General features: G+C 49.3%; 5 protein-coding genes and 1 non-coding gene across 15 annotated transcripts; 1 reads left to right on the top strand and 5 right to left on the bottom strand.

The window, feature by feature from the left end:
* Positions 1-34,998: 34,998 nt before the first annotated feature.
* On the bottom strand, positions 34,999-60,713 carry TNKS1BP1 (tankyrase 1 binding protein 1). 3 transcript variants are annotated; one of them, XM_030917682.1, is made up of 13 exons: positions 60,443-60,711; positions 57,396-57,554; positions 55,671-56,304; positions 53,715-53,784; positions 49,090-49,470; positions 48,109-48,510; positions 43,987-46,148; positions 37,816-38,182; positions 37,428-37,578; positions 37,161-37,297; positions 36,241-36,398; positions 35,886-35,958; positions 34,999-35,441 (listed from the first exon to the last, which is right to left on the bottom strand). In XM_030917682.1, exons 2-12 carry the CDS (start codon positions 57,487-57,489, stop codon positions 35,898-35,900), a joined length of 4,617 nt encoding a protein of 1,538 aa, XP_030773542.1. In that variant the 5' UTR covers positions 57,490-57,554; positions 60,443-60,711; the 3' UTR covers positions 34,999-35,441; positions 35,886-35,897. The 3 variants fall into 3 exon arrangements, with proteins under 3 accessions (XP_030773542.1, XP_010351716.1, XP_010351717.1); XM_010353414.2 differs by having other exon boundaries at positions 48,109-49,470; positions 60,443-60,713; XM_010353415.2 differs by lacking the exon at positions 60,443-60,711 and adding an exon at positions 57,847-57,964 and having other exon boundaries at positions 48,109-49,470.
* Positions 60,714-61,586: 873 nt separating this feature from the next.
* SSRP1 (structure specific recognition protein 1) lies at positions 61,587-71,475 on the bottom strand. 2 transcript variants are annotated; one of them, XM_010353413.1, is made up of 17 exons: positions 71,321-71,475; positions 70,663-70,835; positions 70,063-70,248; positions 69,031-69,136; positions 68,546-68,736; positions 68,211-68,441; positions 67,973-68,076; positions 67,742-67,870; positions 67,258-67,479; positions 66,454-66,526; positions 65,893-66,031; positions 65,694-65,739; positions 63,919-64,048; positions 63,320-63,490; positions 63,031-63,119; positions 62,301-62,487; positions 61,587-62,077 (listed from the first exon to the last, which is right to left on the bottom strand). In XM_010353413.1, the coding sequence occupies exons 2-17, from the start codon at positions 70,714-70,716 to the stop codon at positions 62,006-62,008; spliced, it is 2,130 nt and encodes a 709-aa protein (XP_010351715.1). In that variant the 5' UTR covers positions 70,717-70,835; positions 71,321-71,475; the 3' UTR covers positions 61,587-62,005. The 2 variants fall into 2 exon arrangements, with proteins under 2 accessions (XP_010351715.1, XP_030773540.1); XM_030917680.1 differs by having other exon boundaries at positions 68,546-69,136.
* LOC115893785 lies at positions 64,483-64,585 on the bottom strand. Its single transcript, XR_004053839.1, has one exon. It is a non-coding gene; the product is annotated as a small nucleolar RNA U13 (small nucleolar RNA).
* A 2,098-nt stretch (positions 71,476-73,573) lies between the features above and the next one.
* On the top strand, positions 73,574-107,777 carry P2RX3 (purinergic receptor P2X 3). The gene is made up of 12 exons (XM_010353410.2): positions 73,574-73,893; positions 81,793-81,928; positions 82,364-82,435; positions 82,674-82,737; positions 83,431-83,524; positions 83,889-83,966; positions 85,095-85,236; positions 86,114-86,250; positions 103,402-103,495; positions 103,765-103,830; positions 104,754-104,831; positions 105,276-107,777. Exons 1-12 carry the CDS (start codon positions 73,775-73,777, stop codon positions 105,387-105,389), a joined length of 1,194 nt encoding a protein of 397 aa, XP_010351712.1. The 5' UTR covers positions 73,574-73,774; the 3' UTR covers positions 105,390-107,777.
* A 4,295-nt stretch (positions 107,778-112,072) lies between these two features.
* On the bottom strand, positions 112,073-116,377 carry PRG3 (proteoglycan 3, pro eosinophil major basic protein 2). Its single transcript, XM_010353409.1, has 6 exons — positions 116,341-116,377; positions 115,875-116,008; positions 114,766-115,079; positions 113,984-114,115; positions 113,042-113,153; positions 112,073-112,212 (listed from the first exon to the last, which is right to left on the bottom strand). Exons 2-6 carry the CDS (start codon positions 115,933-115,935, stop codon positions 112,154-112,156), a joined length of 678 nt encoding a protein of 225 aa, XP_010351711.1. The 5' UTR covers positions 115,936-116,008; positions 116,341-116,377; the 3' UTR covers positions 112,073-112,153.
* Positions 116,378-122,650: 6,273 nt separating this feature from the next.
* PRG2 (proteoglycan 2, pro eosinophil major basic protein) lies at positions 122,651-126,412 on the bottom strand. Of its 7 annotated transcripts, none has more exons than XM_030917848.1 (7): positions 125,944-126,411; positions 125,452-125,556; positions 125,241-125,310; positions 124,342-124,649; positions 123,869-124,000; positions 123,040-123,151; positions 122,651-122,819 (listed from the first exon to the last, which is right to left on the bottom strand). In XM_030917848.1, exons 3-7 carry the CDS (start codon positions 125,296-125,298, stop codon positions 122,761-122,763), a joined length of 669 nt encoding a protein of 222 aa, XP_030773708.1. In that variant the 5' UTR covers positions 125,299-125,310; positions 125,452-125,556; positions 125,944-126,411; the 3' UTR covers positions 122,651-122,760. The 7 variants fall into 7 exon arrangements, with proteins under 7 accessions (XP_030773708.1, XP_030773709.1, XP_030773710.1 ...); XM_030917849.1 differs by having other exon boundaries at positions 125,948-126,411; XM_030917850.1 differs by lacking the exon at positions 125,452-125,556 and having other exon boundaries at positions 125,831-126,412.
* Between the last annotated feature and the right edge of the window lie 14,254 nt (positions 126,413-140,666).

Below are 140,666 nucleotides of genomic sequence, written 5' to 3'. Positions count from 1 at the left end.
TCACCTGAGGTCAGGAGTTCAAGGCCAGCCTGACCAAAATGGAGAAACCCCATCTCTACTAAAAATACAAAATTAGCCAGCTGTGGTGGCACATGCCTGTAATCCCAACTACATGGGAGGCTGAGGCAGGAGAATCACTTGAACTCAGGAGGTGGAGGTTGCAGTGAGCCAAATTGTGCCATTGTACTCCAGCCTAGGCAAACAAGAGCGAAATTTCATCTAAAAAAAAAAAAAAAAAAAAAAAGAATTGTCAGCATACATTTTTGTCTGGATTTTATATTTGTCTCTGCTAGATATTTTGAGGTGTCAGGATTTGGCATAGAAGGTTATAAAGCTATAACCCAGCCAAAACAAAATGTTCTTGGTTTGCATGCCTTTTTCTGACAAATGAGAGTAATTTAATGTTGGTAGCTAAATCTTCTGAGTTATTGGCAAAAATACCTATGTCTTTAACTTTGAGGCTCTTATTTAGGTTTAGGGGAGCACCTGATGTTCCCTGGCTATTCAAAACAGTGATACTGTCTAATAGCTCAGCTTACAGAAGTAATCTAGATGAACTGTTACAAATGAAAGAATTGAGTACAGTAAATAAGATAAATATTTTAGGTGAATTTTTATGTAAATTAAAATCTTAAAATTATTTTTGACGCTCATGGAATATCTGGGTTATTTCTAATTAAGAAGGGGTTGTGATATGGGGCAATATGTTTCTAAACTTGGGGGAAAAGTTTAGATAATAAAATATTCCTTAAAATCTCATAGAGAGTTGGAGATATTTGACTAATTAACATTTTCATAGTTTAAGCTCTTAGTCTTGATTAAAGAAAAATAAGAAATATTGTAAAGAAATAAATCGGCTGTTTGGCAATTCTTTTTTTGATATAATTAAGCATGGAGCTGGATTTAGCATGGAGTCAAATTTCACATACCTGCTTGCTTCACACTATGTTTACTGTTTTTCATGGATAGTGCTGGCACTGGAGTACTTAATAGTCATGTGCCTAGAGTGAATTTCTTGATTGCACAGGATATATGTTGATATTAGTGGACTTAAGGATATTAAATTGTGTATCAGGAATAAAATATGCATTATGTGGGTTTTTAGGGAATCTGGGTAACAATATAACTTCCAGGGTAGATTGAGTAGGAAAAATTTATGGTTGGTTTTCTGTTTACTTGTTTTTGCTGCTAATTTTCTTTTGTTTGCTATTTATCCTCCTCTGGGCTTTGCTTATGTATGGAGATATATAAAGCCATGATGCCTTTTTTTTTTTTTTTTTTTTTTTTTTTTAAGACAGAGTTTTGCTCTTATTGCCCAGGCTGGAGTGCAATAGCACAATCTTGGCTCACTACAACCTCTGCCTCCCAGGTTCAAGTGATTCTCCTGCCTCAGCCTCCCTAGTAGCTGGAATTACAGGCATCTGCCACCACGCCCAGCTAATTTTTTGTACTTTTAGTAAAGACGGGGTTTCACTATGTTGCCCAGGCTGATCTCGAACTCCTGACCTCAGGTGACCCACCCACCTCAGCCTCCCAAAGTGCTAGGATTACTGGCATGAGCTACTGTGCCCAGCTAGCCATGATGCTTTTTTAGTTTCTAGCGAAAGGATTTTATTTGGTTATGTGAATAGGTACTTTGTTTCCCATGCATTTCTAGCAAGTAATCATTTGTTTCATTTATCTGGAATTCCTAAGCTATCTTTGGCCTGCAAGAACTGATGGAGCATAGTAGCTTTTTCTTAAACCTTAAACTAACTTTTTGGATATTAGGCTTCCTGATACTTTAAGTGTGTTGAGCATACATTTGTAAATAGCATTTGAGTCATATTTCTCTCTCTGCCTGATTTCTCCAAAATTTGTAAATTATTTGTGAATATTCTAAATTCATGGCAATGCATTTGTTTGCATACAGTTGAGCAGGGTTGCTAGGGCCACTCAGGGAAAGAGAACCCAGAACCTGACAAGCCACCAATAAGGTAAGAATTTCTTACCAGTCAGACTTCTGCCCCATCTCTCTGCAAACTCGTTGAATGAATGGTAAAAGATTATAAGAAGAAATAGGAATGTAAATTTTGTAAACCTTTAATATATTTAATAGACTTCCTAAAATCAAACTTCAGCTTTAAAATTGTCATTTCTGAAATCTAACTTTGGGATGCTACAGAGGGCCCCTGAAGCATCCGAAAGGGAGGTAAACAGGATTATTTGACATGTTTAGTTACATGGGAAGCATCATCAAAAAAAAAAAAAAAAAGTTTAATCTTTTTCAAGTTATATTTTAGTGAATATTAATATATGTTACAAAATTGTATGGGATTTCTAAAATTCTAAATATGTCTGAGTATATACTATCAGTTATAATGCTTATTATGTTAAGTTACTGTAGACCACAGAAATAATCAAGTTTCCTTGGATAAAACTACTAACCCAAAATTACTGAGAAAATACATTGCCAGATTTGCATGCAAAATCAGCTGATACTGAAATTGTTTAGATATACAATTTGAATGAACTCCATGGGCTAAGTCAAACTACCTATAATAACCCATTAGTTATCAGTGCTATGCACCTAACCTGGAGAAACAATTGGTATTCAAGAGGACGTAAATTCAGTGTTAAGCATGGACTCACGGAGAACCAGAATGGCTGCCTTGTCCTTCCTGAGTCCTAAAAGCTTTTGTGATTAAAGGTTCTGCATTCCATGGCCTGAGAAGGACTCTGTACTTCTATATTTGAGAACTTGTGAACAAACTGTAACCTAACTTAGGAATATGCACATGAAACAACAGCTGAGTCTTGCCCAATCCCAGCAACCCAAAATCAGGCCAGGAGATAAGGTACTTGTTAAAACATGGAAGGAGAGATCACCTGCTCTGGATAATAGTGGCCATTTTTATATTGCCCCCTTCCAAACAGATGGAATTACTTCCTTTGTCGTAATTAAGCAGAATGTTTCATTTTTATAACAAATATTCTTGACCGCATCAGTATCCACCCCCGATACTCCCATTCAATCTTTTAACCAAATTCACATCCTCTTGCCTAGAGACCACCAAGCTTCAGATAATCATGTGACAAGGTGCCAGCAAGTTCCAAGTGAAGACATTACCCCCTGCCATCAAGAATCTACCCTGTTTCCACTAGACAGAGTAGGGCGAGAGTTCTGTGATTTCCAATAGGTAGGGACTACACCCCAAGCCAACACGAAGCAGTTACAGAAGAAAAACTATCAATCCCTCCACCTCCCATAAAGATTTATGGGGATCACATCTTTCAGAGGGGAAATGAGGTAACAGAATAGGGCCTGGAGGCAGGGAACCTAAGGACTTCCTAGAACTAAATCAAATGGAAACACTTGAGCTATGACAAGAAATATTGTCTTCATTTATATAGGACATACACCCAGTAAATAACTTTGTAATTTAACTTCATCCTCTTCATTTACATAGGGCATGCACCAAGTAACCAATGGGAAACCTCTAGAGGGTATTGAAACCCCAGAAAATTCTGTAACTGGGGCCCTTGAGCCACTTGCTTGGGCCTGCTCCCAAATTCCACCAACAACAATTTGACCCAGCAATCCAATTACTGGGTATATACTCAAAGAAATATAAATGGTTCTATTATAAAGAGATATGCATGTGTATGTTCATTGCAGCACTATTCACAATAGCAAAGACATGGAATCAACCTACCTGCCCATCGATGATAGACTGGATAAAGAAAATGTAGTACATATACATCATGGAATACTACGCAGCCATAAAAAAGAATGAGATCATGTTCTTTGCAGGAACATGGATGGAGCTGGCAGCCATTATCCTTAGCAAACTAATGTAGGAACAGAAAACCAAATATCGCATGTTCTCACTTGTAAGTGGGAACTAGATGATGAAAACACGTGGACACATAGAGGGGAACAATGCACACTGTGACCTTTCAGAGGATGGAGGGTAAGAGGAGGGAGAGGACTAGGAAAAATAACTAATGGACACTAGGCTTAATACCTGGGTGATGAAATACTCTGTACAACAACCCCCATGACACAAGTTTGCATATGTCACAAACCTATACATCCTACACACGTTCCCCTGAACGTAAAATAAATGTTAAAAAATAAATAAATAAAATGGTGGAAAAAAAGGTGATTTCCTATGGTTCAACCTAGTAATTTTACTACAAAAAGTAATCTGTTAGCTTTGGAGGTCTCTCCCTTGCTAGGGGTTTCTAGGGAAGAACACACACAACTTGTCCTCACAGGGGTCCCACCCACTGCCTCACTGCCTCTACCCCACAGGCCCCAACACTTGCTAAAATCTGTGTCCCTTAGAGAAAGCGTTGGCAGGCATTGGGGAAAGAACTGTTTCTGGGGTATCAGCCCCTTTCAACCTGCTGACAAAGTCCTTCCCTCTCATTCTGCAGTAGGAAAGTTTACAAAGAAACAGCAGAAAGAGCAGAGAAAACCAAAAGAGAAGAAGGTACTAATTGTTGAGCATTTACTATATGCCAGGCCCTTAGACTAAGTGTTATATATATATATATATATTCTCCAGGACAACCTTGAAAAGTGAGTGCTTCCCATTTTCCAGAGAAGGAAACAGGCTCACAGACATGACTTGTCGTGCTCACGGTCACTGAGCAGCGAAAGCCAGTGTCCCCTTATCTGTGACATTCACACCGCTGGTTGTTATTTGGGAGTATTTGATGGCTTTGTGAAGCCTCTAGCTGACTCCTCTTGTACCCTTCTGCTTGATGGGTACAATCTCCACCACACAGATGCAGAGCTGAGCCCCGAAGACACTGAGCCTCACCTCTCCCATCACACAACAAATGAATGGCAGGAGGATTGCTTCAACAGGGCATGCCAGAATCATCCCACTCAGCCTGGCAGCTTCATTGGCACGGCTGAGCTGGCAACAGGACACTCATGCAGGGCAGCTGAATAATCAGAAGCAGTGAGGCCTGAGCTCTAACCACTATCATTTTAAAGATTATTATGTGCAGTTATTTCAGTTAATTAAACCTTGAATGCCTGCCAGCTCAGCTTCCAGCTCAGAGAGGAAATGCAGGCATGCGTGGCCTCAGCTTCCCTTCCATCCTCTGTCTGCCTTGCAGAGCTCAGGGCCTGGGGATAGAGGGATCGAGGAGAGCAGCAGAACAAGGGAGGGGCCCTCAACCACTGTGGCCACTTCCCCTCGGGAACCCAGAAGTTCTGATCCTTGCCATGGGAAAAATCCCCTGACTTTTGTGGCTTCTCAGGTATGGGGAGTTATAGCCTCTTCTTTACTGGTTCATCAAGGAAGAGTCAGGTCTGGCTTGAAGCCTGGAATCGATGCCAAGAGCAAAGTTGGGGTCCCAGCTTTGTGGCTGGTAGCTGTGAGGACCTGGACAATCTTCTGTTTTCTCACCTGCATGCTCTCTGAAATTTAGCTTTTGTACATAAATATGGAGGCAGGGTACCTAATGCTGTGCTTATCCAATACAGCAGCTACAAGCCACATGGAGTAGTTTAAATTTCAATTTCAATCAATTAAAATTAAATTAGATTTAAAATTCCATTTCTGTCACACTAGGCAATTTCAAGTGCTCAGCAAGGCTACTGTATTGGACAGGGCAGCTACAGAGCATCTCCATCATCAGAGTACGTTCCACGGGACAGCACTGGCCGTGTGATTGAGGGTGTGAACCCTGATTCGACTCAAGGATGCAATCCCAGCTCCCCTGCTTACTGGTAACCCTGGGCAAGTTACTGAACCTCCTCATCCTCAGTTTTCTCATCTATAAAATGGGAAATAATAGGATCCAGCCCAAAGCTGTTGTAAACACTAAATGAGAAATGTGTGTAAGACACTTAGAAGAATGCCAAATAATGGTAAGCACACTATAAATATTAGCTCTTAGTAATGTATTTTGGGGAGTATGTATAAATTCATTCTATTATAGGGCTTTACAGTTCTATGGAGCAATTTCAAAATGACTCTCTCATTTGCATTTCACAAGGGCTCCATGAGGCTGGCAGGGGCACAAGGAGTTGGCTGAGCCCTTAATAAATACAAGAAGGCAAACTAAAATCCAGAGGTTACCTGACTGCTCGAAAGGGTGGCAAAACTAGGACTTGAACTAAGTGAATGATTTAAGAACTAACATTTATAGACTCCTTTACACCTCATGTCCTATTCCAGCTTTAGCATAATCTCAGGAGGCCAGGAATGTGCCTCCCATGTTAAGAGTGAGGTTCTGGGATGGGAGTAATCCCAACACTCACTAGCCCTTACATAGCACGGCCCTTGATGCTCTTCCAGTTGGCCTCCCTCCCTCTCCATGTTCCTTGTCCATTGCTACCTTGGGCTTCCTTACAGCGTGGTGGACCCAGCATAAGTAGACTTTTACATGATGGCTGGCTTCCAAGAAAGAGGTGGTGAAGCTGCTAGTCCTCTTTGGTCTTACCTGTATGCCAGGCACTGTCCTGTAATCTCCACAACTCAGTAGGGTAGGTACACGTACGATTCCCATTGTAGTGATGCCAAAGGTAAAACACACAGAGGGTAAGTAACTTTCCCAGACTCACACAGCCAGGAGGTGGTAGAATCAGAACATCAGAGCCCAGGAAGTCTGACTCCAGCCTGGCTTGAGAAATGTCACCATTCACCTGCCCACATCCCAGGACAGGTGCAGGAAGCAGGAGGACTGAGCTCTTTGTTCCCAGGGCCTATTTCTCTCCCTCTCTCACCTGTGTCCAAGGACAGGAGAGTACAGGCCCCTCTCCCAGCCTCAGGGAACTGCTGGGGGACACAGGTGCCTTTCTGTGCCTCTTGCTATCACCCTGTATTCCTTTGCTAGTGCTGCCATAACAAAGCAACACAGAACAGAGGGCTTAAACAACATAAATTTATTTTCTCACAGTTCTGGAGGCCAGAAGTCCCAGATCAAGGTGTCAGCAAAATTGGTTCTTTCTGAGGGCCATAAGGGAAAGATCTGTCCCAGACCCCTTTTTTTGGCTTGTAGATGGCCTCAGTCTTTCCATGTCTTCACATCCTCTTCCCTCTGTACAGATCTATACCAAAATCTCGTCTTAGGAGGACCCCAATAGTACTGGATCAGGGCCCACCCTACTAATATCATTTTAATTCAATGACCTCTTTAAAGACTCTATCTCTAAATATAATCTCAGTGTGAGGTACTGGGAGTTAGAACCTCAATATGTGAATTGGGGAGCATAGGGAACAGTTCATCCCATAATACCCTCTGTCTGCCTCCATCCCTCTTGCTCAAGTCATTTCTTGGCCACCTGGAGATGTCAGCGGGAGTGAGGTTCTGGGGGCAGAACTGTGAGGAGCTGATGAGTTGAAAGGAGTGTTGATGGAAATAGAAATTCTGGATACCAAATGACAACCTAAACCACTGTCCACTGAGATGATGGGGATGGGCCTGTGGGGAAGGAAAGCATTATTAATCATTGCAATTAGCCTGGGCAACATAGCAAGATCCTGTCTCTATAAAAATAAAAATAAAAATTGCCGGGTGTGGTGGCATGTGCCTGCAGTCCTAGCTAGTCAGAAGGCTGAGGCAGGAGGATACCTTGAGCCCCAGAATTTGAGTTTACAGTGATCTATGATTGTGCCACTACACTCCAGCCTGGGCAACAGAGCTAGACCCTGTCTCTAAAGATTTTTTTTAATTCACTGAAATGTACTGACTACCTTCTCATTTCATCCCCACGACAGGCCTGTGATACCAAGTTGGTGTTATTATCCCATTTATAGTTAAGAAAAATGATACTCAGAGTGATTTTTAAAACATATGGGTTGAGGAAGCCGTGGAGCTAAGGATCATGAGTCCTAACTTCTCAGGTTAAGAGCCAGATCAGGCCGGGCACAGTGGCTTATGCCTGTAATTCCAGCACTTTGGGAGGCCAAGGCAGATAGATCACTTGAGGTGAGGAGTTTGAGACCAGCCTGGCCAACATGATGAAACCCTGTCTCTACTAAAAATACAAAAAGTTAGCTGGGTGTGGTGGTACACAACTGTAGTCCCAGCTTCTAGGGAGGCTGAGGCAGGATAATTGCTTGAACCCAAGAGGCAGAGGTTGCAGTGAGCCCAGATAGTGCCACTGCACTCCAGCCTGGGTGACAGAGCAAGGCCACATCTCAAAAAAAAAAAAAAAAAAAAAAGCCAGATAATTCATTCTACTTGTTTGGTGATTATGTAAAATTAATAACAAAGCTTTACTCTGAGTATGAAAATAAACAAAAACTATTGCTATACCCAAAAAAGTCTCTGACACATACACACACACACACACAAAAGGGTATTTCATTCATGCTGAACCTATGCAAAGTTAAATTAAGTAACTCATCAAAAGTCACCACCTAGCATATGGCAAAGCTGGCGCTGATTCATCCATGTTTTCTCAACATTAGCATGCAGGAGGGGTAACTGGAAAAAGATCCCACTAACCTACAGATCTTAGAACAGAGTTCTGGAATGAGTAGGCTCAGTAGTCACCCTGCTTGGTGGGTGTAGAGATGGAGTTTGAAAGGTTCTGGGTGTGGTCAGTAGTATATAAAAATGGTGCCATAGATTCCTTCCCTCCCTGCTCTTGCTCACAACTCCTCACATCAAGAAGTTAGGTCTTTTTTTTCTCCCCTTCAACTTGCATTGGCCTTGTGATTTTTCCTAGTGACTGAAATATGACAGAAATGACACTGTGCCCATTCTGAACCCAGACCAAAGAGGACTAGCAGCTCTGCTACCTCTTTCTTGAAAGCTAGCCACCAAGTAAAAGTCTAGTTACCTTGGGTCCACCATGCTGCATGGAAGCCCAAGGTAGCTATGGACAAGGTACACATGGAGAGAGAGGACAGCCAAGTGGAAGAGTACCAAGGTGACAGATACATGCATGAAGCTTTCTTAGGCTTTCCATCCCAGCCCCAGCTTGCAACTGAGTGAGTGACTAGAGCAGAAGAACCACCCAGCTGAACCCTGCCCAAATTCCTGACCCATAGAATAATGAGAAAGCATATATCATTGTTGTTTTAAGCCATTAAGTTTAGGGATAGCTTATTTTGCATCAAGAGTTAGTTGAAATACTACTCAGAGGGGGAAGAGTTTTGGAGGTGTGTTAGAAAAAAGATATGTCATCAACAGGCAGGGAGTGGGGAGGGCAGGTCAAGACAAGAACCAGCAAGAGAATTCATGAGCCTTAGCTGGGCAGACAAGGTCTTCTACAGTCTGGCCCCAGGATGCTCCCTGGCACTTCAGGCACACATAACTATGGAATGATCTCTAAGCCTCATACAGCTTTGCCTTTGCACATGCCATTTCTTCCTCCTGGTGTGCCATTTGCCCACTTATCCTTCCAGATCCAGTTCAAAGACAGACCAAAAACCCATAGGAAGGCAATGGGTTTTAAGGCCCTTAGAGTTTGACTCCTGTCTGTTTCTCCATCTTCATCTCTTACCCTCTCCTCTCTCTGTGCTCCAAATACATGGGTCTTATTATAATAGTTCTTTGCACCTTTTGCTCCTTCCCTTGCACTTTTTGCTCCTTCCCCTACAGAATCTTTGGAGGTGTTGTTTCCTCTGCTAAGGATGCTTCCCCACCTCCACACTCATTCCACTTGGCCTAGTTAATTCCTGCTCCTCCTTCAACTATCAGCTGAAGCATTTCATCTTCAGAGAAGCCTCCCATAGATCCCAAAGTCAAGTCTGGTTCCCTTGTTATTTATTCTCATAGCACCATGTTCCTGCCTTGCCCCCAGGGTTATTCTGAGAAATACGACGCTCCTTTAGGTCCCATAGACTATCAGCTCCTTTAGGTCAGGCACCATATCTGTCTGTGGCCTCCCCTATATCTCCAGTGCCTAGAACAGTTTACAGCACATAGTAGATACTCAGTAAATGCTTACTGAATGAAAAAATAAATATTATCTCCTCTAAATAGCTTTAATTGACACTCCTCTCCCTCTGAGATTCAGGCTTTCTTTCTCTTCTTAGTTCCCAGAACACTTAGTTTTTATCTCTGTACATCTTATGCTTAACTGTTCTAGTTATGTTTGTCACCCCTTCTAAACTGTGACTGTGATAAGGCCCAGGTCCTATTTGTTTATCTATTCCAGGAGCACAGCTCTGAAACTGGTGCAGACTAATTTGTCCATTGTAAAATGTAGAAGCTAGGAAAGATGGAAGGTGGATATGCATGCTAGTGGCGAGATTCCCCATCTCATCGTGTTCAGAAAACCAAAGTTGTTCTTTAGAAAACCATGCCAGTGTACCAGTCAGGACTCTCAAATAACTGAAAAAGTCAGCAGCCTTCAGGTATGGTGGGACCCAGGGTCTCACATGTAATGGCTTTAGGATGTGGCCTCTGTCTTTCTCTCAACACTATGTTTTGCTGTGTTAGCCTCACTCTCAAGCAGGCTTTATCTATACTTACTAACTTCCAAAAGCTCTAGGTTATATCCTTCTAACTATAAGTCTATTATTAAAAAGAGAGATTCTGTTCCCCAATAGTTCAAACAAAAGTTCACTAATAGATGCCAAAATTATTACAGAAAAAAAAAAAAGCTTACCAATACAATCTCATGGGACCACTTTGGTCACATGCCCACCCCTGGGCCAATCACTGTGGCCTAGAAGAATCAACACTGTAATTTATCAAACATACATCACTTGCCCATTCCTGGAGCTGGAGATAGAATCAGTCCCACCGAACCTATGGGTTTAAAGTGGGCTCAGCAATCAGGAGACAGGGCAATGGACACTGAGCACATAAAGTCCACCACATTCGCTCTGCCCAGACTTTAGAGCTCTGTTCACTGGAGCTCCAAACACACCGAAGGGTCTGCAAGGGGTGTTGCTGCAGAGGCCATGAGAGGCTGCACATAGTGACATTTCCCACTCACTGTGGCTCTAAGATTTCACTTGAGCGGAGCAGAACCTGACTTTCCATCATCCTGCTCTCCTCCCACCAGCCCAGAAGCCTGGTAGTGTGAAAGCCAGAGACTCCATGACTAAGGTACCCTGGGATGGAGAATCCCCTCACCCCTCCTGACCAAGCTCCTCCTACAGAGAGAACCCACACCAAGAAAAAGCACTTAGCCTTGATGCTGGTTTCCTGTCGCTGCCCTTCCTATTGAGACGTCATTGGCCTTGGCTCCCTTCCTGACTTTTCTATTTTTTTCCAGCTCCTGTTAAAGAGGCAACAAGACCATAAAAGATTTCTCTCATAACCTAGTGTTTCAGGCTCTGTCTCCCTGTTGGTTAGACTCCCTAACGGATTAATAAATTAACAATTTATTAATTGTTTTGTTTCATGGATGGATGGATGGATGGATGGATGGATGGATGGATGGACAGATGGGCGGATGGATGGATGGATGGATGGACAGATAGAGGAATGCAATGAAAGGTGGATGAATTGGTTCTGGGTGCCCTCAGAACACTCTATCTCCTCATCTTCTCATATTTACCACCCTAGGCTCCAGATTACTGTAAATATAGAAAGCCCTTTTTCTTGTCCTGAAATCAGTTTACTAGCCCTCTCTTATGATAACAATGACTGATATTTAACATGGTTAATTCTTATCCAGCACTTACCCTGAGCTAAGTACTCATTCAATCTTCACAATTCCATGGTCTGGGTGCTGTTATCATCTACAGTTTACAGTGAAGGAAACAAAGGCTCAGAGACAGGAACTTGTCCAAGGCGCACAGCCAGTCAATGGCAGAGCCACAACTCAAAGTGTTTGACCTTAGCCACTATCTTCTAGGTCCCTATGAACACAAACCTCAGTCCTGTCTACACCAATTTTATCCTTCTCCCTTGAACATGTCATATCTTTATTCATGGTGCAGTGCCTTGAATAAGGTCTTCCTCCTCACCTCTTTGTAGACTCATATCAAGGAATACATTCATCAAAGTAACACTAAGCTACACTCTGAACAAATAAACCCTCAAATTTCAGTGGCTTATCACAACAAAGATTTATGTCCTGCTCATGTCATGGACTAATTTGGGGCAAGTGGCCCTCCTGCATCTGATAGGAGGCCTCCAACAGAGGAAGGGAGGGGTGGAAGAGGAGCACTGGCTCTTTGCTGCCTCAGCCTAAAGGGAACACGTGTCACTCTTGCTCACATTTCACTGACCCAACCAATTAGTGTGTGGACATTTGGTGAACACATCCCATCTCTGCCACAAAGAGCCATACATTCCCGCCAAGGGTCACGCAGAAGATAAAGGCTCAGCCAGCCCAGTCAGTACAAATTGGGAGGGTGGGAGAGGACAAAAGAGCCAAGGTTCAAGCTGGTGGCTGGGGAGTGGGGAGAGATGGCTAGGATTCTGGAATTAACCAGTTACAAAGCACCCAACACTTGGGTGGTACCCCATGTCTATTGTCTTGAATATTGCTCACCAGTGAGCCAACCCTAAGCTTCTTGGCTAAGACTCAGAACTCTTGTTATCTAAGTTTATGGCTGTTAATTACAGGATTTGACCTGAATTAAGTGAACAATGCAATAAGAATAACAATCCCTGACTTTTCAAACTTTAGAGTTTCCAAATTATACAGCAATCATCTCATCTGACCCTCACAATAACCCTATGACGTGGGTATGCTATCTCTACCTCTATTGTGCGATAAGGAAATTTAGAGAAGGATGATGTAATTGACCGAAGTCACTCAAAACCTGTGCGTGCTGGAATACATCTCAGTGCCAGTTTTCTAATACGTGCTAGGGGGCTCTTTCTTCCACAGTTCAGCTGTATCTCATGCAAATTTCTATGGAAATCGGCAATGTGAAAATGAACATCCATAGGATTTGAATTCAAAAGCTTGGGTTCTCTGTGCACCAAGAAGGAGTTGTTTGGTGTGCAGGTGTTGAAGTCAGATGGCCTGGGTTTTAATCCCAGTTCTGCCACCTGCTAGCTGGGTGATAGCTGGCAAGTTAATCTACTTGGGTTCACTTTCCTCATTTGGAAAATAAGGCTCCACTGTACCTAACCCATAAGATTATGGTGAGGATTAATGAGACAAGGAATATAAAATGCTTAGCACAATGCCTAGCTCAACATTAGAACTTAATAAACACTGAATGATGCTGCCAAGATCTTTCTTGGAGACAAAAAGATGCCGCTATTCCTTCCTTCCTCCCACAGAGCATGATCGTGTCTCACTACGTGATACTCTTGGCTTCAGCTGGAGAACAAACTGACCACCTAACCCGGCTTCACGTGCAACTGCCCGCGAGAAGAGAATGTTCTTTTCTTTGTCTGAGATTCGGCACTGGTCACTGCCGCCAATCCCAGGCCTTTGTCTCAGATTTGCTGCCACCCAGAGGACATTTCATGCCATGCCAGGAGGACTCTCCAAAGTATTCCTTGGGATAGTGGTTTTCAAAAGAAAGTAGGACGTGGGGGTGGGGGAGGAAAAGGAAAACATATCCAGCTCTTGCAGGCAGGCGAGACTGTGGGGGTTGAAAGAATCCTGCGGGGGACCCTGGCGTGCCCTCCACTCTGTGCACTTGAGGTTGTCTGATTTCGGTGAAGCTGAAAAGAGAGAAAAGGGGAAAGGGAGCCAAAAGGATCCTGTCTGTCTTCACCAGCACCAGGAATGTATGCCAGCTGGTGCTCCCAAGGGGTGTCAGCTCCACCTCGTGGAATGAGAGCCAGTGATTTGTTTCTGATGCAATTCTTCAGCCAGTAAACACAGGAACAAGGAAGTTATGGCATGACCTTTCTAAAGATCCTTAAAAATACACCAGCCTAAGGGACTTGTATGGAGAATATGTAAAGAACCCTTGCAACCTGGCAGAGCATGGTGGCTCATGCCTGTAACCTCAGTACTTTGGGAGGCCAAGGTGGGAGGATCACTTGAGCCCAGGAATTCAAGACCCACCTGGGCAACATAGTGAGACCTCATCTCCACAAAAAAAAAAAAAAAAAAAAAAAATCAGCAAAGGATTTTGTATTAGTCTGTTCTCACATTGCTATAAAGAAATACCTGAGACTGGGTAATTTCTAAAGAAAAGAGGTTTAATTGGCTCATGGTTCTCCAGGCCACACAGGAAGCATAGCAGCTTCTGGGGAAGCTTCAGGGAGCTTTCAATGATGGCAAAAGGCAAAGGAGGAGCAAACAACTCATATGGCCAGAGCAGGAGGAAGAGAGACAGCAAGGAGATGCTACACACATTTAAACAAGATCTCACGATAACTCACTCACTATCAGGAGAACAGCACTGAGGGAATGGTGCTAACCCATTCATGAGAATTTAGACCCATGATTCAAGTACCTCCCACCAGGCCCCACCTCCAACACTGGGGATTACAATTCGATATGCGATTTGGTGGGAGCACAGATCCAAACCGTATCAGGTCCAAATAGATATTTTTTTTAAAAGTCAATAAGCACATGGAAAGGTGTTCAGCAGGATCAGCCATCAGGGACATGCGAAGCAAAATGACAGAGATGTGACCTCACACCCACAAGGTGAGCTAAAATCAAAAAGACAGGTGTTGGTGAGAATGTGAAGAAACCAGAACCCTCACACACTTCCAGGGGGTGGTTGGGAGAATGGAAAATGGATGCAACTTCTTGAAAAATAGCCTGGAGGCTTCCCAAAAGGTTATAGAGTTACAGTATGACTCAACAATTCCACTCCTAGTTATATATAACCAAGAGATGAAAACATATATCCACACAAAAACATGCACACAAGTTCCCACAAAAGCATTATTCGTAACAGCCAAGAGGTGAAAACAACCCAAATACGCACCAAATAAGATGTGTATAGTCGGCAGGGTGCAGTGGCTGACGCCTGTAATCCCAGCACTTTGGGAAGCGGAGGCGGGCAAGTCACTTGAGGTCAGGATTTCAAGACCAGCCTGGCCAACACGGTGAAACTCGTCTCTACTAAAAATACAAAAAATTAACCAGGCGTGGTGGCGCAAGCCTGTAATCCCAGCTACTCAGGAGGCTGAGGCAGGAGAATCAATTGAACCCATGAGGCGGAGGCTGCAGTGAGCTGACATTGCGCCATTGCACCCCAGCCTGGTCTGTCTCAACAAAAAAAAAAAAAAGAAGAATGTCTCTAGTCATACAATGGAATGTTATTTGGCAATAAAAAGGAATGAAGAACCAACACATGTTATAACATGGAGGAACCTTGAAAACATTACGTTAAGTGAAAGAAACAGTCACAAAGAAGCGCATACTGCATAATTTTCTTTTTTTTTTTTTTTTTGAGACGGAGTCTCGCTCTGTCGCCCGTGCTGGAGTGCAGTGGCCGGATCTCAGCTCACTGCAAGCTCCGCCTCCCGGGTTTACGCCATTCTCCTGCCTCAGCCTCCGAGTAGCTGGGACTACAGGCGCCCGCCACCTCACCCGGCTAGTTTTCTGTATTTTTTTGTAGAGACGGGGTTTCACGGTGTTAGCCAGGATGGTCTCGATCTCCTGACCCCGTGATCCACCCGTCTCGGCCTCCCAAAGTGCTGGGATTACAGGCTTGAGCATAATTTTCTTATATGAAATGAAATGTTCAGAATAGGCAAGTCTATAGAGACAGAAAGCAGATTTGTGGTTGCCTAGGGCTGGTGCAGGTATGAGGCTGAGGGTGGGGGTAGATGATTATGGCTAAGGGGTACAAGGTGTCTCTATTGGGTGATGAAAATGTTCTTAAATTACTTGTGATGATGGTTGCACAACTCTGAATATACTAAATGCCATTGAATTGTACACTTTAAATGGGTGACTTATATGGCAGGTAAATTATTTATCAATAAATCTGTTAAAAAACAAAATAAATCAAGCTCTTCTTTGTACACCTGCTTGAGGCAAGGGCAGTTTCCAAGCCCCTGTGTTCCCAACAGTATGACTCACAGAAGGAAAATCAGGACCTCCGGAGGCTGGAGGCAGGAGAGTTGAGTTGTACTGTGACCCTCAGTGCCCAGAGGTCTCTTCAGTCCTGGCAGCAGCTCATTGCCAGTGGCCAGCATGGCCAGGCCCATTGAAGCTGGAGGATACACTGTAACAGGCTGACACCATGTACCAAGGAATGTAACACAGCTCTACTAGCAGCAGGTATGGCTGTAAGGCCGGGTGTGGCATAAACTCTGCCAGGTCACACATGGGCTCCAGACCCACAGACACCTGCTCTAAAGACAGAGACAGAACAGAAACAACACGAGCTGTGGCAACAGACAGACTCAAATTGGCACCACGTCCCTTCTGTCTATCAGTTCTATGACCTCAGGCCTATACTCATCTTTTAGAAAATTCAATAATAATGCCTATCAAGTAAACTGCCCTCACTCTCCCCTTCCCCAGTTTGTTTTCTTTTGTTGGGCTAACACTTATTGAAGGCTTACTAGGTTATACGCAAATGCTGTACAGGCATTAGTATCTCTGTTAGTCTTCACTGCAGCCCTGGACAAATCCAGAATGATTTCTTATTATGCCATTTTTAGATATGAAGGAACTGAGGTTCAGAGAAGTCAGACAACTTCTTCATTGCCACAAAGCTAGCAAGTGGCAAAGCCACTACGCCCAAGTCATCATTTTAAGTGTCATACTATACTCTATCCATATAGCAAGAGTGACATTTCATAAGAAGATAAAGAGCTTGACACAGAGTTGGGCCCTCAGAAAAGAGTCCTGAGAGCCAGGTGTATCAGTCTGTCCCCACACTGCTATAAAGAAATACCTGAGACTGGGTAATTTATAAAGGAAAGAAGTTTAATTGACTCACAATTCTGCATGACTAGGGAGACCTCAGGAAACTTACAATCAGAAGGGAAAGCAGAAGGTGAAGGGAAAGCAAGGAACTTCCTCACATGCAGGCAGGAGACAGTGTGAGCAAAGGGGGAACTCCCTTATAAAACTATCAGATCTCGTGAGAACTCACTATCACAAGAATAGTATGGGTGAAACCACCTCCGTGATCCAATCACCTCCCACCAGCTCTCTCCCTAGACACATGGGGATTACAATTCAAGATGAGATTTTGGTGGAGGCACAGCCAAACCATATCACCAGGGTACCAAAAGCATTCCCCCTGAGTGGTGTCCCTCTCCAGAGGCCACAGACAGGACACCTGGCATGAGAAGGTGACCTAGTTTGGATGTTTATTCCCTCCGAATCTCATGTTGAAATGTGACCTCCATTCTGCAATTATACAAGTAATAAGAATAAAACAAAACAAAACAAACAAAAAAAGAAATGTGACCTCCAATGTTGGAGGTAGAGCCTAATGGGAGGCACTGGAACATGGGGATGAATCCCTCATGAATGGCTTAGTGCCATCCCTTGGTGATGAGTGAATTCTCTGTTAGTTCGTGTGAGATATGATTGTTTAAGAGTCTGAGACCTCCCTCTTCTCTCTCCCACTCTCACCATGTGACACATCTGTGCCCCCTTTGCCTTCCTCCATGATTGTAAGCTTCCTGAGGCCCTCACCAGGAGCAGTTGCCAGTGCCACGCTTCCTGTACAGTCTGCAGAAATGTGAGCCAACTAAATGTCTTGTCTTTATAAATTACCCAGCCTAAGGAATACTTATTCTTTGATAGCAATGCAAAAACAGACTAATACAAAAAAATTGGTACCAAGGAGTAGGGCATTGCTATAAAGTTACCTAAAGATGCGGAAGTGGATTTTGAACTGGGTAACAGTTAGAGGTTAGAAGAGTTTGGAGAGTTCAGAAGACAGGAAGATGAGGGAAAAGTTTGAAATTTCTTAGAAACTGGTTAAAGGGTTGTGACCAAAATGCTAATAGAAATATGGACAATGAAGTCCAGGCTGATGAGGTCTCAGATAAAAATGAAGAACTTATTGGAGACTGGAGGTCAACAAAGGTCACCCATGTTATACCATAGCAAAGAGGTTGGCTGCTTTGTGTTCAGGCCCTAGGGATCTGTGGGAGTTGGAACTTCAGAGTGATGACTTAGGGTATCTGGCAGAAGAAACTTCTAAGCAGCAAAGCATTCAAGATGTGGTATGGCTGCTTCTAACAACCTACAATCAAATATGGAGACAAAGAAATGACTTAAGATTGGAACTTGTAATTAAAAGGGAAGCAGAACATAAAAAATTGGAAAATTTGCAGACTAGCCATGTGGTAAAGAAAGAAAAAACATTTTCAGGAGAGGAATACAAGCAGGCTGCAAAGCAACCACTTCACTTGCTAAAGAGATTAGTGTGACTAACAAAGGAGCCAAGTGCTAATAACCAAGACAATGGGAAAAAGGGCCTTGAAGGCATTTTAGAAATCTTCTAGGTAGCCCCTCCCATCACAGCCCCAGAAGCCTAGGAGGAAAGAACAGCTTCAGGAGCCACTCCTAGGGCACCCGCTGCCCTGCACAGCCTCAGGACACTGTTTCCTGATTCAGGCCTACTCTGGCTACAGCCTTGGCTCAAAGGGGCGCAGGTACAGCTCAGCCTGCCACTCTAGAGGGTTCAAGCTGTAAGCCTTAGTGACTTCCACATAATGTTAAGCCTGTAGGTGTGCAGAATGCAAAAATGAAGGAGGCTTGGTAGCTTCCACCTATATTTCAGAGAACGCATGGAAAGGCTTAGGAACCCAGGCAGAAGCCTCCTGCAGGGGTGGACCCCACTGACAGAGATGGTTTACTAGGACAGTGCAAAAGGAAAGTGTGGGGTTGGAGCCTCCACACAAAGTCCCCACTAGAGTACAACCTAGTGGAGCTGTGAGAAGGGGGCCACCACTCTTCAGACCCCCACAATGGTACAGCCAACAGCAGCTTGTATCCTGAGCCTGGAAAAGCCTCAGGCACTCAACTCCAATCCGTGAGAGTGGCCATGGGGGCTGCATCCTGCAAAGTCACAAGGGCAGAACTTCCAAAGGCCTTAGAGTCCCACTCTTCCGTAAGTGTGCTCTGGATGTGGGACATGGTATCAAAGGAGACGATTTTGGAGCTTTAAGATTTCATAACTAACCTGCTGGGTTTCAGACTTGTGTGGGGCCTACTGCCCCTTTCTTCTGGCTGATTTCTCCCTTTTGGAATGAGAATATTTACCCAATGCTGGTACCACCATTGTATCTTGAAAGTAAACAACTTGTTTTGATTTTACAGGCTGATAGGTAGAAGGAGTGAGTCTCAGATAAAACTGAAAACTTTGGACTTGATGCTGTAACGAGTTAACACTTTGGAAGACTGTTGCGAAGGAATGATTGTATCCTGCAATGTGAGAAGAACATGAGATTTAGAGGGCCGGGGCGGAATGATATGGTTTGGATGTTTGTCCCTTCCAAATCTCATGTTGAAATGTGACCTCCAATGTTGGAGATGGTGCCTGGTGGGAGGCAGTTGGATTATGGGCACGAATTCCTCATGAATGATTTAGCATTATCCCCTTGGCAATAAGTGAGTCCTCTCTCCATTAGTTCTTGTGAGATGTGATTTTTTTTTTTTTTTTTTTTTTTTTTTTGAGACAGAGTCTTGCTCTGTTGCCCAGACTGGAGTGCAATGGCACAATCTCAGCTCACTGCAACCTCCGCCTCCTGGGTTCAAGCAATTCTCTGCCTCAGCCTCCCGAGTAGCTGGGATTACAGGTGGCCACCACCACACTCAGCTAATTTTTGTATTTTTAGTAGAGACAGGATTTCACCATCTTGGCGAGCCTGGTCTTGAGCTCCTGACCTCATGATCCACCCATCTCAGCCTCCCAAAGTGCTAGGATTACAGGCGTGAGCCACCATGCCCTGCCAGATCTGATTGTTTATTGTTTAAAAGAGTCTGAGACCTCCCTCTTCTCTCACTCTTGCTCTTGCTTTTGCTCAGTGACGCACCTGCTCCCCCTTTGCTTTCCTCCATGACTGTAAGCTTCCTGAGGCCCTCAACAGGAGCAGATGCCAGTGCCATGCTTCCTCTGCAGCCTACAGAACCATGAGCCAATTAAACCTCTTTTCTTCATAAATTACCTAGCCTCAGGTATTTATTTTTAGTGATGAAAGAACAGACTATATGGAAGGGAAGGATAATGCCTTTGGTAGGCACATCTCTTGAGCACTATTTGCTTGGGACTGTGTTAAGCAATTTACTTGCACATGCCAGAAACTATCTGTCCTGCCCAAATATTCCATGTACCCACCTCTTCAGGAGACTCTGATAGGAAGGCAAAAGTCTACAGGAAAAATCATACCCTTACCAGAAGATGCCTTTTGCTTTAGAGGGAAATGGGGCAGACAATTTACAACTGGCCTAAAGTGAGTAAGAGAAGCTCCGAAGACAGGACCAGAGGATGAGGCCAAGGCAGGGCTGTATATCGCCAGTGGACTTACTGTGGAAAAGCCACCCAGTGAGAAGGCTAAATTTACCCTCCCCAAGTCCAGCCACTTCTTACCCTGTGTTCCAGTTACTACTGCTACATAACAAATCACCCCACAATTTAGCATCTTAAAATAACCATTTTTATTAAGCACCTTTATTCTGTGGGTCAGGAACTTAGGCAGGGCATGGGGTGAACAGCATGACCAGAGGGATGACTTGTCTCTGTTCCATAATCTGGGGCCTCAACCAGAAAGACCCGAAGGCAAGGAACGATTTGATGGCTAGGGCTGTAGTTATCTGGGATCATTCTTCTCATATGATGGGAGACTCAAAGGCTGGGAGTAACAACAGAGCGCCTACATGTGGTCTCTCCCCGCAGCTTGGTTTCCTCAATGCATGGTGGCCTTGGAGTTCTGAGACTTCCTACATAGTGGCCCAGGGCTCCAAGCACCAGTATTCCAGCTACTAAGGCAGAGGAACGTCAAGGAATTTGGAGGCCATGTTTTAAAGCCTTCACACCCTGTCTTCCAGGAAGGAGCCAAGCTCAAGGGCATATGCAAAACAGACTGCAGAGGATCTTCCCCTATCCGGGGAATTTCCTGCAGAATCCAATGGCAGAATCTCCCAGGCATAATGATAAGTAAAAGAAGACAGGTACAAAAGAGTGCTAACTGTGTATTTCCATTTATGCAGCATTCAAGGAAAGAAAAAACGAAGTTCAGAATAGCAGTTACCTGCAGGTGGGGTGCAAAGGGGCACAAGGGAGGGAGCCTTCTAGGCTTCTGGCATGTTCTTTATATTAATACATTTGCTACACAAATGTATTCATATGTAAAAAATTAATCAACTTACACACTTAAAAGTCATGCACTGACCACACTATGCATTTTCTACTTCAATAAAAATTTTGTAAAGGAATTATCCTCAGAAGGAGAGGAGAGAGAGAACAAAAGAATTATCCTGTCCAGTCAGAGCACCTCACTCTCCATCCCTTCACCTAGCCAGATTTACATGCCCTAGAAAAGCAGATTCCCAGGCCTCCCAGCTCTGGCTAATCAATGGAGTGTGGATGCAGCTCTTTGTGGGAAGTGTTTTCAGTTCCTCCTCTGCCCTTCTGCTCCAACTTCCTTCTCTGTTTTAGAATCCAAAAGTGCTGGAAGGTGCCAGGACTATCGTGGTTTCATTTCATACCCTCATTTTATGGAGGAGGAAAGCAGGAAGGGGAGTGGTGGAGGGAACCGAATGTGCAGCCAGCGAGGCAGGTGAGGCCCAGACTCCTCTGACGGCCCAGGCAGAACTACAGTCTTAGGGTCCTTCTCTTCCTCTCAGTGAGGCAGAGCCTTCCACCGCCCGTAAGACTGCTTAGCGTGGGCTCTGTGCATCCATGTCTATCCAAATGGGAGTTTCTGGAAGGCAGGAAGGTTTCTCACTTGATAAGCTTCCTGGACCCACCCAGCTGGGTGGGGATTTTCCACAGGGCCCAGGCAGAGGGATAATGCTAGCCACTCCTTGGGGCGTGGCTGTGGGCCTGAAAGATTTCACCCCTCCCAGAATTACCAGAAACTGGGGATGGGAGGCTGAGATGCTTTCGCTTTCCAATGAACCTCCCAAGGCTGGAACCAGAAGCCAGCATTTTAAGTCCTAAAATGTGAAACCCTAACAATCAAGGCCTATCCTGATCTGGCTTTGTCCATCCCCCTACCATCCCATCTTTCGCAGTCAGCTTCTATTATGGACTGGTGTTCCCCCAAAATTCATATGTTAAAGTCCTGACCCCCAGTGCCTCAGAATGTGACTATATTTGGAGATAGGGTCATTAAAGAAGTTAAGTTAAAGTGAGGCCTTTATAGGCCAGGCGCAGTGGCTCATGCCTGTAATCCCAACACTTTGGGAGGCCGAGGCGGGCAGATCACGAGGTCAGGAGATTGAGACCATCCTGGCTATAGGATGATAGAGACGGTAAAACCCCATCTCTACTAAAATTACAAAAAATTAGCCAGGCGTGGTGGCTGGCACCTGTAGTCCCAGCTACTCGGGGGGCTGAGGCAGGAGAATGGAGTGAACCCAGGAGGCAGAGCTTGCAGTGAACCAAGATCGCACCACTGCACTCCAGCCTGGGTGACAAAGCAAGACTCAGTCTCAAAAAAAAAAAAAAAAAAAAAAAAAAAATTAAGCCCTTACGACGATCCCTAATCTAGTATGACTGGTGTCCTTATAAGAAGAGGAAATTTGGATACACAGACACGCCAGGAATGTGCAGAGGAGGGCAGGTCAAGAAGTCAGCCATCTGTAAGCCAAGGAAAGAGACCTCAGAGGAAACCAGACCTGCTGATACCTTGCTCTTGGACGTCCAGCTTCCAGAACCATAAGAAAATTAATTTCTGTTGTTTATGTCTGTGGCATTTTGTTACAACAGCCCTAGCAAACTATGCAACTCCCATTTCCTAAATGTCACACATTTTTACACCTGCCTGGGGTGCCTTTCTCTCCCTCCTCCCCTGACCCTCTGAAAAACACCAGCTTCCAGCCCTTCCCTGCCAATTGCTCCATGACATGTCTCTTCAAGTCCTGAGTCAGTGAATTGTGCTACATGGTCTTGCATTGTACACATGTAACCATTATCATCTCTATGACACCATACTTTATCTTCTTGCCAGATCTTGACCCTGGAGACAGGGTCATCCTTACTCATCTCCGCATCCCCAACCTGAATAACAAATGGTTTGATAAAATGTCTGCTGGATTGAACTGACTGGAGAATTTGCTGTGTTTCAGCATCCCCTGGCAGGGTCTCTGGCCCTCAGATCCCACACTTCCCCTTCACTGCATCCACCCTGTACCCTGCACAAATGCCAAGAAAGGCTTTAAGGTCAAAAGAATTAGCACTGTCTTAGAAATTGTATAGAGGTGGTCCAGATGGTCCCGAACTTACAATGGTTCAGCGTACAATCTTCTGACTTTAAGATGGTGTAAAAGCAATACACATTCATTAGAAGCCATTCTTCAAATTTTGAATTTTGATTTTTGTCCAGGCTAGCAATAAGTGGAAATGTGCTCTCCTGTGATGCTGGGCAGCAGGAATGAGCTGCAGCTCCCACTGAGCCATGCTATCACAAGAGCAAACAACTGGTACTGTACAGTATAGTGTGTTGCCAGACAATTTTGCCCAACTGTAGGCTAATGCCAGTGTCTGAGCACGTTTAAAGTAGGCTAGGCTAAGTTATGATGTGAAGTAGGTTAGGTGTATTAAATGCATTTTCAACTTATAATATTTTCAACTTACAATGGGTTGGTTTATTGGGCACTAACCCCACATCGTAAGTCAAGGAGCAACTGTATTATAAAACAAAGACTGGGGGGGGAGGGCAATGTTTAACTTGGAGACGTGGATTGCTCAAGATAATGATGTTGGATGCCAGGGGCTGAACACAGCAAACTTGAGGGGAGGGGAGGTCCCTTCTCACCTATCCAGCACCCCAAAGTTTGAATTAATAGCTCCTTCCCACGCTAGGTGAAATCAGCTCTGAGCTGTCCGTGAATCAGAGGAAGTGTGTGTGTGTGTGTGTGTGTGTGTGTGTGTGTGTTGGAGAGGACCCGGGGGAGGGATGTATATGTGCATCCTGAGGTGGAAAAATCCCTAAACTCACTTGTGTGGTGAAGCAGGGCTGGAGGTTTCTAGAACCCTAGAGAGGGCGCAGCCTTTGACTTTCAGACAGTCCTGGTTAGAAGCCACACTCCTTTGCTGTCAGCTGATAAAGGAGCCAGATGAAAGGGCCCAGCATAGCTCCTGGCCTTTGGAGCACGTCCTTTATCCATAGGATGCTACTCTTCTCCTGATGTCCATCTTCCCCTAGTGCTGAGCCCAAAGCACAGAAGGCATCCTGTTCGGGCCGGGCTGGCTGGGGTTAACAAGAGAAAGGCAGCTGGTTCCCGAAAACAAAGGGCTGGGTCAATAAATCTGCCGCGGCAGCCATTGATCAGTGAGGGCAAAGGCTTCCGCGGGGAGTGGCCAGCCAGTTTCTCTGAAACTCTAGAATAGAGCCATCCGGGAAAGCAAGGTTGAGGCTTGAAAGGCCCTTAGGTAGGCCTGTCCTGGGGTCAATATCCTCAGAGCACAGGGTCCCTCTCCTCACCCCCAGCACCCTCCAGGATCAGACTCAGAGTCTCACAGAATCACAGAGCTAGAAAGGACCCCAAGCATTCTCCAATGCAGTTTTTTTATCTGGGGTCCATGTTAAGAATTCATCCATCTATGAACTAGGATAGGTTGGGGGGAAAAGGCTCACTAATCTATAACCAAAACTTAGCATGTCTTTCTATCATGAACCTAAGCAACAAACTACAGTAGAATTCAGAGAACCTAAGACTTTGTCACCAAGAGACATGACAGGCATTTTTATAGCTCAGTACAGGCATTCCAGAATTCTCAAAACATTGTTCATTAATACTACCTCAAAATTGTAGTAATGATTGGGGCCACCACTAGATCTTGCTTAATGCATTAATAAATAAGCATTTTATTGCTATAGCACAAATTTGTTTTTTTTTTTATCTTGACAACTGTATTTTGGAATCATTAGTTAACTTTGTCATTCTATGTATTTTATATTACCAGCCTTCAAAAGTGTCCATGACACAGAAAGGATTAAGAATTCCTACTGGGCTTTAACCCTCACTGTAGATGGAGAAACCAAGGTCCAAGACAGGTAGTGCTTCTTCTGGATGCATGGATGGATGGATGGATGGATGGATGGATGGATGGATGGATGGATGGATGGTGAGTGCACAGATGGTGAATACATTAATGGATACAAATGCAAATGAAAAAAACAGGACAGTGATAGCAATAATAACCCTCATGGAGTGCTTACCCCGAGCCAGGCATTATTTTAAACTATTTAATTCTCACAACAGCCCTGTGAGAAAGATAGTATTATTGTCTCCATTGAACAGATAAGAAAACTGAGATATAAAGTTGTAAAGTGACTTAGACAAGGCTACAGAGTAAGAGGAAGAGCTATGAATGACTCAAACCCCAGAGCTTGCACTCTGAACCTCTCTTCTCTACAACTGCTCTGAAGCAGTCTAGCGCTCGTTTAGTGCTGAGCTCTGGGATCATAAAGCAAGGACTGAATTCCAGTTCTGGCCACTTGCAAGATGGTGACTCTGGGCAACTGATTTCACTACTGCAAATCACAGTTTTCATCCATAACATGAAGACAGTAGTATCACCTCCACCACAGGGTCCTATGTAGATTAATAAATCAGGTAAAGCACATAGCACAGTGCCCAGTACACAGTATTGCTAGATAATTTTGTTTTTAATGGATGACAAGACCAAGGCATAGACCCATTTAGAATGGTGATATGTGTCTCTGTGCTAAAATTTCCAAAAATAAGAAAATTGAAGTCACAAGGCTGGAATCCAGATCCCAGCTTCTGGCAAAATTGAAGGGTGTCAAGAATTAACAAGTTGAGGCTGGGCGTTGTGGCTCATGCCTATAATCCCAGCACTTTGCAAGGCCAAGGCAGGCAGATCACTTGAGGTCAGGAGTTCGAGACAGGCCTGGCCAACATGGTGAAACTCTGTCTCTACTAAAAATACAAAAATTGACCGGCGTGGTGGCTGGCACCTGTAATCCCAGCTACAAGGGAGGCTGAGGCATGAGAATCACACCCGGAAGATGGAGGTTGCAGTGAGCCAAGATCGCACCACTGTACTCCTTCCACCCTGGGTGATAGAGTAAGTCTATGTCTCAAAAAAAAAAAAGAATTCACAAGTTGACTTTCAAACTGCAAGAGATGAAAGAAAGGAAAGGAAAGGAAAGGAAAGGAAAGGAAAGGAAAGGAAAGGAAAGGAAAAAGGAAAGGAAAGGAGGGAGGGAAAAGAAAGGAAGGAAGGAAGGAAGGAAGGAAGGAAGGAAGGAAGGAAGGAAGGAAGGAAGGAAGGAAGGAAGGAAGGAAGGAAGGAAGGAAGGAAAAGAAAGAGAAAGAAAGAGTGCCTAGTGAAATTTTGCTTTCAAGATGGTATAGACAAAGGGATGGATTTAGACTGAAGTAAATATATGAAAATTCGAGTAATTAGTGGTTCCTTCCGAAGAGTATGGTATGGAAAGGGAGGGAAAGAATAACTTTGCAGTGGAGAAATTCAACAAGCGCTACCCCAGCCATCTGGCCAAGGTTAAAGTTACCAGTGATAAATCACGCTGATAGCATGTACCTTTGATATGATAGACATATCATAGATAGATGGCACTTTACCTCTAACTTCCAAAAACTCATATACCCAGTCTAATCATGAGAAAAGTATCAGACGGGACTCAAATGGAAGGACATGCTACAAAATACCTGACCAAAACGTCTCAAAAACTATCAAGGTCTTCAAAAAATAAGCCTGAGAAACTGTCCCAATCTAAAGGGACCTAAGGAGATATGATGAGTAAATGTATTGCAGTATCCTGAATAGGATCCTGGAGCAGAAATAGGACATTAGGTAGAAAGTAAGGAAATGTGGATAAAGTATGGACTGTGGTCAACAATACTGTTATCTACATTGCTTCAGTCGTTGTGACAAATGTACCATACTAATGTAAGCTGTTAACATCAGGGGAAACTGGGGGTGAAGTACAGGAGAACTCTCTGTACCATCATTTCAGCTTTTCTGTACATCTAAATCTATTCTAAAAAAGCGTATTCACTTTCAAAATGCTAGCGGTCGATCTGGTGGTGAGATTACAGGCAATTTCTTTTCTTAGTTTTATTTGTCTGTATATTTTTAATTTTTCTTCTTTTAGAGACAGGGTCTGTCTGTGTTGCCAAGGCTGGAGTGCAGTGGCTATGCACAGGCTCCATTATAGCATACTACAGCCTCCAACTCCTGGGCTCAAGCAAGTAAACTGAGCCTGTAGCTGGGTCTGTATTTTTCAAATGGTCTATGAGGAATATGCACAGCTTTTGACATCAGAAAAAAAAAAATCAATCAACATTACTTTTTTTAAAAAGTGAATGGATGTTGGGCTCTTTGGAGACAGTACTATATACATAAAAGTATAACTAGAGTCATCCTTCGACAGCGACTAAAACACATTTTATCGGCTGGGCGTAGTGGCTCACACCTGTATTCCCAGCACTTTGGGAGGCTGAGGCAGGTGGATCACTTGAGGTCAGAAGTTCAAGACCAGCCTGGCCAACATGGTGAAACCCCATCTCTACTAAAAATACAAAAATTAGCTGGGCATGGTGGCAGGTGCCTGTAATCCCAGCTACTCAGGAGGCTGAGGCAGGAGAATCTCTTGAACCCCGGGAGGCGGAGGTTACAGTGAGCCGAGATCGTGCCATTGCACTCCAGCCTGGGCAAATGGAGTGAAACCATGCTTCAAAAAAAAAAAAAAAAAAAAAAATGGCCAGGCACTGTGGTTCATGCCTGTAATCCCAGCACTTTGGGAGGGCGAGGTGGGAGGATCACGAGGTCAGGAGATCGAGACCATATTGGCTAATGCAGTGAAACCCCATCTCTAATAGAAATACAAAAAAATTAGCTGGGTGTGATGGCAGGTGCCTGTAGTCCCGGCTACTCGGGAGGCTGAGGCAGGAGAATGGTGCAAACCCGAGAGGTGGAGCTTGCAGCGAGCAGAGATCGCACCACTGCACTCCACCACTGCACTGGGTGACAGAGCGAGACTCCGTCTCAAGAAAAAAAAAAAAAAAAAAGCAAAAAAAAAACCACTTTATCACTCTGTGCCCAGCCGTTTCTGGCCACCAGGGCCTGGCACTCTCCCCGAGGGAGGGTGGTGTGCTTCTGAACCTGCCAGCATTTTTTCTGTCTATGATGCACTTGCTGGCAGAGGTCAAAGGGCTATCCTGGGTGAGCCTACACTGCTGGCTCAAGAGGCCCAAGGCAAATCAGCCCCAGGAAAATCTCGTCCATCAGCTTCTAGGCCAAGCCTCAGCCTGCTCTGGGTCATCAGTCTGGGAGGCAGGAGGACTGCAAAGGGTCCTCAGTTCTCACCATACGAACAGAAGACAGGACGAGACTCGCCAGGAATGTGTGGTTTGTCCCAGGCACTTTGTCCTGCATCCAGACCTCAAGCAGTCCCATAAAGCTGATTATTTTTGCACTTCTTTTAAAGCTCAGTCTCAGAGAGTCCCCATCTCACAAGAGTCAGAAGGAGGATATAAACTCTGATCTAGTCACTCCAGAGCTGCCCACGAGAAGGACACCTGTCTCTGCCCATCTCGGGAATGTGCCATGACCACAGCAGATGGCTAGACTACGTTTAGGAGACAGGATGCTGGAGAGAGGAAGTGTCAAGCAGTGGGCAGCACCCTTCAAACCTCCCCTGACACCAACCACTACCACCCCAATACTGAGGGCTCCATGGACAAAGGCCAGCTCGTTCTTGGGCCCAAACACCAGTTGCAGCTCCTGGATCCTGGGAAAAGTGGGAGAGGACCAGCGACTGCTCCCTGGGCTCCACTCCTGTTCCATTCCCAAGGGCATCCTCCATTGTCCTAGTATCCAATTCCTAGGTGGACAGGCCCTCCCCTTGCTGAGGACCTCTGAAGCAGGGGCCAGGAGAAAGATGGTGCTGAGACATTTCTCACTGTAATTGCATTGGGACGAGACTCTTTCTCTCTCTGAGAGTAAGCAATAAGAACCCCGGAAGGAACAACAACTCAGCTTTCTAACAGATAGCCTTCTTTTTTTTTTTTTTTTTTTTTTTTTTGAGATGGAGTCTCGCTCTGTCACCCAACCTGGAGCTCAATAGTGTGATCTTGGCTCACTGCAACCTCTGCCTCAAGCGATTCTCTCACCTCAGCCTCTGGAGTAGCTTGGATTACAGGCGCACATTACCACGCCCAGCTAATATTTGTATTTTTGGTAGACACGGGGTTTCATCACATCGGGCAGACTGGTCTCGAACTCCTGACCTCAAGTGATCCACCCACCTTGGCCTCCCGAAGTGCTGGGATTACAGGCGTGAGTCACTGTGCACGGCCACAGGTAGCCTCTCTTAAAGGCTTTTTTTTTAATACAAACACTGAGATGTTGGCTTCCAAGTGGTCCCCTGAAAGGCAGAACTTATTCTAGTGACTTCTCCAGAGCTCATTCAACTCTTCAGAAACTGCCTTCAGGGTGACCTTTGACCAAAATTGGTCAGCCTGCTTGACTGTCCAAAGTATTCCCCAATACGGGTAGCCAAAGAACTTTCAGCTATTTCCAAAATCCAAATCCAGGTTCAAAAGATCAAGACCTGCCCCTCTGAGGCCGCTCCCGAGAACCCTGGGCATAGTCTGAGAAACGGCTTCATGGCAGACATATCATTACTTTCTCAGTTGTGTTATTTGTCGCACACCTGCCTTTAGGGCCAAAGCTTGCGTGTGTTGGCTTCCTCTCTCCCTGACTCCCAACAAAGGCTCTGAACCATTCCCCAGATGGTGGCGGAGTGTGGGACATCCTCCTCTGACTTCCCCAGAAGCGTGGCCCCCTGCCTCTTCTCCCTCCCAGCACAGATCAGCCCAGGCTCCATTTGTTCCTCTAATGAGTCTTAAGTGTTTGGCTTCGGCTCCTGCCAGTCCTACTCCTACAGAGAGGAGGGAGTGGGAAGAATGGGACAAAGCTCATGCCAGCTCAGTTCTGCTGGGCCCTGGGCGGACTGGCACAGGGGCTGCCCGGCCCAAACCCACCCGGGGTGCAGCCAGGCACCCACTGGAGGCCCACAGCCTTTCTTTACCTTCCACTTCAGGGGCTTCCCACAGTGCAGACTCCTGGGCATACTTCCTGGGTTGGAATCCTGGGGCGGGGCTCAGGAATGTGCATTTTTAATAAGCACCTCAGAGATTGTGATGCATAATGAAGATTAAAAAACCATTGTTCCAGAAAGTCAATGACAGGGATTCGGCCTGGTTTGTAAAATTGTGTATATGCGCATTTTTCTACAGTCCACAGTTGTCAAATTCTCAAATCAGGTCAATAGTCCCCATAACCCTTTAAAAGTTTTTTAAAAGCAAGCCCAATGTGGTAGCTCACAGCCTATAATCCCAGCACTTTGAGAGATAGAAGCAGGAGGATAGCTTGAGGTCAGAAGTTCAAGACCAGCTTGGGCAACATAGCAAGACCCCCATCTCTACAGATAATTTTTTAAAATAACATTAACTTAGCTAGGCATGGTAACACACACCTGTAGTCCCAGCTACCCAAGAGGCTGAGGCTCGAGGATCACTTGAACCTAGGAGCTTGAGGCTGCAGTGAGCCATGATCATGCCAGTACTCCAGCCTGGATGACAGAGCAAGATGCCATCTCTAAAAAAAAATTAAAACAACAGGCTAAGAGGCACTAGTAAATGAGATGATTCCTAAGTTCAGTTGTAGCTATGACCTGCTACAACTTGGTGACCCTGTTCAGGCCCCCCATCAGGGCAAGCCCCCAGGACACTCTCCTTTTACCAAACCTCAGGGAAAGACGAGGCTGGCCTTGAAAAAGGCTGGCAAGTCTGGGGAGACCAGGATGACATAGAACTAGGCTGAGGGACAACAGGATGGCAATGGCCATGGGCTTGGGTAAGAAATGACACAGCTTAGGGGAAATTCTAGAATACCTGGGATGAAAGGACCCTTAGATATCAATGAAGGCAAACCCCTGGCAAGAGGGGTAAACTTTTACCAATATCAGGTCCTCACTCTCTGGCCACAGAGCTAAACTACATTTCTCACTCCCCTGCAGTTGGCGGAGGTAATGAGTTGAATTCTGCCCAATGGAATGTGGATCTCTGCTATGGTCTGGATGTTTGTATCTCCCCAAAATTCATATATTTAAGTCCTAGCCCCTAAGGTGATAGGTGTAGGAAATGGAGCCTTTTGGGAGGTCATTAGCTCATGAAGGTAGCACCCTCATGCATGGGATTAGTGTCCTTCCAAGAGACCCCAGAGAGCTCCTTTGCCCTTTCCACCATATGAGGACAGTGAGAAGGCACTATGAACCAGATGGGTCATATGGTTTGGCTCTGTGTCCCCACCCAAATCTCATCTTGAATTGTACTCCCATAATTCCCACGTGTTGTGAACGGGACTCAGTGGGAAGTAATTGCATCACGGGGGCAGTTTCTCCCATACTGTTCTCGGGGTAGTGAATAAGTCTCACGAGATCTGATGGTTTGATAAGGAGAAACCCGTTTTGCTTGATTCTCATTCTCTTCTCTTGTCTGCTACCATGTGAGACGTGCCTTCACCTTCTGCCATGATTGTGAAGTCTCCCCAGCCACACGGAACTATAAGTCCAATAAACCTTTCTTTTGTAAATTGCCCAGTCTCAGGTATGTCTTTATCAGCAGTGTGAAAACGGACTAACACAATGGGTTCACATGAAAAGGCCCTCACCAGACATCAAATCTGCCAGTGCCTTGATTTTGGACCTCCAAGCCTCCAGAACTATGGGAAATAAATGTTGTTTGTAAGCCACCCAGCTAAAGGTATTTTGTTACAGCAGCCCAAATGGACTAACAACAGAAAATGTGTACCAAGAAGTAGGGTGCTGCTATAACAAAATACCTAAAATGTGGAAGAGGCTTTGGAATTGGGTAATGAGTAGAAGCTGGAAGAATTTTGAGATGAATGCTAGAAAAACAAAATCTACATTGCCATAAACAGACTATTAAAGATGATTCTGGTAAGGGCTCAGAAAAGGGGTGCTACAGAGAGAGCCTCAATCTTCTCAGAGATCACCCAAGTGGTCATGATCAGAATGTTGCTAGAAATACAGATGGTAAAGGCTGTTCTGAAGAGGTCTTAGATGAAAATGAGGAACATCTTATTGAAAACTGGAGGAGAGATGACCCTTGTTAAAAAGCGGCAAAGACATTTGGCTTTTGTTCATGTCCTACTGTTTTGTGGAAGGCAGAACTTGTGAGCAATGAAATAGGATATTTGGCTGAAAAAAATTTCTAAGCAAAGTGTTGAAGGTACAACTTGGCTCTTCTTAAATGCTTGTAGTAAAACGCAAGAAAACAAACTCTAAAGATGGAATTTTTCGTCAAAAGAGAAGCAGAACTTAAAGATTAGGAAATGTCTCAGCCTATTCATATTGTAAAAAATGAGAAAGTGTGTTCAGGCATTTGCTACAGATACTAGGATGAATCAGACATGTGCTATTCATCAAGACAATAGAAAAATGGACCCAAAGGCATTTCAGAGATTAGAGGGGCTGCCCCTTTCATCACAGGCCTAGAATGCCAGGGCCTAAGGGAGAGAATGATTTCAAAGGAGGAGCCACAGGCCTCCACAGGCCCTCAGTGCTCACTGTCCAGCATCACCTCAAGGCTCTGCTCCCTGCATTCCAGTGTAGCCCTCCTCACCATCCCAAGGTCAGCTCCAGTGGCCACCCTCCTCCCACCCGTAAAGGACACAGGTGGTAAATTTTGGTGGCATCCGCATGGCGCCATCTCAGCCAGTATACAGAGTATATGTGCTGTGGGGACATGGTTACCTTCACCTAGATTTCAAAGGATGCCCCAGAGAGCCTAAGGGGCCAGGCAAAGAACCACCACAGGGGCAGGGCCACTGTAGAAAGCCTCGATGAGGGCAATGCCCAGCGGAGCCACAGAGGTAGGGCCACCTTACAACCCAGACCAGTGGGGCCACCAGTGTGTGATCCCAGCCCAAGATAGCTACAGCTGCACAACCCAGGCACAGAGCCTCCACAGAAAATGGGACAAGACAGAACTGCCATGGAGGCAGGACCACCACCCCAGTGGGACCAGAAGACAGGACCTCTCCACCCCTGTGGATTTTGAGGGCAGAACCTCAAGTCAAAGATGACTATTCTCCAGCCTTAAAGTTTTGCACTTGCTAGGGATCAGTTACCCCTTCCTTCTTGCCTATTTCTCCCTTTTGGAATGAGAATGTCTATCCTCTGCCTACCTACCCCACCAGTGTATTTTGGAAGCACATATTTCACATGTTCACAGCTGGAGAACATTTTGCCTCAGGATGAATTACACTTTGAGTCTCATCCATATCTGCCCTTTTTTTTTTTTTTTTTTTTTTGAGACAGAGTCTGTCACTCAGGCTATAGTGCAGTGGCACAATCTCAGCTCACTATAACCTCCACCTCCAAGGTTCAAGTGATTCTTGTGCCTCAGCCTTCTGAGTAGCTGGGATTACAGGCACACACCACCATATATATATATTTTTTTTTTTTTTTTGTATTTTTAATAGACATGGGGTCTCACCATGTTGGCCAGGCTGGCCTTGAACTACTGATCTCAAGTGATCCGCCCGCCTTCCCAAAAGTGCTAGGATTACAGGTGTGAGCCACCACACCCAGCATTAAATAATATAAACATGAGACTTCAGATGGGTAGAAAGCCAAGGTCTGAATGTGCCTAACATTTGTTAAATGTTGTTAAATTCCTAACCTCTAAGGTGCTATTAGGAAGAGAGGCCTTTTCCGAGCACAGTGGCTCAGGCCTATAATCCCAGCACTTTGGGAGGCCAAGGTGGGCAGATCACTTGAGGTCAGGAGTTCAAGATGAACCTGGCCAAGATGGCGAAACCCCGTCTCTACTAAAAATACAAAAACTAGGTGTGGCCGGGCACAGTGGCTCACGCCCGTAATCCCAGCACTTTGGGAGGCTGAGGCAGGCAGATAACGAGGTCAGGAGATCGAGACCGTCCTGGCTAACACAGTGAAACCTCGTCTCTACTAAAACTACAAAAAAAATTAGCTAGGTATGGTGGCAGGTGCCTGTAGTCCCAGCTGCTCAGGAGGCTGAGGCAGGAGAATGGCATGAACCCAGGAGGTGGAGGTTGCAGTGAGCAGAGATCGCGCTACTGCACTCCAGCTGGGGCAACACAGCGAGACTCCATTTCAAAAAAAAAAAAAATTAGCCAGGTGTGGTGGTGGGTGCCTGTCATCCCAGCTACTGGGGAGGCTGAGGCAGGAAAATCACTTGAACCTGGGAAGTGGAGGTTGCACTGAGCGAAGATCACACCACCGCACTCTGGCCTCGGTGACAGAGCAACTCTGTCTCAAAACAACAACAACAACAACAACAAAGGGAGATTTTTAGTTCATGAGGTTGGAGGTCTCACAAATAGGATTAGTGCTCTTATAAGAGAGGCCCCAGAGATCTCCCTTGTCCCTTCTACCATGTGAGGATGCAGTAAGAAGGCACTCTTTCTGCACCAGAAAACAGGTACTCACCAGACACTGAATCTGTCAGTGCTTTGTTCTTCAGCTTCCTGGCCTCCAAAACTGTGAGAAACAAGTGTCTGTTGTTTATAAGCCATCCAAGTGTACAGTATTTTGTTACAGCAGCCTGAATGGACTCAAGAGTGTCTCCCACAAAAGATTCACCCTTTCTCCATTAGATGTGGCAGAAGACTCCAAGCCCTGAAGATGGCCGAGCCACAACAGGGAAAGAGCCTGGGCTCTGAATGACTTCAAGGTGCAGAGTGCCCCTATCACCAGCCCACCCTGCACTGTGTCATGGATGAAATATAAACCTTTTTGTGTTAAACTAAGATTTAGGAGGTGTCTGAATTCTTGATCAGCCTATTGTAAACAATATACCCTTCTCAGTGATGTAAGTAAAAGGGAAGTGACACATTCAATGTCAGAGTAAGACCCTGGTGGGGCAGATTGGGAATCAGCATTTTCCAACTACAGCCTTGGAAGAGGAGATGGGCAGCCATGACCACGCACCACCACCTGGACAGCACCAATTCCCAAAAAACTTTATTTATTGTTTCAAGTGGCAAAATGTCATTGGTCTCTGTGGGGTACCTGGCGGGGCAGAGGGAGACCTGGGGTGAGGCAGGGGTACAGTCCCACCCATTATAAAAATCAAAGGCTTTTATAAAAAATGCTATAAATTGGTATCAAAAGAAAACCCAAGGGAGGCTGGAGGAGGAAGCAGAGAGGGAGAGGGAAGGAGAGGAAGGGATAAAACCTTCAACCACTAGTGACGAAATCCAGGGAAGGGAAGGTGTGGGGGGAGTTGGGAAGGTGATACAAAGTGCATAAATGTGCCTCCCCAGATGCTCCTCAGAGGTGGAGGGGGACAGAGGCTGCAGCCTGGGGCATGGTGGGGCTCCAGCCATCTCCTCACCCAGGGACCCCACAGGAATGGGCACTGCCTGAGACTGCCAGGTGGGAAGAACCTGCAATGGGAAGGGAGGAAAAGACGTCAGGGAAGGACACTGTGGAGGCTTCAGTTTCCTCTCCCCCACACCCATCTTGGTTCCCCCTGCTAAGCCTGGTCATGGAGCCTGGTAAGTGCCTGCAGGGCCCCAGACCAGAAGGGCTGCTGACTACTCTCCGTCCAGCCAGGGAGCATGGGGGGACTGTCCCTGAGCAAAGAGAAGCAGGTAGGATGGTAGCCCTCCTCCTCTTCCATACCAGGCCAGACAACACCCTGACCGCCCTGTGGACAAAATCTAGAGGAGCCAAGGGCCTACTGAGTCTCTGGAGCTTGGTTGCACCTGCTGTTTCTAACCTCCCACAGAAAGGGGTGGGAACTAAGGGACAGAAGGGGCACAAGGCCTCCCAAGCCTCCAGGGCAGGCCCTCCTCAGACTGGATCCAAGCCCAGGAACCCGTCCTCACCTCAGTGACTTCTCAGACCTTCTTCTTCTTCAGTTTCAGGGCTTGAAGCCAGTTGGGCGACGATCCTTCTGACCTAAGAGGCAGAGGGCAAAGGTTCAGAATGCAAACTTTGAGGAAACTGAACAAAACAAGGAGACGTGACAGGGACAGAAACCACCCTCCAACCAGAAGAGGCAGTCTGGGGCCTGGCTGCAGGGACCCAAATTCTGACACCATCTCCATACCGTTCATCTGGGGCACGTCCAACTGAGGTGCCTCTTTGAGTCTCGTTGGCCTCGTCTGTGAAGTGGGAGTTTCCCTTTTCATCAGGGTAATGCAGTGAGGTCAGTGGATGCCCAGAGCTTAGGTCACCTACCCTGAGGACTTCTCTGGCTTGGGAGGTAACGTGAGGGGCTTCCCCAGCCCTGGGACCTTGCAGGATTTCGAACGCTGGACCGCAGACTCCTTCTGGCTCGACTTGCTCTCGGCCGGCTCCCCCTCCTCAGCTGAGCGATTCCGGGGGCGCAGCTTGGCCTGAGAAACAAGTCCAGATGCAGACACATAGTAGAGGGACAGGCAGTAGGATTCTCAGGTGGGGAGACCTTATCTCAAGAGTGTGCAGTCCCCAGAATCAAGCAGAGACCCCTCTGCAGTCCTTTCACCCCAAAGGATGGGAAGTCACGGAGAGATGCACTTCCGGCAGAACTGAGCTATGCCTTGCACACCTTTCTGTCCTCGGAAAGATATAGCAGGACTGAATTCAGACAAACTGGGTGGGACAAAGCCAGTGGTGACTTCCCACCCCTGTTCCCTCTGCCTGCAATGCCATCCCACCACCCTGGCTCCAGGAGCCAACTCCTGTGCCTGCCTCTGGCTAAGATCAAATACTTACAGGAGGCCTTCCCCAATCCACCCTCCCTTCCCCTTCTCCTCCACCCTGTTGTTAGGAAATAACTCCTCTCTCTCTGAACAGGCCCAGCCCTTATCTGTGCCTCTCCTCAGGGACACCTGAACTTCCCTCATCCAGGCTAATCATGGGCGTCATGTCTCCCACTGCCCCTGAGCTTCCAGGACAAGAACACGTCTTGTTCTTCTTACCATCCCATTTGGCACACAGCACAGGGCCCAGAGGGGCACAAAGGGATCTTCTGGAGCCCTCAATGGAGACGAGAACGAGAGGAGGAATGGGAGAGGGGGACAGGGGAATTAACTGATGGATGGAAAGAAGAAAGACAGCATGCAAGGTGGCCACCTGGCCAGATGGCTGGACATGTTTGCTTAATGATCAGATGGTACCTTCAGGGCTGAAGGGCTCAGGCCAGGAAAAAGGTTGACTTTCAGCCCCTTGGTGCCCAAGGACATCCGCGTACGGCGGCTCTGAGGTTCCTCCACTACCTCTTCATCTGAAGACGGCACCCGAGATGCCCGTGGCTCTGCAAAGGCCCAGGGAACGGGCTCAGAAAAGGTAGCACATCCAGATTCCCCCAACCCGCAGTCCCTACACAAGCTTGGCCTAATGCCGCAGAGATCAAGAGACATCACCAAATAATACATCAGCCCTACCCGTAGAGTCCTGGAACAGGCGTGCATCCGAGTCTGCTGCCTCCGACAGGCCCAAGGTACCCCCAGGCCGAATGGCTGGGGCCCGGTGCCCACGCTTGCGCCCCAAGTTGGCACGGCTCCGATACATGGCGCTGTCGAGGATCTCGGTGTCCTGCTCGGGACAATGGCGACACCACTGCCATTGCTGCCTCATCCCACGGAAGCCCCTCAACAGCAACTGACCAGGAGGAACTGGACCCCTCCTGCAGCCGGAGCTTCACGTTCACGTGACGCACCTACAACCTGCTTTCTGCCTTCTGGACTGGGACTGCTCAGGGAAGCTCCAGGAATGGGGCTCTGGCTGCATCACCCTCACCTACCCACTGTCTTGGGCTCACCCTCCACTGACCTCAATGAAGGAGAAGTCCTGACTGGGGGATCTGATGGGAGGGCCTTGGGAGGGCCGCCGAGAAGTCTGTGCTGGCCCCTGATCGCTCCGCCTGGCTGCTGAAGAGCCCCACGTGCCATCCATGTCTTCTGTCTGGCTGGCCTCACCATCAGGCTGGGGTCTCCAGGAGGGTGGAGAGTCCCTGCCAGGCTCCAGCACCTCCTCCTGGGCAGCACCTGCCCCGGCTCCTTCCTCCTCCAACAGGCCCCCAAGGCCCAAGGCCGCTGACTCCCTCCGAGCCACCGCCTTGGAGCTGCTGGCTACCAGCATCTCCTCCAGCAGGCCCTGGGAGCCAGAGGGCCGGGGGCGGGCTGAGCATCTGCCAGGGCTGAAAGGGGACACAGAGAGAACGAGATCACCGTGAGGCCCCATCTCCCTGCCCCGAAGCCCCCTTCACAAGCTCCTTCCCCCAGCCCCCAAACTCTCCCTTGCCCTCCTTCCCATGCTTTTTCCAGACTCCTTCAAGAAGGACATGGTCAAGGCCTTGAGCAACATAGCCCACGAGGAAGAGCTGAGCCAGTATGGCGGGTTCAAATCCCTGAGACCTTGGGTGAGCCCCCTCCCCTGGAAACAGCTCAGGCTCCTCTAACTGCACAGAGTCGCTGCAGGGATGGAAGAAGAATCTAAAGCACTTGGCGCAGTCCTGGTCAGTACGTACCCCAGAAGGAGCAGCCATTATTCCTGCTTGTTGTTGTTGGATGCTGGCAATGTGTTCCCTCCCAGGGCCATCTGCTCGGGCAGTCACACTCCTTGGGGTGAGCCGGGTTCTGGCCCACCTGCCTCTCTGGACTCCTGTTGTCTTTAGTCCCCATGTCATGCCTCTTCATTCCCCAAGCTCACAGAGCAACCGGCGCCCACCAGAACACACTCGGCCCTCACATGCTGGTGGCTTCGAATGAGCTGCTCCCTCTTCTGGAAAGCTCCCCACACCACACTGTCCCTTGCGGTACCGTCCCCTTGGTTCAATTCCACTTCTGAAGCTGCCCTGCGCCCTCCCAGCCACCATGGCTGCCTCAGCCCTACCAGCCCTGGGCTCCAACCCGTGTAGTTCCTGCTTCTGTCCTATGGTTCTTTGTCCCCCTAGACTGTGAGCTCCTCAAGGGCAAAAACAGAGCCCTTTTTGCTTATGCACCCGGCACCTGACCCAGAGCCTGGCTATGCACTGCACTAAGCAAATGTTTGCCAAGCAAATGAGGAGCTGGGTCACCTTGGACCTCCATGCATCTTCTGTCTGCTGCTTCCTCAAAACACAATACAGCCGGGCACGGGATGCACAGCTCACACCTGTAATCCCAGCTACTTGGGAGGCCAGGGCAGGAGGATCTTGGGAGCCCAAGAGTTCAAGACCAGCCTGGGCAACATAGCAAGACCCCATCTAAAAACAAAAAACAAATATGGCACAAGCACACCACACACTCTCTAACTCATATTACCCACCCTGTCCAGCGGCCACTCCCCAAAATGACAGACATATTCACATTCATCACACACACTCAGGCAGAGAGCTTGTACGCTGTTGGTCACTCCTCAAGATGCACCTCGCACCCACCATATCTACAGGCACGGCACAGAGCCACACCTGACACAAACATGCGCATCCCCGCGTCCCCGCCCCCACACACACTCATACCATGCACAGAGGTATGGGAAAGGCTGGCATGGCAGTGCCTGGAAGCCAGGCCCCAGGTTCCCACTGGGATTAAAGCAGGAGAGTGGGGCAGGTGAGTCAATACCAAGCAGGAAGAGGGGGCAGGGAGAGACAGCATGAGTGGCAGTCTGTCCTTCCACAAGCTGCTGACAGATGGAAATTAAAGCGGTCTGGGGAGAGACTGGGGGAGGAGGCAGTGGTGGCAGCAGAATTGGGAGCAGTCCTGGCTGGGGGCCAAAGCCAGCTCACCCTGACAGCCAGCTTAAAATCAGGGAGGATTTGGAGGGAGGGGGCAGCAACAGCACCCCACCCAGCCTACAGAGGCCAGGCCCAAAGCCTCTCCCTGGGGTGGGGCAAAAGAAGGCTGAGGGCAGGCCCCAGGAGCTAAAGAGAGGTAAAACGCTCAGGTAGCTAAAAAGATCTATTCCAGCCAGGCACAGTGGCTCATGCCTGTAATCCCAGCACTTTGAGAGGCCAAGACAGGCAGATCACTTAAGGTCAGGAGTTCCAGACCAGCCTGGCCAACATGGTAAAACCCCATTTCTACTAAAAATACAAAAATTAGCCGGGCGTGGTGGCAGGCACCTGTAATCCCAGCTACTTAGGAGGCTGAGGCAGGAGAATCGCTTGAACCCAGGAGGTGGAGGTTGCAGTGAGCCAAGACCGCGCCATTGCACTCCAGCCTGGGCAATGAGAGCAAAACTCCGTCTCAAAAACAACAAAAAAAATCCACTTCTAAACCGAGAGCCGGCCCAAGCCATTCAGGCAGAGGTCAGTGGGCTCTGGAGGTAGCCTTGAGGAGTAGAGAGTGGCGAGTGGGGAGAACCCAAGGAAGTACAGCTACGTCCACCCAGCCGGACTAAACCCCACTCGCCCTTCACCTCATCTTAGAAGCAGCTTTTCTACCCCTAAGCGCCCAGATCACATACAAGCTGAGCCCCTCCCGGCATGGGAGCAGGAAAGAGGGGAGTTAGGAACACAGAGGCTGAGTCCTGCCACTCCAGGACACAGCTAGGCTCTGTCTCCTCCTATGCCTGTGGCTTTGACCACAAGTTACTTGTCCCACTCTGAACCTCAGTTTCTTTGTCTGTAAAATGGGGATAATAAAAGTACATAAACTGTTCTAGTTTGTTGGCAGAAATACGTGCCTAACACATAGTTAGCACTTGACAAATACAACAATTGGGATAGTCATTATCATCAACACAGGTCCCTGGCCAGAGAGGATGTGCCTCATCTTGTCGCACCTACACCCTTCACCTGATCGAAACTTTAGAGTACCCTGAGGACCAAGACTGTATCCCACCCCACCCTCCACCACCGCTCCAGAGGCAAACGTGGTGCTGGAACTACAAAACGTGAGTATCCCAATGTTTTGAAACCTGAAATGAGGGAGGAGTGAAGCTGGAAAGATGTGTCTAGAGAAACAGCAGCTGACTTTGACCCCAGAGAGACAGGGAGGGTGGCCACAGAAGACTGCAAGGCTTGGGCCCAGGGGGACAAGAAAAACCCACAGCCACCAGCCGCGGGAACTGGTGCAAGTCACACTGTCTCTCTGCGTCTCAGTTTCCCTAGTTTTTGTGAGGACTAATTAACAAAACCCCGTGAGTACTGGGTGTAAGTTACTCCTAACTTACATATGAGGAATCAGAGGCCTGCAGAAGAGAACAAACTTGCCCAAGGTCACAGAGGTGGTTACAGAATCAGAACGCAAGCCTGGTAGATGGACTTCGCGTTACAAAGGGAACCTCCAAAATTTTCTTTAAAGACAAAGTGCCCATTGTGGGCCAGGCATGGTGGCTCATTTCTGTAATCCCAGCACTTTGGGAGGCCGAGATGGGCGGATCACCTGAGATCTAGAGTTCAAGACCAGCCTGGCCAACATGGTGAAACCCTGTCTCTGCTAAAAATACAAAAATTAGCCGGGCGTGGTGATGTATGCCTGTAATCCCAGCTACTCAGGAGGCTGAGGCAGGAGAATCAAACCCAGATGGCAGAGGTTGCAGTGAGCCAAGATCGCACCGTTGCACTTCAGGCTGGGAGCCTGGGCAACGACAGACCGTGACTCTGTCTCAAAAAACAAACAAAAAAAAAAAAAAAAAGAGAAAGTGCCCATAGTGTAGAATTTCCCTGCTCAGAACACTAGGCTCTTGGATATTAGCCAAATTAGTTTGGAAAATAGTGCATTACTTGTCTTTAAGGTACTAATATTTGCTAATATACAGACTAAGTCTTCTGTATGGCCATAGAGTACCCGGCATTTTCCGAACATATTCACAGACTGGTATTCTTTTTTTTTTTTTGAGACGGAGTCTCGCTCTGTCGCCCAGGCTGGAGTGCAGTGGCCGGATCTCAGCTCACTGCAAGCTCCGCCTCCCGGGTTCACGCCATTCTCCTGCCTCAGCCTCCCAGGTAGCTGGGACTACAGGCGCCACCACCTCGCCCGGCTAGTTTTTTGTATTTTTTAGTAGAGACGGGGTTTCACCGTGTTAGCCAGGATGGTCTCGATCTCCTGACCTCATGATCCGCCCGTCTCGGTCTCCCAAAGTGCTGGGATTACAGGCTTGAGCCACCGCGCCCGGCCTCACAGACTGGTATTCTTTAGGACACATTTTAGAAAAGGCTGCCCGAAAGCATAAAATTCAAATAAGCCCCTGGAACTCCTCTCTGAAGCAACTGTTTCCATTCGGCTTTTGAGGAGCCACGCTTTCTGTTGCATACAATGAGGCTCACCTGTATGGCACCACGGCTAACCCCTGAACTCGGGTTAAAGTCAACACTGACCAGATTATGGTAACAACCACAAAAGCCTGGGTGCTTTAAAGGCACAATGAGACCAAAGCTCGGAGAGCTGAGTGCTTCCCTGCGTCTCTGACGCTACCCTCCTCTTCCCCTAACCTAGTCCCACCACAATCCCCGCCCCACCTCCCTCCATCCTAAACTAAGGCAACAAGATGATCACTTTCCACTTCTCAAGAGCCACCCCACACAGAAGGGAAAGGCAGAGAGCTGTGGGGGGGGGGGGGGGGGGTCCCACAGCAGCCACACCTGAAAGCAGTTAACCATAAGCAAGTGAGAAAGAGGTACTCCCGACTCTGCCCCTAAGGTGTCACACCACCTTTCCACCTGCCAGCGGAGAGGATAAAAATCCCCTTCCTGCTTCACAGAGCAGCTGGGAAGATCAATGAGGTAAGATGTGTGGTTAAGCATGGGGCGTGCAAAGTTCTATGACTCCCAGGAAGAGAAATCAGGAACAACCACGCCAAGCCTGGACTCTCCCCTGCACCAGGAACATTAAAGTTGGAACTCTGCACTTTCTGAGTCAAACCCTGAGAAACTGAGGCTCAGACCCCAGCAACCTGCCCAGGACCACAAGGACCTCCCGACTCCTAGTCCTGCGCCCTCCCCTCTTCCTTGCAGTCCTCAATGCAGCCTCAGTGGTTCCCTGTGCTCCATCACCACCCCCTCAACAGCCTGAGTCGTCAGGAAGCTCCCCTTCCTCAAACCCCCCCGGGCATCTCCCTGGGCCCACCTTCCTGTCTCCCTCCTTCTCCTCCATCCCAAATGCCTCCCCTGACTCCCCAAGACCACCATGATGCTCTCTAGCCCCTTCCTGCTCCTCTCCTCCCATCACCAACCCCTTCCACTTATAAAAGCCCCCACCCCCACACTTCCCTTGCCTTCCCCACATACCCAGTGAGAAGCTCCCACTGTGGGCTGGAAAAGGAAACATTTGCTACTCACTAAAGGGAATAAAAGTGAATCTCAATGGATGCAAATGTTAACAAAACGGATGCAATGCCTTTTTAGCACCTTTCTCAGCTGCAAAATCATCTCAGCTGGTTTTAAAACATCCATGAAACAGATTGTGGTTGGCTTGCAAAGCCTTTGGAAAGTTCTTTCAGCAACTTTGCACATAGAGGCCAAGGTCATGGGGCCAGGTCCCCATACCCTTCAGGTTCTTGAACTTGCTATTCCAGGCTTCATGACAGGCAAGAAGCACCAAGTCCCTAACCTCTTTGAGAACCTGTGGGTGCCACTGTCCACTCCACTCCTGGCTGTGGTGGCCCCAACCAAGAAGACACAGAATTCTCTGCCCTACGCCTATGAAACCACCTGTGGCTTCAGGGCTGAGAGGCCTGCGGAGCGGCTACTGCGTACAAGAGTAGAACCCACCAGAAACCATCCAAGCTATGACACGCACCATTTCCCCCGTCACAGTCACAATTCTAAATCACCAAGAAAGCTCAAACATAGCAAAAGTGACACATTAGTCATCCTTCCAAAAAAGAACTCACCTGTATGTGCATCGTATTTCAATTTTTTTCAGTAGAATTAAAAATTCTTAGTCTAAAATGTCCCAATTTTCCAAATACTAAAAGTCCTCAGGAAAAACTGTTTCTTCCCTCCTCAGAAAGGTTCCAATTTCTCGGATAACCCTCACATGTTCCCTCCCACACCGGGGAGGGGGCTCCGTTCGTTACCTGGCTCCGAAGCTGAGGGCTTCTCCTGTGTCCATTCCAGGGTCTGCAGGGTGTGGCTCCAAGGAAGACGAGGAGTCATCTTCACCCTGGGTCTCTGGCCCACTTGTCTCACCAACCCCCAGCTCCCTGGCCTCCAAGGGGTCTCTGGCCTCCAGGCCAGGGGACAAGCTGCCATTGTGCCTCAGGCTGGACTCTGGGCACTGGCTGACCCCACCCACCCCATGCTCCCTGGCTTCACTGGGAGTCCCAAAGAGCTCCACATTCCGGGGTGCCAAGTCCCGGGTCCAGTCCATCTGCCCCACCCCACATTCCCGTAGCCCCTGAGAACCTCCAGACTCTGGGTCACAGGACACCTCCAAATCCCTCAGGCCCAGATTGTTACCCCAGTCCATCTGGCCCACCCCAAGCTCTTTGTGCTCTCCAGGACTGCAGACTGCCCCTGGGGCCATGTTTCTCAGCCCGAGGTCAGGTGTCCAGTCTGCCTGTCCAACTCCACGTTCCCTTGATTTAAGGAACTCTCCAGCCTCCACACCTGACCAGTCGGTCTGCCCCACGCCACTCTCTCTGGCCTGGCTGTGGCCTCCTCCTTTCCCGACCTCAGTCAAATCTTTGCTCTTCACATTAACATCAGAAGTCCAATCCTTCTCCCCAACTCCAATTCCCCCGGGTTCTTCAGACCCTCCACTTTCCAAACAGCCAGCCAGGTTCATGTCTCTTAAGCTCAGGCCGCCTGACCAGCCCATCTGTCCCACGGCACCCTCCCTGGCCTCGCTTGAGCCCCCGGAACCCACACAGCTGGACACTTCCAAGTTCCTGAGACCCAGCTGGTCAGTCCAGTCCACCGAGCCAGTTGTGGTCTTCCCAGGAGGCACAAAGTGACCACCTCCCATCTTGCTACAAGGGCTAAAGCCAGCACCACTCACTCTGTCGTTGCCAATGATGCCAAACTGATAGCTCCTCTCACTGGCCTCGATGCAGAAGTCCGGACTCCAGTCCTGCTGCCCTGGGGTAAAAGCTGCCTCTCTCCGGGGGCCAACACTGAGGCTAAACTCACCGACCCAGCCTCGCTTCCCCATCTCCCCATCTTCCAGGTCAGCACTGCCAGGGCCCTGAGCCCCTGCCTGCTGTCTCTCCTGAGGCCCTCCCACCTCCCGGCTAGCATCACTGTTTTGCCAGCTGCTCTGGTCTCTCTGCCCGAGTGCCCCATCCGGCACGTGGGCAGTGCTAGGACTGAACAAGCCCCCCGACTCTCTCTGTCCTGGCCGGCCAGTATCCCTGCTGCCCTCCCCAAGGCTGTCTTCCACACTTGGAATCTTCTTCTCAAATTCCTCATCCTGTTGCTGGGCTTCCTCAGGGCTGAACCCAGAGCTCAAGGGTCTCGTTCCAAAGCCTCTTTCCTGGGCATCAAGGGTCCTGGAGCTGCCACCACTGCTGTAGTCCCTTATCCAAGCGCTCTTCCCAAACTCCTGCTCCTGCGGCTCCGCATCCCGGCTGCCATAGGTGCCAAGTGACACATCTCTCTTCTGAAACTCCCAGTCCTGCTCGTCGGCATCCTGGCTGCTGTACCTGCCATGGTGGTCCCTCTTCCCCAAATTTTGGCCCTGCTCGTTGGCATCTTGGCTGGCATAAGCACCCAGAGAATCTCTCTTCCCAAATTCCCAGTCCCCAAGGCTTACATCTCGACTACTGTAAGTACCCAGTGAATCTCTCTTCCCAAATTCCTGGTCCTGGAGCTCCGCATCCCGGCTGGAGTAAGTGCCCTGGGAATCCCTCTTTCTGAACTCCCAGTCCTGAACATCTGCCTCCTGGCTCCGCTGAGTGCCAAGCTGGGCTGGCTTTCCAACTACCCGGTCCTGGGCTGTGAGCACCCCTGCGGCAGACACTTCACTCTGGTCTTGGCTGCTGCTGGCCTCCATCTCCTCCTGGCCGATGCCACACCTGCTGGCCCACTCCCTGGTGCTCCCTTCCCCAGCTCCTTGCCCATACTTGCTGGTCCAGTCCCTCTCTCCGAGACCTGGGTCTCCTCTAGGGCTTGCACCCCCAAGGCCATAGTCCTGAGAAGCACCTTGACACCAGCTGGAAGGACTGAAACTGCTGGGCTGTGGGTCTCCTGTGATCCCAAATTCACTCTGCAGATCTTTCTGGGACCAGCCAAGGAGTCCCTGGGAATAAGAAAATAAAACAGACAAAGAAACAACGATTAGATTCAGTCGGGGTGGGAGTCAATCCAGCAGAGTCAGCACTGCCTAGTGCCTGAAAGCCCCACTTTGGCAACAGAAAGCTGTGTGACCTTGAGCAAATAACTTAACCACTCGGGGCCTCAGCGTCCTCATCCTTAAATGAAGATAAGTCCTACTGCATGGGGCCGGTGTGAGAGGGTTAAACGAAATCATTTAGACCAAGCACTCAGCATAATGCCTGGCATGCAGTGGGTACTCAATCGATGGTCCCATGGTCATGTTTACAACTCTTGGGCAATACTTGGCTAACAGCCAGGAGAGGAGTGGTCTTCACACAGGAATGGCGGGCAATGTACTTTCCTTTTGATTAGGAGAGGTCAAGATTCAAAGCCTCTCTGCAACCTCCCTTGCAAGGCAAGGTTCCAACACCAATGAGAGCTTTTCCAGCTCGTCCTCCCCCACGCCCCACCTGACCCCCATCCTCCTATAAGTACCCAGCCCCTTCTTCCCCAACCAAAGTGCCGTCTGCTCAATCCTCCCCAGGAAGACCTCTCAGCCCTCACCTCGGCCCAGGAAAGACAGGAGGGGCAGCTTCTAGCACAGGGGAAAATCTCAGCCAGGGCTTCTTGCACCCCACCCCCCACCTCACGCTCCCTGACTCACCCTCGTGGGCGGGAGAGCCCTGGGTTCAGGGCTTCGGAGCCGGCCAGCCTCATCCCTCAGTGCAGCGTTGGCCAGCAGCCGCTCCAGGACAGACATGCTGGCCTCCCCGTCCCCAGGCTGGGCCATGGCCCTCCGCCCCCCGCCCCCCGCCCGCCTCGGGGCTGCTGGGTGCGGCCAGCCGGGCGCAGGGATAGGGCTGGGCTGCTCCCCACGCTGGGACCTGTCCGACGGCTCCGGCGCTGGCTCTCCCTCACCCTGGCCCTGCTCCCTTCGGAGCAGCTGCAGCTTGGGCAGCCCCGCCCAGGAGCCAGTTGAGTCACCCACATCCCGGGACAGACACACCTACTGCAAGAGTCAGCTTAACCCCTTCCTGCTCCTCCTCCTCCCTGCCCCCCAGCCTCCAGAGGCCCCCTGGCTCCTCCTTTCCTGCAGCCCCGCCCCTTACAGCCCAGGCCCGGCTTGAGAAATAAATTTCAAAAGCCACCTGGCCCCCGGCCCTTAAATTCAGAGGCAGCCTGGTAGGAGAAAGGGCACTGGGCTGGGAAACGGCGCTGGCCCGGGCCCAGCCACCAACTTGCTGGGTAACTGCACAAGGCTCGCCTCCTCTGAGGCCCAGCTGCCTGTCTACAAAGCAGGTCTGGAGCTCAATGTTAATAACGTTTGTAAAAGCCAACACATATTGAGCACTTAGGATGAGCCAGGCACTATTCTTAGCACTTTAGACATTACAGCTCATTGAACCCTTGCCAACACCCTCGGAGGTAGAGCTCAGCTTATCCACATTTTACAGATGTGGAAACTGAGGCAGAGGGCAGAAAAGTCACCCTTTCAAGGTCACACCTGGGCAAAGGAAAGCAGAGCCAGGAGACGAACCCAGGAGCCCACGCTCTAAATGGCTACACTATTTTGCCTTGAACAATATTCCCATAATGAGAGACTGAATACTCAGCACCTGCCACACACTGTACCGAGAGCTTTCCACCTCTTATTTACCCACAATATAACTCGAAGAGGCCAGTGCTACTATCATGAAAGCACTCTGAAGCTTAGCAGTTACGGCACATTCTTCCCAAGACCAATCAGCTAGCGAATGCTGAAGCTGGGACACAGCCTCACACGAAACCCCACACACAGAGCTACGATCTGCAGGTCCACAGCTGCCTTGCTCGCTACCACAGCCCAAGCTCTCAACACGTAAAATCCATGTTCAAAGAATGAAGCCCACCCAAGCCCTGGCCTCTCTCCCCAGAAGTCCCACTCTCCCTATGCCCATTCTCACCTCAGAGCAGGGACTTGGGGACTGTGTGTCCTTCAGCTCAGATCCAGCTCCCCGTCTTGCACCGCCACCACTAGGTGGTGGTGAAGCCAGGAGGTCGTCCAGCCAGCGGGAGCTGCTTTCAGGGCCCGGAGGCTCAGGGGACGCCCTACACAAGTCTTGAGCCTCTGTCCTGGGTTGGGTGGTCTCGGCCCGGGCTAGGGTCACGGCCTCCTCCTCAATAGGCAGTGCCTGCCCAGGCTCAGGGGTATCAGCAAAGAGAACACAGGGCTGGTCAGGGGGTGCTGGCTGCTCCTGCCCCAGGACCGGCTCCAGGATGGGCAGGGCTGCCTCCCTGGTAGCCAGGGGGAGAGGGGACTCCTGTCCAGCCAAGGGCTCCTGCGACTCGTATCTCTCCTCTGCCTGCTGCAAAGGTAATCCAGGTGTGCCCTCAGTTGTAAGTAGGGGCTCAAGGGGAACAGCTGGGAATTGAGGTTGACTCTCCCCGTCACCCTTCTGGGGGAGGGACATGCTTGGATCATCCCCTTGCACCCAGGAACTAGGCCTTCCTGACCCACTTGGAGCTGACCCGGCCCCTTGCCCCTGCTGAGACACTCCTTCTTCCCTACTGGAAACGGCCAAGTTGCCAGCCTCAGCAGCCTCAGCGGCCTCACTGGCTTCAGTGATGGGGGAGGGAGGCGGGGAGTCCAGCCGCCACACGCCCAGACCCGAGGGCCGCGTGGGGAAGGTCCATTCGAAGGACTGTGATAAGCTCCAGTTGGACTCTGCTCCAAAGGGACGATCCAGGGCCAACTGGCTCCCCTGGCCTTGGGGCAGGGCGGCCAGCGAGCCCCCCAGCTTCTCCTGGTCCTGGCTGGGTGACTGGAGCACACCTTCAGAGAATCGGCGCTGAACCAGGCTGGTGGGGCGGAGGTGTGGGTCACCCTTGGCCTCCTCCTCCCCGCCAGATGGAAACGTCCGAGTGAGATCTAGCAACTCACCCACCTCAATCAGGAGCCGGGGTGAGGTGGCAGGGGGCTGATCCAGGCTGTGGGGCTCCAAGACCTCAGGGGGAGGGCTGCTGGGTCTGGGGGCCTCTGGAGCCCCCTCAGCAGGGAGCCCCGGGCTGGGGGTGTGGCGGGAGCCCTCCTCAGGCAGGGCTGCACTTGGAGCTGATGGAGTCACAGCGGGGCAGGGAGAAGCCTGGGAAGCATCAGGACTCTGGGCTTCCAGAAGCTGCGAGTGGCAGGGAGAACTCTTATCGGGTGAGTGAAGATGGGGAGAGCCAGGGCCTGAGCCTGAGGCTTCTGCGGGGAGGCCCGGGCTGGCAGGGCCTCCATTCTCTGAGGAGGGGGTTGGACTTGAGGGAATCCAGGGCTTGGAAATCTGCAAGAGAAAGGTCAAGAGCCATCACTCACCTCTCAGTGGGGCAGGGAGGGTCCCCTCCAACCCCACACAGACCCTAGGTCAGCTTCTTCCAGGCTGAGAGGAGGAAACTGGAACTCAAGGGCGTCCTGTCGAGACAGATGGGAGAGACCCCATAGATGACTCAAGGCAGGACTTCTCACAGAGCCCCCTTTAGACCTTCTCCCCCAGAATGTACCTAGCCTTATTCACAAATGGTAGGAATTCATAATTCCTACCATTTCAGGTGGTTGGAACCCCTCATCCACTCAACCCAAAGCTCATCTGAGGATCTCCTCAGAGGCCACAGTTCGGGGTCCAGAACACCTACTTTATAAAGGAAAAGGAACATTGAGAATCTGGCTCTTGGGGCATCTCGGCATGTGGGAGTCGGGAGGGGAGAGAGGGTTTCGCCTCAGAGCAGGACTCGAGGTGCAGTGCAGCTACAGAGCAGTTGCAGGAGTGGCTACAGCATGCAGGGGGTGCTCCTCGTGCCACTCCAGAGGTGCCAAGGAAGCAGGAAGGCCATGGGACCCAGGCAAAAGGCACTGGGGGACGTGACAGTGCCTAGCTTGAGCCGTCCCAGCACTGCCTCTTACCAGTATGTGCCCTCCCTCACGTATGGCAGACACTTGGTCTCTCTGAGTCTCAGCTTCCCCATCTGTACATTAGGGCTGGCGGCAACGATGCCCGTCTCCCAGTTAGGTGAGGGTGAAGGGAAATGTGTACACTGGCCCCTCGGCATAGGACTCATGGGATGATGGGGGCAGAGAGTGGGGAGGACGTGGAGAGAACAGGGGGACAAACGAGGCACCAAGCACCTGCTCCACCTGTCCCCAGACAATGAAGCGAGTCTGGCTCCATCTGACCTTTGCCCTCTACAGAGGTCACGCTTCCCTGGCCGCCTTCTCCCATGCAGTTATTTCTCCCACATCATCACCTACTAGGTCCCGGCAAAATAAAGGGTCCTGCTTGCTTCTCAAGGTCCCTTTTGTTCCCTCCATGCTTACTCCCCTCTACAACGTTCTAATTTCAAAGCTCGTGCCCTTAAACTACAGCACCCACAATTCCTTCTTGGTTTTTTTTTTTTTTTTTTTTGAGACGGAGTCTGGCTCTGTCGCCCGGGCTGGAGTGCAGTGGCCGGATCTCAGCTCATTGCAAGCTCCGCCTCCCGCGTTTATGCCATTCTCCTGGCTCAGCCTCCCAAGTAGCTGGGACTACAAGCGCCCGCCACCTCGCCCGGCCAGTTTTTTTGTATTTTTTAGTAGAGACGGGGTTTCACCATGTTAGCCAGGATGGTCTCAATCTCCTGACCTCGTGATCCGCCCGTCTCGGCCTCCCAAAGTGCTGGGATTACAGGCTTGAGCCACCGCGCCCGGCCTTCCTTCTTGTTATCAACAAGATCCATCATTTCTTGAAAACACATTATCAACACATCCATCATTTCTTGAAAACCGTAACCGCTGGATCACTGCAACCCTCTCCAGCACTGCTGTGATAGCTTACAGTGATCTCCATAGCCAGATGCGACCCTTCCAGCCTCTGGTTCGTTGGCCTCCTCTGCCCCAGTGACGGTGCGACCCATCCTCTCAAGGTCACACCTTACACCTCAGCCTTACCAGTGGCTGCACCCTCTGCATCACCTCAATCCCAAGTATCCCGCTCGCCCACCCCCACCGTTTATCTGAAGGTTCACTCTATTTCCCCAACGCCCTCATTTTCAGCTCCTCTGGTAGCACAGCCCCTTAACCCTCATTCTTTCTCACTGTCCCCTACTCCCCTCATACCCTCACCTCTCTTCTTATCACCATTAACGTCACTTTTTACCCAACGCTCAACTCCTTCATCTGCTTCATCACACTGTTTAACCTGTTTAAATACAGCTCTCCAATACAGCTGGGCCAATCCTAGCCCAGCACCTGAGTAGCTGCATGTGGCTGGAGAAAAACACACAATCGTGACAGCTGGTCTCACTCCAGATTCACCACTGACCTCAAGCCGGTCCCAGAGCTGCCCGGAATCCCACAGCACTCCCCCTCCCATTCACTCCATGACTCTCCCAGGCAATGTTTTAGCATCTTCTCCTGTCAGACCTCCGCACCTCCCCCAATCCTCTCTCAGCTGATGGCCTTGCTTCCTGTTCCCTGAGAACACAGAGGCCACCAGCAGAGAACCCCTTCCCACCCCGACAACCCCCCACTGGCACACCACCCACTTCCTGCATGGAAGCCCAAGCACTCTGCCTCCCCTTCTGCTATCAGGCACTGTCCTCGCTTGGGGCTGAGGCCAATCCTTCCTCTCTCCTGCATCATTGATTTTTTTTCCCTCTCTACTGGATCATTTCCATCAGTACGCAAACTGCTCTAATTTCTTCTGTCTTGAAAAACCAAAAAAGCAAACCAAAAAACCACTCTTGACCCCATATCACTCACTAGCTACCACCCATTTTCTTGAAAGCCCTGTCTACATTCACTATTAATATCCACAGTTCTTCTTGTCCCCTTCTCTCTTGAACCCACTCCAAACCACCTAACTACTCTCGTCAAGGTCACGGATGACCTCCCTGGAGCTCAATCCAATTCTCTATGCTCACCTTACTTGACCTGTCAGCAGCATCTGACAGCTGATGGCACCCTCCCCCAGTCCTGGAGGCTGTCTCTACTTGGTGGACTCTCTCACTATCCTCCCAGTCTCCTTGGCTGTGTCTCCGGGCCCTCCCCTCCTGCACCATCCCCACTCTCGGTAATCTCAACCAGTCGTCACAAGCATCCCTACTCTGACAATTCCCAAGTGTTCCTTTCAAATTTGCTCACTTCCCACAAAGGCCAGACTCAACTACCCAACCATCCACTGGACGTTTCCACATGGATGTCTGAAAGCCATCTCTAATTCAACAAATCCACAAGCAAACTCCTCCCATCTCCCCCGATCTTGCTTCACCCTCAGAAGTCCCCATCTCAGCAACCATAAACTCATCCTTTCGGTTGCTCAGGCCAAAAGCCTTGGGGTCACCCTTGATTCTGTGCTCTCTATCTATCTGAAAGTCCTTTCCACCATGCCTTCAAATTCTATCCAGAACCAACCACTTCTCCCCATCTTCACTGTAAGCTACCTCCAGGGTCCAAGCCATCATCATCTCTCACCTGGACGATTCCAGCAGCCCTCTGACTGGTCCATGCTGCTGATCTTACCTCCCTGTAACTGATTCTTAATCCAGTGGGCCAGGTGACTCTTTACAACTAAGACAGCAGCATCCCAAGCCTTTCCTGCAAACCCTTCAAATGGCCTGCTGCCCTCACTCAAGCCAAAGTCTTTCCAGAGGCCTTCAAGACTTGACACAATCCAACCCCACCCTCCATCGGTCCTCACTACCACCCAACTCCTCTCTCACTGCGAGGCAGACATCCTGGCCTCCTTGCCAGGAAGGCATCAATGCCTTTGTACTTGCTGTGCACTCTACCAAGAATGCTGCTCCCCAGACATGCACACAGCTCAGCCTCTGCCCTTCACAGTGACACCTTCCCCGACCACAGTCATCCCTGCACTCTCTACCTTCACAGCTATCCCCAGCACCCAGTTCCTAACAGGCGCTCAGTCACTGCTTGCTGGATGGACGAATAATCAAGTCAGGTCTCCAGCTAGCAAGGGCTGTATGAGCAAAAAGGGCCATCCTGTACCTTGTTTACTCAAGAAAGCAGGCTGACCATCTTCAAGAACGGGAGTACAATGAGAAAATCTCAGCAAAAAGACTCAGCCCTCTTCTGACCCCAGAAAAGGCAGCCCAGCCAGGGAAAGCACGGGAGGCAGACACGGCAGCTCCTGCCTCAGCCTAAGTTACTTACCCTTTGTGAGCACAGGCACTCTCATCTCTCACATGGGACTAACCGGGTCTACTAGCCAAAGTTATCATAAGGATTGAGTCAGTTAACGTTCCCGGGACAGGCCCAGCACATAGTAGGGACTCAATCAATGGCAGTTGCTGTGGATACTATCATTACTGTTTATGATGAATGGCCTCATGGCCTGAACCACACTTAGCCACTTTGGTGATCAAAAGCACTGGCCTGGGAGTCGAAAAATCCCAGGGTCAGTCCTCCAGTGAGTCACTCTCTCCATGGGCCTCAGTTTCCCCATCTGAACTACAAGGACAGTAGAAAAGATGATCTCAGATGACCCTCCCAGCTCTAAAATACATGATTCTGATTCATAACCGGAGGGTAACTCACATCAGCAGGTAGCTCTGAGCTGGCTGCCTTAGCCAGGTCCCCGTTGAAGGCCAGGTTGGAAGGAAGGCTCCTGTGAGGGACGAGGATAGGAAATGGAAGCACAGAATGTTAGAGTCTGTCACAGAATGAGAATGTGGGGGAGTCTCCCAGTGCAAATTTAACAGCACCCAAAGGTTAAACCCTCCTAGCCATTTACTCTTGAGCCCTGCCTGGAACCAAATGGACACAGAATCTGTCCATTTTCCATTTGGCAAGTGCCCCGGAAGACAGTGCTTATTCCCTACCTGAGCATGAAGGGTTAAATTCCCCAGCTCCTTTAGGAAAAGCATCCTGGATGCCCAGACCTCTCAATGGTTCCTAAAAACATAACTCCTCTTTCCCTTAACCCATAAGGAGTTAAAGTTCTCCTCTAGCCAGGAAGAGTGCAGCTGGTCCCACTGCCTTGCCAATACTTCTTGAAGAACTGCAGTGGGGGAGGGGAAGAGGAAAGAGTGATTTTCCAGGGTTGAAGTTGTTCTTAAGCCCTACTTGGAGTGAGGGAGGCAAGGAAGATGGCGGGTGGAACCCAGCCTGGGCAAGAGTGTGACCTCACAGCACCCTGGTCTGGGACAGGCAAAGGACTAGCTCTGGGGCCACCGCTCCAGACACTTTAAGGTGAGAGAAGGGCAAGGCCAGAGGGCAGGGCAGGGCAGGGACTCTCAGTTTCCCGCTCAGCCCAGACACACCAGCCTTTGCTTCTCATAGCAGTAGGAGGGGAAAGGGAGCCTCTGAGCCCAGCAGAGCGGCCAAAGACCCAAGGAGCCAGCCATGCCTCAAGCTGGCTCTCCCAGCACTGAGGACAGCCTCTGTGCAGCTGATGGCTCCTGAGATGCCTCAGCCTCTTCCTCCAATGTCCCGTGCCCACAACCCCAAGAAGCACCTCCTGGCCAGCCTTGCTTTACACTAGTGGCAACTCTGGAGAAGCGTTATCATATGCAAATGTCTCCAACCAGCCAAAATCTCTATGCAGACACTAGCTGGCCTGGGATCAAGACGTGTTCTTGTCTTATCTCTCCCATCAGATTCCGCCTCACAGGCAGAGACTGTGCCCTACTCCTCCTGACACACGCAGCCCACCCCAGGACAGGCACACTGCTCTGCCCACTGTAAGAGCTAGCAGTTAAGAGCAGAGGCTTTGGAATCAAACAACATGTCCGTCTCTGCCTCTTAACTTGCTGAGACTATGGAAGTCATTTTTGAGCCTCAGTTTCCTCATCTCTACAATGGATCTAACACTCCCTTGAACAAACAGGATGCCAATGAGGCAAAGTTTGGTGGCCAGCTCTCAGTATATAGAAACTAAAAATAAACTTCTTGGCTGGGCGTGGTGGCTCACGTCTGTAATCCCAGCACTTTGGGAGGCCGAGGCAGGCGGATCACCTGAGGTCAGGAGTTCAAGACCAGCCTGGCCAACAGGATGAAATCCCATCTCTACTAAACATACAAAAAAGTATTAGCTGGGTGTGGTGGCACACGCCTGTAATCCCAGCTACTTGGGAGGCTGAGGAAGGAGAATCACTTGAACCTGGGAGGCAGAGGTTGCAGTGAGCCGAGACTGCACCACTGTACTCCTGCCTGGGCGACAAGAGCAAAACACCATCTCAAAAAAAAAAAAAAAAAAGTCTATTGTCTATTAAACTTCTGTACTGTACATTTGAACTCTCTAACATAAACCTACATCAACTCTGTAACGAAAACTACAACTTTAAAAGCATACAGTAATGATAACACCATCCATCTGCTGGGGAATGATTTGTGACTTAGATCGGGATCTGCCTGTATTCACGGCACACAAGCAATCTACAGGTAAAAGTCACAACCCTATTCGGGGCCATGCACTTGGTCCCTAGCCCCCACCCAATCCCACCCCACCTGACCTCCAGGCTGCCACAAAACATACAACCTCCCACCCTTCACCTCTCCTCAGCGGTCCTGCTGTTCTCTTCCTGGCACTCGGCTGCAGGCTTTACTGGCTCCTCCTGGGACTGTCCCCTGGAGAGGGTGCTGCCATCCTCATCCCTGGGAGCAGTGGTCGTGCCATAGGTCCTGGGGCCATACCGCGAGCTGCCATCATGGTTAAAGGTGAGGCGGGAACCCCACAGGCGGTCAGGGCTGGCAGGGACCTCCTTCCGAGGCTGCTCCATCTTGGCCAGGATCTCTTCCACCGTGGTGGCCGCGAAGCGCTCTGAGGCTGGGCGGAAAGGGGCAGGGGCCTTCCGTACGCCCCCTGAGGCGGCACATCGAGCTGGGGGTGTCAAAGGGGGTGGCTCCTCTTTCCCAGCCTCCTCTTTCCCAGCCTCTTGGATGGCTTCTCCTCCAGTGGAAGCCTCAACCACAGGCCTTGGTGCAAAGGGAAGGGGGCGCTTGCTGCCACCATAGGGCTGGGGTCCTGCCAGCATGTTCATCTTCCTGGCAGAAGGCAACTCAGCCAGGGGACCCCGGGGAGGCCGAGGCCCAACAGGCACCAGCAGGCTGGGTTTGGCAGGCAGGGCTGGCTTGGCAGGCAGGGCCCGGGGTTTGGGCTTGACAGGGGGTTTGGCCCGAGTGTCACCTACCAAAAGGAAAGGGTTGGCAGGGGAGCTGTCAGAAGAACCAGGAAGCAGAACTTGTTTCCTTTTCCACCTCATCTCCCACCCTCCAATTTAAGAATATTCACATCTTTCTAGGCACAAGTCATATGCCACCTCTTCCACGAAGCCTTCCTTGATTTTCTACACACATCCCAGAAGCATCTTCTCCCTTCTTCAAATTCCCAAAATGTTTTAGCCAATTCCCCTTTTAAGCTGAAGCTATGTAAGGACCCACCTGGCACCTTATTTCTTCCTGTACTGTATTTTGCAGCTAACACAAGTTTAATTATAAGTTATAATCAAACAAAAGAATAAATGAACAAAAGAGACAACAAACAAATGCCTGCCTGCCCCTATCAAGCAGTCAGCCCCCATATTCCCAATCTAGTTTTTTCACCTTATGTGACACTCTTCTCTATCATCCATAGTAAACTTTCAATCTCAGCTGAGCTTCTCTATCCTGCCTCCAGGCTGCCTCCTCCCCCAGTCATAGCACACTCCCAGGCCACCTCCCCACTGTCATCTGGTGTGTGACTGGGAATGCAAACTTACTATTGACCTAAGTCAAACAAAAGTAAATCTGCCACAGGGAGACAAAGAAAAAAAAAAAAAGGACCAGAAACCTACCTTCTATATAAAGCTAAAATGACCTTGGAAGTAACCTCGTCCACCACCCTCCTGATGGAATCCTTTACCTCCTACACATTTGGCTAAATATAAGAAAAGAATCTATGCAAGGAGCCAGGAGGTCTGGGTTCAAACTCCCACTTGTACACTCCATTTGTCCCTGTGGGCCTCAGTTTCCCCCTCTGCAAAGCATGCAGCTTGATCCGTATCATCTCAAAGGTCCCTGTCTACTCTTACACCTGTTGGAAAGTTATGATCCCAAACAGTTCTGAAGAGTCTCAAGAGAAGCTGAGAACCTTTCAAACTCATCCTGCACTGCCTTGGTACTCCTCCCCTATCTCAACAGAATCATCACTCAACCACCCCCCAAGACAGAAACAGGGGGCAGCCTCTGCCCTTCCCACCCCCTCCCAGCCACCCAGCTCCACCCTGCACCCATTGGTACCTGGCTCAGAGCCAGCAGGCACCAGCTCCTCCTCCATCTCCCGGGGCAGTGGGGAAGCCATGGCTGAGCTTTCCCTGAGAGTAGACACTTTCATCACATGCGGCAGACCCTCCTTGAGAGTTGGGAGGCAGAGAGGTATGAGCCGGGGTGGCTGCAGACCTAGGAAAAGAGAGAGAAGAGAACGAAAAGAAGAGTTGGGCATTGCCAGTAGGTTTAGCAGAGAGAAGTCTCCTATTTCTAGCAGAGGCAGAGTGTGGGACAGGAAGAGAGAACTTGGGGCGGGGGTGGGGGGTGGGGGGGTTGGAGGAGGTCTAGGGAGGTTCCCAGCAGCCATATCCTCAACTCTTCCCAGATCCTCCCCATTCTTATCTTCTAACCCCAAAGTCCTAGCGCTTCAGGGAGTCACTCACTGCTCCCTCCTCTGACAAACTCTCCAAGACACCCCACTTACAGTCCCCAGAGTGCCCCTTGGGTAGGATGGCCCCGCTGGAGGTGTCTACTCAAAGCAGAGCTAGAGAGTTGCAAAGTATGAAGTCTCTGTGAATCACCTCACGGGAGACGGGAAAAACCCGCTCCTCCCCAACCTGGGCTCCGCCTCATTGCCTGCCTCCCCCTTCCCGCTCACCCTCCTTCCCTCCCTCCCTCCCTCCCGCAGCTGGGAGTGGTTCCTTCTCCCCCCTCTCCCTGTTCTCCCTCCACATCCCTGCCCCACTCTCCCCTCCCTCAGAGCTGTCTCATCCAAACACGGAAAAATAAGGAATAAAAAGTAAACATCTGGAATATATTTTTTTCTTTAATTTCTCAATCGCTTGGCTTCAGCTTGGAATTTGATGAGGTAAAGCCAGGGCCTAGTCCTGTTGCCATAGCAATGGCCTCCCACTGGATTTCCAGAGCCTAGCCAAGAGGAAGGAGGAGCCGGCCCAGGCCTGGGCTGGGAGAACGGGACAGGGCTTGAGAATATCCGGGGGGTGGAGTGACTTGGGGGAAAATTCCCTGGGGCTCCACCTTCCAAGAGAGTCAGGGTGGAACCGCCACAGCCTATGAAAAGGGGCTATGTGGGCTTCACTCACCAGCCTAGGGTTGGCTTTAAGGAGTTCTAAGGAGAACAGAAGAAATTAAACCAAGTGGCACAGCCCTGTGGTAGAAGCCTGCCACAGGAGCTTCAGGGTCTGATATACCAAGATTCAAGGCTGGGTGGGTTACCACTTTCCAGCCGTGTGACTTCTCTAAGACTCAGTGTCTCTAACTGAAAAATGGGATTATTGAGACTCTGAGGGGGCTTACGTGATACAGTACATGAAAACTGCTTAGCACAATGACTAGTACATAATAAGGATTCAATAAATGTTGCCTATTATTACTGTGATTCCATTCAGTGTCACCAATGAGCTAACATCCTGATAACCACCTCCTCCTCTTCCGTGACCCCAGGCTACCAGCATTCCCAGACCATTCCTTCACTCTCCCAGGCCCTAGTCCTGTCACCTGTTCTTCAGATACTCCACCACCTCCTCAGTTCCCATCCTGGCTCCTGAAGCACTCTCCCACCCACAAAAACATGGAGACCCTGGGGAATAAGGCCCTGCACCTCTCATGCAAGGGGAAAGTTTCCCTCACCCGGTATGCAGAGCCCTGAGGACAACCCAACCCTCTCCAACCTGCAAGGGGCATTGCCTCACTTAAAATCACCCACTCCAGCTGGTCTGGGAAGACAGCACCAAATCCCAGTGCTCAACCTCTGCAAAATCCAACTCCTCTCCCCTAACGCTAACCCTGCCCCAGGGGTTTCAAAGATGGGAAAGGGTATGAAGACAGTAGAGAAACCCAGTACTGTCAACCCACTGGTCAGTCAACCACCACGGAAGACTGCCCACTGTGGGTGGGTGAATAACTGTGCAGAGCCAGGCCAAGTGTGGTGGGGGGAAGGGCACATGATAGAAAAAATAAAATTAAAACACAAGATTATTTCCTTGTCCTTGAACATTATTACTAGGGACATAGTGTGGGTGGTTGGACATGGAAATGAATTCGCTCAGAATCAAAAAAATCCTTTCACCTGGGGTTCTGATGGGCCCCTCTGCGGTATGAGGGGCTGCAGCAATGAAGACGGGCTCAGAGTCCCCAGGTGCGGAGATGGCCACAGCAATCAGAGACCCCAGCCAGGAGCCCCAGGTGACCAAGGCCACCAAGGTTGTGGCCAGAAGCTGCAAAATCGCAGCGGATCTGGGCACTCCCCACCCCCAAGAGACCAGGAGGTAGCGGGTAGCGGGGTAGAGACGAGCTGACCCCTGGCAGATAAGGCCTCCCGGAGGGCTGAGCAGCTCCAGCCCCGGAGGGGACTCGGCACAGGCGGGGTCGCCCCTATGGACCGCAGGATCTCCAGCCGGATGGGAGGCTAGAGAGGTCGGCAGGGACAGCACGTAAACTGGTGGAAAGAGGGAGGGCCAACGGGAAGATGGAACAGCCCCGGGCAATGGGCTGTCTGGAGGGGCCCAGTGGGGAGCTCTGGACACAGAAGGGACGGCGGCAGCCGAAGAGGAGGAGGAGAAGAGGATGGAGGAGGAGGAGGGGACGGCGGTGGCGGCAGAAGCGGAGGACCTGTGAGCGGGCTGTGAAGCAACCGGCGAACAGACGGTGGGCTGCAGACGTCGATCAGGTGGGGGCGGACTGGGGTGGCTGGGGGCGTGCCGAAGGAGCCGGGGGAGGGGGCTAGCGCGGCCCAGGGGAAGGGGAGGCAGGGGTCCCTCCAGCGGCTCTGCCCGCCCCCGGCCCCGCCCCAAACCCTCGCCCCCTCCCCCCTTTCTTCTGGCTCCGCCAGCACGAGCTCCAGACCATGCGCCCTTCGCCCCCGCGCACACGCGCCAGCTTCCCCCGGGCCTCCAGCGTCCCCAGCGCCCCCGGCCCCTGCAAACTTTCCTGGTGACCCCCTCACCACCACCACCTCAACCCGAGGTATCGGCTGGAAAGCGCCCACTCCTTCCATGCCCCTCCCCCGCCCCATCCCGGACCCCGCCCCCTCCTTCGCCCGCCCGCCCCCGCGCACTCACGCGCTCGCCCGGGATCCGGCTCCGCTCAGCTCGGCGCCCCGACGCCAGTCCCCGCCGCCGCCGCCGCCGCTACCGCTGCCGCCGCCGTCACCGCGGGACGAAGCCACTGTGAGCCCCGGCGGGGCCCCGCCCCTAGCTCCGCCCAGACCCACGCCCCCAGGGCGCTTCATGAATATGCATGAGCCGGTGGAACCCGGGAGTTGGAAGCCCGTGCAGAATTCGTCCCACCGTCCGCAAACAGGCGCGGCCCAGTACTCAATTATTCATGAGGCTTGCAGATGAGGGGCCCGCCCCAGGCTCACACCGGGGCGAAACTGACGCAATTCAGCCGGGGGCGCTCGGGTAAAATGGACACCGAGACGACTGCCTAGAGAGACTGCCTTGGCGGCCCCTCCTGGGCCCCGCCGCCTGCATGGAGTGCAGTACCATCGAGCTACGCCGGCAAGAAGGTAGCCGCCGGCGGACTGGAGCGGCTTCCTGGTACAGCCACCTGAGTGCTGAGAACGCGCGCAACGTGGCCACCCCTCCTGTGTCAATTCAGATTTAGAGCCACGGTGAGGAAGTCTGGCAGCTCTGCTTTCCTTGGTAGTGACCTTTATCTCCTTTCAGGCCCCTTCTCAGACATGGGTTCCTCCCTGCACTGAAGTTTGCATCCCCCTCCTTCTTCCCGTAAGAACAAAAGCTTCACATATACTCCGTACTTTTCTTGCACCCCCCCCACCAGGCTGCAACCACCACCCTACACACACGCTCATCCTCCCCGACTCTCCAGGCTCACGTTTCCACTCCCCCGGCTGCGGGAAGGACAGTCAATCCTGATTTCATTATCTAAAGCCTTGGAAGACCCTTGACTCATAGGTAAGGATGTGGCCAAGAGCTGCCTCCCCCTAGCTTGGTTGGCTAATGGAGTGTAACCCGGAGAGACTTCCTAATCATATCAGCTCTCATTTCTAGATTCTCAGGTGGCCCATCCGGGCAGAGGCCGGTGAAAACCAATGCTTCTCCAGCCGGGAACAGAACAGGATGTGCCTCGAGACTTGCTTCCCGGCTGGCCAGGCTCTGCCCAGTCTGACCAGGGCAGTAAACACCACCAATAAAAGTAGGAGCAACAAACCAGGGCTACAAAGAAAGCATAAAGACATGGTTTCCAAAGTCAGTTCCCTTTATTAAATCATTTTCACAGACCAGAAATACAAAATAAAAGTAGAAATAGGCCCCAGGTAAGAGCTACAGGCCTGGCCTCACATGACCCCTGCTCCAGCAACTTGAACAGGACCAGCAGCAGCTACATCCTTAATTAAGGTCGGGAAAGTAAGATGAGGATTCTAATCCTGCATTGCCCTGCCTCCCACCCTATCTCTCCCCAAATTATTAACAGCCATCCTTGGGAAGCAGCAGAGTTAAGAAGTCTCCCCATGGCCCTAGTGACATACACACCAGCAGGAGAGCATGTTCAGATGACACAGAATCCAGGGACTACATTTCATGAGGAGAAACTGGTACCAAAATGTGGGGAGTCTGGGGGTGTGAGAAGGCAAGCGCAAAGAGAACCTTCCTCCGTTTCTACTCATCGGATGCTGACACTGAGTCCTCTGAGCTGGGGGGAGTACTGGCTAGTTCTTCTTCTTCAGAGTCCTGAAAACCAAAGGTGTCTTAAGGGAAAAGGTGGAGTCCTGGGTGCCCCACCCAGTCTTCAGTGAAGGGCCCGCAATTTCCTACCGCCCCCCAACTACAGCACCCACCTTCAGAACCTCAGAATTCCACCATCCACTCCAACTCATTACTCTTACAGACCAACCCCACAGACACACATGCCCCTCACCCTGCCCAGCCCACAGCCCCCACACTCCTGCCGCACCTCGCTCCTCCTCCTCTTCTTTTTGCTCTTGTTCTCTCCCGAAGAGCTCTCATCACTAGACACAAACTCTTTGCTCTTGAAGCTCTCACTTAGCTGCCTTGAGGATGACTTGGATGATGAGCCCCTGGAGGGCGTGGATTTCTTTTCCATCTTTACCTTTACTTTCTTCTTCTTCTTTGACTTATCCCTGTATTGGCAAGAGGGAAGAGGAGCTAGGCCTTCAGGTCCCCTATCACCATGACCAAACCTCTCCCACCTTTAACAAGGCCTTTCTCAATCCCAGCCACACAGCCCATTTCACTCTGAACGTAAATAGCCATGTCAGCCTGAAAGGCACCAAGGGAGAGTATCATGAGTACACCAGAAGAATCAGAGGGCATAGGCTAAAGCAGCCCCATATGCAAAACCTACTTGACATTTCTTGCTGTATCTTTTAGAGTTCATGTGAATTGTGCACTGCACTCCATAATAGTTTTTTCGTTCCCCCATACCTTCAAATAGTCCACGAAAATGGGCCATATTTCCCCAGTGACTTGAATGCCCTATCGTATCACCCACACTTGGGCAATGGCCTACCCAGGTTTGAGAAGCACTACCCTACTGCAGTCAGAAGCGTATCTGCTGTCTTTAACTTTCCAATGCTCAACTTCGGCCTGTATAAAAAACAAAAAACAAACAAAAAAAAACCTGCCACAAAAATCAGTGACTGGGCCACGTTCCTGACACTCACCTCTTAGAAGACTCGCCTCGGCCCCCTTCATATTCTTTCATGGCTTTTTCATATTCCCTCCTGGCATCCTCAGCCTTGCGATCCCACTCCTGTCTCACACAAACAGAAAAAAACAGTGAAGAATAAGACCTCTCCCATCTCCCCTCTCCCCTGATGCAAGCAAAATCAATACAGAAAGTCCCACCAATGGCTCATACTGCTCCCCTATCAGTCTCATACACTCACCACGCCAAGAGAGCACCTCTCGCCAGCCCATGAGAGGCATCACCCCTCCTCTGCTGCTACTCACCTCTTTCTTCTCTTTGGACATTCCCTTCCAGATCTCGCCTGCCTTCTTGGAAAGATCTGTGATGCTGATGCCAGGATGGTCTGACTTGATCTTCTCTCGGCTGGCATTGAGCCATAGCATGTATGCAGACATGGGCCTCTTGGGGGCATTGGGGTCTTTGCCCTTCTTCACCTACATAAGAACCCAAATGCCTTCGGCTATTTCCCATAGAACCCATACATTTTCCCAAATAAATTATTTAGATCACTTAAGTTGGAGAAAAAGTGGAGGACTAAATAGCATCAGGCGAGACGAGTGCTCCCTAAGGGCAAGGATGGTATCTCCTTCCCCTCTGCAATTCAGTGCCTAGCTTACCAGGACAGAAGCCCATCTCCTAATTCAGACCTTCCAGAAGCTTATTAATCTCAGGGCTAGTGAGAACAATTCCTAAGAAGATACCCCTCAAGGCTATAATTATTGGCTACAAAAAACAGCCCCAAGGAAGACCAATGAACAGGTCCTACTGGTGGTGGACAGGAGAAGGTAAAGAGAATGCCTCCCACCCTCCCCCACCCCCGCCCACTGCACCACACACAGCCCCTCCCATCTCCAGTCTGCACCTCCACAGGCTTCTTGCGGCTCTTGCGGTCCTTGGCCATCTTGGCCTTTTTGAGCTGTTTCCGCTTCTTCTCATCCCGGTCACTGTCGCCCTCATTACTGGAGGAGCTGGCAGAGGCATTGCTGTCAAACCTGCCAGAGAGCAAGCCAGGCTTAGACTTGAGGAGGGAAGACAGGACCCTATGGCCTCAAGGCAGGAGGAAAACAAATCCAAAGACACCCACCCAAAAGGGTCAAGGGAGGAAGACCAGAGGACAGTATCCACCACCAATCCCCAACACTGCTTCCTCCCATTCACTGAGGTGGCTTCAGCCATGCCCTCTCCAGACCCAGCCACAGCAATGGGTTGCTTGATCAGAATTAATGAATGAAAAACAATCCATGAGCTTCAGCTGATCTCCCTGGGCATGGCCAAACCAGGTCCTAGTCCATTCCCAAGACACCATGGGCAGAAACACTGCCTCATTCATGCCTGGAACATGGCCCAAATCCACTTCACCACTTCCTTCGGAGTAATCACCTCAATCTACCCTATAGTCTTTTTTGTCTTTTTTTTTTTTTTTTCGTGTCAGATGGGTAATGTGTCAACATCATAACAAGGCTAGAGGGTGGCACATTGCACATACGCACGTAACACCCAACCATCATGTTTATGAACTACAAAAGGATCGGCTCCTACAGTCTTTTCTGATGAAAAGATAATCAGTTACTACAAAAAGAAGAAAACCAACTGAAGTCCAACCCAGTACCTACCCCTGTAATTGACAGTCTTATCTGATATATGTGAAACTCCTCAAAAAATGGAACTACCCTACACCTGTATGCTGCTGGACAGTTTTCAAGGCACTTTCACAAGTATTTGCTCATTAAACTTTCATACACCTTCATAAACGTGGCAGGCTAAACTAGTGGACTCCTGTCGGATGTTTCTTTGCTGCCTGACATTCTTTTACAATCCTTCTGGATTAAGAGAGCAGTCCCAATTTCCTGTTGGGAACCACCTTGCCCCCACTCAGGAAGGGCTCACCCCAACCACAGGCTCTAAGGGTGGGCACTTGGCCTATTTCTGGCCCATCAGACCCTGGCCCATCCTAACAACTCAGGCTAGGAAGGGGCAGGTAACCACTCTGTTCACTATGCTGTTCACCAAAAGAGGCGCTTCTGGTGGTGTTTTAAATCAGTAAGATTAAGCCTGCCCTGAGCTTCTGAGAGTCACTGGGCACCCCATGGGGCAAACCTATTTTGAATTACGGAAATCAGAAGAAATAGATTTGAGTGCCTGAATCCAGTAGTGTCTGAAGTCAATTAAATCCTCAGACTCTGCAGTAACATGAACTTACGAAATTCCCTTTTATGTTTCCTTTTAAAGTGAGAGTGAGTCACATTTCTGACGCTGCTAATAAAAAGTCGGTACTACTGCATTTCTACCGATGAGGAAACAGATTCAATGACTTACTCGACAACCTCCAGGAAGTAAGTGACAAGCACCAGCTCTCATTCCCATTCTCTCCTCATCTAACTACGAACCAGCCCTGACTGGCATATTCAGGGTGGTATGGCCACAGACCCCACTATACTTTTCTGACTTCAAAATGTGCCTTGCACTTACGAAGCCCTTGACAATTTCCAAAACATTTTGTGTATCACCTCATTGGAGGTCACTCTCCCATTCTGGGTCAGTAGCTAATACTGGGACATGAGAAATGTCCAGAAATCTTCTGGTCCTTTAAGCTTATGGGTCACCATCTTATCCCCACAAGGTACCACCAAAACTCACTCCTCTGCCACATCTTCCTCCTCTTCACCTGGGTTGAATGACTCATCTGAAAAAGGGCACAGGATGCATCAGCTTCTGCCCCAATGGAAATCCCCACCCCCTCATCCAGACACCCAGCTCTGGCCCAAGGGTGAGTCCAGCCCAGGCCACAGCAAGGAACGTCTGACCATCCTCGTGCTCAGCACGGAGGCTAACCCACCGGTTTCTTCTCCCGAGTCATCGCTGCTGTCATTGGCATTCTCCTCCCGGATCTTGCCTTCCTCCTTCATCCTCTCCAAGTAGGCATCATGCTGATCCTCATCAGAGTCGGCATATTCATCGTAGCTTGGGTTCATGCCCTAGCCAGGGAAGAGTTCACAGTGGGGCCAACTCACCCTCGAGCCAGAATCCCTGCACACTCAAAAGCACACCCCCATGCCTGTCAAGTCAGAGCAGCAGCTCCCAGAAGACCTGGGGCTGGATTGTCCACACACAGCCAACGTGCAGGGCCTACGCCCAAGTACTTCCTGCCAACTGGGTTAGTCCAAGCCCCAAGCCCCTCCCTCTCCCAGCCCCACTGGGGGCGCCTGAGGGGCTGCATAGACTGGTCTAAGGTCATGCAGAGGAAACCTGCACCAGGAGGGGGAAAGGGTCACACGCACCTCTTTTTTCTATAAGGGTAAGAAGAGAAGAAAGAGTGAAAAAGAAGCCGGAAAAAATCACCCCTTTCTCCCCTACAGAAAGACCAGGAGAGGGTCTCATCCTCCCCACACAGAATTACCTCTTTCAATCCTCGGTTTTTGATGTTGAGTTTTTTCGCGTTGACAAAATCAAACAGTTTCCCATACTCCTCCCTGTGAGGGGATGTGCACCATGTTACCGGAGAGGTAGTGCTGACACAGGAGCGGACTAAACAACGTTCTGATTCCATGAGCTGGGGTAGACTGTGGAGCCTGGAGTTCTTGACCATGCTACCCAACCCAACAGCTTATAGAGACCCCCACAGGACAGCAGTAAGGCAGAGCCAGAGTCTGACATTAGTCCTGAAAGAGGAACCCGCATGGCTGTGAAGAGCTCTGGGAAAAAAAAGGCAGGGAGGGGTGCGCACCTGTTTACCAAATAAGCTCAGGGCGGAGTAAGTGTGGGGCAGGGGATGTGGTCATCTGTCTTCATACTTCACAAGGTTGGTATGAGAATTACACGTGAAAAGGCTTATAAAACGTCTAGCTCACAGTGAGCACTCAATAAGCATTAGCTGCTATGTTCTCAGGCACAAAGCTCATCCCAGGAAAGAAAGAGAGAGCATTTCCATCATGGTGGGGAGTGGAGGAGAAAAAAGGTCAGTAGTGAAGACATATAGCTTTCAAAATACAGAAAAAGTTGTTTGTTTTTTTTAAAAGACCAGAAAGCAAGCAATGGAGAGGTTTCTAAAGTCTGAGCACTCCAGGGACAATGACCAAATCCTGATGTAGCAGGAGAAAAATTCTGCTCTAGGGTTGGAGAGTGCTGCAGGCCATGCCGGGCTTCCTGGACAAAGCTGGCTCAGGACCAGGATGCCCAGAAAGTGACGGGTGGAGGTTCTCACCTCTCAATGCTGCTGAAGGTATACTGAGTGCCCTGCTTGGTCTCAATTTCAAAGTCAAAAGAACGAGTCGTAGTGGTACCACGAGCAAAGTTGACAAAGGAGATCTCGTCGAAGCGGATGTGTACAGGTGGCTTGTGGACGTAGATGAAGCCCCGCTCCAGCGGGTAGAGCAGTCCTGAGCTCGCCTTGTAGGAACAGGTAATGCACTGGGCCCCTGAGTGCCTGACAGAGGGTGCAGGGAGCCTGGTTAGTGCCAACCTCAGCAGAGGCAAAGGGCACATCTAGCAGCAGCGACACGTGTGCTCATGTCCTCGACTAAGTAAACCTCACTGAGCTGTTCTGACAGAGGCGCTGACACCTGTTGTGACACAGGGTCCCATCCAGGCCTCTAACAGGCTGCATTCCCATCTCAGGAGGGGTTTACCAAGGAGACACAGCATTTCCCATACCCAGGCAGGGCAGGATCCCAGGCCCACATTCTCACCCTTGGAAGTTGCCTGGCACTGTGATCTTGCGGTTCACCAGCGCTTTCATGACCCGGCTGACCATCTCATAGAGGGATCCTGACATGTTCTTGGTGAGGCGACCCTCAAAGCGCTTCTCCACTTCTTCCCTACAAAGACAGCAAGGTGAGGTCACAACACTACTGCCTTCTAATGGCACACCTGTCTCCTGCCTGGACAGTGGCAGGAAACGAGTCCAGGGAGACACTCACTCGTTCATGTTCAGAGTCAACGAAATGTCCTCGTCCTTGGAGAAGAGGAGGATGAGGAAGTGGTAGCGAGTCTGGCCTTGCTTGATTGGGGGGTCCAGGCTGATCTAGTAAGGAAGAGCACCAATTGATACTCTACAACAACTTGCGATTCACTAACATAGAATTCTGCACACCAGTGAGGTCTACTTAACACTTACGCAAAAACCACGATTATCCAGCCATAGGGGTTTCTGCTTACCACAAAGAACATCTGTCGCTGGTCCTTGTGGGGTAACAAAAACAGACGCAGTACTGTGGTGTAGGGGATCTTGTAGTCAAAGGTCTTGCCATGCAGGTGCAGAAAGGTGGGGTAGATCCGAATGTCATAACGACCGCGAGGAGTCAGACACTGCAACTCCCGGAAGATGCAGATGGCATCTCCCGTGGCCTGGATTACATCCGCCTTCGACAACACATTCTGGGCAAAGGCCTGCAAAAAGCACACATTGGTAACCAAGCAGCAGGCCCTGCTCCCAGGCCAGCCAATGCCTGCTCAGCACCATCTGCTGCCAAGGCAACTAGGGGATGCCTCACCTCAACAGGGTCCACACCATCCTCCTGGGTGGGAGGGACGTAGAAGCGCACCTCCATGAGAGACACCTCTGCGTCATCGTTTTGGTGGAATTCCAGTGTCACCTCATTCTTGCCAGTGGTGCACTGGGACACATTGCTGAGGGGTATCTCAAAGACTGGCTGCTCACCAATGTCAAAGGAAAGCAGCTGCCCTGTGAGGAAAGCGCTTATCAAGCCACAAGCTCCTCCCCTTAAGTCTGCATAAGCAACATTCCCACCAAACTGAGTTCCACAGAGACAGGATACTGGGGTTAGTCTCTTTACACTGTAACCCCAACCCCAGGCACAGTGCCCAGTATACTGTAGGTACTCAATAAACACATGATGAACATGCAAACATATAGGAAACCAGGGACAGTGGCAGAAAGAAAAGAGTAAAACAAGTAAAAGGCTGAAACCCTTCACCCTATCTTCCTCCCCAAACCTCAGTCTTCCCCAGGACTCACCACCAAATTTCACCGTCCCCCAGTTCCAGCCCTTCACACAAAGGTCCTTCTCCATTAGCTCAAGGCGATAGTGAGTTTTGAAGAAATCAGAGAGCTTCTCAAACTCCTGTGGGTGGAGGGAAGAAAAGAAAGCACAATCCCAGTAAACCCTGGTGGCCTTATCTACTTGAATGTCCTGGGATTATCTATTTCTGAGAAACTACCTCCAAATAGGCTTTATAAGAAACCCATGCTGACTTGGCAACCCAGCTCTAACATTGTTTAAAAGATTGTTGAGAGGTTGCTTCTAGCCACTGGATCTGACATTCCTGGTTATGGGCCATCTGACTTTATAAACTTTGTATAGGTATTATTTTAATGAAAGTGGAAATCAAAATCAAATAAAGCCTTTTATCAAGCAGTTCAAAATGGAAAACAAAACCCACACTTTAAGACATCAAGCTAGCCAGGCGCAATGGCTCATGCCTGTAATCTCAATGCTTTGGGAGGCCAAGGTGGGCGATCCCTTGAGTCTGAGAGCTCAAGATCAGACTGGGTAACGTGGCGAAACCCCGTTTCTACCAAAAATTATGAAAAATCAGCTGGGCATGGTGGCATGTGCCTGTGGTACCAGATATTCAGGAGGCTGAGGTGGAAGGATTACTTGAACCCAGGAGGCAGAGGCTGCAGTGAGCCGAGATTGCGCCACTGCACTGCAGCCTGGGTGACAGAGCGAGGCCCGGTCTCAAAAAAAAAAAAAAAAAACACACAAAAAGACATCAAGCTAAGAATCTGAACCTTGATAAAAGTCACAGGTAGAAACTACTATCTAAATCAAGACAGAAGAAAATCTTCTGGAGTCAAGGCACACAGCAATTCACAAGACTTCAACACTCAAAGCCGAACACTGATTGCCTCATGGCCTCACAGTCCTGCTCTGAGGAGCCCAAACTAGCAATCACAGGGTTACATGAGGAAGGAACCTCGAGTCTCTAGAAGATTAAAACAAGATGATGCAGCAAAAAGGGGGTTTATAGCTATGGCACAGCTCACCGATTCTCGGAAGCCATCATACTTGTAGACATGGCCATTCTTTGTAAGCAGTTTAAGTCCATGGCCCAGAGCAACACGGCGCCAGATGCCTTCTGTTAACTCCCCAGCCTGGATGTTGTCCACTTTGCCCGTCTTGCTGTTCTTAAAGATGATGCCCTGGCGGCTCAACCTCAGTCGACCATCATTCTGTAAGAAAAGCAGGCCCAGATGCATGGGGACAGTACACAGCATGTCCTGGGTACAGTTCTACCCAACACACTTTCCGGCTGCGAGTGGGCTAGCCAGATTATCGATGCAGGAGCAACAGCTGAGGTGCAAGGAGTCTAGATTCCAAACCAGGCTCTGGTATCTAGAACCCTTAACAGATTCTCAGTTTCCTCATTTGTAAAACAGGAATTGGGAACTGGAGAGCATATACGGTCCCTATAACTCTGAGACTATCTCTCAGCATTGCCTCGTGTTGGGGGAGACACTAGGTACACATTATACTGAGTCCTCTTTTTCCAAAATAACATTACCAAAGCAAGCTCTCATTAATGGACAAAAACTCTACCCTCCTTCCTTCTCTCTACTTGTATCAACTGTCCAAGCCATTCTCACCATGGAGCCTTTCACCTCCTGATAGATGTCGTTGAACTCCAGTGTCTCTGCCATGTCGACCCCTGCCCGTGGTGGCCTGGGCAGAGCCCCAGGCTGCACAAGGGAAACCGAGTAAACTGGGGGCTGGGCCCCAACTCCTGAGTGGGTGGGCGGATGCTCAGCAGGTTGGGAATCTGAATTCAAGAGGAAGACAGGTAAGCATGAAAGATAGCACCTCGCTGTGCTCACGGATGGAGCCAAGCAGCAACTCCCAACTGTGCCTGGGATGTCTCAGGATTTCCTCTGCCTGGAAACCTACAGACGGACGCTGCAGTGCTCGAGGGTCCAGGCCTAAGCCCAGGTGGAGAACGGGGCCTGGAATACCGCTGACACCCAACCCGCCGCCCTCTCTAGCAGCTCTGGCGGGAGCCATGGCAACGAGCAGCGGAACCCCAGGGTCGGCCTGGAGCCCGCACCTTGCACGCGCCCCAATCCAGCTCAGAGTGCAGGGTTTCCCTCGCAGCGCTCCCACCACCCCGCGGGCCTCCGGTTCACCCCCGCCCCACAGGATGGATTCGCCCGCTCCCCGCGGTTTCGAACGCGGAATGGTCCATGTCGAACGTCCCTTGGGGGAGGGGCGCCCCTGCCTTCCTGGGACCGGGGGACGACCACAACCTACCTCCTCAGGCTGCAGCCTCGCTAGGGCCCCGGCGCAGGAGGTGGGCGCACTGGGGGGACGCGGGGGGGCGGGGGATGGGGGGGACACCGGGGAAGCTTTTCCCGCGTGCGCGGCCCCGCGTCCCGCCACCGGAAGCCGTGCACAGGCCACAGAGACGACGAGTTGGCTAGAGAGACGCGAGCCCGGCCCGCCTGCGAGATAGTCGCACAGAGCGACTCTGGAGGACCTGAGGGAAGAGTAGTTGCCGTGAAGTCTCTCTCACCCGGGTGGAATCTGCCTAGAAATTTTGTGTAGGGCTCTTTAGAAACTACAGACACTTCTTCTGTGGAGACTAGATACTGAAGAAAAATTGTGTAGTTTTATTGTATCAGACTTAGATTAGTGCACGGATGGGGTGGGGGTGTGTATTGGAATGATGCGTGCCCGTTTCTCTGCAAAGTAGTTTCTGTGTCATGGAAAGGAGTCGATGGAACACGAAGGAAAGTATTTGAACAGTTGCGGGAAGAAACGACCTCTCGCACTGGCTGCGGAGAGAATGCGGGTGTTGGTGTCACCGTGGGTGCACTGCTTTCTGGCTGACCTGTCAAGTTCACTGTCTACACCCCAAACTTTCACATCCCTAACCGAAATGTATAGGTCCCCCCAAGAGGCTGGCAAATGGCCGTATCCAGTTCAAGTCCTGGTATCAGATTCACTTTGGAGCCAGAACTGATTTGAAACCACGTCATCCTGGGGTTGCGGAAGCCAGGTCTCCCTCGTATAGTCCCAGAGTGCATTTTTGCAACATCAGAGACCAGACCTGGAAAATATATTTTAGTTTTTCTACCCCAGCCTCCTTTTACTGATGGGAATACTGAGACCCAAAGGGGAGTGAGTTGCCCAGGGTCTCAGTGCGTTAGCAACAGGGCTAGGACCCAGACCTCCTTACCACCACCAGTCCAGATATCTTCTGTCATAATCACAGTGACTGTATGTTCAGAATGAATGATGATATGTGTCCTACATGGAGACATTAGTACAGAATATGTAAACTCAAGATTTCCCTGACAATCAGGACACCAGCTTGCTAACTCAGTCCTGAAGTAAGAGACAACAGGAATGCACCCTTCTCCCCTGAATTCATAGCTTTAACCTCTGAGTAGTGGCTATTCCAGCATTATCTAGCAATAAAAATCCAACTGGGTTTAATAAATAGATATTGAGGGCCTATTACTAATTTAGCACACTTCTCGGATTTGAGGAAACTTGAACAAGACGAAAACATCCCTGGCTGGGCGCAGTGGCTCACACCTGTAATCCCAGCACTTGGGGAGGCCGAGGTAGGCAGATCACTTGAGGTCAGGCGTTCAAGACCAACCTGGCCAATGTGGAAGCCCCGTCTCTATTAAAAATACAAAAATTAACCAGGCATGGTGGTGGGTGCCTATAATCCCAGCTACTTGGGAGGCTGAGGCACAAGAATTGCTTGAACCCAGGAGACAGAGGTTGCAGTGAGCTGGGATCACGCCACTGCACTCCAGTCTGGGCAACAGAGTGAGTCTCTGCCAAAAAAAAAAAAAGAAAAAGAAAAAGAAAAAAAGGAAGGAAGGAAGGAAGAAAAGAAAGAGAAAAAGAGAGAGAAAGAAAGAAAGAAAAAGAAAGAAAGAAAGAAAGAAAGAAAGAAAGAAAGAAAGAAAGAAAGAAAGAAAGAAAGATAGATACAGCCCCAACCTTTCGGGAAAACATAATCTAACCAATGATTTTGATAAATAAACTGACAAAAAAAAAAAAGAAGTGCTAACTGCTATGCTACAGGTAGAGTGAAACTCATTACCAACTGGAGTTAGAAATATGTGAGTCTTTACTCATCATACCCCAGAAGACCCAGAAAAACTTTCAAGATACCCTCTCCCCCGACCCATGCCACTGGGGGCAACTCAGGAAAGGAGGGGACGGCTGCAGAACTGGGTGGAATTTGGCTGGCACTCAGGAATGAAGGGGGTCCTCAGTTCAGGCAGGCTGTTAGGTGACTAGGGGACGGGAAATTGCAAAGGGCTTTAGGGAGAGCGTGAGCAGCTGGTGAGCTGGGATGAGGATGCTGCAGAAGAGAACAGAACAGAAACAGCAGACAGAGTGCAGATAAAACATTAGTCCCAGAGGACTCCAGCCAGCTACATCCCAGGCAATCAGGAGCCCAGGATTGGAGACCCCACCCCTGCTGTGACATCACAGGGGAGTGGGGTGGAGACGAACAAAAAGGGGGTCCCCCGCCCTGGTCTCTTGGAAGCCAGAGTATCAAGAGAAGAGAGAACCTGACTAGGGTTGCCTGGCTTAAAGGGACAGGCTCCCCATTCCTCCGACCCCTCTAAGCTGCCCCCTCCAGGTGGTGATCCTGTCTCCCTGTCCTGTAGGACCTCCCTCTCCTGAGGCCACCACTGGGCCCCCTTCTGAGTGTCCGCTGAGCACTCTCTCAGTATGAACTGCATATCTGACTTCTTCACCTATGAGACCACCAAGTCGGTGGTTGTGAAGAGCTGGACCATCGGGATCATCAACCGAGTAGTTCAGCTTCTGATCATCTCCTACTTTGTGGGGTGAGTCTGTGGCCCTTCAGGTCCCTGGCGGGGTGGGCTGCCTGGCATCCCGTCTTCACCCTCCTGCCTCAGAAACCTGCATCCAGCTTCCTGAGCTCCTCCCCTCCCGGGGAAACACTTTCTTCTGTGGAGCCAAGTCCTAAAGACTGGCCTCTGCCACCCCCGCCTAGGACCTGAATTCACCCAGATGAATTCTTTTCCCAGTTCATCCTCCAGGGTTGAGAGTGGTTTCAAGACACACACTCGGAGGAGTAGGGTCCCTGCCCTGGCACTGCCCTCCACCGAGGGAGGGCTCAGGAGCTCCATCTCCACCCTCCCTGCTCTCATCTCTCCAACCAGAGAACAGGCAGACCCCCTCCCACATCTTCAAATTCCCCTCACTCAACTCTTTGGGGTCTCAAAAAGACAAGACAGCACAGAAATAGGGGAAGGGAAGGTACTAAGACAAGGGGGTGGTGGCAGGTTGATCAAGTTGGTGGCCGGGAGGGAAAGAGAGAACTGGGCCCATTTCAGCGTGAGGAATTTCCTTCTGGCATGGATGGGTGAGATGGTGAGAGAGAGAAGGGCAAGGGAGAAGCCCTGTGCTCTTGAAGGGGAGGACAAGGAGGGAACTAACTGCCCCTTGATGAGGAAGCAAACAGGCCCAAGGGAAGAGTGGCCAAGGAGAAAAGGAGCTTTTCTGAACACAGTGCAGCTTCCTCTCCAGGAATCCAGAAATGCTCCCCTTTGTCAAAAAGCATAATTTCCCCACCTCTCCCTGACCCTGTGCCATGTAACCCATCCTAGCAGTTGCTTAAGAGCCAGGAAGGTGCAAGCATCCCCTCTCAGCCCCCACCGCCTGGAAGCACACACCTACACACACACACACACACACACACAGGCACGCGCGCACGCACACACAAAGGGCTGTGGAGCAGACAATGGCTGGGGAAGAATGCAGGTCCTATCCTTCTTGTGGTCATTTCCACGCACTGGTGGGCACCAGGAAATACAGGCAGAAACCACGAAGGTTTTCTTTCCTGGGGTGTGGGTCTCCAATCTTAACGCTGTTCTTTGAGACAATGGGTCTGTGCATTCGAGGCAGCAAGCCACTGACTGTTAGGAGTTAGTTCAAGCGGGTCAAAGGAGGATCCTGTGTGACTGTGGGCTGAAGCTGCATGTAAGCCTGCTTGCCTGAAAAGTTGAAGTTTATGTGAGGGTGTTGAGGGAATGTTGGCTAGATGTGACTTTTTAGGTGATTTTTTGCTCTGTGTGCTGCGCAAACGCTGGTAGGCTTCAGTGGGCAGGTATTGTAAAAAGGCTGCACCATCCAGTGCTCCTTTGGGAGATTTTAGAAAAAGGATTCAAGCTTTGGAATAGCATTAAATGGCCATGAAGTTCCCTTCCAATGTTGAGGTTTTGTGAGATACGAGGTTTGCAAATGTTCGCTGTCTGCATCTCCAGAGCTTGGCTCAAAGTTGGTTCTTAAATGTTCTGTGTTCACGTGTATATTCAATGCTGTGGTTGTTTATAGCCACAAGATGGTATGTTGGCCCAGGTGAGTGCAAAAGCTGGCTCAGCACATTCCCCATCTGGCCTGGCTCCATTGGCTCCAGGCAGAAATTGATGGGGGATAGAGAGTGGGCTCGTCGACCAGCCCTCTCAGCCCCCACTGCCCTTGTCTCTCTCTCATCATGATCAGATGGAATCCTCCAGGTCTCAGGGCTGGAGCCCAGCCTGCTGGGGCGAGCATGCGAAGCTCTTTAGCATCTTAATTTCCAACCCCATCCATCTCCCAGCCTGACAGCTCCCCACGAGACACTGCCTTCCAGTTACATCAGCGCCCTCTGCAGCCCAGTCCCTTGACCTGAGTCCCATCTCCGTGTATGCGAACCCATGCACGTTGTGACCATGAGTCCACCGTCATTAATTTAGCAAAAATGTACCAGCATCTCTGCATGGCATGCACTGTGGACTGAGGACAGAATGGTGGGCAAAAGCAGACAGGGTCCTTGCCCTCATGGGGCTTACAGCGGAAGGCAAGAGATGGGCATTCATCTGATGATGTCCACAAATGTGAAATGTCAACTGTGGCTTGGAGGTGAACAGTTATAGGACAGCCGCTTCTGTGAAGGTGTTTGGCCTGGTCAGGGAGTAAGGGAAGGTTTTCTGGAGAGGTGACATTTTAGCCAAGACCCGAAGGATGAGTAGGAGCACCCCTGGTGAAAGAGGGAAGGAAGAGAGTTCAGGGCAGAGAAACCCACCTCTGCAAAGGGAAGGAGCCTGGCAAACAGGGGAAAGAAAAGAAGGTCTTTGTGGCTGGAGCCGAGGGAGCAGAGGTGAGTGAGGGTGGTGTACGGTGGATGGGAACACACACAGAGGCCGGACCTCAGACACCCTTAGAGAGCTTTTGTTTTTACAGGAGATGAATAAACAGAAGCCACGGAAGCATTTTAACCCATGTGTCTGTGGGCACTTTTGTGTGTGCACGCACGTGAGTTTGAGAGAGAGAGACAGACACGATGGGATCTGAGTTGGGAAGAGCACCCGGGCTGATGCGCCTGGAAGTGGAGGGAGTAGGAGTGGGTGCAGGAGAACCTACTAAGAGGCGGTTTATGGAGAGAGGTGACAGTGGCTTGGACCCAACTGAATTTGAAGGGATTTTAAAGGCTATAGCGTTAATATTTCACTGATACTTCAATCTCTTCCCCATCATCCCAACCAGGTCGACCACCTAGACTCTGCCTAACATGAGCCCATCATTTCTCTGAGAACTTCTCAGAAACACACCACCTGGTCATCTTACATACGCTCTCACCCCCACCTCTGGCCTCAGCTGCTTGTCTGTGGTTGACTCCATTTCGTCACTGTTTTCCTTTACCCACTCCAGAGCACACAGAAACCTGAGGTTTCTCACATCTTTCCTGGGCCCAGGTGGTCATCCCCACTCACCTCTGTGGAGTGGGACTTCCCAAGAGCCCATCCCCGTTCTGGATCTTGTGGGGACCTGAGAAGCTGAAAGAAATCCCCTGGGATCTGAGTGCCTGGAAGCAATAGCCTGTGCTTGACCTGAGGCTGATTTCCAGGGCCTTCCTGGAGGAAGCTGCCTCCTTGCAAACTAGCAGTCCAGGGACTTCCCAGGCCTTTGATGCCCCATTGCACTGAAGGGTCACTGGTGGCCGCTGGAGCCTCTGACCCCGTCGCAGCCCTGCCCTGCCTGCTCTGTTCCTCCCCCATACAAGGCCCAGTTCACAAACTCACCATCTGTATGGCCCCATGCTTTGGTTCATAATATTCAGCCTCATTATTCAACTTCAGATCTTAGGCGGGAGTTCAATACATAAAGCGAGGAGCTGCTCTGGTTCAAAGAGAAGGGTCTGGAATCCCGCCTTCTCAGCTCTCCACTCCATCCTCTCAGCCCAAGGTAGCACTATGAGGCACCTTGTCAGCACAATTAAGTGACAGATATGGTGGGAAGAGCTGTTGGGCTGCACCATCTTGTTTGTTGTTGTTGTTGTTGTTGTTGTTGTTGTTGTTGTTTTGTTTTGAGACAGAGCTTTGCTCTGTCCCTCAGGCCAGAGTACAGTGGTGCAATCTCGGCTCACTGCAGCCTCCACCTCCTGGGTCCAAGCAATTCTCCTGCCTCAGCCTCCCCAGTAGCTGGGATCACAGGCGTGTGCCACGACGCCTGATTTTTTTGTATTTTTAGTAGAGATGGGGTTTCACCATGTTGGCCAGGCTGGTCTCTAACTCCTGACCTCAAGTGATCTACCTGCCTCGGCCTCCCAAAGTGCAGGGATTACAGCATGAGCCATCATGCCTGGCCGGATGCCCCATCTGGACCAGTCATCCTGGTCCAGAGAGAGGAGTGACTCTCATTCCTGCCTGCCCTCTCCCCCAGTATGGAATATAGAGCACTTGGTTAGAAGCCTGGCTCTGACACCAACTAGGAGAGGGCCTCCTAAGAAGGATTTCACATCTCTAAGTCTCAGTCCCCATATCTGGAAAATGGATTTAGGAATACCTCCTCCCTGGGAGTTATAGGGAAGGGAGGTAACATATGTCAAGTGCCTTGCAGAGATGGTGACTCAGTAATAGATGGCAACGGTGACTACTTCACAAAGACCCCCCCCCCATCACCCCTTCCCCCTTTCCCTCTGCCCAGCTCACACCTTCCTAAGAGACCCCTCTCCTCTTCCCACACACACAGCGTGCACTCTTCACACCCACTCCTCAGCCTCCTCCTTGACTCCCTGGGGGCGGATGGGAGGGTGCTGGGGCGCGGCTCTGGCCTCTCTCCTGCACTTCCCACCTGCCAAGGAGCTGCCACACGCCTTCCGCTCTATAAATAATAAACCATGAATGCGAGAAGAAAATAGTCAGAGCAGCAGAGTAAATGCCAAGAATTGAAGGCTCAGGTCTGCCCTAGCGCCTGAGCCCTGGCCTCCAGAGACAGACTCAGCCCCTCTGTTCTGGAAATGAAGCATCCCCTTCTTTCTGGCCGCCTTGACGACATCCTCAGGCCCCTCAGGCCCCACGAGGCCATTGAAATTCTTCCACTTGTTATTTAAGTCAAAGAGAGAATTCTAATGCAGCCTCTCCGCCCCACGGGGCACAAGAAGAAGCCTTGAAGGAGGAGGAGGAGGAGGTAGGATATTGGTTGATTGTTCCTTGGAGTCCTCAGCCTTTTCCTTCTGAGACTTTCCTAAGCCAGGAGATGCTTTCACTGGTGATGGAGCAGGAGCTGGTAGGAAAAGCACAGGGTCCGGTTCAGGGGGCCAGCATGGCCTGGCCTTGAGCTAGGACACAGCTAGAGACCTTCGAGTGAAGGGGCTGTGAGTGGTCTGGAGCAGGTTGTCTGGTTAGAGCCGACATGCCAGCTGTGTAATCCTGGTCAACTTAGCACCCACTCTGAGCCTCAGTTTCCTCATTCATGACATGGAGGTAATAACAAAGCTGTCTCGGTAAGAACGTAGTGAAAGATCCGGTGCGAGTGCCGCACTGGTTATATAATAGTAATCTGAACTCTGCATCTCCAAATGTTCCTGGACTTTAAGGATGCAGGGCAGGGGCCTCAGAAAACCATTTCCTGAGGTCGACACGGAGAAATGTGTCTATTCTGTGGCTAGGCACGCTGAGGCTCCGTTCCAGAAGGGTGTGTTTAGACCACAGTTTGCACTCTGCGAATGTACAGCTGCGGCCAGCAGCCATCTTAGCTGGAAGCAGAGAGCCTGGGCCCCAGACTTCACTCCCCTTCACTCTGCAGGGCCCCAGGCCGTGAGCTAATAATGCACATTTGGGTTTCCTGTGACAGGGAGGCTCCCTTCTCTTCTGCTAGTACGTAATTTGGCAGATGGGATTTCTACGTGAGGCTTACTTCCTTGTGAAATCTGAATGAAACTCCTCCCCTTCCAAAAAAAGAAGAAAAGAAAAGTGCTGGGAGATAAAGCAGCACCACAAAGCCTCATCAAAGGCGGTGTTTATGAGAGCATTTTACAAGCACGCAAGTCACTCTAAGTGGTGCGTTAATCAGGATGCCGCCCGCCTGCTATAAAGCAGCAATAGGAAAACAGGTAACGCGTTTGAAGCCATTTGCCGGTGCTGTGAGTACACCCTTTTTCTGCCGCTCAAGAAATCATTCAGAATTCAAGCCAGTAATACCACCAAAAAAATGATAACTATGTGAGGTAGTAGATATGATCACTAGCATGACATGATCATTCCACAAGGTACAGGCATATCAAAACACTCACACTGTCCCCCGTGAATACATACAGTTATTATCAATAATAAATAGGGCTGGGCGTGGTGGCTCACGCCTGTAATCCCAGCACTTTGGGAGGCTAAGGCAGGCAGATCACTTGAGGCCAGGAGTTTGAGACCAGCCTGGCCAACATGGAAAAACCGCATCTCTACCAAACACAAAAGAGTTACCGGGCGTGGTGGTGCATGCCTGTAGTCCCACCTACTCAGGAGGCTGAGGCATGAGAATCGCTTGAGCTCGGGAGGCAGAGGTGCAACCGAGATCGCGCCAGTGCCTGGGTAATAGAGTGACACTCTGACTCAAATCATAATAAATGGTATTTATTTATCAAAAATTTAAACTTAAATTAGAATAAAAAGAAAAAAAGATTCAAGTGAGCAAAGGAAGCTCCATGATGGAGATAATACCAAACCCTCTCACTGAAAACTGAGCAAAGAGCCACTTGCAAATACCCGCTGGTGTTTGCAGTAAATAGGATTGTGGTGTCCAAACTACAAGTGACTGGGACCCCCGGTACGTTCTGGGAGCTGCTGCTCTTTGCATGTCCCAACAGTAGGTGACCCCAGAGATCATTCAGTCCAACCTCCACCTGAGGAAGGGGCCTCCTCTCAGCACACCTGCCAGGTGAGCATCACGCTGTCCTGGAGTCTTCCCAGACGTGTGGCACACATGGGGTGACTTCCCGCAGCAGCCGGTTCTGGCATTGAAGTCCTCACCCACCTCCTTATAGAATCCTCAGGTCAGCCCAGCTGCTGCCTCTGCAGCTTCCCAGCCTCTAACTCCTACAGCTTTGTCTTCTCTGGGCTACACAGTCTCAACTTCCTTCCACTCACCTTCATCTGGTGTGGTTTTCCAACCTCGTGCCACCCTGGTTAGATGCAGAAAATGCCCTGACCCAGCATTTCCAAAAGTGTGCTCCTCAGTTGCACGAGAGGTCACCAGTATTTCTCCAAGACTGGCTTCTGTGGTCAAATAAGATTGGGAGACATTGAGGTTAACAAAATGTAACAGACGCATTTGTTTGTTTACATTGTATGTTTCTCAGGGAGGGAGGAGGGTTGCATGGCATTTTCTAAACGTGTTTGATGAGGTTTTCTCATCTGTCAAATGGGGACGGTGGCAGCATCTACCTCCCAGTGTGCCATCAGGAACAAACGCAATCTTGCCAAAGGCTGGAAGTGTGGGATTAAGTGAGGCTGAGCGGGGACTTGAGCCTTGAGGGCTGTGATTGGCCATTTCAAATGGAAAGGCAGGCACGTTATGGGAAAGCAGAGGCACGAGTTGACAGCAAGTATCTGCAGGCCCTACTTGCTGAAGGCGGGGCGGGGAAAGTCTGAGAAGGAAGGTAGGGAAGGAAGAAGGGAAGGCCTCATCCACATGGTCCCATAATGACTTAAAGCTGCAGGAAGGAGCCAGTACAGGTAAATGACCACTGGGTGGCAGCACAATCCAAGGAATAAGATCAGAAGCCTCTCCCCTCCCTCCTCCCCCAGCCTCCCACCTTCTACCCAACTCCTTTATCTGCCAGGTGAAAGCTCAGCCGCTGCCCCTGCTTCCTTCTCCGTTCTCATCTGACACCTGGGCAGATGGATTCTTCCAAGCACCCAGCTCCCAAGGACCTTCATTGATTTGTTTACTGAGCTACTTTGTGTTGGGCACTTAGGGTACAGCCGTGGGCCAAGGCTGGAACGCACGGGAGCAGAGGCCTGGGATCCTCTGTCCTCCTGTCTCCTGGGTGCCTGCCAGAGAAGTGGCCCCCATCAGCAGCATGGAATGACTTTGAGCCAGGCATTCTCAGTGGGGCCATATGGCCCCCAAGGAGGTGAAAATTGGTTCTCACTCTTTTTATGCATAAAGCACAAATTTGCATACAGTACATAAACAGATATCTGTGATATCAAAGTTTCATGGAGGGGGAACCACTGCGGGGGAAATGTCTAGAAAGGCACCTGAGGGGCGGTAATGGGACCAAAGGTGGAGAAACGCTATTCTAAGTCAACCAAGGGCTCACTCTAGGTCTCACGCCTCCAGAAGGAACCATCCGCACACCCTGCCAGGCATGGCCAAGTGTTGGCAGGAAGGTGACCTCTCCCAGTTTCTGTCTGCTGGGTCTGTGGACTCCTCTCTTTCTCTTCATTTATGCTCTCCTGCCCCAGGTGGGTTTTCTTGCACGAGAAGGCATACCAGGTACGGGACACAGCCATTGAGTCCTCGGTGGTAACCAAGGTGAAGGGCTTCGGACTCTACGCCAACAGAGTCATGGATGTGTCTGATTATGTGACGCCACCTCAGGTATGGTCCCCTACCCAGAGAGGCATGCGGATGCCCAGGCACTGGGCAGGTTGGAGGGGAGAAAGCAGAGCAAAGAGCGCCAGTGGGATTCCCAAAGCAGAATCCATGATGTCACTGATCCAGAGGACCTCTCACCCAGCAGCTGAGAGCGGTGCAGGAGCTTGGGCCCGCGGTGCTAGGCACCACGAAAGCTGGGTTCCTCTCCAGGCTCTGCCACAACGTGTAGTGCAATCAAGGACAACACACACGGGGGAAGGCGGGCATGTGGGTGGTTGCAAAGAGCCAGCTCTGCCCCTTACTAGCCCTGTGACCTCGGCCAAGTCACTAAACACAAGCCTCGCTTTCCTCTTCTGCAGAGAGGGGATATCAGTTATAGTCCCTATCTCCCAGACTGGGACTGTTGCGTGTTTTTCTCTCCCTTCTTCTCCTCCCAAGGGCACCTCGGTCTTTGTCATCATCACCAAGATGATTGTTACTGAAAACCAGATGCAAGGATTCTGCCCAGAGGTGAGGGGAGGAGACAGAGAGGTTGGGTGAAGCAGGTTGAGGCTGAAAATGTTGGTGGGAGTAGGACTGGTGGCAGGGAGGGGTGGAGTATAAGCAGAGGCCCTAAGTCTGGCCTTGCAGCTGGGACCCGGGACCTCCACCCTCCTGAGGCTGCTGGCTGTGGGGAGGTCATGGGAGCTGAGGGGCTCACCAGGCCAGGACAGGGTCCTTCACGAACCTGTGACCTGTCTGCCCACAGAGTGAGGAGAAATACCGCTGTGTATCAGATAGCCAGTGCGGGCCTGAGCGCTTCCCAGGCGGGGGTGAGTCGGGCCCCTTCCCCACCCCACAATCCCAAGTGTTAGCAGGACCCATGGGGGAGAGCCCGTCGTTGGAGAGGGAGTGGGAACCAGCCTGTTCCATGTCATTCTGCTGGCATTTACAGATGCTCCCTGGGTGCCACACCCAGCAGGTGCTATAAGGTTGGCATGGCCCTTGCCCAGAGGAGTTGCTAGTCTAGGATGGTGGTGACAGACAGGGATGCTTGAAGTGGCATGTGTTGTCCAGGAGGTACAAAGGACTGTGGAGCCTGGGGGCGGGGGAGAGAGTGCTTCTGGGTGGGTGGTACCAAAAGGCTTCCTTGAGGTGGTGACATTTGGGAAGGTCTCTGAAGATGAATAGGATTTGGCAGGATAGAGGGGGTTTCAAAAAGTGCATTCCAGACAGAAGGAAGAGCTGCAGCACAGACTCAGAAGCAAGGAAGGAAGAGCAAGAAGAAGAGGGGTCCTCAGGGTTGCTGAGCCTGGGAGAGCATGAAAGGAAGGCTGTCACCTCCTTTTGTCTGGGTCTGGGGCTCAGGAGAAGAAGCAGGAAAGGAGTCAGCTCCCTTTTCCCTGCCCATTCTTTCCCCCCACTTGCCAGGGTCCCTGATGGGGGGAAGGAAAGGACGGGGGAGGAAGGGAAGGGAGAGGAGCAAAGGGCAGGCAGCCACCCAGCAGCTGTGGCTTCCACTTTAGGGATCCTCACTGGCCGCTGCGTGAACTACAGCTCTGTGCTCCGGACCTGTGAGATCCAGGGCTGGTGCCCCACGGAGGTGGACACGGTGGAAACGTAAGGCTCCAAGACAGATGGAAGGAGACAGGCCCCCACCTCAGCTCCCCTTTGCCCATGTGGGAGCTGTGCATCTCTGAACTTGAGGAGAGTCTGTGACTCTACCCAGTATTGTCCCTTCCTGCTGTGAGGGGGTGGACTCAGGCCCAGGGTATCATCTTCCCCAGCCCACTCACTTGCCTCCTCCTCCCACTCTGACCCTCAGGCACAAACAATCCCTTCCTATAGCCCGCTCTCAAGGTGCCCTTTATCTATAAGAGCTCTCCCTTTGGAGGCATCCACCAGGAAAGGTCGCCCGGGGGTGAAAGACTTCATTTCCCCCTCTTCCTCCTGGAAAGCTAAGGCCTCCTGTGCTCACCCACAGGCCCATCATGATGGAAGCTGAGAACTTCACTATTTTCATCAAGAACAGCATCCGTTTCCCCCTCTTCAACTTTGAGAAGTGAGTCCCCACTTCTTCTCTAAAGCCAAGATGCAGGCGCCCCCAGCCCTGCCACCTTGTTTTCAGGGAAGTGGAGATCCCCCTCGCCACAGTTCTTCCCACTTCCACTGACCCATCTCCCGGGGCTTCCATTCCCAATCTCCCAGCGGGCCTTGGCCACTGAGGATCAGGTGAACTTTGGGGTCAGTTTCTCTGCCAGCCTCCCTGCCTTGGGGCTCAGATCCAAATGGGAGTTTTGCTTGGGGCAGGAGAGGGACAACTTAGGCCTAGTCCTGGGTCGAGGATGCCTTCAACGGTTGAAACCCTTTCGGTCTCGTCCCATTTCTTTTTCCCCACATCTAGCCCATGTGTGGATATCCCTTTTCTCTTAGTCAGTTCAGTCCCCCTTCATTGACTCATTAATTCCGCAGCTACTCGGTGGGCATTGGCCATGTGCAGAGGGCAACGCCAGGCACTACAGAAGTGCACTAGGCCAGGCGCAGTGGCAAACGCCTGTAATCCCTGCACTTTGGGAGGCCGAGATTGGTGGATCACGAGGTCAGGAGTTTGAGACCAGCCTGGCCAACGTGGTGAAACCTCGTCTCTACTGAAAATACAAAAAAAAAAAAAAAAAAAAAAATTAGCCAGGCACGGTGGCGCACGCCTGTAATCCCAGCTACTTAGGAGACTGAGGCAAGAGAATCGCTTGAACGTGGGAGGCGGAGGTTGCAGTGAGCCTAGATTACGCCACTGCACTCCAGCCTGGGCAACAGACAGAATCCATCTCAAAAAAAAAAAAAAAAAAAATGCACAAAGTAACCAGGAATGGTTCCTGCTCTCCCGAACTCCCAGCCTGGCAACTGGAGATTAGTCACCGATGTACATCACCCTGATACAGGGAAGGGGGTGATGGGGCACCAGAAAGATGCAGGGAAAGGAAAGAGGGGAGGGAGATGGTGAGGTCCAGATGAAGGCTGAGGGCTCAGATCCCCCCTAGGCGTGGAGGGCTCAGATCCCCTGGAGGGCTCAGATCCCCTCTAGGCGTGGAGGGCCCTGAGGCTCCGGAAGGCCGGGGGCGGGGGCGGGGAGATTGCATAAGACGATCTTCCCATGAACCCTGGGCCGACCTCTCTCTACGCTCCTCCGCAGGGGAAACCTCCTTCCCAACCTGACAGCCAGGGACATGAAGACCTGCCGCTTCCACCCGGACAAGGACCCTTTCTGCCCCATCTTGCGGGTAGGGGACGTGGTCAAGTTTGCGGGACAGGATTTTGCCAAACTGGCGCGCACGGTGAGGACCTAGCCATTCTTCCGCGACCCCAAACTCCCCAACTTCAGCCCTTTCCCAGATGTCAGGGCCCTTTGGCCGGCACTGGCCAGGAGCCGCCGCGAGACAGCGCCACCTGGTGGAAGCATCCCGGGCCCGCCACTGGCTTTGTGCCTGAATCCTTTTTCCTCTCCCCACGCAGAGCTGTCTTGCCCGCCCCCGCTCCCGCTGAGCCCACCTTCCTCAAGCCTCAGTTTCCCACTCCTATCTTCACACTTCGCCTCAGGGAAAGGCCTTAGATCTGCGGTAATCCCTAAACGATGGGAGAGTAGACCTGTGGCCACTTTCTCCGGTGTTGTAGCTAAAGGACTCAAGATCCCAAAAATAGGACTCAGAGGCTCCAGCGTCCGCAGCCGAGCCACAGCCTTTTTTTTTTTTTTGAGACGGAGTCTCGCTCTGTCGCCCAGGCTGGAGTGCAGTGGCGCGATCTCGGCTCACTGCAAGCTCCGCCTCCCGGGTTCACGCCATTCTTCTGCCTCAGCCTCCCAAGTAGCTGGGACTGCAGGCGCCCACCACCTCGCCCGACTAATTTTTGGTATTTTTAGTAGAGACGGGGTTTCACCGTGTTAGCCAGGATGGTCTCCATCTCCTAACCTCGTGATCCGCCCTCCTCGGCCTCCCAAAGTGCTGGGATTACAGGCCTGAGCTACCGCGCCCGGCCACCACAGCACTTCTTTACTGAGCAGCATGTGACACATCACTTTCCTTTCTCCCTGCCTCCGTCTCCCACCTGGAGGATGGGAGGAAATCATTTGTCACGACTTCCACCCCACCCCCACCCTGGCCCAGCGCAGGGAGTCGGAGGGCGAGAGGAAAACTCATACCCGACCCCTTTCTTCAGGGAGGAGTTCTGGGCATTAAGATTGGCTGGGTGTGCGACTTGGACAAGGCCTGGGACCAGTGCATCCCCAAATACTCCTTCACCAGGCTCGACAGCGTTTCTGAGAAGAGCAGCGTGTCCCCAGGCTACAACTTCAGGTAATCCCCTATCTCCTGGGACATCAGGAGAAGAAGGTGCGGGCTGTTCTAAAGAACTTTATTTCAAGCAGCAATGTTTATCAGAGAGACAAGATCCCACATCCATCCACCCACCCCCTGCCCCAAGTCCCACCTCAGGTTTCATTTCAAATCAGGAAGGACTCTCTAACAGCCGTTAGGATCTAGTTGGGTGTGCTGGGAGACAGTGTCTCCTTATCACTGGAGGGGACCACGCCAAGGATTCCTGCTGCAGGTCAGTAGTTAGAAGACACTGCCAAGGTCTCTTGAAATGCTGGGATTCTGCGATCCTTTGCCTGTTGCTAACGCTGGCCTGAAACTGTAACGTGCTTAAGTGCCTTCCAGATAGGCGCATTCCCTGCCCTGGGCCTGAATTTTCTAAGGTTTCTCGTTCTACAAAGTAAGGGTGATAACTTGGTATCATTTTACATTTTACAAGATGGTACTTTTGCGTTTCTGTCCACAAACATGTGTCACCAATAGCAAATTATAATTGTCATTGGCTCTTCTTCAATGCCTCTGCAAACAAGAACTCAGACCAGTCTTTAAATATCATCCCAATGGCTTTGAGACTTCAGGGATCTTTTCAGGTTTTGTTTTGTTTTGTTTCTCCATTTTGAAGAAAGGGAGAGAGGAATCAGAGAATAAACTGTTTGGAAGCAACTGAAAGCGCTTGAACAAGCCATTGGTCTTCTCCCATCCTAATTTCCCCATCTCTGAAATGGTGATAGTACCGCTGTGATCTTCAGGATTCAATTAACCAATGTGTGAAAAGCTTCAGCTTTCTGTTTTGTTTCTCTCTTACTTTTTTTCTGAATCATTCATTTATCGATTAATCCATTAAACATGTACCAATTGTCTACAACATGCTAAGGGCTGTACTCAGTTATCTTAGGTTAGCAGTTCTCAAAGTGTAGACTACAAGGTCAACACTACTTATTAAAAGTTTTATTTTCTTTTTAATTGATAAATAACAATTGTGTATATATATGGGATACAATGTGATGTTTTGATATATGTATACATTGTAGATTCCCCCCAATTTTTGAAGATCCTGAAGTTTCTGACCGGGCCCTGTTTAAGTACACAACAATATACACTAAACAGCTTAAATAGACTAAATAGGCTGTGACCAGGGGGAAAAATACATAAGAATATATTTCAGTTACATTTGAACGTAGAATATACATTTGAATATATTCAAATAATTGTTACTCAAATTTCCTTTGTTGAGGTGGTATTCTCTGATACAATAGCATATATAAGCAAAAATAATCATTTCACCTTTTTAAAATGTTAATTTATAACTTAAAAAATAATTGCCCACCCCATTAAGCTTTATATTTAATAGTTTAAAATATACATGTATATTCTCTGGAAAGAAGAATCTTTAAAAATTGAAAGTACTTTCATAATCAACTCCAAACTTTAAAAAAACCATAGGAAACAACACATATTTTAAAGTAGGTTAAAAATACTGTTCGGCTCACTGGCAGAAATTGGCATATTTATTCGGTTGGTATATCCCACTGAGATCAATACAAAGGATATTTGTATGGTGGCTTAAAATAGTAACATATTAATAAAATTCTCATGATCTAAAATGCAAGTTTTCATCTACATAACTTCCCTTTGGCCATTGGGAATTCTTTAATCCTCCAAATAACTCATTTGGCAGGAAAGCTTATGAAGAATGTGAATATTATAAAGACCCCCAACTACTGATATACAGTTTTAGAACAGCATCTCTCATCTAAAGAAAAATTGGTCTGGAGTGCTTTATCTCCAATTTATTGCACTGCAGCTGCCTTCCCTCCCTCCCCACCTGAGCACAGAAGGATGTGAGATAGACCTGGTCCTAAATAAGCTTGGAGGGTATTTGGGGAGGCAGGACAGAGTATCTCCAAAGACCCTGCCTATGTAATACCCAGAGGCCTAAGAGAAACCACCCCCTCTTAGGATCTCAGATAATTGACTCCTCCAACAAAGCCCTCCAGGCCAGAGAAGGAGGCAAAGCTGCTTAGTTTCACCCTTTTGATTTAAAAGTTTCCAGAGGGCCAAAGTAATTGCCCTGACATTGGGGGATATCTGATATCCGTGGCAAGCAGAGGGCTCTGCCCAAGCCCCTTCCAGTCCCTTCACCTGGGTGCCCACCCACCACCCTCATGTGACCCTCAAACTACTGGCACCCAAGGCTAAGCTAAGAGCCCACGTGTGGGAGGCTGCAAAGCTGTCTTTCTGAATCCTCGAATAGGAGAGAAAGGGTCACAAAGTCAGGTTCAGTGTGGCTCACAGTGCACTTTCTATGATATGGTAAAATTTGCACTGTTTTTTAGAATTTCACCAAGCTACTTATCGGTAGAAACCATACTAGTTCACCCTGTATGCAAAATGCTTTGTGTGCTTCAGCTCAGCGTTCCTTGCCCGCCCTACAAAGTAGGTGCTACGATATCCCCTGCAACTTTACAGAGGAGAAGATGGAGCCTCACTGTTAGATAAGGTTCTTAAAGTCACAAAGCAAGCAAGAGGGGGAGCCTGGATTCAAAACATATTTCTTTGGATGATCTCCACCCCAGCCAGGAAGACTAGGGACATTTGTACTTGTTAATCCTCAGGAAAAAAGCATGCCCATGTGGTCGACACTTTCATCCCTGCTTAAAAACAAAGCATCCAAGTTCCAGGGAGATTTAAAGACTAGCAGATGCTGGCGGTGCAATTCATAGCCTGGCCTTTTGTCTCCCAAACAAATTCATTTGCCACTCCCTCCAACAGAGGCTTTTTTTCAACACCCCTACTGTTGCCGTTTGCTCTGGAGGGAATGGAATTATTCAGCCAAGATTCGGCCTTGTGTGAATCTGCTAACTAAGACATCCAGAGGCAGCTAGAGATTCACATTTCCATCACTAATTACGTTCGCAGCTCTCTTCCAAATGTCACTCCCCCCGCCCCTACTTTTTGTAGCTCTTTGCCTGCAGAATCAGAGATTTTGAGAATTTATAGCTGTTGAAGTTCCCTTGCAGTCCCCCAAAGTAAGACGGGTCACTTTACAGATGAGAAAGCAGAAGTTCCAAAGGGGGCATCTTAGAGTAGCCTCAGAGGTCATTGGATCTTTAAAAGAGTTTATAGAGGGCCCATGTAATCACCCTGACATTGGGGGATATCTGATATCCGTGGCAAGCAAAGTGGCCTGCTCCAGTCATTGGAAAGGTGACCTCAAATTGAGCCAAAATGTTCTCCCTTCAACTCCTTCCCAGTGTACTTGGTGCTGTCCATGCAAATTCATCTTTATTTCTGTGATCACCTAAAGATTCTGTTCTTCCCCTACCTGAAATTTAGTGGAGAGATTTTATTTTTACTCCTTGGTCTGTTCTGCGTGGCTAAAGACTCTGTGGGCTGCTTTAACTTAGTATTTTTATGAAGCCTCTTTCCAAGCATATTGAGATTGCAGTCAGTGGGGTCATCTGGATTTCTAGCAGACAAAGTGCAGCAATTTCTAAAAATAAGAACTGTTGAAAGTCGCCAGTTCAGTGGTGCACAAGTGAAAGGCGCTCTCAGCAGAGCCCCGCAGCTCTTCAGGAGGCTCTCTTCTCTGTTGGCGAGATTTCTGAGGCCCGGGTAGACCCTCGATTCACAGGAACAGGACTTTAACCAGGGTACTATGTTTCCCAAAGTCCTGGGAGCAGGTGATGGTGTGTGTGTGTGTGTGTGTGTGTGCGCGCGCACATGTGAGTTCGTGAGAGTGGGCGTATTTGTTAGTGGGTGAATGTGTGAGGCTGAGAGTGAGTGTGTCTGTGTGTGTGTATGCGTGAGTGTATAGGCATTGATGGTGCAATGACAGATTAAAAATACTGTATCCGTCAGGGTCCCCGCAGGAAACAGATGGCACATTCTAACTGGGTAATCCGAGGAGAGTTTAATAAAGGGACTGCTTCAAAGGTGTGGGCAGGGTATACGGAAACCACACAGGATAGTGCAGTACCAGGGCCAGAAACAGGACACCAGTTACCACCCAGGTCTGAAGAGGCGAGGAGAGGAAGCAGTGACAGGAACATGGAGACGGACAGAGCTGTGAACAGAGGACAGCCTGACATGTGGCTGTGACTCGGGAGAGCCTCACCGGAAGCCAGAGCTGAGGCAAAGCGGCACACTGAGGCAGCCCAGGGCAGGGTGAGGAAGGAAGGAGCGTGGACCAGAGGGGCAACTGCAGAGATGTCCAGGACAAGTCCTAACGACTTTCATCTGTGAAATCACAGCCCTTCCTTAACTTTCAGAGGTCTCTAACTGCTTTATGTCCCCGATGAAAGTGGGGAAAATGCATCAAAGGAAGATGCACGTATTCATAGACATGAGAAAATTCACAGGCAAGTTATCTTCTTAAAGCATATTTTATTTCTTCTTTCTTTGTTTTTTTTTTTTTTTTTTTTTTTTTTTTTTTTTTTTTTTTGAGACAGAGTCTTGTTCTGTTGCCCGGGCTAGTATGTGCAGTAACGCAGTCTCTGCTCACTGCAGCCTCCACCTCCCAGGTTGATGCAATTCCCCTGCCTCAGCCTCCCCAGTAGCTGGGATTACAGGCGCCCGCCACCACGCCCAGCTATTTTTTGTGTTTTTAGTAGAGACGGGATTTCACCATGTTGGCCAGGCTGGTCTCCTGACCTCAAGTGATCCACCCACCTTGGCCTCCCAAAGTGCTGGGATTATAGGCGTGAGCTACCACACCTAGCCAAGTTATTTCATTTCTACAAATAAGATATAAATACATTCTCGGAGAAATAAATCCAAGCAATACTGTTATATACAGAGTAATGACATGGGAAGTCCCCTTCATTCCCTAGGCCTGCACCCTTTGCAGGGAGTTAACATCTGGGACAGTTTAATGAGTTTCCTTCCAGTTCTTATTCTGTGCGTTGATATTTATACAGCATAAAATTCCAAGACTTTGAGGCTCTCTAAAAGCCTATCCTGTAGCCAGGTGTGGAGGCTCCCGCCTGTAATCCCAGCACTTTGGGAGGCTGAGGCGGAAGGATCCCTTGAAGCCAAGAGTTTGAGACCAGCCTCGGCAGCAATAGCAAGACTCCTTCTCTATAAAAATAAAATTTAAAATTCTAAAAAATAAATAATAAATGAAAGCCTATCCCTGCACCTCAGATTAAGAGCCCTAGAGTTAAGTTTGCAAAGCCCTTTCACACCTATTTTTGACAGGATTCATAGCTCACCATCCTTCCCCACCCCCTAAGGTAGGCTCAGAAAGATTTTGAAACTTGCCTGAGATTATACAGCCTGATTAAGAGGCACATCAGAACTCAAACCCAGGGATTTGATCTATATCCATTGCTTCCAGCATACCTTGCGCCATCACATGGCTTGCAAAAAAGGAAAAAAAACTAGCCGTAAGAGATCTACCCGGTGGTGATGGCTGGTGTGATTGACGGGAGAGAATCGAAACAGTGCATTTCAAAATGCCTGATTTCTTGTTTCTCCTCTGAGAGTTCGTAAGACAGCTTTGCTACTAAAAGGCAACGCAGTTTTGGATTTCCTCTCTTGGTGTCTGGGACAAAAAAACACTTGTTCAGCTGCTAGATGTTCCTGGTGCGGTAGGTGTTTCTAGTGAGCGTTTCATGTTGGAAATGTACCCACAGCAGCTTTCATGAAGCTCGGAGATTTGGCGCCTGTCCTGCTTCCAGGCAAAAACGTGTGGATCAGCAAGATCTTAGGCCAATTGACAGAGACAGAATCGAAGTGCACCCTTGGCTTTCATCATTCTCTCTACAATCTGGATTTTTCTCTTTCCAAAAGCCATAGAATATGTGTTAAAAGCAGCCGGCACCAGCATTTCCACAGAAACACTTGAAGGCCCTCTTCCATGGGAAGTGTACTTGCTTGAATTCTCCATAATCCATCTTCTTCTTCATCTTTTTTAGGTTTCAGTGGAAGTGATGCAATTAGAGTGATCCTGGATTTAAACAGCGCTTTATCGTGTTCATGCCTACCCTATTCTCACAGCAACCAGTATTATTCATAGAAAATACTAGCTAACACTCATTGAACACTTACCAGTGAGCTAGAGAATTAGCAGATGCTCTGTGTGGATTATCTTGTTGACCCTGAAGAGGGAACATTTTGAAGCCAGGAGTGGTGGCTCACACCTGTAATAATCTGAGCACTTTGGGAGGCCAAGGTGGGCGGATCACGAGTTCAGGAGTTTGAGGCCATCCTGGCCAACATAGTGAAACCCCATCTCTACTAAAAAAAAAAAATTTAACCAGGCATAGTGGCACACACCTGTAATCCCAGCTACTCAGGAGGCTGAGGCAGGAGAATCTCTTGAACCCAGAGACAGAGGCTGCAGTGTGCTGAGATGTCACCGCTGCACTCCAGCCTGGGTGACAAAGTGAGACTCTGTCAAAAATAAAAAAAGATGTAACCGCTCAAGAGGACATTTTAGAACTGGATACCTGAGCTCAGGGGTTTCATCTACCTGCCCAAGGCCACACAGCTCCTACTGCTGGTGCCAGAATTGAAACCCTAGCAGCCTGGCTCCAGAGCCTGTGCTTGCAACCACAAGTAGGACCAGTATGGTAACTCCCATTCTACAGATGAGGAAACTGAGGCCAAAAAGATCCCTCTCAGGGACAGAGAGCGAGTAACCTGGCTCTCAGGTACATCTTCTGGCTCCGAGCCCATTGATCATTCCCTACCTTATTAATTAAAGATAAATTAATAGTAATGCATTTTTAAAAGATCAACAAGAAACATTTTTTTAATGTCTGCCTTTGAGGTTGATTTAGTGCCTGGAATATGAATAAATAAGTATGGCTTTGGGCCCTTCTCTAAGGAGAAGAGTTCCAGCCTGTTCTAAGGATGTTGCCCCACCCTGAAGCAAAGAGTCTGCCAGGAGATATTTTCCTATCAGTATGAAATCAACTGTAAAAGTGTATTTCAGCTGGCAAAATTACTTCCCACCAGGCAAAGCTTTGCTGAGAACACCACCACTTTCACTTAGAAACCCAAATTCCAGGCCCAAGTTTTCCCTTGCAAGTCAAACCCGGCTCCCGCAAGTTTGTTGCTGTTTTTCCTGCTGCTGTGACAGTTACGTGTCCCTGTTTTAAGAAGGAATTTCCACCACTCCATGAGAGGATGGATCATTTCTAAACAGATGTCTGAGAGCTTCCAAGGGATTTGTACATCGTGATAAAAAAACCCTTCTCCATTCAGCAAACGTTTATTGACTGCTGACGACTGCAAATGTCAGCTCAGCATGGGGAAGTACTTCTAACAGTTAGAGCTATCCAAAGCTAAATTTGGGCTGCTTCTACAGGTAGTAAGTTTCCTTGCACTGAATGTATTCAGGCATCGGCAGGGAAACCCTTTGTAGATAATGCAGGGAGAACTTTGAAGGTCTCTTTCAACTTCCAGATTATATCACATGCTGGGCTTTGTGGTGAACGCAGAGATGAACCAGACCAGTTCCTAGAATCAAGCAAGTTTTAATATAGTGATGATAAACTTGAATCCAAATAACAAAAATGCTCATACAAAAAAAAAAAATATTTTGTGCTGGGACAAGCTGAGGATAGTCAAGATGAAGCAGAGGTAAAGCATAGGGCCCAGGCTGTGGGCTACAGTTCAGGCCTTGCTGTAAATCCTGGATGTGATGTAAAGCACATCTCATCGCCTCTGTGGGCCTCAGTTTCCGCCTCTGTAAAATGGGCTGGTTAAAGATGATGATCTTTTAGGCTCCTTCAAGCTCTAAAAGTCTGAATCAAACGTGTGTGGGTGTGTGAGGAAGGGCTGTGGAAATTTGGGCTGCTGAAGCATGCACTATTATTTATAGACCTATCACAATCACATTGGAATGGAGCTCCAGCCCTGCCCTGCAGAAGCGCATCTGACAAATGATTTATTATGGTAATTGACGTTTGTACTTACTCATTCTTTATCTATTGCTGGTAATGCCACAAGGGAGCACACACACACACACACACACATGCACGCACAACATCCCAGCACTATTAGGCCTCAAAATCATTCGACTGAGTCCTGCGTTAGAGGTGTCCTGTCTGGTCACAGCTAGGGGTGTCTCAGTGAAGGCCCCGGAGGGAAAGCACATTCAGCTGGGGTTTGTGAAGAAATTTACGCAACAGGGACCAGCATGGGAGTCCAGGCACTCAGGGAAGCCGTCACCACTGTAGACCTGCCGCCCCCGCGCGGGGGGGAATGGGAGCCTAGTTTTGAGCTGGGGTACCTGACAGGAGCAACGGTCAAAGTGACACAGCCACAGGCAAAATCAAGGCAGAGCAGGGAAGCGGCAAGCGGATACATACCGCATCCCCTTCTTCCCACCCTTGGGTCCCCTGCCAGTGCTGCCCATTGACCAAATTCCCCAGAAACCAGCGGGGAGGAAGCCAGGGAATGTGGGCTGCAGAGGTCCACCTGCAGGGCTCCCCAGACCAGAGACTGGCTCCCGGGGCAAGTGCAGAGTTTTCGGCCCACCAGGCAACCATTCCCGCTTCCCTTCAAGTGTCTGGGCTCCAGCGGCCCTTCCAGCCGCGCCTGTCAGAGGAGCCGCCGACCCTGACAATTCCAGCCCTGCCTGTACCTCTGGGGCTGCTTTCCCCTTTTCCAGCTCGGCGTTGGCAGCTGTTCGGGCTCTGTTCTTTCCTCTGATGCCTATGGTATCATCACAGTCACAGCCGTGCTGTGTTTTCTCCACAGCTGAGTGTTTTCACAGACACCAGCTTAACAAGCTCCCTGCCCACTGAGGCTGCAATGAACTCCTTTTGGCTCCTCTCTTAGGGGGGCCGTAGGGGTAGGCAAGGGTTTTGGAGTCAAGCAGCCAGATTTCAGATCCTAGCTGTGCCCTTTGTGGGCAGAGTAACCAATGGAGCATGTCTGTGCCTTTCCCCAGCCTGTAAAATCAGGAATGTTGCCTGATGACCAGTACACAGTATTAATAGAAAGCTGTGTGCTGGGTACTGTGCTCAACCTTCACATTCCAGAGTCATTTTATCCTCTAGGCAACCCTACAGCTACTGCTCTCATCTCCATTTTACAGATGGAAAAACAGACTCAGAGAGGTAATTCACCCAAGGTCGTATAAACTAGGTGGCATAGCCAGGATTCAGGCCCAGGACTATCTCATTTCAAAGTCCCTAAGCCGCCAGCTACCTCGTTCAGTTGCTGTGAGTCCTGAATGAAACAACAGGTGTGGAGGAAGCCTCTAGCCTACTGCCTAGCAGGAGTAACTGTCCTGCATATATTTCCCTACTGTTTCCCCCATTGTCCCTATCGAGAGGCTGGCTCCCACCAGTGGCACCCACTTTCCCACCTAGCTCGCTGCCAAATCTAACCGTGTCCTGCTGGGGAGAGAAATAGCCTGTTGTTACCACCTTATACTAGCTCCACCTGCAGAATTAGGAGCATTTGGGGAAATCAGCGACAGCAGGAGGGAGCCCTGAGGACAACCTAGGTAAACTCAGTCTTTGAGATGTCAAGAATCCCAGAAGTTCATTTATTCTTCTAGCAAGCATTTACTCAACCCCCTACTGTGGGCATTAGGCCTTTGGGCAAACAGAGACAGTGAGATATGAGGTCAGGCGCGGTGGCTCACGCCTGTAATCCCAGCACTTTGGGAGGCCAAGGTGAGCGGATCACGAGGTCAGGAGATGGAGACCATCCTGGCCAACATGGTGAAACCCTGTCTCTGCTAAAAAAAAAAAAAAAAAAAAAAATACAAAAAATTAGCTGGGCATGGTGGTGCACACTTGCAATCTCAGTGACTCAGGAGGCTGAAGCAGGAGAATCACTTGAGCCTGGCAGGTGGCGGTTGCAGTGAGCCGAGATCGTGCCACTGCACCCTCCAGCCTGGCGACAGAGCGAGACTCTGTCTCAAAAAAAAAAAAAAAAGAAAGAAACAGTGAGATGTGGCCAATAGTCCACAGTCCATAGTCCAAATTATTAGCTATAGTCTGGTGTGGCAGATACTGTAGTAGAGGCCTGAATCCTAATAGAGACAGAAAAGGCAGCCCCGGGGGATGTCCCAGTCTCAGCTCATAGCCCTGGTTTGTAGCATTTGCTGGATTTCTGTGAGGTAAATACTCCAGGATGGTCAATTTCAAGCTACCAGGGTGAAGTCACTAAACGTGGAATTGGGAAGAGATGCACACAATTGGCTGCCAACTGGGGCGTGCGGACCCAGCCACTGCCACTTCCATCTGCCTCTACCCACCAGCCCACCAACCCTCTTCCAGCTGCTTCAGAAACACCACGTTCTTTCCCGTGAGAGGGCCTGCAGTTCCCTCAGCCAGGAAAGCGGCCCCCACCTCTGGCCTTCTTGCCCTTTTAACTCTCCATCCTTCAAGCCCCAACTTGAGGGTCACTTTCTTTTTTTTTTTTTTAATTTTAAGTTCTGAGATACATGTGCAGGATGTGCAGGTTTGTTACATAGGTAAACGTGTGCCATGGTGGCTTGTTGCATCTATCAACCCATCACCTAGGTGTTAAGTCCCGCGTGCATTAGCTATTTATCCTGATGCTCTCCCTCCCCTCACACTCCCAACAGGCCCCAGTGTGTGTTGTTCCCCTCCCTGTGTCCATGTGTTCTCATTGTTCAGCTCCCACTTAGGAATGATAACATGCGGTATTTGGTTTTCTGTTCTTGTGTTAGTTTGCTGAGGATGATGGCTTCCAGCTTCATCCATGTCCCTGCAAAGGTCATGATCTCATTCCTTCTCATGGCTGCATAGTATTCCATGGTGTATATGTACCACATTTTCTTTATCCAGTCTATCATTGATGGGCATTTGGGTTGATTCCATGTCTTTGCTATTGTGAACAGTTCTGCAATCAACATGCATGCTTGTATCTTTATACTAGAATGATTTATATTCCTTTGGTTGTATACCCAGTAATGGGATTGCTGGATTAAATGATATTTCTGGTTTCAGGGTCCTTTTCACATGAAGCCTTGCCTAACCCCCAGCCTAGGTCAGACATCTAACCATGCTCATAGAATGGCACTCCTCTCCTTCCCAGCCCTTCCTTATATCTGATTTTAGCTATTTATGGGCTTGTGTGGTTAATTAGTATTTCTCTCCCTCTCATGACAGCAGAGCTTGGCAAGGTATCAGCAGTACCTGAAACAGTATCTGGCACAGAGTAGGTGTGCTCCAAATATTTGTCGAATGCTAAAAGAACGAGAGGCCATCTGAGCTGGGCCCTAATGGATGAATTGGAGTCTGCACGGTGAAAAAGGGAGGCAAGAGGAACAGCATGGGGAAAAGCATGGACGTCTGTGTCTGTGGGATGTGTTCAGGAAATGCAGGAAGGCAGGTAGTCTGGTGTGGCTGGAACTTGAGTGTGTGGCAGGAAGAAGAGCCTGCAGGTAATACAGGTGGACTGGGGCAGGTTGGGAGGGGCCAAGGTATCAAATAGTGCTGTCATTCTCACCAACCCCAATCCTAACCAAGAAAAAAAAAGTGATCTGGTAAGAACCAGAGGACTTGGGGGAAATAAGCCTTGGGCATGGTGTATGTAGCTGAGCCATTCCCCTTTTTAGATGAGGAGGCTGCAGGGTCCTTCTGTCCTGACACTGTGTGGCCCCCCAGGCTTCCTGTTCTGCTCCCAGCCAGGGATTCTGGGTATGGAGACCCACCTAGCAAATGCAAAAAGATGCCCCAGCTGGAGAACAAAATTAGTTATGACCTAACAGAAATCAGGCAACAAAAGAACAGTGTAGAACGCTGGCTGAGAGTGTGGGTCCGACAACTGGACTGCTTGGGTTCGAATCCCAGCTTCACTCACTGTTGGTTTTGTGACCTTAGACAAGTTGCTTCACCTCTCTGATCTGATTCCTCAGCTGTGACATGGGAATAGCAACAGTACTTAAATGCAGTGGGGTGGTTGTGAGCATTAAATGAGCTAATAAGCATAAAGCACGTAGCACAGTGTCTGGTCACAGAGGAGCACTCAGTAGATGCTGGCTGTCATTATTACTAATATCATTATCTACAGGAGCCAGGAGAGTGTAATGATCAAAGTCAGTGTAGATATTGTTTCATTTTATGTTTATGCTAGGATAAGAAAGGGATGTGTTTTAAGCACTGGCTATATATGGACACTCTCTCAACTCATCCTCCTCAGAGCCCTTTTTCCTCCCATTTTTCAGTTGAAGTAAAAAACTCAGAGAAGTCGAGTGACTTTCCCAAGATCAAGAAGCTAATTCGCAACAGCCATAGCACCACGCCCAGATCCCCTAGGGCCTCCTTAGAGGGTTTACTCCTGGGATGTAGCATCAAGGGACTGTGCCCTCTGTCTAATCCTGAGTAACTCTCCAACTTCAGCTCTTTCTTTGTCCCTTGGCAAATTACATCTCTCGCCCATGAAATTCTGGGAGTTTGTAACAGTCAGGGTTAGTATTGCTAGTTGTTATAACAAACAAACCCCTCATTTCAGTGACTTAATGTGAAGGTCGATTTCTTGCCTATGGCACAGTGCACTGAGGGCCAGTGGGGGTGGGGAGCTCCACGCAGTCATTCAGGGCTCTAGGCTCCTGCCATCTTGACTCAGACTCTCTAGAGTCTCAGAGTCCTCTCCTGACTCCTGAGCAACTGGCCGTCAGGTGAGGAAAGGGAAGACGTAGAAGGTACACTGCTCTAAACCACCTCAGTCCAGAGGGAACAGACCTCGCTGCCATTCACATTTCACTGGCAAAAACTAGTCATGGGGCCGCAGCTAAATGCAGGGGACTGGGAAATGTGGTCTAATCATCCGCAAAGAGAGGAGGTAACCAGACCCTGGTGACCAATGAGCCGTCTCTGCCACAGGGGTGGGCAGATTCTGTGATCCCCAGTCAGCCACAGAAGAGTGCAGAAGCTGGGACTCCTGGGTTACCCCTCCTGTCTGCAGCCTGGGCCCACACTCCCTGAGCTCTGTTCCTCCTCCCTCCACCCGGGAAGAGAACCAGTCCCTGCCAACCCTCCTCAGAGGGTGGGTGGTTGGTGAGATAATGATCTTACCATGCTTATTGCCTCTTGGAAGGCAGGTGCTGGAGAAAAACCAAGTCTGCTTTGATTTTTCTCCCTGTTCCCTTCACATTCCTTCCCAGGATAAATTTAGCCAGCCCTCACTTTGAACGGCAGTGCCCAGGATACGACTTTTTGTTCTCCAAGTCGATGTCACTGTCAGAGCCGTTTTCATGGTTACAGCTTCCGGCCAGCAGTGAAGATTTCAGGATCACAGGCCCAGCCTCTGCCCTAGCCAAACATCTGTGACCCAGCCTCTCGCCCCTGCCCACTACCCATGGGCATGAGAAGCCAAATCTCTGAGACAAGGGCCTTGAATTCTCCAGTGACGTGAGACAAAACACAGTATTTAGAAGGCTTTGAGATCTCGCACAAGGGCTGCGTTATCCTTAACAGCCTCCAAGAGCTCAGAGGCAGGACGGTTCAAGGGGCATAAGCGTGAACTTTGGAGGCATCAGTATGGATTAGAATCCCAGGTCTGGCAAGTTACCTTCTCACCTGTCTCCTCATCTGTACAATGGGTCAACAACAGTGTAGTCTCCATGAGATTAGTGGAGATGCTTATATTAAGGAACCACCTATATTGCTGGTGCTCTATTAACAGTGGGCATGGAGACAGTGATGGTCTGTACTTACCTTCAGGAGAATCTGAAAGCCACAGTAAGGACTTCCTGGAGCCTTCTGCCCATTCCAGATACTTTTTTGCAAACTTCTTTAAAATATCCTGAGAGTCCTCCTTGAAGAATTTATGTTCTTAGACCCTCTCATCTTTATAGAAATGACGTCCTCTCTTGTGTCCATCCTATTATTCTCCTTTTGCTGCACCTTGAATTCATTCTGTTTTGCCTTGGTTGTGACGCTGTCTTCCTCCACCACCTAGACTTGAACTTAGCATCATTTTAAAGCTGGTTTAGCCCCTCCCCTCTTTCCCTGACCTCCAAGCCCTCTTCCAGCTAAGTGGTTGCACTTCTTTCTGCTGCCTTCTCAGCGTCACTCTCATTCTTACTCTGGGTCTTACTCTTTCTTGGGATCCTCTTGCCTCCCCTGCCTCTCCCTCAGCTGCACAGCCCAAAAGAAAACACCTTCCCAGGTCAGGCTCCCCTGGAAACCATTTTTTCACTGAGTCGTTCTCAGCCTTACTCGAGCAACAGGTACATCACTCAGGCACACCAGCTCTGCTCATGCCCACGCACAGGCAGAGAGAAAATGTGTCACCCATTCTCCTGTGCTCCCTCCTGACCCAGATAAAGCTCTCTAGGACTGAACTTGCTCCTCTGTAAAGTGGGAGTGGTCAGGGTAGGTGTCCTGAGAGGAAACAGTGGGTGGTCCCACAGGGGTGATTGAATAAAGAGACTATACACAAAGGTGCATTCGAGGTAAAGGGAAGGGAACTAACCAGGCCAGTGAAGAGCCTCTGTGCTGGCAATGAGGCCAAGCTGCTACCACCTAGGCTGGCGGGAGTAAGGAGAGGACCAATTCCCAGGACCTGAAAAAATGCCCAGGCTGCCCAGCCACCTCAGTGCCCTGGTCTTTCTTTTTTCCTGCCTTCTGATCTCCTGTCAGTGCCTTCCATTGGCTGAACCCACCTGGAAATGGAGGCCAAAGCAGTCTTTGCAGACCAGGCTCTCAGGGCCCAGAACTGGGCACAGAAGGGACAGAGAATGGGTGTGGAGGAGCAGACAGAGTCTCTAACACAAGAATCTCAATGATGTCCACGTTTACCCTGTCTCACCAACAGACCTTCTAGTGGGGCATGAGCACACCTGTGCTTATAGACATGGAAGCAGACATCCTGAAGGCTAAAGGAACCCCAGAGGCCACATTAACAAGTGGCAGAGCTAGAATTTAGATTCATTTCTGCCTGATTCCAGAGTGCCCCACTGCCAGATGGCAGCCAGAGCAGATAGCGGCAGACGTTTTCCTTCCCCATCACAAGTTACCTTCCTCCCATGTCTGTAATCCCTCCATGATTGATTCACTTGGGTTGAGCATTTCCTTGTCTCTGTTGTACAGTTTCAAATGCAAATATCCCTGTCAGGAGCATCACATCAATCACTGAACACTTTCAGGGAATCAGTTTCTCAGACCCCTGGTGGGAGAGGCCTGGGAATCTGTGGGGACTGGAGACACTGAGAGAGAACAATGTCGACCCTACAAGGCTAAGGAGCTTCTGGGCCCTTTCGTTCCCTTGATGTCACTTAATCCTCACCACTTTCCAAGGTTACTGGCATCGGAAACCCATTTTACAACTGTGGGACAGTAGCCCAAAGAGATGACACTTTCCTGATGTTAGAGTTTGGCCCATGATGGGCAGAGCCACACAGCAGAAAGTGCACTGGCTTTAGAAGTCAAAAGACTGATGTGATTTGAATCCCAAATCCAACACTTCACTAACTGTGAAACTACAGGCAGATCTCCTCCCTACCATAGGCATCTGCAAAATGGGGGTCTGAACACTCACCTCTGTGTTGAACACTAACCCCTGTTTGTGGTGAGAATGAAATGGGATCATTTTCCGAAGTCCCCAGCACAGGTCATGGCACCCAGAAGCCAAGGCAGAGAAGGTGCAGGGGTCAAAGTCTTGGACTTGGGCAAATCTAGTGCTGAGCTCACCAGCTGGTGAACTCAGCACCAGCTCTGGGTGACCCCAGACCCCTCAGAGCCTTGTTTGAAAAACAGAGCAATCACATGCCTATCTATAATCATCTGCTTTCCGTTGCTTCTAACAAAATACCTGAATCTGGGTAATTTATAAAGAAAAGGAATTTATTTCTTCATGTATAGAGGCTGAGAAGTCCAAGGCTGTGGAGCCAGCTGCATCTGGTGAGTCTTCCCACTGGTGGGGACTGCAGTCTCGGGCGCAGGGTGTCACGTGGAGCAGGGCTGAGTGTACTAATGTGATAGCTCAGATCTCTCTTCCTCTTCTTACACACCCACTAGTTCCCCTCCCGTGATAGTGCATTAATCCATTAATCCATGAATGGATTAATCCATCCACGAGGGCAGAGCCCGCAGGGTCCAATCGCCTCTTAAAGGCCCCACCTGTCAATACTGCCACATTGGAGATTAAGTTTCAACGTGAGTTTTGGATGAGGACATTCAAACCATAGCACTATCCCAAAGGTTTGTTGCAAGGGTGAAATGAGACAAGAAGTCTGAAAGCGCCTTTTAAAACTGCTCTATAAATGTTAACAATAACAATGGCCAACATCAGCGAGTGTTTCCTGAGTGCTTACTGTGTTCCACGCACTGTCTACACCCCTGACGTGTGTGATTTCACTCAGTTCTCATGGCAGCCTTATGAAGCAGGACTTTTGTGTATTATTCCCACCTGCAAATGAGGAAATTGAGTCTCAGAGATGTTAAGTAACTGGCCCAACGCTGCACAGTCAGTAAGCGGCAGAGCCAGGCTTTGAGCCCAAATAAGCAGAGTGAGCTGGGCTCTGGGAGACCCAGACAAATGGAACTGAAGAAGCTTGGAGTCCAGCAGTGGCTCAAACTTTCTAACACATCAGAATCACTGATGGAAATTATTTAAAAGGCAAGTTCTGGCCGGGCATGATGGCTCACGCCTATAATCCCAGCACAGGCCAAGACACGTGGATCATTTGAGGTCAGGAGTTCAAGACCAGACTGGCCAACACGGTGAAACCCCATCTCTACTAAAAATACAATAATTAGCCAGGGATGGTGGCGCAGTGCCTGTAATCCTAGCTACTTGGGAAGCTGAGGCAGGAGAATCGCTTAAACCCAGAAGGCAGAGGTTTCAGTGAGCGGAGATCGCACTGCTGCACTGCAGCCTGGGCGACAGAGTGAGATTCTGTCTCAAAAATATAAAAATAAATAAAGGGCAAGTTCCTGGGCTGCACCCACAGAGATGCTGATTCTGTGGGTTCCGGGTGGAGCTCAGGAATCTGCTTTTATAAGAAGCCCCCAAGATGATGCTTGTGCGAGGGATCAGCTAACCACACAGGGAGGGGCGTGGCAGGTGTCTCAGAAACCGTCGGTAAGGGTTGCTCAGTGAGCGAAGACACAGGGCTCTGGAGGACCCGGAAGGTTCAGGCGGGAGAGAAAGGAGCCCACAGAGGGACCCATCTCTGCCTCTGACCTCCAGGTTTGCCAAGTACTACAAAATGGAGAACGGCAGTGAGTACCGCACCCTCCTGAAGGCTTTTGGCATCCGCTTCGACGTGCTGGTGTACGGGAATGTGAGTCCATGGGCCAGGCAGATGGGGTGGACAGGGGAGGCAGCCCGGACCACCTCTCGGGTTCTGAAGAAGCTCCTCTGGGGGGCAGGGATCTGCTGCTGGCCAGCTTTGACACCCTCAGCAGGTCACTCTCCCATCGATTCACCTGTGCCGTGAAGGGGAGGGACCTACTGATCCATGAAGCACCCTTCTGGCTCCACGTGCAGCCTCAGGCCTCACCCGCATCCCGTGGGCCCTCTGCCTACTTGCCTTGGTCTTTGTGCACACAGGCTGGCAAGTTCAACATCATCCCCACCATCATCAGCTCTGTGGCGGCCTTTACTTCTGTGGGAGTGGTGAGTTCAGCCCCTCCAGGCTCTGACGGGCCAGCCAGAGTGGGGCCCAGACTGGCACCAGCAGGCAGGGGAGTGACGGGGGCAGCTCTGCCTCTGCCTGGAACGTAAAGTCCCCGCCCCCCGCACTTGCCAGGTGCTTCAGTCTCCTTGGCCACCACCCTGCTGCGTCGGCACTGGCTGGAACGTCTCCAGTCATGGAGAGCTCATTACCTCCGGAAGCAGCCTTCCCGTTTTCAGGAGGCTCCACCTGTTACAGAGTTCCTGTTTCTCACCGTGTAGCTGGGGGAGGAGGCTCTGGGTTTCTGCAGACCTGAGATGCCTTAATGAGGAACAGAGCCCACGTGGCAGGGTGGGCACATAGCCTGCCTTCAGGGACTTCCACCCTTCCACCCCACACAGTCCTCTCTCTATGCAGCTGTGGTCTGGGTCACCCCTAGGAGCTGGGAAGGCATCCCTGAAACATCCTGCAAAGTCCCTGGGCATTTTTCTAAGAGGGAACATCAGTCAGGCCTCCCTGGAGGACTGGTCCCCACCCTGGCCTGCAGTCTGCTAATGTGCTAGCTCGGATCTCTCTGCCTCTTCTTATGAAGCCACCAGCTCCCCTCCCATGATAGCCCATTAATCCACGAATCCATGAATCCATGAACGGATTAATCCATCCATGAGGGCAGAGCCCGCAGGGTCCAATCGCCTCTTAAAGGCCCCACCTGTCAATACTGCCACATTGGTGATTAAGTTTCAGCATGAGTTTGGATGAGGACATTCAAACCATAGCACTATCCCAAAAGTGTGTTGCAAGGGGGAAATGTCCTGCTCACTGTTTAGGCAGCTTGGGGTGCTGCCTGAGCCCAGCACTTCCTGCCACCCTGATCCCACCCACCCCAGGGCACCCCTTGGAGCCCGCCCTGCCTCTCCTCCTCCAGGGGACTGTTCTCTGTGACATCATCCTGCTCAACTTCCTCAAGGGGGCCGATCAATACAAGGCCAAGAAGTTTGAGGAGGTGAGTTGGGGGAGGGACACCCTTGGATGAAAGGGAGAGCGGGCAGGGCAGCCAGGGCAGGGACTCTCAGTGGCTCCCCTTCTGAGGCTTTCTGAAGGGGAGTTCACCAGGCCTCAATGAATATTTGGGGTCCAGACAAGGGAAGACTTGGCCAAGACTTGGCTCTGCAGAGAATCTTGGGGGTTCTGTGGGTCATCTCTGTCAAGATGCCCACCCCGTCACCTCCCCTCTCCATTTCTGGGGCAGGACTAGGGGAGGCCATGGGATGAATGGGGGCTCTGTTTGCCCTTGGGGTACATAGGAGGGGCCTTGGGATCACACAGACATCCTGGCTCCCCTCATGACCGGGTCATGGGCACCCACTGCTGAGTCTGGCAAATGGGGTCACGTAGGAGGACATTGCCCATAGTCAGAACTCAGCAACACCAGCTCTTCTGCCTGCAGGTGAATGAGACTACGCTGAAAATCGCTGCCTTGACCAACCCAGTGTACCCCAGCGACCAGACCACGGCGGAGAAGCAGTCCACCGATTCGGGGGCCTTCTCCATAGGCCACTAGGGCCTCTTTCCAGGGACCCACACCCACAAAGGCTCCAGGCCTCCCCACAGGGGACCCTGCCTGAGCAAGGGGGCACGGGAGGGAAGAGGGGCTCTCATTTCTGCTGCTCACTCCATGAGCACAGCTGGGACTCAGGTGTCTGGGCCTCCCACTGCTCCAGTGGACAGGCAGTGCCCCCTGCTGAGACCCCAATCTCACCTTCACTCCTTGCCTGACCCCATCTGCTTCCTAGGACCCCTGGGGCAGGAGCACCTGAGCCATCCCTTTCCCAAAGAGTAGAGATGATAATGTAGAACAGATGGCCACAAGGGCCTACCAGGTGCCAGGCACTTTCACACATGTTATCTCATTTAATCCTTAGAATAATCCTATGAGGTACCTATTAGTTTCCCTTGTTTTAAAGATAAACCAGGGCTCAGAGAGACTGAGTCATTTGCCCCAGGCCAGACAGTCAGGATGTGAGAGAGCTGGGATGTGAACCTCTGTCTGACTAACTCCATCACCCACACCCCATGAGAGAAGAATGAACTCCCGGGGGCCTCAGCCCTGCTGCTTCAGCCACCTCTGCCCTGACCATGATTCGGTTAGTAAAGAGTGAGCCCCGTGCCTTTCCCAGCAACAACGGCTGCATTTTAGGGAGACTGGTTAGACAGTGGTGAGGGACCCCGTCTCTGACTTGGGTGGGTCCCAAATTTAGAAAGAAACCAAAGGCATGGCTGTCGGTGAACTTTTCCTCATCACACCCCACAGCTCTCCCCAAACCAGGGAAGGGGCCATTCTTGTTCTTCTCTGGGACCCCACACCCACACACATCTGGCCCCGAGCCCTGGGGATTTGATTCCCAGACCCGGGGTCCTGTCGTAGGCTGGGACCCTGTTCCAGGAGTTCAGCAGTCCTCATTTACAACATCGGTGAAAAGGCTCCAGTGAGGCCTGGTGCCTTGTGAGCTGCTCAGCTGGGTCGGCCAGGCCTGTCCCCATAGGGTCTTAATAAGGTGCCCCATTTTCTAAGGTTAGAAGCTAAGGGGGCCTTAGAAACCATCTTCTCTAACCCTCTTGCTTACAGATGAGGAAACTGAGGCCAGAAAGGGAAAATGACTGGTTCAGTGCCACAGTTCATGGCCAAAAAGGAACCCACATGTTCTGCCCTTCAGGGAAGGAGGCAAGAACAGGAAGCTGGGTCCATTGACATCCTCTATCCCCTTTTCTGGCCTCTCTTACAGTGAGAGGCCCAGAGATTGCCCCAGGGCAGGGCTCTGGGGCAGACCTAGGTTTTGTGAATCCTAAGCATATACAATTTGGGGGCATCTCTTTAGAAAGAATACAAAATTAGGTGTTAGAAGGGGCTCATGCTAGTGAATGAGCCTAAAGAATGTTTTGATAACTTCACGATAAATCTGCATCTGGCAGTCAGAGTAGGCATGATCATGAGGTCTTAGCAGCACCAGCTCAGCTGTAGATGGAGGGCGGCCCCTCAACACAAGGCACAGGAAGTGGGGAAGGGGACAGCTTCAGGAGTAGTTCAGGAGGCTCAAACGGTGGGTACTTGCAAAGGCCTTGCCCAATGACCCCCCACCCCAGGGGGAGAAGGGGTAAGACCATCTCCACATAAGGCTCAGCACGCCTTCCCTCACTCTGCCCTAACCCACAGCCTCATGCCCAGGATGGTGGGGCATATCTCCCCAGGGTCAGCCTTGGGAATTGGGCAGTGCCTGGAGACCTGACCAGACTATGCTTCTCCAGCAGAGACATCAGTGAAGCCAGCACTACATTCTCCACCTGGGAGTCCCTAGTCATTCCTGGGGAATCCAGTTCTTGGGAGGCTGGGGTCATAGGGATGCTCTCTAATGGGGAGATGGAGACAGTGGTGTCCTGAAGGGACCCTCCCCCCAGCCCTTCCCCTTTACCCAGATGGAGGTGGTCCTCCTGCAGGTGCCTCAGCCCCTCTGGAGCTGGCCAGCAAGTGTGTGTGAGCCTAAGGTTGTCCTCTCCATATCTGGACTAAGTTACCGCTTCTGTGTGCTAGATGTAGGGTTAATATCAGTCGCGATAAAAACAGCTACCTTGTCTCTGTTGCATTATGGTTTACTCAGCACAATCACCAACATAATCACATGGATCTTCACACCAACCCTGGTGAGTCTGCTATGGTTTGTTATTAATCCTATTTGATAGAAAAAGAAATTTAAAGTACATGGAAATAAGATCTGGAACCCATGTCCATTCCTAACACTAAATTGCCTCTTTAATCATTCAGCATCAAAGCCAACATTGATTACTTACCATTAGCAGGCAATGGACCAAATGAGTAACAGGGATTGTCTAAGTCAACCCCCACTTTACAGAAGAGGAAACTGACACATACTAAAATAAAGAAACTGAAATAGAAGAACTGGGATTTGAACCTAGAACTTTATGACTCTGGAGTCTGAGATCCTGACTTCTATGCTCTATCTGGGGAAAATCCAGAAACTTGTTAGTACCTTTTTTTTTTCCTACGTGTGCTCGCTCAGGTAATACAGGTTTTGCTGCAGTAACAAGTAAAATCACAAGGTTTAATACAGCAAAGTAGGTCAGACAGCCCCCTCCATCTGGTAGCTGTGCCATCTGAGACACATGGACTCCCAGGTCACTGTCGCAGGGAAAGTGAAAACTGGAGGATCACAGGGGGTAATCTGAAGACCAGGCCTGGAGTGGGCTTACTTCATCTCCAGGCACTTTCCATTGGCAGGATTCAGCAGCGTGCTGCAGAGCCCAGCTTTACTGCAAGGATACTGGGAAAGTCCTAGTCCTCTTGGGTTTCTAGGAAGAGAAAATAGTGAGCACAGCCCTGGCTCTGCTTCGTTATCTCCATTTTAATAGCTTCTCTTCTCCCCCTCCCACCCCACTCCTACCATTTCCACTGATAGTTCCACACATCCTTTCCTTCTGTGTTCTTTCTCACAAAATCTTGTTCTCAGCAAGCTGCCAATCAGCCTTCCAGGGGTATTAATAGATAACATTCTGGGGAATTTCTTCTCTCAAGAGTATTTCCTTTTTAATCAGGGGTTATTCAAGACTGGAAGGCCTTAATCAGCCAAAGGAATGAAAATATAAGAGTTGACGTTGAGGCCTAATGCTAGATCACGCTGGAGATTTGAAGGACATCTTATCTACCCTGGCCTGCCTCAACTAAGCTTCAGTCTGGAGGGGTCTTAGCCCCTCTTCTTTCCCCTCCCTACCTCTACCCCTGGTTTTGACTGGCAAGATGTTGGGCTGCAATTTGGCTGGATTTGGCTAAAGTCCATTCTCCATCAGGGAGATAAGTAGAGGTTGATATAAGGGGCTTGGCATTCAGCTGAAATACCAGTCTCCAGACCACATGCACAGAACTTCCTTTGTCGCCTGTCCTTCCCACTTCCACAGACAGACGACACTGTTCTAGAAGCATAGCATCAAAAATGGGCTTAAAGCATGACTCTCCAATAGGAAAAAAAAAAATAAAAGAATGGGTTTATTCATATAAAAAAAAGCTCAGTATCACTGATCATTAGAGAAATGCAAATCAAAACTACAGTGAGACACCATCTCACCAGTCAGAATGGCTATTACTAAAAAGTCAAAAAATAACAGATGCTGGTGAGGTTGTGGAGAAAGGGGAACACGTACTCCCTTGGTAGGGGTGTAAATTAGTTCAGCCATTGTGGAAAGCAGCATGGCGATTCCTCAAAGAGCTAAGAGCAGAACTACCACTGGACCCAGCAATCCCGTTACTGGGTATATCCCCGGAGGAACATAAATCATTGTACCATGAAGACACAGGGATGAGAATGTTTACTGCAGCATTATTCACAATAGCAAAGACATGGAATCAGCCTAAATGCCCATCAATGACAAATTGAAAAAAGGCAGTGTGGTACATATACACCATGGAATCGATGCAGTCATAAAAAGAACAAGATCATGTCTTTTTTGGGAACATGGGTGGCGCTAAAGACCGTTATCCTTAACAAACTAAAGCAGGAACAGAAAACCAAATACCTCATGTTTTCACTTATAAGTAGGAGCTGAAGGATGAGAACTCATGAACAACAGACACTAGGGTCTCCTTGAGGGTGGGTAGAAAAATATTGGGTAGGCCGGGCGCAGTGACTCACACCTGTAATCTCAGCACTTTGGGAAGCCGAGGCAGGTGAATCACGAGGTCAGGAGATCGAGACCATCCTGGCTAACACGGTAAAACCCCGTCTCTACTAAAAATACAAAAAATTAGCCTGGGTGGTGGCGGGCGCCTGTAGTCCCAGCTACTCGGGAGGCTGAGGCAGGAGAATGGCGTGAACCCAGGAGGCGGAGCTTGCAGCGAGCCGAGGTCGTGCCACTGCACTCCAGCCTGGGCGACAGAACAAGACTCCATCTCAAAAAAAAATTGGGTGGTAGGCTTAGTACCTGGGTGATGAAATAATCTGAACAGCAAACAAACCACCGTAATATGAGTTTACCTATGTAATAAACCTGCACAAGTACCCATGAACCTCAAATAAAGTTTAAAAAAAAAAAAAGAATGGACTATTGTGGTGTGTAGTGCGCAGACTTGTATGGGGCCTACTCCCAGGTAGCTCCCCTTCCATGCCCTTGAGGAGAAGGACCACCTGATATGCTGTGATTAGGAGCTGCCTGACCCAATTTCCAGCCATGGAAGTTGGACAGACCCCTCTACTGAGGACAAGCCTTTTCATGTAGAGACAGTCCCTGGGGCCCAGCATGGGTAAAGTCCCTGGCAATGCCAGCACCCATTCTCCTGTTGCCAGAGGCCTGCCTATGTTTAAGGGCCTCATCTCTGTGCTCTCTCCATCACCCAGTTTCCCCAGGGCTCTCTGATCCTGTCCCCTCAACTTTAGCACCCTTAGAAACACAGCACATCCAGGAAAACTTCTTTTCGCTCCTGAAACCACATCCCATCAGATGCTGGTACAGATATACACATACACACAAACATAGTCCTGTATGCAGGTATGCTCAGACACACACTGAGACATATACCCACCCACATACATACCAGTCAAAGACAGAGGAAGACACATATGCATACACAGAGAGATTCAGGAACATAAGGCTGCAAAGCTTTGCAGACTATGCATTCACAGGTGTACACACACAGACATATCCATAAATACACAGAGATATATAAATACATGCACACTCAACATGCAAATTCATACTGACAGATTTGTGCACGTTTACATATATAAATTCACACATATACAGGTATACACGTACACAAACACTGACTCATGTACACACCATATACGCACACATGTACATGTGCACACACAGAAATACTTCTGTATTCTCCCTGAGCTCCATGTAGAAATACACTCCCAAGAAGTCTCTCTCTCCCCTCTGCCTCCACCCCCCACAATCCAGGGCTCTCTACCCTCTTGATACCCAGTCTCAGATGTGAGCTTCCTGCTTCATCAACTCTACATCCTTCCTGGAGCCCAGTACCTCATCTGTGACAAAGTTAAGAGCAACAACAATAATCTCTCTCAATGTCCCCAGGGTCTGAGAAAGTGGGTGATGGAGAGACACAGAGGCCTGGGGCTGCAGAACTGGGAATGGGAACTACCAGACACCCTGGCTTTGCGCCCAGGGCCCTGCTGAGAAGCCGCTCCCTCCTAAGGATGTGGCCCCTCTGCAGAGGTAGGCCAGGAGGAAGGAAGGGGAGGACCATCACCCTCCTGGCAATGGATGGGGAACGCACCTCAGAGGAGGCTGGGCACTCACAGAGGTGACTGGGAATGGAATTGGGGGCCATTATCAGAAGCCAGAAAGGCATAGGGCCTGAGGAGCAGTCTGCCCCAAGACAAGACTGCTTTCTCCCCACCTCCTCGTGGTGTTCCCTAGGTGGGACCTCAATGTTCCACACCAACTCTTGAATCAGCTCCATGGTCTTTATTTTGGAAAGCCACCCCAACCTGGACCCCATACTGAATCCAAACAAAGCAAGAGGACCAGAAAAGCACCCCATACCAACTGAGCTCCCACCCCCCACCTCCCCAATCCTTACCCATACTCCCACCCTCTCACCTCCACCACACCCATCCCTACTCCCATCCCCCACCTCCCACCCCCACCCCTACTTCCATCCCCCCACCTCCCACCTCTACCCCTACTCCCAATTCCCCACCTCCCACCCTCCTACTTCCATCCCCCCACCTCCCCACTCCCATTTCCACCACCATCTCCACTACCTCTACTCCCACCCCCCACACCCCCAATCCCTACCCCTACTCCCATCCCCCCACCTCTACCACACCCATCCCTACTCCCATCCCCCCACCTCCCACCCCCACACTTACTCCCAACCCCTCACCTCCACCACACCCATCCCTACTCCCATCCTCCCACCTCCCACCTCCACCCCTACCCCATCGCCCCACCTCCCCACTCCCACCCCTACTCCCATCTCCACCACCTCTACTCCCACCACCCACACCCCCGCCCCAATCCCCCCATCCCTACCCCATGCCCAAGGAGGCCTTCAGGACTGCGCCACCCCAGGTCCGGCTCCGCCTCCCAGCGCAGCCGCCAGCCCGAACCTTACTAGGCCATCGGTCACTTTCCCGAAAGAGTGAACACTTCCAGGATTTTCCCGAACTGGGGTAATCCCCCAAAGTGGGCAATAAAGAAACGAGAGTCAGGAAATGCTGTGAGAAGTCTGGATTTATGGGCAGGAGTGGTTGAGGGGCGGGAGGAGGCTGCTGGCAGGATTTCCGTGCCGCTGACTTAGAAGGAGCAAAGGAAGGGCAGTTGCTTCTTGCATTGAGCTCGTCGCCAATAACCTCCTAGCAGCAGAGAGCACAGTGAAGTCCACCGCCCCGCGGGGTCTGGCCTGGGCTTCATCTCCTTCCCTCCTCAGGGACCCCCTATGTCCCCATCAATGGCCATCGTCATCCGCCAGCTGTGTGCTTGCCCCACATCCCTACTGGCTCACATTTGCTGAACTCTTACTGCGAGCTAGGCTGTATGCTAAATGCATTAGATGGACTTAGGTGGGCTATTGCATTTAATCCTTACCATGACTCCAAGAGGTGGGTGCTGTTTATCCCCATTATCCCCATTTCACAGATGAGGAAACGGGGGCTTAGTGGAGATAAACAACGTGCCTATCTCAGTCGGCAAGTGGCAGCGCTGGGATGTGAACTGCAGCGGTCTTTCTCCAGCACATATGGTCTTAGCCACTATACTAAAGTCCCTCACATCTGGCACCCATGCTGCTGCCCACATCTGCTGTTGGAGGCGGGCATCTTGTCTCACAGCCATCCCTAATTCCCCCATCCTTCCTTTTCTCTCATCCACACCTCATATCCAATTCCGCTACTCTCATTGGTCACATCTGTTGTTGGAATCTATTGCCCTCATATCGAAGGAGGCAAAGAATTTTCCCACACACACACCATCCAGCCCACCCCCCACCCCCTCTCCGGAACTCCTATCACCTGGTTTTGCTTTGAGGATTCCCTATGTCTCAGCCCTCCTCACACACAGGACTTTGATTCTTGAGTCAGCACAAGGGTCTGAGTTTGGGGAAGTGTGTTCAGGCAGCTCAAAGGGGTAGTACTAAGAATCCACTTTACTACCCCTTCTCCCTGCCCTAGTGCCCTTCCACCTCACCTTTGGTGCATAGAGCCACACAGCACCCACGCCCATTCCCAGGTTGCCCTGGGGACCAGTACGCAAAATTCCAGTGGCTCCCATCAGTCCAGCAAAACCGCTTCCACAGGAACTAGAGAAGTGACAGCTAGGTCAGAGGGCAGAGGTTCAGATCCAGGACCTCACAGAACACCCCCTGTTGACTTCTCTCACTGCCTACCCGGCCAGGAGCCACTCTAGAGACCCACTCCTAAGAGTTTCCAGGCAGTGACAAGAAGAGCAACCATCTCTCTCAGCCATCACACAGAGCAGGTTTCTCAAACTTTACTGTGTGTACATTATCTCCCGGGGATCTTGTTAAAACGTAGGTTCTGATTTGAGAGGTCTGCAGTGGGGTCCAAGATTCTACAGTTCTAACAAGCTCCCAGGTGATGGTGGTACTGCTGATCTATGGACCATCCTTTGAATACCAAATATAACGCCACTTACTCACCCACAATTCCAACCACCCTGAGAGAAGAAGGTCCTCATTTCAGGGATAAAAAAAAAAAAAAGTCTCCAAGGAACCTATTTAGCTAGCTTTCTAAGTGACTAAGCTGGGTGGGCCTGGAATCTGTCTCGTGACTCCAGTGGTATGCTGGTAAATGTTTATACCAGCTCTTGGGGTGGGTGGAAGGATGGGGAGTAGAAAGGAGCCCTGATGTGTAGCAATTGCCAATTTCCTGTGTGTAAATACTCCCACCATGGCTGATGTCAAGCTGCAAGCATGTAGTCACTGAGCATGGAGTTGGGAAGAGATGTGCATCGTCAGTTCTCCTGAGCCAGTACAAGCCAGCTCCAGAACATCATTGCCTGCCACATTAAGGACATTTTAGCTGCTGGCCTGAAGCTTGGCACCATCAGGTGCTACTTTAACACAATCAGAAAGAACTTACTGCACCCGAGAGTTGGCCCCTGACTTACCCAGCCCCTGAGGATGCCTCCAATCCAGACCTGGGCCTGGTTGGTTGTGCTAGCATAGTGCCGAATGCGATAGTTGAAGTTGAAGCTGTGGATGGAAAGAAGGTTGCCTCCGTAGCATTTGCTGCAGATGTTCTGCAGACAGAAACAAAGTAGAGAATTTCCTCTTATTTATTTCAAGTTTCTGAGTCTCCAGGCAAGAGCCCAGCATCCCTTTTCAGGTTAAAAATAAACCTACTCGCCTCCCTTAATCCTATCTTTTGCTCTTTAATTAGCTATCAGGACAATCCTGCAGGAAGTAATAATACTCATAATAATTATAACCACCTTTTATTGAGAGTTTATTATGACCCAGTGACTATGCCAAACACTTTTCATGTATTATCTCATATAATGCTCACCACAACTCTAAGAAGTTTTATCTTTGTTTTACAAATGAAGGTGCTAAAGCTCTGAAAGGAAAAGCGACTTGCCCAGGTAACACAGCCAATAAAAGGCAGAACCAGAATTTAACGCAGGTGTTTCTAACACTGAAGCCTTTTGTTTAAATCAGTGGTTCTCCCCCAGACCAACATCATCATCACCTGGGGATTTGTTGTAAATGCAAATTCTCAGGCTCCACCCCAGCCCTCCTAAATCAGAAGTTGTGCGAGTGAGGCCCATAAATCTGTTTTAACAATACCTCCAGGTGACTCTGATGCACTAGCCTAAATGAATAGGGAACAGAAGACTGAATGTACTCTCTTCTCCCCCAGGTCCTCCGCAGTAGCCTCCCTACTACTTACCTGAGCGTTTGCAAACGTTGTAGGAGTCCTCACCAATAGGTAGTGGCAGGCCTTGCACCTTGGACTTCCCTGCACTTCAACTGTGTCTTCTTCCCTGGGGCACTGAAAGTCCTTGTCTAAGGCAGCTGGGTCCGACTCCATGGCTTCCTCATCCTCAGAGGCGTCTTGACAGGCAGAAGCCTTGACCTCCTCTCCCTTTGCCTGAGTCACCTCTTTGGTCAGAGCCAAGTCTCTCTCCTGCTCCCTTGAACTAACCAGATCCTGGCCTAGGTCTGCCTCTGTCTCTAGGCTCTCCAGATGGGGGACATCATTCTCTGGGAAAAAGAGGTAACCTACCATCAGGTCAAGAGCTTCCTTGTTCCAGCACCGTGGACAGCTCCAGCAACCTCACCTGAGCTTTCCTAGGAACTCCACCTGAAGCCAAGACTGGAGGATTTCCTTGGTGTTAGGTAAGGAGAGATCTCTCGGGTCACACCCACAAATGGACAAGAACTTGACTCCTGGCCGACACCATGAGTGTGTGTTTTGAAGGTGGGAGAAAGCACGTGTGAGAAGCCCGGAGCAGTCACCAGCCCTTCATCTTAACAGGTGGGTGGTTTTTCCTTTTGAAAGTACAGGTTACAGTTGGCTGGGCGCGGTGGCTCAAGCCTGTAATCCCAACACTTTGGGAGGCCAAGGTGGGCGAATCATGAGGTTAGGAGTTCAAGACCAGCCTGGCAAATATGGTGAAACCCCGTCTCTACTAAAATTACAAAAATTAGCCGGGCGTCGTGGCATGTGCCTGTAGTCCCAGTTACTCGGGAGGCTGAGGCAGAAGAATTGCTTGAACCCGGGAGGCGGAGGTTGCAGTGAGCCGAGATCGCACCATTGCACTCCAGCCTGGGCAACAGAGCGAGACTCCTTCTCAAAACAAAAAACAAAAAAACAAAAAAGAAAGTTCCAGGTTACAGTTTTGAGTCCAGGTGATATCTTACCGGAGATGAGCTGTATTGGCTAAAGAGGGAAGGCTGTGGTCCTGACCTCATGAGTGCAAAAAAAAGCTGGGGGAGGGGAGTGTAGGAAAAAGGAAAAAAGAGAAAGATGGATGAGGAGGGAAGGGAGAGACTTACCCAGATGAAGAGCAGAAACTGTTCCCAGCAGAAGAACTGGCAGGAGCAGGAGGCGTTGCATATCTACTGTCTTTTAGTGAGGACACTACTCCACCTTTCTTCTGCGGGCTGTCTTTGTGTATCTAGTGTAGCCCCTGGCACATAGTATAGAGGGAATGTTTGTTTAATTGTTTGATTAAAGAGCACACTAGATTGCTTTCTCTTCTTGCCATGAACAGACGCTGAGCTGGAGAGTCTAGAAAAGGAATAGTGGGAGGGATAACTCAGGTATAAAAGTTCGTCTGTCTTCCAGTCTCTGTTGCTGCTCTCCAGTATCACCTTCAGCCCAGACTCCTGCCCCTGCGGGAACAGGTCTGCTTAGCCATGATGTTCCTAAGGACAGGCCTCCTACGTGCTTGCCCTATGAGGTGCTGCTTCTTCCCAGGGCCTACATTGGTCCTGCCTGGGCAGCCAGAAGAGAACTCACCTTCCAAGAGTCTGAGACCTCCACTCTCAGTGCCTCTGCCTTCAGGACCCAGAAGCAGCCTTTATACTGGGTTTTTGGGGAAGTGGGAAGAGGCCAGAATGATTGCTCTAGGCCAGGGTTGGGGACTAAGAAGCTGATAACGAAGTTTGCTCAGTTATCTCAATCCTGTGCCCTGTTCTCTGCTGGGACTGCAGGGACCTGCCTCCTGGGGCCTACTACCATGTATGGGTGCCCCATACCCTGGTTTGCTTCAGGAGGCCCTGGATGTTATGTCCATTGTCCAGGCATAATTATTATTTATGCCCCCTAAAGTGCCCCAGTCTGAACACCACACCTTAACTCCAGGAGTAGCTTCCTGTTCGTGGAGATCCCAGGGAGCTTGTGGGAGACAATGCGTGGAGGCAGTAAGAGGGGAAGGGGAGGCTCAGTGCTCCCAAGCTCTCACCCATCCTAGGGGTGTTGTGTGCAACATACCCCTCACCCTCATCTCCACCTCGTCTCCACTAGGCATGTATGACCGCCCCTACTTCACAGAGGCAAAATGTGAGATTGAGAGAAAGAGAGAAGGCAACTTGCCAAGGTTTCATGGGAAGTGGAAGAACTGGAATTTCTAAGTCTTTTTGACTCCAAAACCTTCTCTCTTCCTTTCCTCTCTCTCTCTCTCTTTTCTCTCCCTTCCTCTTTCTCACTCTTCTCTCTTTCTCACTCTTCTCTCTTTCTCATCTTTTTTTTTTTTTTTTTTTTTGAGATGGAGTCTTGCTCTGTCACCCAGGCTGGAGTGCAATGGCATGATCTTGGCTCACTGCAACCTCTGCCTCCCGGGTTCAAGCGATTCTCCTGCCTCAGCCTCCCGAGTAGCTGGGATTACAGGCCCCCACCACCACACCTGGCTAATTTTTTTTATTTTTAGTAGAGACAGGGTTTCACTATGTTGGCCAGGCTGGTCTCAAACTCCTGACCTCGTGATCCACCCATTTTGGTCTCCCAAAGTGCTAGGATTACAGGCATGAGCCACTGCGCCTGTCCACCTCTTTTTTTTTTTTTTTTTTTTTGAGAGACAAAATCTTGCTCTGTCACCCAGGCTGGAGTGAAGTGCTGCGATGATAGCTCACTGTAACCCTGAATTCCTGGGCTCAAGTAATCCTCCTGCCTCAGCCTCCTGAGTCACTGGGATTACAAGCGTGAGCTTTCTCATCTTTAATGTGTGAAAAATCTACATCCTTTCTTCTGTGCTGTGGATCTAGATCAAGGTTCCTCAACCTTTGTGCTATTAATATGTGAGGTCAAATAACTCTTTGTTGTGGGGGACTGTCCTGAGTGTTGTAGAAAGTTTAATGGCCCCTCTGGTCTCTACCCACCAGATGTCAGTAGCATCTCTCCCCACCTCCGCAGATGATCAAAAATGTCTCCACATGTTTCCAAATGTCCTCTGGGGAGAAAAATGGCCCCAGTTGAGGATCTCTGATCTAGAATATGCCACCTTGTCCAACCTCAAGGCATAGCTTCAGGGCTGGCAAGCAGGCAGCATGAAAAGCTCCACGCGGAGTCTCTCCAGCATTCTGTAGATCATCCTCTCCACCCAACCCTCCCCTCCTCACCTCCCATCTCCCACCAGTCTTGTGTCACCCCAAGGTCTGGACTAGAATCAGGCAGGGGAGGCTCTCAACTCAGGGACACTAAGAAATTAAGGGGACAGTAAGAAATTCACTATTCAAGATAAATAACATTTTAATGAAATATTTCTTAAAAATTGAAATTAATGCAAAACAAAACATCAAAATTTTAACTGACCAAGCTCTAACCAAATTTGCTGCATGTTAAAGAGAGGCTAGCATGTCTCAAACCTTGAATTTGCCAGATATCTCTGCCAAGAGCTAGTGGACTTGTCAGGGTGAACTCAGAGGCATCCTTGTGGTATGCTTCTCAGAACATGAGTATGCCTGGCACATGAGTGGAGGGTGACCCTTGTCAATTAGAAAGTGCAGATTTGTAGGACCGAGCATGGTGGCTCATGCCTGTAATTCCAGCACATTGGGAGGCCTGGGCAGATGGATCACCTGAGGTCAGGTGTTTGAGACCAGCCTGCTCAACATGGTGAAACCCCATCTCCACAAAAAATACAAAAATTAGCCGGGCATGGTAGTGGGTGCCTATAATCCCAGTTACTCAGGAGACTGACGTGGAAGAATCACTTGAACCCAGGAGGCAGAGGTTGCTGTGAGCTGAGATCATACCACTGCACTCCAGCCTGGGTGACAGAGTGAGACTCTGTCTCAAAAAAAAAGGTACAGGTTTATTCCCCAGCCCTCCAGGGGTTTCACCCCAGCCCTCCAGGGCTCAGGGAGCAGGGACAGGCAGCCCAGAGGGTGAGAAGACCTAAATTCCCTCCCCTCCTCTGCTCTCCCAAGGGACCCACAAATGGAGAAGTAACTGAGAGGTCACTTCTGAGTCTGATTGCAGAGTAACGGCCTTGATCACTATCTCCTTAGCCCAACGGACCAAACCCTCCACTTATCTACTTGACTGTAGGAGGACGGGCCAGGTCCAGGACCTAAAAACCTGGTTGCTGAATTTCAAGCTTGAGACCTCCCTAGTGGTGGAGGGTAGAGGCATAGACCCCCATTTGCCATTATTCTTCCTCATCCATTGACCCAGGTCAGGGGTACCATTTCACTTGGTAATTGGGATCACTAATAGGTTGGCTGCTCTCAGGAACCAATGCCACCATAAGCCTCACACTCACTCATTGTTTCTTTTTTGTTTTCTTTTCTTTCTTCTTTTTTCTTCTTTTTTTTTTTTTTTTTTTTTCTGAGACAGTCTTTCTGTCACCTAGGCTGGAGTGCAATGGCATGATCTCGGCTCACTACAACGTCCACCTCCCAGGTTCAAGCGATTCTCCCACCTCAGCCTCCCGAGTAGCTGGGACCACAGGCACCTGCCATCATGCCTGGATAATTTTTTTTGTTTTTGTAGAGATGGAGTTTCACTATGTTGGCCAGGCTGGTCTTGAACTCCTGACCTTAGGTGATCTACCCACCTTGGCCTCCCAAAGTGCTGGGATTACAAGCAGAAGCCACCACACCCGGCCTCGTTTCATTTTACAGATGGAGAAATGGCATCTCAGAGACTTTAAACAAGTTGCCCAAGGTCACACAGCAAGTAGAGACAGGCTTGAACCATAGGCTCCCAGCTCCTTATCCACCCAATAGCTATGTTTCTCTAGCCTCCTCTCATCAACCTCCCTCCTGAACAGACCATTCCCTCTTTCATGTCAACCCTGTTTTCATTGTATATAAACCCTTGGCAAAGATATTCCAATGACCTCAGTGACCTTTTCTGTCTGATTTAAAACAAGAAAAAACTTTTTTGAGGGTCTTCCATGGACCAGACACTATGCTTCATTAAGGTTTTTACACCTGTTACTTAACAACCGCTTAATCCTTAAAAGTCATCCTACAAATTGGGCATTGCCATCTCTAGTCTATATATGTACTACAAAAACTCAGAGAAGTCAAATGACTTATCCAAGTTTGCACAACTCGTAACAAATGATCCGTCAGATCCTAGCCTGTCTGACTCCCAAATCTTTGCTTTTTTTTGACACACCCAGATGTGTTACTCCCAGATGATCTAGCCAATGATGCCAACATTGTCTTCAGCATCCATGGAACCCCAAGCCTCTGGCTTAATGTTTGCATTTATGTTCATAGGGGTTTCAAACTCTGCCTCTTGTTCCAAGATTCAGTGCATCCCCTCATTATGCAGAGGGTAGGCCTTGCCATCTTGAGAGGCAGTGTAGGATGATGTATAATGAAATCACAAGTTCCAGGGTCAGCCCCTCTCTGCCTCAGCTTTCTCATCTGTAAACTAAGGCTAATGACAAGATTTGCCTCCTGTGAGATCAGCTTAAGCAAAGCTCTCAGAAATATGTCTGGCACATGGGTTGAGTGAGGGTGCCCCTTGTCTATGAAAAAGCAATGAGTGTATTGTTGATTGAACCCCTACTCTGTGCTCTGCACTGTGTAAGGAACTCCATGGATTCAATGATAAAGAATCATTGATAAACTGTTTCACAGAGTTCAGTTAGTATCTTACAGGAGAGGAAAACGCACACACAAACCCATATTTTGGAATATTAGCCCAGTCCCTTTATTTCATGATTTTTACTTTTTAAGAAAAAAAATCTATTTATTTCTTTTGAGATGGAGTTTCGTTCTTATTGCCCAGGCTAGAGTGCAATGGCACGATCTCGGCTCACTGCAACCTTCGCCTCCCAGGTTCAAGCGATCAAGTGATTCTCCTGCCTCAGCCTCCCGAGTAGCTAGGATTACAGGCATGCGCCACCACGCCGGGCTAATTTTTTTGTATTTTTAGTAGAGATGCGGTTTCTCCATGTTGGTCAGGCAGGTCTCAAACTCCTGACCTCAGGTGATCTGCTCGTCTCGGCCTCCCAAAGTGCTGAGATTACAGGCATCAGCCACCGCGCCTGGCCAAGAAAAATTTTTTAATGAATGTACAATGTGCTCTTATAAAGCGCACTGTAGAGTGGACTGCTGGGGGAGTCTTTGCGGTGAATGCACCAATGTGAACATGCCTAGGTCGAGATACACAAGGTGACTAAGAGCCCTGCAGCCTCCTTCATGCCCCTTCTTGATATTACTCCCCCAAAGAGGATCTCTGTGGACTGGAAGTCAAACTTCTGTCAAAGCCCACACCCACAGCAGCAGAGATTTATGAGGAACCAAAGTTCACCTACCATTTAGCACAGAACCTGATACCTAGTCAATGCTTAATAACTGGGAAATATTATTACCCTTTGTTGTTAATATTGAAATAAGGGAAGCAATGCCTTCCCATACCAGAATATAAAGTCCAATAGGGCAAGGAGTGAAAGTTCCACCTTGGCTGCATCCTCACAGCACTCACCACAGGGCTGAACCCATAGTCCACCACCTTTGAAATCAACAGATTCTCGTAGAGCAATAGTTGAAATGGACCTGAGTTTGATTTCTTTCTCAACTTACTGTGTGACCTTAGACAAGTAGCATCCCTTCTCTGTGCCACACTCCAAAAAAAAATAGAATTCTTGTTTCACCCCTCTCTGAGCCTCCAATCCCATATGAAGATCTGTGAACTGGAGGCAAGCTGGAGAAAAAAATGGCTTTAGAACTTTGAATTATTTTCTTCTGCTGACCTCTGCAGTAGAGAAGGGGTTGAGAATGCCTTCCTCCCTCCCCTCTGATTAAAGCTGTCTCACCTCCAGCTGGGCTACAGTCCTGTGTCCCAAGATGAACCCAAGAGTGAGACAGTCTATCTTTCCTCCCGCAGTGCTTCATCCCCGTGTGATCCTAAGGGGAGTAACCAGCTGTAAAAGCACAAGGGTTAAAGGAACATGCTTTGGAGCAGAGTTGAATTTCAGTATGGGTTGCATTTAGAGGTTCAGTCTCGGGCAAGTCTTTTGACAGGTTCTAACTCCTCTGAGCCTGGTTCTGTAAAATAGGGTTAATAATTATTGATCACATGAGGTCGTCTAGGCAGGATGCCTGCCACAGCAGGGGGTATGTTGTGGGCACTCAATAAATGGTAACAACTAGTAGATGTTTTTGTGCCTATGTTACAAACAACCATATATCCCAAGTGCCAGGGAACTACGTCTTGTATTCCCAGGCCTCATTCAGAGTCTGACACATGGCAAGCTGTCTTATATCAGATTTCCCCAGAAGGAGATCCTGAGACAGGGAGTTGCGTACAAGTGTTTATCTGGGAGTTGCAGAGAGTAGGAAGGAGCAGAGAATGCAGCTGAGGAAGGGAAGGCAACCCATAAAATGCATGAAATAAGGCCAACTACCACAGCAGGCCACTGGGAAACGGTGCCCAATACATGTTAGGTTTATTCCACTTGAGGGGTCGCGGATTGGGGTACTTATACATTCATTCCTGAGAGTTGTGGACTGTTCTCAGGGACATGTTAATTTCCTTACATATCAAACCAACCACAGTTCTGAGGTTGGAGAGAGAGAGAGAGAAATGCAAAGTGGGCCATTGGGAGTCTACCTACAACCTTGAAAGGCCCTAGCAGCACCTATTTAGGTGCCCAGTAATGAGATGTTCTATGAAGAGAGCTAGCTGAGCCCATTCCTCCATCTCCAAAAGGCTCCATAGACCCAACTCCACCCTCCATCCTCCTCCTCAAGGAGTGTTAGCTTCTGACCCTTCTGTGAAAGGTGTGGTGTGGGGAGAGATGATAAGGAAGAAGTTTCAATGAGGGCTAAGTAGAGTGGATCAGCGATCAGATGAGAAAAGAAATCTGTTTCAGTAAAACTCATTTTATTGCAGGGAGGTGGAGGGAGAAACGGCAAGCAGAGGAGGGGAGGCAGCTGCCCAGGGGAGGATAGCTCTGAACTGCTGGCTGGGACCAGCTCAGTAGGAACAGATGAAAGGAAGTTTTCTGAGGCAGTGGGCTCGACGCCAGTGGCCTCCTGTGAAGGCAGAACAGAAGGGGACTTTCAGCCTCTTGTCCACCCCAATTCAACCCACAGGAGGGCCTCTTCTCCCATCCACACACCACTGTGGAGTCGAAGTATACAAAAGACCCAGGAAACCTCTCCCTCAGAGGGTCAGGCTCTTCGTAGCATCTCCTCCTTGGGGCACTTCCCACCTCCCAGACCTTTCCATCGTTCATCCCCAGCCCCACCTCACCTCGGGTACACAGGGACACACAGTGACCACCGCCGGACCAGGGCTGGTGAGCAGCCCAGTACGCAAAGTTCCAGCGGCTGCCGTCAACCCACTGAAAGCGTCTGCAGCGACCCTGGAGAAAGCAAGAGGGGAAGAACGGATGGGGCAGAGGGAAGGCAGAGAGGCAGACTTGGCCCTGTATCTGCCAGCTCTTCCTGCTGCCCACCGGGCAATGGGCCTTTCCCTGCTGGACCATGATGGGAACTGTCCTAGTCATCTGAAATGCTGATCCATGGCAATCATCACCATCAGATTCTATGCATCCCAGTGACAGGCTTATCCTTCCAGCCCTAACAAAAGGTAGAGCAGGGGTTGCCAACTCATCCTAGAGATGAGGAAACAAACTCATGGTCTTGTTTTTATTTATTTTTATTTATTTATTTATTTTTATTTATTTATTTTTTTGAGGTGGAGTTTCGCTCTTGTTGCCCAGGCTGGAGTGCAATGGCTCGATCTTGGCTCACCGCCACCTCCGCCTCCCAGGTTCCAGTGATTCTCCTGCCTCAGCCTCCTGAATACCTAGGATTACAGGCATGCACCACCATGCCCTGATAATTTAAGTTACGTAGATAGTAAGAGATGGAAAGGAACTTGTACCCAAACCTCCTGATTCTAAATTCTTAGCTCTTCCCTGAATGCCCAGACAGCCCCCTCAGTGTTGTCTGTGGGTGTCCATCTATCCCTGGTTCGTCTGGAGATTATAGAGGAGAAAAACAGACAAATCTGCTGCAAGTTGAGTACTGGCTGAGATCAGCAGGTGCACGCCATTTAGTGTTCACACCTCTCTTACCGAGCCTGTGATCCTGCCTCCAATCCAGACTTGACCCTGGTTGAGCGCGCTGACTGACCACTGGATTCGAGAATTAGTATTGAAGTTGTGGATGGAAGCCAGGCTGCCCCTGTAGCACCTCTGGCAAGTAAACTGTAGGGCAGGATAAAAGACAAAGAATGGAGCATCCCTCCTACATGAATTCATGTGGGTCTTGAGTTCCCACAATTCATGTCCTCACTCCCCTGCCACAACCATTTAAAGGTTGGAGACCAGAATGCAACCTCTGTTTCTAGGTGGACTTCCCCTCTTACCCCAACACCTCTGTGAGGCTCAGGTTCTACTGAGCCCTCACATCTACTGAGACAGGGCCTCTGGGACATCTACTGAGCCCAGGGCCCTCAATGGGGAAAAGAGCCAGTGATAGCAATGCTGAAGACATGTCCCACACCCCTCCCATGCTTCCGCCTCAGCCTCAGCCACAGGTCACTCACCCAAGCTTGGTTAAACGTGCGAGGACATCTCACTAGGAGGTAGCGGCAGGTCTGGCACCCAGGGATGCCCACCACTTTTATTGTATCCTCTTCCTCAGGACACGTAAGGTTTTTGTCTACCATATCTGGGACTGAGATCGACTCAACAGCCCCATCTTCCTTGGAGGCATCTTCACTTCCAGAGCCCCCCTCCTCCTCTTCCTCCAGCTCCCTGGAAAGGATCTCCTCCACCTCCTGTTCTGGCATCTCCTCATCCTCAGGCAGGGTCTTAGCACCCAAAGTGCTCTCAAAGGTGGAAGTCTCAGGACCTGGCAGGGAGGATGGCCAGGTGTCCTTCCTTCACATCTCCCCTTGTTCCTCCCCAGAGCCACGGACAGCTCCCACCTTGCCCTGGGCATCAGAGTGCTCAACCCTGCCTGGGAAGAGGAACCTGGAACCCAGTCTCCATGAGGGGAACCCAATATGCCCGACAAGGTCAGGGTGGTTAAGAGCATGGACTTAGAGTTGGGCAGTCATGGGCTTGGGTACTGGTTCCATCATCCACTAGCTTTATTTCTTCATCTGTGAAATGGGTATACAATACCACCTACTTCATGGAGATGCTAAGAGAGTTAAAGGAGAGAAGGCATGGAAAGTGCTGTGTACCCAGTAAGCTCAAAGTAAGCATCATGGAGAAAGGACAAAATTGGGAATGTCACAGTAAAACCAAGACCACAGACATAACAGATGCCCTGAGAAATTCTTTCAACTCCTGGCCATAGGGTCCCCATCCCTTTAAGCACACAGAAATTCAGAAATAGAAGACGATCAAAGAAGGGGGTGGGTATGTAACTCTGACCCCATTTACTATAGAAAGGAAAAAAATGGAGAAAGAAAGACTGAAGGCAAACAACACTTACTCAGATGAAGAGCAGAAACTGCCCCAAATAGAAGAGCCAGAAGTAGGGGGAGTTTCATCTTGGCTTTCTCCTGCAACGGAGAACACAGTTTGTCATTGACACACACAGACACACACGCACACACATCACAATCACACCATTAGGGGACGGTGGGAGTCAGGTGGAGAAAAAGAAGGCCTGAATAGAAATTGGGATGGCCAGAAAAGCTCACGCCAAGCTCAGCTCCTGATGCTTCAGGATCCAGGACACAAGGACCTCTTTCTAAACAGAACGCAGCAAACCCTGAGGGGTGGCTGAGGCTGGCTTTCCTTCAGGCCTGGAAGTAAAGAAGAAACTATTACACTTGTTTGTTTGTACTTAATGGGTCCCTCAGAGTCTATGACACAAAAGAGGAGGGAGAAGCAATGATTATTGGCTTTCCTCGGAACACACAGGACTTAGAAGGTATGTCCCCTCCTCAAAGCTCAAGAAGCCACCCACGCTGTCCTTCATGTCTCCACCGTCTTCCCCAGCCAAGGAGCGCTTTCACATCCCACAGAAGGAATGTGCAAGGCAGAGGATGAAGGCTGCCCCTGCCAACACCTCGTAACCTGAAAGCCACTGGTAGACCCCTGCCAGCCCTCCAGAAACCGTCAGCCACAGCCAGGGACCTCCTGGGAGAATAAACTATCACCAGCTCTACCACAGCAGAGAAAGCACTCACCCACCTAGAGACCTTCCTGGGTCTTTAGATCTTCCCAAAGCCCAGGTCCTTCTTGGCTCCCTCTCACAAAGACATCTTATATAGAGGCCTTGGAGGAACTTCCCCCGGGGGAGAGAGTTTGCCTCTGTCAGAGGGAGATAGCAAGGCTGATAAGGACCATTTCATCACTTCCCTGGGGAGTCCACTCATTCAGTGAAGATTTCTCTCCTGGTACCTCCTTCAGGAACCCAGGGACCATCTGGAACAGCCCTGGGCAATGGTTCTTATCCTGGGCTACACTTCAGAATCGCCTTGGGTGCTTTTCCAAAATACACGTCTCCCCTGCTTTACTGGTGTTTTGAATTACCACAAACATTTTGAGAGCAAATCTGTCCATATCTATTAGAATAAAAAATGCACATTTGATCAGTTTCACTCTTTGGAGACCATCCTTTAGACATAAAAGCACCTATAAGTAAGAAAACTTTTACAGAGTTGTTATTGCTTGTCTATTTGTAGAAATGAAAGCAATCTTGAGATCCATCAATCGGACACTGAATAAAATGTGTTCTCTCTCTTCTACAGAAAGTTATATGGCTATGAAAAGAAGAGCTGGACCTGTATCTATAAACCTGAAGAGATGTGTGCGCGACATTATGAAGTGAAAAAAGGCAAGATACTGAGGAAAGTATTTAGTATGTGAATAGTTTTACAAGGAAAACAAACCCGCATAGGTGCTTATCTGTGAGCGTCCTTATGTGACCGTTGATGGAGGGAATGCTAAGAGGAATCACACCAAATAGTTAACCTTGTTGCCTCCAGAAGCAGGGGAGGAGAGGGAAGAAAGTGGGAGGCAGATTGTTGTTTATCTTCTTTTTATAACTTTGCATTTCTTCAGCGATTATGGCAAATGTGTACTGAATCTGTAATTTTGAGGCTGCCTTAGTAAGTATTTTTAAAAATATGCAGATGCCCTGACCAGAAACTTCTGATTGGCTAACAGGTCTAGAGTGAAGGTCAGATGTCTGCATTTTTGCTTAAAGTTTCCCAGCTGATCGTGATGGAAGATGGGTCTAGGAGTGACTGTCCTGAGGATCTTCAAGTACAGGAAATGTTCACATACGTCTAACTGCTTTCTTTCTGAATCACACCACTGAGTTGGCCAACCTACCAGCCTTCATTATGGTAACATTTATTGAACATTTTAAAATGCCATGCATGGCAAGTGGCTGGATGCAGTGGCTCATGCCCGTGATCCCAGCAGTTTAGGAGGCCGAAGTGGGCAGATCATTTGAGGTCAGGAGTTTGAGACCAGCCTGGGCAACATTGCGAAGCCTCGTCTCTACTAAAAATACAAAAATTAGTCTGGTATGGTGGTGCCTGCCTGTAATCCCAGCTACTTGGGAGACTGAGGCAGGAGAATCACTTGAACCCAGGAGGTGGAGGTTGCAGTGAGCTGAGATTGCACCACTGCACTCCAGCTTGGGCAACAGAGTGAGACTCCATTTCAATCAATCCATCAATCCATCAATAAAATGCCATTCATGGCAAGTATCACCTCATTTAACCTCTTTTTAAAAACCTAGTGAGGTAGGTGGTTGATACCCCATTTTCCAAGTGAGAAACCCAGGCTCTGTGTGGCTCCTGACCGCCGCCCCCACCCGCAACGCTACCCTTATTGGATCAATGCCCTGTATACACCCTCTTGTAACTCCAAGGGCTTGTCCTTATCACAGTCATTTTACTTTTCTTGTGAGATTACTTGGTTAATGGATTAACATCTGTCTTCCTTCATGATGGTGAAGGCTGTATCTCTTTACTCACCATTGTATCCTTGGTGCTTAGTATAGTGCCAGGCACAAAGTAGGTACTCAATAAACATACGTTGAAGTAATTAATGGTTAAGTAACGTGGTCAGGTAAATAACAGGGTTAGAATTCAAATCCAGTTCTTTCTGGCACCAAACTTCTCTCCCTTCCCGTGTGTCTGCTTATGTGTCAAAAATGATACTGTCCAGGTGGAGATAAAAACAGAGTGAAGCATAGATCCTGTATTCAATTTGCTTACAACCTAATGTGTAAGATGAGTAAATCGAGGTCAAACAAAAGGAAAAGGGTTAAGACCGAGCTAGGAAACACCCTCTGCTAATTCAGAAGGAAGTCCGTCCATAGTAAAAAGAGAGCAGAAAAGGCTCCATGAACCAAGGAACTGATTCCTACCTGGATGGAAAGGTGCAACTAAAAGGGAAGGAAACAGGCATTTCAAGTAGAAGGAACAGCTTGAGCAAAGGTGTGGAGGTTGGACAACCTTGGCATATGCACAGGACACTGTTATTGCCTTCATAACTAAAGTTAACAGTATACACATTGGGAAGGAATGAGAAAAACAAGGAAGGATGCATTTCATCTTGAGCCGAGGATGGAGATAACCGTCCACTGTCTCCATTGATTTAAAAGACAGAAGCAGAAAAGGACAGACTCAACAAGAGCCTCGTCAGGAGCTTCGAGCTGGGTTCTGCCCACTCCCATCTGCAAGCCCTCCCCGCAGGGCCTCTTTGGCAGTTGGACAGAGGATTACCGTCAGAAGGTGATGAGAGGGAGCCCATTCTTGGAAGCCAGTTGACTGCTCAGGGACACTCACCCCTAGGGAAGTCTCTCTTTTAGGTCACACAATCCAGGATCTGAAATCCACAGCTTAGCAACCCTGAAAATTTCATGTCATCAACATTCACTGGAAGTATACAGCAGTGTCTGAGAGGGTGGGTTCTGGAGTCAGACAGTCCAAGTCAGACTCAAAGTGACTGGGTCTAGCACTTAATAGCTGTGTGTCGTGTCCCTGGACAAGTCCGTTAAACTTTCTGTACTTCATTATCATCATTTATGAAATAGAGATGACAATACCTACCTCACGGGGTAGGGTGAGAAATGAATGAGATAATTCACATGTAGCATGCATGCTGTGAGATGCCCAACCACCTCACCCCTTCCTGTGGTTTCTGGGATTCCATTTCTTATGGATCTTGGCGGAGGGTAGGCCTCATTTTTTAAGACAAAAGTGCCTAATGGATTTCCAGCTTCCTTTGCAGCTAAGGCATATGACTGGGCTCTATCAAAGAGAAGAAGCATCTGTTCAAGACTTTGAATCTGGAGCTAGTGACCAAAAAGATGGAGGCCAAGAAGGACTCTCTCTGGCGGTTGTGTTGGCAAGATTGAGTACCTGGAGTTGTAGTACCCACAGAGGCACTGCAGGATACATTGATCCAGGATCTGAGCCCTACAACATCCTGGGTGCCAGCCACAAGGTCTAGGTCTCAGCAGCAGTGGGATTCTCCCTAGACCTGTTCTGCAGCCTGACTTTGGCTCCATGTCTGGTTTTCTGGCCCTTCCTGCAATTTCATGAGCTACTCCATTTCCTTTTGGTCCTGGATTTTTCTACTCAGATCAGCTGTGAAGAGTTTCTGTTGCCTGCCATTAAGAGCCCCGGCTGACGCAGCATTTAGCACAGGAACTGGTATTTAGTTATTGCTTAGTAAATGAATCCTACCCAGCGTCTCTGAGTGTGACCAACATTAATCAAACTCTCAAGAGACTGATGTCTACTTCTGGTGCCAATGACATAAATGAGGTTGAACTGTACTTACACGGGGCCCACTTGCCCAGGCTCTCTGATAAGTACATTCTCTCCCTGCATCACAACTATGGTGTGCTCAGGACTTGAATTTTGAATAGGAGCAAAGAGCTGGAGGCCTTTGGGTCCGGTGCCTTTGAGCAAGAGAACTGATACCCATCATCTCCATTTAATCGTCGGCCCTGACTCCCTCCCCAAGAAATGTTGACTCAACACTGCAGGATCCTGAATCTTAGGCATCCTCCTTTCTAGGCCTAAAGTTACTACAGAGGCTTGGAGGTTCCTAAACAGACTCAGTCAATCCTCTCCATACTAGCACTCTCAAAGGGGACCTGACAGATCACCGCTGCATTTAATCTTTTCTGATCTCATTCTCAGGGACTTGTGGGACAGCATGCTATAGCTCCTGGTACAACCTGTCCAGTGTCAGACCTGGCACTGAGGGATCTGCCCCTCTACAACGGTGGGCTGCTGCAACAGGAGAAAAACGTGTGCATCAGGCAGAGCACAGATCACCTTGGAGATGGTGCCAATACCAAGGAGCTCTCGGGATGCCCCTCCCATGCCCAACCCCCAACACATGGCAGCTTAAAGACTAAAAAAAAATCACAGCTCCAGATATGCAGCTCACATTATTTAGCCCTCACCTCCACCTGCGTCCCTCCCCACACCCTGCAGCAGAACTTTTCAAACTGGAAACTATGAATAGGCTTCAAGGAACCATGAACCCTGCAATTATAGACAACATATGGTGCAATGTTTCTAGGGTGAGGGTCCAAACCCGTCATGAGATTCTTTGATGACTTCCCAAAAGGCAAGAGAACCTCTAACTTTACTGGCTGATTTTTTTCCAGAAGAACCAAGAATGACATCCCACTGTTCTTCACCAATAAAATCCTGCCTGGCCCTTTTGATAGGCAGGATTCAGTTGTCCCCTGGTGCGCTCTGCATAATCGCTGGGACTGTAAATAGGATGGATTTTACGCCTGTGGTTGTGTGATGTTACATGCCACAGTTGACTTTAAGGAAAAGGGACTGCCCTGTCTGGGTACGATCTAATCAGGTGATCCCTTAAAAGGGACAGGGCTCTCTTCCTGAAGTCAGAGATTCCAACCATGTGTGGGATTCAATACAAGGGAAATTCTCCATTGCTGGCTTCAAGGATGGAAAAGACCAGGCACGTGGCAAGGAATGTGGGCAGCCTCAAGGACCTGAGAGCAGCCCTCATCTGACGGTCAGCAAGAAAACAGGACCTCAGCCCTGCAACCCCAGGGAACAGAATTTTGCCACAACCACATGAGCCTGGAAGAGAACCCTAAACTCTAGATGAGCACACAGCCCAGACAACGTCTTGATTTTAGCCTTGTGAGACCCTGAGCAGAAAACCTAGCCATGCTGGGCCCACACTGCTGATGGACTCACGGTGAGCTAATAAACATGAGTTGTTTGAAGCTGCTAAATTTGTGGCAATTTGTTATGCAGAATAGAAGACTAATACAGCCCTTAAGGCCCATCTCCCTCCCATGGTGAAATTTACAGTGGGTGCAGGAATTGGCAGAGAAGGGTCCCACAAGAATGGGCTGAGCAGCTGCTGGAAAATAACCCAGGGACAGCAGAGAGGTAAGATGGACAGTGAGAAAGAGAAGTTTGATTCAGGCCAGAGATCTCACCATTCTCTCCCTCAGACCACAGGAAGCCAGGTGGCCCTTCTAGTTACAAGTTCTGCTCCAGGATTCTCTCCCCGCCCTCAGAAAAGTGATGGACTCCAGGGACCTGCCCTCTGGGGCTGATCAACTGCTTGTTAGCTGGGCTTAGCCAATATCCCCATGGGGCAGATAAAAGCTGGTGAAAGTGCTAACACCACCGCAGGGGCGAGTGGCCCGGGAGATACGGACTGGGCTGTTGTTCTGTGAAATCGGCCTGGACAACAGTTCCCCATTTGGATGCCCCAACGATTGACATAGACCAAGACGATTGGCATGTGAGATCTGGAAGGCCCCTTAGAAACGAGCCAGCCCAGTCCCCATGCTCAGATAGGTTCTTCCCGCTTCCTCAGGAAGTGACATTATCCTCCTTCCCCTCCAGGAACCTCTGCTCCCAGAGACCAAGAACACTCAGTGAGTTTAGAAGGAATATGACTTTGCAGTAATTGCCTCCCCTGCCCCACCTTCCACCTTCCCCAGTCCATCTACTTCTCCCCATCTCCGCTGCCACCTCACTAGCCCCTGCGACCATATTTGATAACATGTATCACAAGCCATTGTCCCCATGCTTTCCATTCAAAGTCTTCCCACATACTAGCAATTAACTCAAACCCATTACAACCATCTGCAAAGTCTTTCATGATCAGGCTCTTGTCTACCAGCTCAAACTCATCGGCATGCCAAGTGACGCTTGTCATACTGGTCCCAGCTCCACTGGCCAAGCTAAAGCATTTGTACTGGTTAAAAGTCTACCTCCTCAGATCAGCCTTCTCCGAGAACTCTTTCTAAAAGAAGCCCACCTACCCCACTCTCCTATTTGGTACTTTTGTTCCACGTCATCACATTTATTTCCACCAGAGCATTTACCAAAATGATACAATCTTGCTTTCTTACTGGTTTCTTGTTTATTGTCTGTCTCTTTCAGAAATTAAACTTCATGACAACAGGGACCTTGTCTGTCTCGTTCACGGCCTATAACTTACTCAGATCATAGAAGGAGTTTTTCCATTACATAATGAATTAATTAATTAATTGACTAATCAACCCCCTGGAGAAAGTTTAACTGTGTTTAGGTCAGAGTACAGTCTACTTATTTCGATTCTGCAGGTATTTTTTGAGCCTCATCCACCATGCACACAAGCCTCCGCCAGACTCTGGATCATCAATTCATTCATTCATTCATTCATTCATTCATTCATTCATTTAATAAATACTTAAAGAGAATCTCTAGCTTCAGGGAGGTTTAAGGCAGCTGATAAATAAGGCAAACAGGATGAACATATTAGTAAAACAGGGCAATGTATTGAGGAGACACTCAGAAGTGTAGAACTAACATGAATGGAAGACACACACATTTTCAGTGCTGCCAGGATCACATAAAGGACGAGGGCAGGCAGAGAAGGCTTTCTTGAGAAGTGCTTATCCTAGGCTCAACAGACTGACAGACAGGATAGGACAAGCAGAGGAGAAGTGGGATGGCATTTTTGGGGGCCAACCATGTCCTGGTAGTGCTGGAATTTGAGCCAAGATATGGATGATTTTGTGTTTTTTGGAGGTTAAGTCAATGAGTGAGCTGGCTTCTCTGCTTTGCACCAAAGCCAAGCTCCTCCAGCAAGCAGTGTAGACTCACTGACCACTTACTCAACACCCTCTTCCTCCTCAAACCATAGCAATCTTGTTTCTGTTATCTCTATTGCTCCACCAAAACTGCTTTTGTCAAGGTGCCCACTGACCACCCCGTTGCCAAACCCAACAGACATTCTTCAGTTATTATCCTACTTGACCTCTGCAGTAGTGATACCTCTTCACTTCCCCCTTCTTAAGAACTGCTTCCCTTCTCAATAGCCTTTGCGGCCATTCCCTCCCAATTTGTTGGCAGGCTCCTCTTATTCTTCCGGATGATTAAATATTGGGGATCACCTGGCTTCTTAGGGCACGTCTCTCCTAACTCTGCACACCCTCCACAGGTTATGTCATCTCTCGTGGCTCAAGCTACCAAATATATATGCAGATCATTCCCAAGTCTTCATCTCCAGCCCCAGGCCTGCTTCTGAGATGCAGACTCACACATATGATCACCCAAGATGCTTCTCCACTCCCATGGGCATCGTGAGTCCAACACATCTCAGACTGAACTCAACACACAAACACACACACACACATACACACACAAACCCGCTTCACTTTTTGTGGGCACTTTCTCAGAAGAAATCATCACCTTCCAACTAGACCTGCAAGGCAGGACTCTGGGCATCCTTCCTCCCTCCTGCCCATCATCCACACATTAGTAAGTTGTAGTGCTTTCTTCACCATCTCATCCAGCCATCCATCCCCCTTTCCTCTGCCACTTTCCTAGTTGTCTGCTGACCATTTTTCATCTGGATCATTTCAGTGGCTCCCAAATTACTTTCCCTACCTCCAGTCTTACCACCTCCTCCACCTCTGATGCACTGTCTACAAGCAGCCAAAATGAGCTTTCTAAAACCCAGAACTGATTACACCAGCACTTTCCAATTACTCCTTCTTGCTCTCCGGCACACTCTCTTTATGTTTTGACCCCTTCTTACCTAAACCTCTCAACACTGTGGACATTTTTGACTGGACACTTTTTTGTTACAGAGGCCTGTCCTGTGCATTGTTAGATGTTTAGCAGCCTCTCTAATCTCTACCAAAACGATACTAGTAGTACTTTCGCTGCTGGGCTGTGACAATCAAAACATGTCTCCAGACATTACCAAATGTCCCCTCTGAGGCAAAACTATGCTCAGCTGAGAATCACTTCTTGACAACCTCAGTTCTCCCCCTCACCACACACACACACAGTGCTCCAATCATGTTGAACGCCCTGCTATTTTCCTAACGTGACATGATCGCCCATATTTTGTCACATGTCATTTCATCTGCCCAGAATGTCCTTTCCTCCCTAACCACTGTGCTCATTCCTTTTCTTCATCGAAGTTTCAACCAAGGATCACCTCTTCCAGGAAGCCTGCCTTGGCTCTCCCAGAGAAAGGTAGCAAGGAGACTAATCAGGGCTTCTCTCTAGTCCAGCCCCCTTCCCACCTCATTGTAGCAATCTTCTTGCTGTTTCCCCAGTACAGCCAGAGCCTTGCCTCCTTCACCTGTGCCTCTCTGGTCCTGCACAGTTCCGGAAACACAGTAGAGGCTCAATTCATGTTTGCTGTGTAAGTGAATACATGAAGAAAAACAATTTTTGTTTAAGCCTGTCAAAGATTGAGTTGGGCTCCCTGAAATGAGATCTTAGGCAGGAATTTCTAGGTGCTGAGTATGTTAAGTGCTCCATATCATTCAATCTTCTAAACAACTTTAGGACACAAGTGCCATTAAACTTCATAAATTACAGACAAAAGACTGATCCTGGGAACGGTTAAGTCACTTGCCAGGCAAGTGTCAGAGCCAGGATCCGAATGAAGAGGCTGCGTTCTTGTCCATGCCTCACTTCCCCGTGGTGGTGAATAACTAGCACAAAGCCATTTGCATACAGTTCTTTAATGTAACTTACCCTTTGCGTATGTTCTTTAATGTAACTTATTTGGGTATGTACGTTCTTTAATGTAACTTACCCTTTGCTTACATTCTTTGTGTGTACATTCTTTAATGTAACTTACCCTTTGCATACGTTCTTTAATGTAACTTACCCTTCGTCTATGTTCTTTAATGTAACTTACCCTTTGCCTACATTCTTTAATGTAACTTACCCTTTGCATACGTTCTTTAATGTAACTTACCCTTTGGGTGTGTACGTTCTTTAATGAAACTTACCCTTTGGGTATGTACGTTCTTTAACGTAACTTACCCTTTGCTTATGTTCTTTGTATGTACATTCTTTAATGTAACTTACCCTTTGCATACATTCTTTAATGTAACTTACCCTCTGCGTATGTTCTTTAATGTAACTTACCCTTTGGGTATGTACGTTCTTTAATGTAACTTACCCTTTGCTTACATTCTTTAATGTAACTTACCCTTTGTCTATGTTCTTTAATGTAACTTACCCTTTGCCTACATTCTTTAATGTAACTTACCCTTTGCATACCTTCTTTAATGTAACTTACCCTTTGGGTGTGTACGTTCTTTAATGTAACTTACCCTTTGGGTATGTACATTCTTTAACGTAACTTACCTTTTGCTTATGTTCTTTGTATGTACATTCTTTAATGTAACTTACCCTTTGCTTACATTCTTTTTTTTTTTTTTTTTTCTTTTTGAGACGGAGTCTTGCTCTGTCGCCCAGGCTGGAGTCCAGTGGCCGGATCTCAGCTCACTGCAAGCTCCGCCTCCTGGGTTCACACCATTCTCCTGCCTCAGCCTCCCGAGTAGCTGGGACTACAGGCGCCGCCACCTCGCCCGGCTAATTGTTTGTATTTTTAGTAGAGACGGGGTTTCACCGTGTTAGCCAGGATGGTCTCGATCTCCTGACCTCATGATCCACCCGTCTCAGCCTCCCAAAGTGCTGGGATTACAGGCTTGAGCCACCACGCCCAGGCTTTGCTTACATTCTTTAATGTAACTTACACTTTGTCTATGTTCTTTAATGTAACTTACCCTTTGCCTATGTTCTTTAATGTAACTTACCCTTTGCCTATGTTCTTTAATGTAACTTACCCTTTGCCTACATTCTTTAGTGTAGCTTACCCTTTGCATACGTTCTTTAATGTAACTTACCCTTTGGGTATGTACGTTCTTTAACGTAACTTATCCTTTGCTTATGTTCTTTGTATGTACATTCTTTAATGTAACTTACCCTTTGCATACATTCTTTAATGTAACTTACCCTCTGCGTACGTTCTTTAATGTAACTTACCCTTTGCGTACATTTAATGTAACTTACCCTTTGCCTATGTTCTTTAATGTAGCTTATCCTGTAAGTTGCGTGGGGCAGATGATGATTTGGAAAGCACAAAGAATGTGGTCCTTGGATTTTAAAAGACCCCAGTTCCATTCTTGGTTCTGTTGGACCACCCTGGTAGTTCCCTCATCACCCCAGTCTCCTGTTGCTCATCTGTGAGTTGTTAAGGATGACTACCTCGCAGATGTTGCGGGGCTTGAGGAGGACCAACTGAAATGTGGTGACACAGTAATCTACTAAGTGCCTGAAACATGGTGCCCCCAACAAACAATCAACAATCCTGAATATTGTCCTATGTTAGGGACAGAAAAAACAAGGCTTGGAAAACTTAAGTGGTGGTCCAAATTTTGCATGCCAGTAAACAGTGGAGCTTGGAAAAGAACTCTAACTCTTCCGTTTTCTGTGAGGAGAAATTTTCTGAGCCTCTTCTACATAAATGCTCATTACCGTGTGAGACACATCACAGTCCCCACCATCAGGGAACTAGAAGCTCAGAGTTGGGATTGTAGGTTGAATCTCTCTCTCTCTCTCTCTCTCTCCCCCCCCTCCCCCCATGTGTCCAGTATTTATTGATTTATTGAGCCTCCATTCTGTGCTAAGTAGGGTACAAAATTCTCAGGATACAGTAGGCAATAAAAAATATACAGTTACTGTCTGCGTGGAGTTCCCAAATGAAAGCCTAATGAAAGACACACCTGAATATTTTTAAAATCCTATGATAGTACATTAAACTGCAACTGTGACAAGCTCTATGCCAGAGAGGTACCTGGTGCTATGAAAACCAGTACTAGGTAACAGTACAGAAAGGAAGGGATATCTGAGCTGAGAACTGAGAGAACTATAGGAGTTAGCTATAGGTTGGGTAGGACGCATTCCACAGAAACACAATAAAACTGTTTCACGGCCAGGCCTGGTGGCTCATGGCTGTAATCCCAGCACTTTGGGAGGCTGAGGTGGGCAGATCACAAGGCCAGGAGTTTGAGACCAGTCTGGCCAATATGGTGAAACCCTGTCTCTACTAAAAATACAAAAAAATTAGCCAGCGTGGTGACGCATACCTGTAATTCCAGCTACTCAGGAGGCTGAGACAGGAGAATTGCTTGAACCTGGGAGGTGGAAGTTGCAGTGAGCTGAGATCGCGCCATTGTACTCCAGCCTGGGTGACAGAGCAAGACTCTGTCTCAAAAACAAACACACAAAAAACTGTTTCACTGTCATATAGTGTACTTGACCTGTAATATGATTTTGCATATGTAATAAAAATTAGTAACTGCCATTAATGAAGGACCCTGTGCCAGGGCTGACCACTTTTCACGTGGAGACTTAGATATCCTTATTACGCTCTGAGGTAGGCACTATAGGTAGCAAACAAAGGCACTAAGATGCTTCATGACTCCTAAAATGGCACCTGATCTGAGAACGTGATAACAGGACTCAGATCTGTCTGCCGGCACTCTTCCCCAGCCCAGGGCTCTGAAAGAAATTCATAGCCCCGCCCCTGATAATTGACATTCCTGTGCACTTGGATTCTCTCTGTTGACTGCTGGGGAGACAAAAGTATAGCAAAATTTGAATGTAAAGATTGATATTTTTCATTGACTTTGGCTTAAGATTTGGAGTAATTCGAAAGTCTTTTTTTTTTTTTTGCCTTTGAAGTTTTCCCATTCCAAATAATAAAGAACTTGTGATGTTTTGTTAGGTGGAAACAAGCTAAGGCAAGTGCTTGCAGGGAGGTTTTCCATCCTGACCTATAGTAGTGGCATTCCAGACTCCACCAGGAGTGAAATGTGGTGCAAGCTCTGAAGGGTGCACAGATGTTGCTAATAACACCTGCAGCCACACACAGCACATCTGCTACAAGCCAGGTGGTTTATATTGATCACTCACTACATGCCAGGTCCTCTTTGAAGTGCTTGATGTTCGTCCAGCCACTCAATCCCTACAACTCTATAAAGTATTCCTATTGTTACTCCATTTTACAGATGAAGCAGTGGAGGTACCAGGAATCTAAGTGCCAGAGCTTGTGTTGGGAGGAACTGGAAGTTGGTCTTGGACAGTCCATTTCCAGATGGACTGTCCAGAGCCCAAGCTGCTGCTACCTTTTATTCCCAGGGTTAGTCCTTGCAACAAACCCCTGTGGTACCTATTTCCATTAGAGCTGAGGAAACTGAGGCTCAGGGTGGTTAAGGTCACACAGCTGGTCAGTGCCTGCAAAGCACAGAGCCTTTCCCACACACCCGACTGCTCTAGCCTACCTGCAGGCCTGGGAGGTGACACTGGACCCAGGAAAGAATATGCTGAGGGGCCTGTGAGCAGATGTTTGGGATTAGAACATAAAAACTCAAAATCGGGCCGGCTGCAGTGGCTCACGCCTGTAATCATAGCACTTTGGAAGGCCGAGGCGGGAGGATCATGAGGTCAAGAGATCGAGACCATCCTTGTCCAACATGGTGAAACCCCGTCTCTACTAAAAATACAAAAATTAGCTGGGCATAGTAGCACCCACCTGTAGTCCCAGCTACTCAGGAGGCTGAGGCAGGAGAATCACTTAAACCAGGAGGCGAAGGTTGCAGTGAGCAGAGATTGTGCCACTGTACTCCAGCAAAGAAACAACAACAACAAACACCTCAAAATCCCTGAAGAGTCTGGTGTGAACACAAGCCATGGTCCTGGGTTTAAGACTCACTCAGACATTGTCCTGTCTGTGAACTCCTTATCACCAAAAGACTGGAGCTTATTATGCCTGGAAGCCTGGATGGAAAATGTTCTTCCCAAAGAATGTCAGAGGAATGACTCACTGCTGTGCCCATGTCACACCTGAAGCATTTGAGAATCATCTATCCCCTGAGGGGCTGGCAGGAAAAAGGGCTCCTAGACATAACCACTGGGACCATCACTCCAAGCTTTGAATTTGGGAAGGATTGCTTGAGCCTGGGAGGTCCAGGCTGCAGTGAGCCATGATCTTGCCACTACACTCCAGCCTGGGTGACAGACTGAGACCCTGTCTCAAAACAAAAACAAAACAAAACAAAACAACATTGCAGGAGGAAGGCTCTTAGGGCAGAAAGGTGAGATCTGTGCCTGTGGGTCGCTTCTCCTGCTTACTCCCTCTCGCCCATCTTCCCTAGAAATCATCTCTGATTCTCACAGAATAGACGTGTTCTTGGCAGCCCCTGGGCAGGACCTGCCAGCACCTTCAGCTAAAGCACAGTTAGCACCAGATTATGGATAGTGATTAGCAGGTGTGAGGTCATTCTCTGGAATATCCCAAGGTGCTCTTTTGTGATAAGCCCACTTGACAACTGCTCGCCCGCCCGCTGAGTGTTATTATTATTTGTACTCTCTAGTCTGCTGACCGAAGCTGCCCTCCGGCTCACCACCATCTAGGACCCCTGCACAAGCAGGGAAGGGGAAAGGGAGTAGGGGGTGGATGGGGATAAATAAGGTATGGCAAAGCCATGAGATGGAGTTGTGAGCAGCCATTTAAAATCATGGTTTTGGCTACTATTTGATTACATAAGGAAAAGCTTATGAGATAATTCTAATTATCACATACATCCAGTCAAATGACAGGAGGGAACATAGCAACATGTTAACCATGAGTATCTCTGAGTTGTTCATTTAATAGTGATGCGTCTTTTCCATGCCCCTCTTTATTTTCTCATCTGTTTTACAATGATATCTTTCTTACGAGAGAATAAATGCAGGCTGGGCATGGTGGCTCATGCCTGAAATCTCAGCACTTTTGGAGGCCAAGGCAGGAGGATTGCTTGAGGCCAGGAGTTCAAGGCTGCATTTAGGTATGATTGATGCTGCATTCACCCTGGGCAATAGAGCAAGACCCCACCAGAAGAACAAGAAGAAGAAGAAAAGATAGAAAGAAGAAGAAGAAAAGATAGAAAGAAGAAGAAGAAGAAGAAGAAGAAGAAGAAGAAGAAGAAGAAGAAGAAGAAGAAGAAGAAGGAGGAGGAGGAGGAGGAGGAGGAGGAGGAGGAGGAGGAGGAGGAGGAGGAGGAGGAGGAGGAGGAGAAGGAAGAAGAAGAAGAAGAGGAGGAGGAGGAGGAGGAGGAGAAGGAGAAGAAGGAGAGGAGGAGGAGGAGGAGGAGGAAGAAGAAATGCAAAGTAAAGGTAATGTCTAAATGAATGTGACCTTGCAAGTCAGACAGACCTGGTTTAAATACCAGCCCCACAATGCACTAATGGGTGAACCTGACTTTCTTCATCTGTGAAATGGGGCTGATCATATGCACTTCCCTGGGCTGAATAGGCTTAAAGGGGATCATCACACAAAGTTCCTATTTCATGCTGTTTTCTGTTCCTTACACAGCAGGTGTTCTCCCCCTGATGGAAGGGCCCAGGTTGGCACTGTGGAGGTGTGATGGGGGCCAATTCATCTCCAGTTCCTCTCTACTGAGGCTGGTTGCAGGAGAGAAGGGTTGCATTGGAAGCCCATTGCTCATTGAAATCAAAACTTGTGAAACTCCTGGGTTGCTTGCTTCCTCATTGGTTCCACTTGAGGAAGAAGTTGCAGGAGGTGCCAGGTA

Source organism: Rhinopithecus roxellana, chromosome 15 (genome assembly GCF_007565055.1).
Source record: "Rhinopithecus roxellana isolate Shanxi Qingling chromosome 15, ASM756505v1, whole genome shotgun sequence".
Taxonomy (NCBI): domain Eukaryota; kingdom Metazoa; phylum Chordata; class Mammalia; order Primates; family Cercopithecidae; genus Rhinopithecus; species Rhinopithecus roxellana.
This window is presented reverse-complemented; position numbering and strand designations above follow the sequence as displayed.

Bases quoted from the DNA above. Each gene is read 5' to 3' on its own strand.
- SSRP1 (XM_030917680.1), bottom strand. From the start codon at position 70,716: ATGGCAGAGACACTGGAGTTCAACGACATCTATCAGGAGGTGAAAGGC. The intron at 66,527-67,257 runs GTGAGAACCTCC...ATCCCCTCACAG, and splicing joins ACCTTCAGCAGCATTGAGAG to GGAGGAGTATGGGAAACTGT. The intron at 65,740-65,892 runs GTGGGTTAGCCT...GCCCTTTTTCAG, and splicing joins TGACTCGGGAGAAGAAACCG to ATGAGTCATTCAACCCAGGT.
- TNKS1BP1 (XM_010353414.2), bottom strand. From the start codon at position 57,489: ATGAAAGTGTCTACTCTCAGGGAAAGCTCAGCCATGGCTTCCCCACTG. The intron at 38,183-43,986 runs GTAACGAACGGA...GTCCCCTTTCAG, and splicing joins GCCCTCAGCTTCGGAGCCAG to CCCTGGCAGATGCTCAGCCC. The intron at 37,579-37,815 runs GTCAGTGGAGGG...TGTCCCGAGCAG, and splicing joins AGGACTTCTCCTTCATTGAG to GACACCGAGATCCTCGACAG.
- PRG2 (XM_030917850.1), bottom strand. From the start codon at position 125,298: ATGAAACTCCCCCTACTTCTGGCTCTTCTATTTGGGGCAGTTTCTGCT. The intron at 124,001-124,341 runs GTGAGTGACCTG...CCTGCCCTACAG, and splicing joins GCACGTTTAACCAAGCTTGG to TTTACTTGCCAGAGGTGCTA. The intron at 123,152-123,868 runs GTAAGAGAGGTG...TGCTTTCTCCAG, and splicing joins GAGGCAGGATCACAGGCTCG to GGTCGCTGCAGACGCTTTCA.
- P2RX3 (XM_010353410.2), top strand. From the start codon at position 73,775: ATGAACTGCATATCTGACTTCTTCACCTATGAGACCACCAAGTCGGTG. The intron at 81,929-82,363 runs GTATGGTCCCCT...TCTCCTCCCAAG, and splicing joins ATTATGTGACGCCACCTCAG to GGCACCTCGGTCTTTGTCAT. The intron at 83,967-85,094 runs GTGAGTCCCCAC...GCTCCTCCGCAG, and splicing joins CCCCTCTTCAACTTTGAGAA to GGGAAACCTCCTTCCCAACC.
- PRG3 (XM_010353409.1), bottom strand. From the start codon at position 115,935: ATGCAACGCCTCCTGCTCCTGCCAGTTCTTCTGCTGGGAACAGTTTCT. The intron at 115,080-115,874 runs GTAAGTCTCTCC...TCTTTTTCCCAG, and splicing joins AGTTTCTGCTCTTCATCTGG to AGAATGATGTCCCCCATCTG. The intron at 114,116-114,765 runs GTAAGTAGTAGG...TTCTGTCTGCAG, and splicing joins CAACGTTTGCAAACGCTCAG to AACATCTGCAGCAAATGCTA.